We start from the raw sequence: 107573 nt of genomic DNA, 5'->3' as shown, positions 1-107573 counted from the left end.
GCAGACCTCTTCCTCCTTTGGCTAAAAACCTCCAGGTTTCACCCCAGGGCTCTGGGTGCCCCTTTCTTTCTCTCCCCCCCCACCCATCCCTAGCAGTTTTGTTTGGACCGAGCCTTGCAATTCCCTTGGGAAGATTTGGGAGATGCTTTGCCACTGGCTGTCCGATGGCTGGATAAAGAGGCTCAGAAAGGAGAGAGAGAGAGAGAGAGAAAGGCAGTGGGAGGGAGGGAGAAGGAGGGGGGGAGGGAGGGAGAGAGAGAGGGACACACACACACACAGAGAGAGCAGGTCTCTCTTTGCAAAGGCAACGATGGGAGTTCTGGACTTTTGGACCTGTCAGAGTCTCTTAAGGTAGCTGTGTGATCAGGGATCAGTAGTTCCTCGTCTGGTCCACCTAGGGAGGCTGATCCTCAATCTTGCAAGTTTAATCCAGTTTTCACTCAGTTACTTTCCAGGACTCAGAGAGGGACCACAACCCCCACTCCAAACACCGGTACACAGCAAGCCAGAAACCAGGGGGCGCAAACAATCGAAGCCCCACCCGCGGGATGCAGGCAGCACGCAAAGCCACACCTGCTCCTGTCCAACAGCATCCCGGCTGCCTTCACCCTCGCTCGCACCTCACCATTGATGTTGCCATTGCCTTGGAGGCGGGATCCCAGATGCGGAAAAATGTCCACCTCCCAACAATTTCATTTGGAGGTGCCAGGAATTGTTATAAAATCAAGATAGTATTTGGCCATGATGGATTTGGCTTGAATCCTTAATCCTGTTTCTCTGACAGTCCATAAGGCACATTTTAAAATCACGGCTTCTGCTCCAAAAGAACAGAGTTCAAAATATCCCCAGGAAGAAGAAGATTTCTGTGCTCCTTTGTCTTCTCCGGGGTTCATGTCTTGATGTGAATTTTGCGTGTCTGGGAAACTGAGACGTGCATTTTTGCAAAACATCCAGAAATCCTTCTCAGGCTTGCAGCCTGCCATTGGTATCAAGTATCTAATTGCCTGCCACTAAAATCCTTTGCTTATTTTTTTTTCCCCACAAAGGGTTGCTTTCTGATTGTAATTAATTGTGCTTCCTCTGGGCCGCATAATATTAAATATTCACATAATCTATTTGGGCAAGTTTCTTCCATTGTCACGGCTTGCAAAGGGGCGAGTGAAATCATTGTGACTTCTGAAAGGCAATTCTGAGCAGCTTCTTAGAAGTGTCCCCAAGCCTTGCATAATTTATAGATGGACCTTCTCTGTGACAATCCGCATCTCCAAGGGTGCCTCCGCCGCCACAATCGCCGAATCCATGCCCCCACCGGCTGCTGGTTGTTCTCCTTTCCTCTTTCCTTCCATCCTTCCCATCATCGGAGGTCTGGGTCTTCACACCAGGTGTCCAAAGCTGGACAATGTGAGCCTGACCATCTGGGCCTCCAGGATGAAATCTGGGTTGATTTATTCAGGTTGATTTAGAATAGAATAACAGAGTTGGAAGGGACCTTGGAGGTCTTCTAGTCCAACCCCTGCTTAGGCAGGAAACCCTACACCACTTCAGACAAATGGTTATCCAACATTTTAAAAACTTCCACTATTGGAGCATTCACAACTTCTGGAGGTAAGTTGTTCCACTGATTAATTGTTCTCACTCTCAGGAAAGTTCTCCTTAGTTCTAAGTTGCTTCTCTCCTTGATCAGTTTCCACCCATTGCTTCTTGTCCTGCCTTCAGGTGCTTTGGAGAATAGTTTGACTCCCTCTTCTTTGTGGCAACCCCTGAGATATTGGAAGACTGCTATCATGTCTCCCCTAGTCCTTCTTTTTGTTAAACTAGACATACCCAGTTCCTACAACCGTTCTTCATATGTTCTAGCCTCCAGTCCCCTAATCATCTTTGTTGCTCTTCTCTGCACTCTTTCTAGAGTCTCAGCATCTTTTTTACATTGCGGTGACCAAAACTGAATGCAATATTCCAAGCGTGGCCTTACCAAGGCATTATAAAGTGGTATCAATACTTCACGTGATCTTGATTCTATCCCTCTGTTTATGCAGCCCAGAACTGTGTTGGCTTTTTTGGCGGCGGCTGCACACTGTGTTCCGCTTGTTTCCTAGGCTGTCCACTCTTTTCTCAGGAGTGTTTTTCAATACCAAAGTTAGAAAGCATCAACCTTCTCCCCACCTGGCTCCTTCAAAATGGTTTTGCTGTACCGCAGATATTTCTTAACGTTTATTTTGCTCTCTTAAACTTTATTTCATCTTTCTCGTTGACGTAACGAACGTTTCCACACATTAAGAAAGTAGCAGAAACACATCAATTTTTGCATCTTTTGACAATTGTTCCTCACAACAGAATATGCACATTTTCCATTGTTTTTTTAACAGATTAGTGCATTTTAAAATTTCTCCCTTGGGTTTCCTGTCTTTGGTAAACACTCTCCCACAATAAACAATTGCATCTATTTGTTTTAGGGGGTCAGCATTTTATTTATGTATAACTTGTGCTTATTTTTCCTGTGAGACAAACCCACTGCGGTCTTTCATTCATTAATATTCCACTCCATATTCTTCCCGGCATGATACGGACTTCACATTCAACGGCAATTCTTACTCAGGTTCTCAAATTCCTATAAGGAAGAGCAGCCCCCCCCCCTCAAACTGTGAATGTACGTGCACCCCAAATTGTCAAGTTTCAAACAATTTTGCCAGCATGAATTGTGTGCTATAAATTGGCCTCATTTAAAGTCAGCTGCTCATTGGAATTCCCGAGTTGTCCACTTAAAACTTCTTTTCTGCCGCAGAGTTAAAGGAAGATTCTTATTCCATAGAGATTCTCTGCTTCTGGTCTAGACTGAAAGGAAAGGAGGGAGGATGACAATCAATCACTTGCCCTAATGGCATGTCGGAGTGACCTTGCAAGAGTTGCCAGGCAGATTCTTGTCTCTGTTGTTGTGCTGCTTTGTATCATGACATTCTGAAAATTGTCCTGGTGTTGCAACTACACTGGTGCTTGATGGATAGAAAAGTCCCCTGTTGCAAAACAGGAGGCTGTTGCTAAAACTCTCTCTCTCTCTCTCTCTCTCTCTGTGTCTTCTGACTCTTTTTGGAAGAGAGCAGGAAACTTGTGAGATTCAAGTGAGCCCTGTGAGGTAGTCCAGGCAAGAAGCACGCCTGTTGTGACCCAGGCCCAAGTAGGTAGTATTAAACACAATCAGTTCAAAAACAAACGACTTTATCAGAACAGCTGAGAATTAACTCATTCTCAGCTTGGTCCAAACTAAATCAAAGCAAATTCTTCCTAACACAGTTCTTCAGTCTTATCACCAACCTTGGTCTAATTAGGCAAACGGCCAAAGGATTTTCTTGGCAAAAGTTCAAAAGCAGAAGACGGGGACAAGAAATAAATGCAGCAAGATAAGGCTATCAATGTTGTTTTCCGGAAAGAGCCCAAACACCATTGCTGGTCTTTTAAGCCTCATGGGAGGGGCCAATCATCTCCTGGCCCTACTCCCGAGTGGTTGTCTTTGCTTGAGCTGCTCTTGCCTTCTGGCAGCTCTTCTCATGCGTGCATTAGGAACAGGCTCCTCCTGTTCCTCTGCCTCACTACTGTCAGCCTCTGGAGACTCTGGAGTCCGCACCTCACTCCTGGATGGCCCTGGCCTCACCTCAGCCTCCTTTTTTTTTTTTTCTTTTAAAAGCACATTTTTAAAAGCCTCTTCACCTGAAGAGGTTGTTTTAAAAAAATGCTTTTAAAGGGTTAAAACAAGGCACTGACGATCCCAGCTGAGGTGCCCGATTGTCAGAGGCTTTTTTTTTTACTTTTAAAAGCATTTTTAAAAGGTAAAAAAAGTTGAAGCCTGCTAGGCAAAAAATGGGGGGTATATGCAAAAAATGGGGAGATGGGGGGTCATTTGAGAGAGAGAGAGAGAGAGGGAGGGAGAAAGAAAGAAAGAAAGAAAGAAAGAAAGAAAGAAAGAAAGAAAGAAAGGAGGGAGGGAAAAGGAGAGGAAAGAAGGACTACAAACCTGGCACTAGACACAGCTTCAGAGGCTAATCCAGGGCTGGAAGGGACCTGGAGGTCATCTAGTCCAACCCTGCTCCAGGAGTAATCCCCCAGTCACATAGCCGCGCCCACCCAGTCACATGACAACCCCCACCAAGCCACGCCCACCAAGCCACACCCACAGAACCGGTAGGAAAGAAATTTAGATTTCACCACTGGCGCCAACCCTCCTCAGTTACATTTACAGCATCTTGCAAGTCTGGAAGTATTCCTGCTTCTGTCTCTTGCTTTTAGTCTCCCCAAAGTAGGAAGGCCCCTTCGGAGTCTCCTTTGGCGATCCCTCCTCTTCCTCCAGGCTCAGATTCGTTACACCTGCATATAAATACATGTCTATCTTGCACCCGTAACATCATCATCTGAATTTCCTTCTATATTCATCTACAAATACATTCGGTGAGCAAACCCATCCTCCTCTTACGCTCAGCTTACAACTGCACCGTTTGCCATTGCTTAGTTATCATGCCATTTACTGCATCCTATTACCTCTAAAATTCAATTCCAGTGTTTTATGTCACACACCCCATTCGCTTTCCTAGGCTTCCTCTAAGTCAGCTGAAGGACAATCTCCCATCCTTAAAACTTTCAAAATTAAGTGGGGGGGAGAACCAAAAAAACCTGTTCCGTTCGCCTCCTGCTGGGCACCAAGTGGCACTGCAATTCCCAAGTTTGCTCTCCCAATTCTGCCAAATCCTTCCAGGTGGGAATAGAATAGAATAGAATAGAATAGAATAGAATAGAATAGAATAGAATAGAATAGAATAGAATAGAATTTTTTTATTGGCCAAGTGTGATTGGACACATAAGGAATTTGTCTCTGGTGCATAAGCTCTCAGTGTACATAAAAGAAAAGATACGTTCACCAAGAATCATATGGTACAACACTTAACACGGTTTACGTCAATTGCCTGATCTTCGGACCTTTCGGCGTGAGCTGAAAACGCACCTATTTATCCAAGCGGGACTGGATTGAAATTTTATTGGGGTATTTATGTTTTAAGATTTTATATGGTTTTAAAATTTTGGCCACATTATAATATTTCTTTTTAACTTCTTTTTAATGTTTATATATTGAATTTTTACTTGGCTGTACACCGCCCTGAGTCCTCCGGGAGAAGGGCGGTATAAAAATCGAAATAAATAAATAAATAAATAAATAAATAAATAATGATAGTCATAGAATAGAATAGAATAGAATAGAATCTTTTATTGGCCAAGTGTGGTTGGACACACAAGGAATTTGTCTTGGTGCATAGGCTCTCAGTATACATAAAAGAAAAGATACCTTCATCAAGGTACAATACTTACAACACTTAATGATAGTCCTAAGAGTACAGCTTTAACACTTAACAAAACTGATCCCTCTGTGGTTTTTGCACTCCCTCTTGTTCTCTTTGCCTTTGAATAGGGAACAATAGCAGCACACCTGTGGAAGAAAGAATTGTGCCAAGGCCTTCCATAAGTAAACTACACCAGTTGACACCACCTCCAATGATCTCATTCACACCTGCAGCCGGATCAATTTTCAACACTTTCCACAACGTTCCTTCTTCCCTTTCCATTTGTTTCTCTCTTGGGGGCACAAGCTTACCGTGTTCCTTTCCACTCAGCTCCCCTCTTAAACACACCACGCACACACACCCTGCCCTTGCAAATTTCTCAGAGCCCCCCTCTGCCATAATCCCCTTTCCGTTCTCATCGCTTTTGTTTTCAATTCCACTTCCCTCGGCTGGAGGTTCCTTGTTTTAACTCTCTGCAGCCACTTTTGGAATGATTTTTTTAAAACTTCCCATCGAAATTGTTCCGCATTTTCTCTGCCTTTAAATTTTAACGCTTCTTTGCTCTCTTTGGTCCCGTTCTTTCGCAGCTGTTTTCCTCACATTTGCTCCTTCATGCAATATTCATCTCTTGCCCTCTTGTTGCAGTATTTCATCCCATCGCAGCCCTGCAAACATCGTTCTTCCCACTCCGACCACCACATATCATCCTTCTATCCTGCTCCATTCGTTCTCTTCAGAGATTAATTTTTCATGCAAATGCCTACGGAGATTCTCAGCCATCCAGGTCATGGTTGTCCCAAAGGTGCTTTTTTCAAGAAGCAACTGGACTTCCTTGGTTTTTCTTTGAAGGAGTTTCGCCTTCTCGTCTAAGAAGCTTCTTCTGTTCTGACTGGACTGAAGAATGGAAGAAGCTCCTTGGATAAGAAGCGAAACATCTTCAAAGAAAAACCAAGGAAGTCCAGTTGCCTCTTGAAAAAAAATCACCTTTGGGACAAAGTATGCAAAACCCGTAAGAGTCAAGGAGAAGGGCAATGGGATGGGTGCCACTAAAATTCAATTATTATGTGTAAATATGCAGCATGTAATAGAGTCACTGAAAAGGGGAGGGGGGGCAAAAAGGGAAGGGGATGAATTGAGTTGAAGTAATGTATTTTCCAGCTGAGGAAACTCACATTTTTGCACATGTTTAATTCAAGGTGGTGGAGGAATCATTAAAGTTTGCCACACTCAAATCTCCACTGACCTATGAAGCCAAGGATGAGCGGGTGGGGTGGGTTAGCTGCCATTTCTCAGTTTCCCTGCAAAAACTCTCAGAAATCAACTATCCCAAGGCTTCCTGTGGGCCGAGATTTACCCAAGGGTAGGACATGGTTCTGCAAATCCAACACTCTGGGTCTCCTGTTATGACTGTTAGGGTTTGGTTAAAAGCACACACACACACACACACACAGAGGGAGGACAGGAGTTTTTCAGTTGCACGCTCCTGCCTGCCAATCTTGACTTTTAAAAAAAACAAACTTTTTTTCTTAACACGGGGTTGAATGGTCACTAAGTGGACTGTTTTAAGTCGAGGACTACCTGTAAGGGGTCGTGTCCCAAACTGGATGATTGAACAGTCGGATTGTTACGCATAGCTAAAGAACACCGTTTTTTATTCTTCAAGTGGCAGAGAGTTTCCTGGGAGTATCAGGGGGGGGAAAAAAGGTAAATAAATAAATAAATGAAGATTGGCAGCCAGGACCATCCAACTGAAACCCGCGATCCTGTGTGTGTGTGCGCGATGCTTGTTAAGTCAGGAGGAGGGTCTTCAATGGCAGAGATGTTGCTGTGCTGCCTCCGACGGGCCTTCAATTGAGGTTGGGGCCAGAAGTAAATGGCCCTTGATGGAAATTGAATAGATTTAATAATTGCTATCCAGCTTATTCTGAAAAAATTAAATTCTTTTATTTTTCTTTTGACTTACAATCAGCTAGCATGATTTAGTTTAGCGGGCTCTTTAAGATGTAGGGCGTATATTCCTAACCGTTTTCTACCCTAATCGTGTGCCTCTCTTTTTAATTTTCTTTTATACAGAATTCAGTTTTGGTCGGCAGGAAGTGCAATACAACGCAAAGCACTGAATTCACATATCACAAGCATGGTTTTGTTTAGCTGAATCGCTGTGGTTAAATTGGCACACGACATGCAAAGCATCGTGGATGTTCATACTGCCACGTAAAGAATATTCCGGGCTCTCTCATCGTCTACCTCTAGTAGGAATTCAAGGTGACGCGCTCCTATGGCGTCCGGAGAATCCGATTTGTTTCCTAAAGGCAACGGACAGAGAAGTCCTGTTTTAAGCTCGGCTTGTTCAACAGATTCAACGCTTAGCGATATCGTAAACGTAATGGAATTGCGGTGGGCATCGGAGGTATTTCACAGGTGCTGATAGAAATTCAGCTCCGGTAAGACTGGCCTTCTTCCAAAAGCAGTCTCCAGATTTGATTGATGGGGGCTGCAAAATTTCAGAACCCCCTGATCATTTTGGCGGTTAGGGTGGAATTCTGGGAAGAAAGGCCCAACACATGGAGAGCCTGCCACGTTGGGAAGGCAACGGGAATTGCCGCGGCCTCTAGATGTACAGTAGCTGTCCAAGGTGCTGCAGCCAGAAGGTATCTGGGGTTTATTTGGAGGAAATATTGTTGCTGAGAAATACCCAGGTCTAAGCCAGGGATCTCCAAACTTGGCCACTTTTAAGATATGTGAACTTCAACTCCCAGAATTCCTCAGCCAGCAGGGTGTCTGAGGAATTCTGGAACTCCACAAGTCTTCAAGTGGCCAAATTTGGAGAGCCTCCCGGCCTAGGTCATGGCAAGCCGTTCCTGCTGATGACTGCCAAGTAAATGGCATTGTTGTAACCATTTAATCAACTCAAGGATGACCTACTTAAAAACACACACACACATATTTGCCACACTAGATGCAGTAGAGACAGATTCACACTCCACTTCATCAAGTTATTGGCTAGTTTTGTCTTAATGCATTATGTCAATCCAGCCAACTGTGGTTTATTCAATACACAGCCATGCTTAAGCACTGTGGTACTGCTAAACATATTTATATAAAATATTTATATTTATATATAATACCAGCTGTCTATCTTTTGCTCAAGAAAAAATTTGCTTTTCAAATCTCTTTCGAAGGAGGAACTTTTTACATTTCTTTTATCGATCAGGAGTAGAAGCGTAGCCAACATCTCTTTTGCAGCCCTCTGAGTTGTCCGTACTGGGTGGGTCTAAAATCTTAAGGCTTGTTGGCATTTTTTTTTTTCACAGCAGTTTTGGGACAATAAGGCAACTGGTTGGCTCCAGAGTCGAGTGTTGTGTACTTGCAAGATTATCATCACAATCCACTTACAAAGTTGCATCTATGTCAACTTTTATTTATACCGAACAGCTTTTAAAAATACAGAATAAAATAGCTTTTATCTACTATTATTCACAACATCTGGTCCAAATATTACATATTTTTTAAATATTTTAACGTTTAATAAAGCAATTGTTAGGGGAAAAAAAGAAAAACAGAACGAAACCCATAAAAATCTCAATAAAAGGGCTACACATCTCCAAGAAAAAACCCAACTTGGTATTTAATGTGAGATTGTGTAGCTAAGGTCATTCACGGAAAACTCATGAAAAGAGAGAGAGAGAGAAAGAGATTCCCACTGTCTAAAAAACAGTTAAGAGTTTGTTACAGCAAAAGTTGTTATGAACAGGGGGTGGGGGTTGGGGTGGGGGAAATGCACTCTAGTTTAAATCAGCAGCAAGATGGTTGGACTACTTCAACAGATGCGGGACGATACACGAGGTCATTCAATTTTCGGCTACCAAATAGGTATGGATGACTAATCACAGCCACAATGAAATCATAAGAACCAAACAGGAGTGCTTTGGATAGTGCTGGAGAGGAATTCTCAATACTTCAAAGCAGGCCGGCCTGGCAACGGCAGAGACCGATGGGCAGAAGCAAAATACTGGCTAGAAGGTGGCGGCCCCCCTCGCGGAGCGAATCACAGAGGGACTGAACTGCTAAAGGCAAATCCCTCAAGAGGTTGGCTAACCTCTGTCCAGACCGGTTTAAGGAGCTTCTCTAGAGGAGGGCTTTCCAACCTTGGCCACTTGAAGCCTGGAGGACTTCAACTCCCAGAATTCCCCAGGCAGCTTTGCTGGGAGTTGAAATCCTCCAGGCTTCAAGTGGCCAAGGTCGGAAAGCCCTCCTCTAGATAGGCAACAGGTACCATCAAAAGAAAAACAAAGCCCCCATTTTCTATTGAAAATTACTCCTAAGGGCACCTTCTGGGGGTTTTAAGGACTGGTTGTATTGTTCAAGAAGGCCACTGGGGGGGAAAAACCCAAACAAACAAAACAAGAAGCTCCTGTTGTGCTGGCTTATCTCGTGCAAACACACACTCCAAGATAAGCTGTGTCGCTTCGGAATGCAGGCGCACATCGAATGGCAAGCGATGGTTATCCGCTTTACAGCTAAATGTTGGGGGGGGTGTCCCCGATTACTTTGGGGTTTGGTTTAACCAAGCCTTGGAGTGGAAGTCCAAGGATTTCACTTCCAAAATGGATTGGGAGCCCGAGAAACCAATTTTATTGAATGACAGTTAAATGAAAGCTAACACTGATGGGAGTTCTATTGATTTTGATTTAATTCTTTTCTCCCCTGTGATTTTTGGAAGGGCTCTGGAGACTTTTGGGAGAAACACGACCCAGTATAGCTACTCCAGAAGTTTCTGAGTTTGGCGGAGCTTCCTGAGAATCATCATTAGGGTGTGGAAAGCTCTTTTAAGACCAAGAAAGGCTCCAGGGTTACCTCTGGAGAAACTCAACTCTCTGGGAGATCCTGATAGCGATTTAAAATTCTGCTGTCAACGGGTCCTCGTTTCTTCCTCCTAGGAATGAAAACTAACAGGGAAGGATTGGGCTGAAAGCAAAGGGGAGCTCAGAAACAACGGCAAAGGCCAAGGCCTCGAGAACCTGGGGTTACCCAACATTTAAGCTGTAACATGGAAAACAGCCTGACATTTATACCAGCATTTGTTAGAGAGATGATAGAAGCTTAAAGAAGGATCTGGGCCACCAGCAAGATGTTGGTCTGTTTTGGTCTATCTGCTTTAACCTTTGCATCTGCTTAACTTTTTTTTTTTTTTTGATTAATCAACAGAGTTGGCACAAGACACCTGGATACTTGAGGTGGAAAGTCCCCCCCAAATAACCCACGTTCATGAAGACGGGCTGTGTTCCTACCACCAGCCCCACTGACTCTCTCCGAATGAGGCCTGCTTATGAGGAGGATGCTGACTGCTCCTGCTTGGCCAAGGATTCTCTACCCTGAATGGGAGTTGGGCTCAAACAATGGCTCCCTGAGATGGTCACACACCTTTGTGCTTTGTGTCTGGACCAGCTCTGGGCTCCAAAGTATTCGTTGCAAGTCTTCTTAGGAGGGAATGACCAAGAAACCCTGCCTCTTCTTTGAAGGACACTGTATAAACATGGGTAAATAAAGTATACACAATTGCTAGCAATTTGTCAATGAAATAAATTCATCACATGACACTGTCATGACAATCATATATATATCACTCCCACCCAGGAAGTCAGATAGTTATTATCCTAGGTGGAAATGTCACTTGTTGGATATTGGTTTTATTTGTTTTTTTTGCTTTTTAAGCTTATGGAAACAAAAATACTGCAATGCTCATGTACAAAGTTGTCACATTGAAAGTCAGTATTAAACGGTGTAAAACCAACTGTAAATTTAAAAACCATTTTTTCCCCTGATACAGATTTTCTGATTAATACGTTTTTGTTATTCATGGATAAAATTAACAATTAAATATAAATTTAAGAGGCATCGTTTTATAAAACACATTCAAACATCTTTTTTTTTCAAAATACTTAATTTAACAAAAAAAGTCATGATATTTTTACTTTAAAAACAAAGTTTTTCAAATTATTTTGTTCTGAATATTTGTCTTTACATCTTCAACGTGACATAGCAGTGTTTCTTAGTATTTCTTTTAATTTAAATGAAATAAATTTCCCCTTCCCTTACATATTTCTCTGTACACAACATTCTCTCCTCCGATGGCTGAAAGCCAGATAACTATGCACAAAGACACAATTCAAAGTGTCTTGCTTTTTTACTTTTTTTTTCAGCTAAAATACATAGACGCATTTTACACCCCCTCCCCTGCACCCACATCCCACCCACCCCTCATTCCAAGGAATATCCATTGATTTCAGGCTCTCTCCTAAGTAAACCGATTTCAGCGTTCCTGTCCTGACGCTCTACTTAGGACACAGCACTTACAAGCCCACCAAGAAGCAGCTCAGATCCATGCAACACTTTCATCAACCAACAAAGGAAAAGATGCAAGGAAAAAAATCCCTCCTGCTCCCCCTTCCATGGACATGAACCACTTCCAGCCACGTACTCCACAATTCAGCTACCAACTCTCCCCCAAAGAGCTTAAATTAAAAATAAATAAATAATAATCAGACCAAGTCTGTTGAGGACTGACATTCGGTTTCTTTTTGTTCTTACAGCTGCAGAAACATTGAACCTCCTGGGAATTTGGATCTGGGGGGCTTCGATATTATTGCCACGGGAAGAAGCGCCACGACAGATGGACAGGATCCTTTCCTGGCTACTTTTGTAGGGTGAACAGAATGCCTCTGTACAGTAAAACCAGCTCTTCAGGAGGGCCTGGCTTCCCTCAACAAATTTCATGATTGAATCGTTTTAGCAAATCAGAATCAATGCTGCCCGTCCCAAGCATTTCCCTCAGCTCGCAGTCCTGCCGACGCAGCTACTACAACTGCATTAGCAGAGATTAAGATACCATTTCTAGGCATCAGCGCTGCATTCTGGGTGAGGAAGTCTCAGGAAAGCAAGACTTTGGGTTTTTTAATGGGAGGAACGAAGCTCCTTCCTTCCTTGCTTCTGTGTAACGTACAAATAGACACTCAGATCATCATCATTACATCTGATTGGAATCAGATAAAGTAAGGTTTGCAGTGTGCCACAGTTGTTATTCGGAAACTGCAGTGCTCAAAATACACGTCTTACCAGCGGTAGCTGCGTGTTTTATTTGCTACGCACTTTTACTCTTGGCTAAGCGTGTGGAAACAAATGTGCAAAGGTGAGAGATAGATAGCACTGTTTCACAACCAGGGTCATTTGAGGTTTGCTTTAGCAAAGCATCAAAGCAGAAGACAAAAAGAGAGAGAGAGAGACTAGGACCCAAATCAGAATATATTACAGTCTTCCAATATTCTGGCTGTGCAACGTTTTTGCTTCTGTAATGTATGTAAACCGAACAGGCTTTGGCATTTGACAAGATTACAACCACCACCAAACGCAGGGCAGCTGTTCTTTCCGCCTTCCTTTCTTTCTTTGGTTCACCTAAATATAAGGGGGGGGGGACTAAACACGGAGCTTGGTCCTTCTAAACCAGAGGTCTTCAAACTTGGCCGCTTTAAGACTTGTGGACTTCAACTCCCAGAATTCTCCAGCCAGCTATGAAGTCCACAAGTCTATCCAGCTCTGCTGGCTGGAGAATTCTGGGAGTTGAAGTCCACAAGTCTTAAAGCGGCCAAGTTTGGGGACCCCTGTTCTAAACTAATTCAAAACTTGGGGCTACACTCAGTTGCGTTAACTCCTTAGGTAAATATGCCCACGATGGCAGCCTTGTCGTGTGATCCCAAGGAAGCATTTCTCGGAAAGAGGTCCAGGTGAATGCAAGGAAGGCCTTAGTGTCATAGATCCCTGCAAGCCGCAGGAGGCCTTGTTTTCAAAGAAAAGAGCACAAATTCCGATTTTAAAAAATAATGAAGGGGGACCTTCTTGCAGGCTTGATTCTAAAGATGCAAAGTACCGAAAGCTCTGGAAGAAAGTCTCAAGAGGAAAGAAATGCCGTTTGGGCCTCCCCTCTACTAGCCATCCTTGAGCAGCCAACCAACAACCATCTGCAGGATTTGCCATCCACCACAACGACATCCGTGAGCAGCTTGGTCAGAGCGTACTGGCCTTAAAATCCCCTAATGCCTCTCTGACAAATCTTCCTGCAACTTTTTTTTTTCTTTTCTTTTTCTTTCTTAAAAAAAGGGAACAATTTGGGCGCTACCTTGGGGGATGGGTGGGGAGAAGAGCAAGGAAAGCTAACTCACCTGTATCTACAAACTAAGCTGTTACAGCGAGAACATTAAATAGGAATACATTCTTACAAGGGTTTCAACAGCTGCACAATATCAGAGCCAAGATCAGTTCGGGGAAGGGGGGGGGAAAAAACCCCACAACACGAAGAGACTGAATGGGGCCCACGGAGGGACCCCAATACCCGTTAAACTGTTTGGCAGACAGCGATGACACGTGTAGCGCCTCTCCTCCCCTTGCAAGGGACCCTGGGTTCCACTGGGGGGGAAAGAGGGCGGGAAAAGGCAAGGCCACCTGTCTCTCGCTCTGGGAGTTGGCCAAAGTGTGTCTGGAAATGGAGAGGCCCGGAGACAAAGGGACTGCTTTACAACTCAAGCGCTTAATAAATAGTTGTTATTATTATTATTGTACAAAACCAACTTGTACCGTAGGCTATGAATCTCTTAGTAAAGCTGCCAGGCATTTCAGTAGCAAGGCCAAAGAAGGGTCCTAGAGCACCCGAGAGTTGGGAATCCCCCCTCCTTCCACAGCAGACACCCCATCTCAAGGGGAAAAAGGCGCCACCACAGGGCTGCCTCTCTGCACCCACCGCAAAACCTTTTGAAGGGACTCAGACTTGACGTGCCGTGCAGCCTCACTGCTGTCTGGGTGAAGAAAAGCAACTTGATGGCCGCCCCCCCTCTGCCCCTTCTCCACCACAGGGGTGCCAGGAGCAGGCGGGTTCCTGGCTTTCTCTCTCTTCCTGCATTCAGGGCAAAGCCTCCATGATCCACTGCAGCCGGAATTGGGGAACATGGAAAGTGCTGCTGGGGTGAAGAACGGGAGGGCGTGGCAGGGAAAAACAATCCCAGCTTCCAAAGTTTTGAACAGGCGCCCCCAGTCTGAGACCGACCAGCCAGCCAGATTCCAGTCATCCGGAATCTTAATTTTTGTGCTGGAATACAGCTGGGAAAAGTCAAAAAAAGGGGGTGAAGTTTCCCTTTCCCACCGCCATCCCCTCCCCCTTTCTTCTGAGGCTTGCAATGTTCCAGGAGCATCGCCTGCAACCTTCTAACTGGTCATGAGAGCAAATTCTGGCCGGCTGCCCCCCATCCCACAAGCACCCTGGAAATACCCCCCCTGCCACTGGTCCTGATTTACCGTATTAGAGGCTCTGCTGCAACAGTTTATATACATAATACCAATGACTTATGCAGGGTTTGGGTTTAAGGTGATGCAGGCTTAAAAATAAATGGAATGTAGAAACTGCAAAGAGGATAAATTCGGCCTGCCTGAGTGCTGCTACATACAGGCCCTTGAACCATCTTATTGGGGTTGTTTCTAAAGCAGTTTTGCCCAACATAAAAGCATCTAATCCCCAAAGGAGTCCTTTTTCTTCTTCTTCTTCTTCTTCTTCCGAATGCCCACACAAAATACCGTGTAACTGTTTAGAGAGACGTTACAGGTTGCTATCACCGTCTACAATAGGGAAAGCTACTTTTTCCTTTTTTTGTTTCAAATCACCTGCCTCGGCTCTAAGTTCCAGGATTTAAAAATGCAAATATACAAAATAATAAAATTAAAAATAAAAATACAATACAATACAACACGGTAAAGTAGCCAGAAACTGCACAAGGGTCTGTGAGGATAGCCGGGAGACCGAGGTCCAGCCGGGGCTATACGGCGGCCTCCGAATCGTCCTCCGAAGTCCCGCAGTTACTGCCTTTCCGGAAGCCTTTCCAGCTGTAGCCCAGGAAGGTGGGGCTGATGGGCAGGAAGCTGAAGCATCTGTACTTCTTGACGAACTCCATGCCGAAAGGCAAGTCGTAGCTTTCCAGACCTTCTAGGGACTTCCCGCCCTTGCCTGATCCCTTCTTCCATTTCCGGATGCCTCTCTCTTCTGGGCTGCCTTGATTTTTTCAAAAGGGACGCAGAACAACAAGATGTGAGCAAGAAAGACGCCAGCTCAGGTGGGGCGGGGGTGGGGGCTTCCTCCGGGTGCGGCTGGAATTGGGATTTTGAGGTGGGGAGGGGGAGGAGAGAGATGAACTGCTGGTCCTGCTTCCCACAATCATGCGCCAGCAGGGAGGTTTGCAAGAGGACTCTCCGCCCGGCTTTTGAAAGCCACCCAGGGCCCAAAGCAGAAGCAGCCCTTCTCTCTGGGCAGCACACAGGAAACCCCCGAGCCGCCTGGTTGTTCCTTTCCCATAAAAAGGGCATACACCCCCCCAAGCAACAGGGTGGCAAAAGACCATCACTGCTTTTGTGTCAGTTGGATGAAAGCCAGAAGGCTCCGTGGGTTTTATTTCTAACGTGTGCAATCAATCCAAAGGGCAGCCCATCTCACCAAGGCGACTCACAGCAGTTAAAAACAAAAAAAAAGCGTTGACCGAATGAAGGGCACCCCCAGGCAGCCCGGATAAAACCCAGTTTTATCTGGGTTTATTATTTTTAACTTCCTCCCAGCTCTGACTGCAAACCTCACTCCCAATTCCTGGGAAGACGCAGCAGAGACCCTCCTCAGGAAATGTCAAGGCCCCTGGGATGATCCCATCGCAGCCAGACCGGAAGCAATTAAAATGATATCTAAGCTTCCTTAGGCATCGAAGGACAACAGCTGTCCCGTTGCGAATCTATGGCTCCATATAATGGAGATTTTATGATGGGTTTATCTTAACTGAATATATTATGTCCTATAACAGGGGCCCTCAACCTCTTGGCCATGGCCTGGTACGCACAAGTGGCAAGCAAGCATAGACACGCAGCTCCGTTTGTTCCCTTCTACAAGCGCCATTTCAAAAAACAGGAACTCCCCCAGCTGTACGACATTCCTCCATTTCTGGATGGAGAGCCCTGCTAAGGAGCGCTGATGATGGGGGGGGGGTGTTCTCCTTGAGCATGAGGGCCTCCCCAGGATGAAGGGGAAGCAGGGCAGAAAGAAAAGAGCAAACTGGACGACCTACCTGGAATGGTGTTATCTAAAATAAAGGCCACACAGCCGCCCACAAACATAGCGGTAGTCAGCAAGACGTTGAGGACTTGATCAATGCTGTCGATTCCTGAAAGGGGAGAAGATGGGAAAGGGCTTCTATCAGAATCTGAACAGATGCAACATAGAGAGAAAGGCAAGACGGGACATGGTGCCAAGACAGAGAATGAGCCGCTTCAGAAGAGAAACACAGGTACATCCAGTCCCCTCCTGCCCAGCCGAAGTTGCAGAGTGTGGTTGAGTTCCTCCTGAACTTCTCCCTATTGGAAGGTTCAGGGCTGGGATCCACAGCTTGCTCAGTAGCAGCCATTGTCCCCACTAGTCAACGGTGAAGCACCTGCCACTTAATTCCTCATCTGCAAGGGGAAACGGTGGTACCTCCATTCGTCTACTTTGGGGAAGGGTGAGATCTCAGGGGGAAAAGGAGATAAAGACTGGAATCTCACTTGAAGATCTTTGGAGGAAGGTCAGAAGAGGGGAGAGTTCTCTTCAACTGCTCAGAAGAAGAGAAGTGGACGCTCTTGGACAACGATGGACTTCAGCCCATCTTTGACGCTCAAAGTCCACTAACCAGCCGACCAGTAGAATCGGCCAACATGACCTAGAAGTGGGGCAGAACTTCCCTTTTGCTGAAAATATCCTGGAGGATTGAAAGAAGCACCCAGCATCCTACAATTTTTCGGCAAGTCAAGGACTAAAAGTGTGGAAGGGCCCATGGAGTTCTAGGACACCCATGAAGCTGGTATCCAGCCCTCCCTGGCATTCTTCTGCAGGGTTTATACAATTGTCTTTTGCCCTTTTATCAAGATGACGGAGCGATTTCCCCAGTCAACTCAAGGTCGGTCTCTCTGCCCTGTGTTTGGCCTGCTCTTCTCTTGTTCTCTTTGCTTCTCCTCATGTCTTGGTTTTGACTCTTTCTTGGTGTGTGACTCTCCCTCTCCCTCTTTTCGCATCTGTGTTTTTGTGTTTTTGTTTCAGTTTTTTGAGAGGGAGGAAGGGAGAGAGAGAGATGGAATGTTGCCCTTAAGCTCTGGCCTCCTATGTTCAGCCTCTTGAATGAACATGGGCAACCAGACTGGTCAGATAATTATTAATTTGATTAGCTGTGACTTTTAAGCAGATGGCTAATTAACTGTCTACTTAATTAGAGAGATGCCTCCGTGAGGAATTTGAAAAAAGAAGGCAATTTCTTATAGCCAAAACCAGTAGGCTGTATCAGATGTCTCAAGCGTCTGGAGGATGACAACTTGAGAAAGGCTGGACTAAACCAGTTTGCCCTGCAGGTCAAACAGGATGAAAAACAGAAAAGATTTCAATTTGGAAGACAGCCCAGATTTAAAACCTATTTTTGATTAAATGCGCTGCCCAGGGAAGGAATTAGGGCCGATAAACTGGAGTGAAGCTAAGCCAACTGGGGAGCCTTCCAGGTCTTTGGCGCTCCAAAATCATTAGCTACAGAGAACTCTCCGTTTGGAAAGCTGCTCTAAGTCGACCGAGCCAATCTTAATCTAGATTTAAAAAGTTAATTAACTGATCACCCTGGTGGTTCCCTGGTGAACAGCTGCAGTCGAGGGGAGTGTTATTCGACCTGGGAAGATCGCAGGGACTTCAATTCTCAGAATTCCACAGTCAGGATCTTCAAGCCTTCAAGATTGAGAAACACCCCTCGAGGGTGATAAGAGTGTAAGCTGAACTACTGGAAAGATCTTTTCCCACATGCCTTGTGTGAGTACATGATTCAGAATATTACTACAGGGACATCGCGTGGCCCAATTTTACAATCTTTTTAAGCCAAGGTCATTAAGGAAATCACAAAGCTGACTTTGCTTCTCAGAATCCAGCTGGAAAGGTTGGAAGCGGTGACCACATGACCTGGGACACCGCAACCACCATAGTAATAACAATCACATGATCGGGGGGACACTGCGAGGGTTGTAGGTGGGAGGACTGGTCCATAACTCATGGTCTTCAGGGTCTTCTAACTTTGAACAATTGCTAATTGACCGGTTGTAAGTCAATTTCTTATTTTAATTGAAATATCTTTCAATTAAAATAAGGAATTGACTCACAACCGGTCATTTAGCAATTGAGCAAACATGCGTAGCTAAGAAGATCTATTGATTTAGTTACGTGTACCTGTAAAAAGTGGGTTTTGCCGAAGGTAACTTGGGAGCACCAGCCCAAAGAAGATAGAAAATCCAAGAACAAAAAGGTTCCGGGAAGAATTCAGATCAATGAATTGCAGGTTTGAAAGTCCAACTGCAGTGATCATCCCTAAATAAGAAAGGGACAGGATTCCCAAATTATTCATATTCATATAACAGTCTGCAAGTTATTTTAAAGTATGGCGTGGAAAAATTGTCCGGCTACCTGGAAAATGGGAATCATAACACAACCTACTTTATACATCAATGAAACGACATAGGGGCTAAAAACCCGAAATCTTGATACAGCGTTATATTTTTTTAAAAAATCAAAAGTTCTTGGATTATGTAATCATTACATACTAGAACAGTGATGGCTAACCTCTTTGCCATCACGTGCCAGGAGAGGAATGCGGGGTGGTGGTGGTAATCACGTGCATGCATGCCCACACCCATAATGCTATGCGCCCTGCCCCCGTGCATGTGCGCAGGACCCCACCACTTCTGGCACGCGATAGCTCAGTAGGCCCATTTTTCTCACTCACCTGGCTCCAGAGCCTTTCTAGGAGTCTGAGGAGGGTCCCGTAGTTGGCAAACGGGCCATTTTTGGCCTCCGGAGGGGGAGGCCGTTTTCGACCTCCTGAGACTCCTAGAAAGGCTCTGGAACCAGGTGAGAGAGAAAAACCGGCCTTCCCATCACCCCCCCAAGGCCCTCTGGGGCAGGAAACAACCTGTTTCCCTACTTCTGGTGGGCCCAGAAGGCCCGAAAACGAGCTCGCGTGCCTACTGATATGGCTATGTGTGCCACCTGTGCCACGCGTGCCATAAGTTCGCCATCAGGGCACTAGAATATAAAAACACTCTGGAGATTATTTCATAGGATTCAGAGCCTTGTTTAAAGAAAATGCAGCTCCGGCATTCCGTGATTCCCACGTACTCTTACAGGCACTGAACTCTCTGCTAGCCTGGGTCGATTCTAAACCAGAGTTTCTCAACCGTGGCAACTTTACAACCTGTAGAAAGCTTCAGCTGCTTTCTGGTTAGGGAATGATGCACATCTAACCATTGCCAAGATCCCCTAATGAGAAAAGGAGTTTAAAGTGGTCCAGAATTCCTTCAAAAAGGGGATATTAAAAGCACAATTCACACCCAACGCAACAGAGTGATAATCGCTTACCAAAGAGAGTACAAAAGAGAGCTCCCAGCACTGGATCTGGAAGAGATGCAAACAGCGCACTGAATTTGCCAACTGTTCCAAGTAGCAGCATGAAAGCAGCGCCGTACTGAATAACCCGCCGGCTTCCAACCTATAAAACATTCATGTGGGAAGAATAAAAAAACAATATTCCGACACCAGCTGGCACCAGATCTGCACTCCGTGACAGAGCCTGAAAATCTTTCACAGGAAATGATTAAAAACAAAGGCAAGATAAGGCCCATTGTGGTGGCCATGGAGAGATGCTGGAGATGGGGAGCCTTCAAAGCAGATACGAGACTCTCTGGCTGTATGTAAACATTACATCATTCTGGAATGATGGGCCGTAGAATATTGTATGTAAAACATAGCAGGCCTCTGGTTACTACTGAGACCTAAAGTCATTTTTAAATACTATTCTTTTTTAAATATGGAACCTATGGATTTGCTACTTAACGTTACTAACAGATCAAATAAAAATTGTGCAATATTAGAAAAGCTACTGGAACACCTTAACCCTCAGGGAAAACATTTTGTTAAAGATACTGAGCGCTCCAATTAGTTTATACCAGCTTTGCTGCCTGAGGGGACTCTGGGAATTGAAGTCCACAAGTCTTAAAAGAGCCAAGTTTGCAGACCCCTGGTTTATATCAAAAGTAAAGCTTGTCTTAAACTTTTGGGGTCTTTATTTCAGAACAGGAAGTACCAATAATACATTTTCCACTATATATCTATGTTTGTGTAAAATATTTTGTTTTGCTTTAGAATATGAAAAAAATTATATAAACCACGGTTACAAATTAAACACCTTATGCAGTTGCAAAACAGATTTGTGCAGCAAAAGTAATATTGCCATTGGTTTGATCAAATTTTAGCATTATTTACTGTTATAAATGTATTAATGTAGCAAAGCAGATGCTACTAACAAATCTTTCTTTAGGGCTACAATCTGCTTCGTGCAAGAACCACAAAATATACAAGCTTTATCATATCTTCGGCTTGCCAAGAAGGCAACTCAAAAACAGGAATGTGTCAGAGAACTGAAGCAACAATGGCTTAATCAACTCCACTCCCTTCTGAGTTTCATTGATAGGACACCAATTAAAAAGCAGTCTGATTATTTTCTCTTGTGAATTCTCTTTTAGTGGCTGGATTAGGCTAAGGAAGAACAACAAGAATGGAATGCAGTTTTGTTACACAAATACAGTGGTTAAGCCACAATGTGATCTGCTTGTTTGGGGCTATCAACGATTAATATTTTTGACGCTATATGATGCTACATGCCTGCCCAGCAACCTAGTAACACAATATCAAATACAAATATTTCTTTGAATATCCTCTCACTTAATATAATTACCGTATTTTTCAGAGTATAAGACGCACCCACCTTTTTTGATGAGGAAAACAAGAAAAAGAAATCTGCCTCGGCCACCTAGCAATTTTGCAAAGTTGCTGGGAGTAGAGAGCAAATAGCCTGCTTTACTTTCATTTTCGTTTTCAGCGTAGCTTGATTAGCACAAGAAAAAAAATATCTGCTCCCAGCAATTTACCTCCTTCTAGCAAGCAGCAGAGGCCCGAGCAGGGAGGGACAATCAACTTGTGCTAATCAGGCTGTGCTGAAGCTGAAATGGGCTGTTTCTTCTTGCTGCTTGCTGCAAGGTGGTAGGTAAATTGCTGGGAGGCGGAAGCCAAAGGGTAGAAGTCAGTGGGTGGCCGGGGCCCACATTTGGTGCATAAGACACACCCAAATTTTTACCCCCTTTTAGAGGGGGAAAAGGTGCATTTTATACTCTGCAAAATACAGTAGGCCATCAGTCCCTGCCATGCTTCTCTCCACCCAAACATTTTTCTCCTTTAATACTCAAAAGAAATGCATCCAGTAGATGGCAACATTTGAGCCTCCACTACCAAAGCAAAGCCCCACCTAGGGGAGGGGGAAGGAGTAGTTATAGGCCAACCTACATCCTAGTAGACCTAATCCTGAGTCAGACAGATGTAGGATTGCATGAGCTACAATTTAAAGCACAAACTCCTGTCCTACCTGTACTCAACCTACTTCTCAATGGCTATTTTTTTTTAAAGTAAAATTTTAAATCTTCCTTTATGAAAGGTTGCAGGACTGCAGAGTAAAATGCAGTAAGCACGTAGATTTGACGTCTTCAAGCGTGGGATCTGTTGCACTCTGAATTATAACAGGCCCGTAAAGCCTATGTAGCAGGGGTGTGAAACTCAAGGCCCGGGGACCGAATCCGGCATGTGGGGTGCTTAGATCTGGCCTGCAGGGCCGCCCTGGAAACAGCGAAGGACCGGCCCACAGTGCTTCTGCCAGGGAAAACCGGCTCCCAAGCTCCGTTTTCGGCTGCCACAGCCTCCTGTAACCCTCTGCCAGTGAACACGGAGCTCGGGAGGGCGCCTCCGACAGGCGCCCCCGACATGGATGACGTTGAGCTGGCCATGCCTACCGAGGTCAAACACAATCCTGATGCGGCCCTCAATGCAATCGAGTTTGACACCCATCCTACCTTGCTAGGTTTCAAGACGCAAATCTGCCCACACGAGATCTGGTTTGGCTCCATGGCCCTTTGGAGCATCACTGGCTCCCTCTTTTTTTGGGGTTTGCTTTGTCTGAACAAGGGTTCTGAAACATTTACAGAATCAAATTCCATTGAACAAGGTGTTAATTAACTATTTTCCTTCATAATAACCACTGCATTTCATATTCCCTTGGGAGTGGGCAGTTTATCAGCTTTCCTCCATTCCAGTCTATGCTCAGAATTGATGAATCATTTTGTGTTTTTTTTTAACCAAATTTTCCGTAGCTGAACATTCCAGAGGAATCTAATCAACAACGAAGGCTCTTCAAATATGCAAGCCGCAGCTCTGCATTCCAAGGATGTGCTGAAGACAGAAATCACACTCATTCAACTGTGCGCCTGATCAAGCGCTTCTCAATCTGAAGAACCCCCAGGCGAGAAACACACATTGTGCACAGGGTGTTGCCTGACTTCAGCCGGCTGCAATCTATTCAGGGAAACATGATTAAGTAACTTGGGGCTCGGCATGATATGCGAACAGTTTATACTCTCAAGAATAGTGATAAGCCAATGAATTTGGCTTGCTTAGTTCATGTCAAATACCTTTGTAATTCCTAAAACTCCAATGTTAGGACTAGAAGAGGTCGATCCATTTCCGGTGCCAAACACTCCATCTAATACACAGGAAAGGCCTTCTATGAAAATGCCCCTGCGCCAAAAAGAAAAATATTGAGATAAAGCAGCAAACATAGAACATAAAACAATTGGGTTGGAAGGGACCCTGGACAGGTCTCTCTTCAGAACAAATTAAACCTAAATGAAAAAAAATTACAATATCTCTGTAAAGAATTGGATGCAGTTATTAAAGCAAAATGAGACCAACAGCTCAAACAGTAGTCATACATGAGTAACAAGGACTGAGCGTAATTTTTTTTAATTGAAACCAACGCGTTGCTGTTTTGGGCGTTTTAAATGTTTGTGTTTTTGTAAAAAGAGCTCTTAGGAGACAGGCAAAATATTATTTGCCTGGATCCAATAGTTTAGGTTGGAGACGTTGGGCAAAAGGCCAGGTGCCCAGTGGTGATGGTACAGAGCAGCAGCATTCGCAGGAATGGTGGGAAACTTCAAGAGTCATTGGGTCGTACCTGGTAGACTTGTAAAAAAAAAAACAGAAAATGTGGGGTTCAAGTACATATGATAAGATAAAGAATTTTAGACCAATATACAACTGGAGCCATCTAGCCCTCAACTAGATCATGTATGACGATGGTGATGAGTACTGGGCCCTTGAGGTATCCCACTGCATGCTTCTCTCCATGTAGAGGTCATTCCATTGAGGACTATATGCTGGGTGTGGTTGGTCAGCAAACTGTGAACCCATCTGGTGGATGGATTCTCCAAGGTCCCTTCCGAAAACTCAAGCATGGTTGCAGCAGAAGGCAAGGAAAGTACTGGACATTGGTGAGCAAGCTGGCGGAGGAGAATGGAAGAGACACATCAACCTCGGCTTATTCAGCTCAAAAGATCCAGCCTGGCTTTGTCTCTGCTGAAGTCCACCTAGTCAAGAGCTAGGTTTTGTTCTGGCTGACCCATAACTCCAGAAAGAACAGTTCAGCCAAACATCAGACATGAAAATGTCCATGTTGTACACCTCACCAATGGAAAACCTTCCATGTGCACCATTTCAGTTTATATGTTAGGAGCTTAAAAACATCTGCCTGATTGATTGGATCTGTCTTGTTGATCCTCTTGCCAATCCTAAAGCAGGCATCAACCATCCAATGGCAATAAAAGTAATCAATAGCCTAATTCAAAATATATGTGCACCACTGGAAGTCTGGGAACTAACTTTGCAGAGAGCCTGGCAAAGGAATTAACCTAAAAATATACAAAGAACGCAGGATCACAGAAAAGCTTTTAATTTGTGGCAGCTGAAAAAAGCGGTCTGTCCCATCCACTTCATGGCATGTTTTGGATTTCTTAAGACAAATTTCAGGCACGAACAATTGGGGCTCCCCTTGAAGAGCACCCGGAGGCTCCAGTTAGTCCAGAACGCGGCCGCGCGGGTGATAGAGGGAGCACCGCGCTGCTCCCATATAACACCTATCCTGCGCGGCCTACACTGGCTACCGGTAGTCTTCCGGGTGCAATTCAAGGTTTTGGTTACCACCTTTAAAGCGCTCCATGGCTTAGGACCGGGATACCTTCGAGACCGCCTTCTGCCGCCGATTGCCTCCCAACGACCTGTGCGCTCCCACAGAGTGGGCCTCCTCAGGGTGCCGTCGACCAAAAAATGTCGGTTGGCGGCCCCCAGGGGGAGGGCCTTCTCTGTGGCGGCACCAGCCCTGTGGAATGAGCTTCCTCCAGGATTACGACAACTACCCGATCTCCGGACCTTCAGACGTTAACTGACTCTATTATTTCAGCGTGCGGGACTAGCCTAAGAATAAAATGTTTTAGCTAAATTTTAATGGGAGTTTTACCGGTTTTTACTGTTTTAGTGATCAGGCCATGATAATATTTAGTTTTAACTGGGTTTTAATGTTTATTTATTATATTGTTTTTAATATGCCTGTGAACCGCCCTGAGTCCTCCGGGAGATGGTGCGGTATATAAGTTTGAGAAATAAATAAATAAATAAATAAATATACCTTCATGCAAGATAATTCAACTCTGATAGTTCATCAGGACTTGCAGAGGAAGACAGAACCAGCCTCTGGTGAAAGGTGCCTGAAATAATTCTAAAGCGAAGGTTTAAAAAAAGATCTACAGTGATTTCTGAATGTCCGTCACTGGCTGATGCTGCCAATTTCAATGGTCCATGCGCTTACTCTAGGTCAATTTATTTTTAATCAGGAAATGAGTTTGATCTTGGCACTGGAATAATATTGGAACCTTCAAAGGAAATAAACATTTAATTCTGCTTTGACTCCAGCCCAGTGTAAAGTAATAATAATAGTTAATAGAAATAGAAATAATAGGAATAATAGGAATAATAATAATAATAGGATAAGTTGATTCCAGACCCTGGAGGCTCACCTGTTGATTGCATGGATGGGTGGTGGAGGAGCACAAGATAATCTTGCACAGGCGTAATAATCACCAATGGATTCAATAATACTAGCAACCACAGCACTGAGCATCCCAATCACACCAGCAGCTGAAATGGTCGGTAATCCCCACTGAACTGTAAATGCAAAGACATTCAATATTATACTGATGTTGGGTCCATCCAGTGATGAGCTTCCAGGCTAACCGACTGTGGTCTAATTACCTGGCATCCAGGTATTTCTTTCCAGCATCCGTGGGTGGGTGGCTGGCATTTTCAGAGGCAAAGCAATCTATTCTGTAGCTAACAGGCAACTGAGCAATAGAGCTCCTGTGTTTGTAACAGAACTAATATTTCATTAGATCACGCCAATTAAATACTGAAGAGCTGGACTGCAATTGGTTCTTTATCCTGGAGAATTTGTAACTGGTCTGATTTGAAGAATTGCCAAAAGAACTGGTGTCTTCATAACACTCTACTTTAGATTTTATGTGGGGTTTATTAATTTATTTTGTTGTGATGAAAAGCTAGAAACCAAGTTTTGTTAATCCACAGACTCTCTTCTTGTCAAATTCTTGGGACTTTTATAAATCTCAATAGCTTCTCTATGTACTTGTGCGTGGTGCTTTGTCTTTAAATTTAAAATTGTGCCTGTGTTATAATAGGCCCTTGTGTTCAGCTATTGCTCATATTTCAAGATGTCTCAGTCAACATCTTTTATGTTTTTCTAGCTGAGCATCAATACTCTGTTTTATAGAGCCCTTAATTCACCAAAAACCACAGTAAGGAGGTTCCAAGGCAGAATAATCAAATGCAGCTCCTTTCAAACATCTTCAAGTCAGACCAATTAGAAAATAACCCGGAGAAATCAGAAAGCCAATCAGAAGCTGGCTTTTCAGAATTCCATGGGCATGGTCCACTGCTCAGTTGCCTGTCAGGTGTGGAGCAGATAGCATTGCTTCTGAAGGAAGGCATACTGGTGAATCATCAGGATTGCAGACAATTAAAACACAACCTATTCGTCTGGAAATTCATCATCATTACATACAGACGTCCTCCTTCTTTTAAAAGCAAAGCACTTTCAAGATGTAAAATACTTCTCTACATGACAGGACAGGTAATTTCTATAACCTAGACCAGGGGTCTCCAATTTTGGCAACTTTAAGACTTGCAGACTTCAACTTCCAGAATTCCTCAGCCAGCAAAGCTCTGGGAGTCGAAGTCCACAAGTCTTAAAGTTCCCAAGGTTGGAGTCCCCTGATCTAGAGGCAAGTAGGAACAATTATTCAGAATATTGGGAATCCAAAGTGTACTTTGCTACAGCAATGATTCCTTCTAGATCAGGGGTCGGCAACCTTAAACACTCAAAGAGCCATTTGGACCCGTTTCCCACAGAAAAGAAAACACCGCAAGCCACAAAACCCTTCCCGTGCCTGACTATTTCTCGAGCGGCCACAAAACTAGCATATGTAGTTGAATTAAAAGTTCTGTTTATTCTGAAACTTTCTTTCCTTCGATTTATCCATGGTTGGCCTACTGGGAGTTGAAAAGCTCAATAAATCGCGTGCCAGCGGGTGTCGTACACTGGCGGTTGTGACACATATTTTGAGTGAAGGGAGCCGCAGCAGAGGGGTGAAAGAGCCACAGACGGCTCCAGAGCTACAGGTTACTGACCCCTGTCCTAGATAGTTAATCTCCACAATAAATTGGTGCTTTCTGATTAGAAAGACTTTCTATGAACAAATGTGTGCTTGTTTATCGTGCATGGGCACAAATCAGTACACAGTAATATAAATATGTGTTAAAAGGCCGAACTCGCATCATGGAGACCTTGAGAACTTCATGCAGATAGGGAGCTCTGAATGACTGCCCAGTCGGAGAAAAGTGTGGATGAAAATGAAACGAATATATATTCAAAAATATTTAAGTGTGCTCTCCTTCCCTCGTGAATGAAACCGGATGTCAGAGCAGTTTCTTAGGAAAGTCTCAGAGTGTACAATTATACTAATACTTGAAAAATCCAAATTACATTTACTACTGTACCAGTGTCGGTCCATCGAAATTGGCATCTTCAGATTCACACAGGCAAAGAGACTAGAGTGACTGTGCCAAAAATGCCAAATATTCAGGGAGGTTCCTCCTCCTGGATGCTTGCTAGATTCACTTACAGGGATATGGGATCTTGAACCAGGGAGCTACCAGGAGAACCCCTTGCCTGGCGTCAGTGCGAGCGTAGAATCCATACTTAGTGTTATCAGGTGGAAAGACGTCCGTCACAGTAAAGATGAAACATAGCAGCCAAGAAACCAGGATAGCTAGAATGATCTGTAAGGGAGACAAGAAGGCACTTAAAACAAAGCAGAGCAAGCAACGGGAGCCCGTTTGGGCTAGTGGCAAAGACATCCGGCTAGAAAGGAGGAGACGGGAGTTCTAGTCCCGCCTTGTGCATGAAAGCCAGCTGGGTGACCATGGGCCAGGCCCTCTCGCTCAGCCCAACACACCTCACAGGGTGGTTGTTGTGGGGAAAATAGGAGGAGGAGGGAGGTGTGCTGAATATGTTCACTGCCTTGAGTTATTTGTAAAAGTAATAAAGGTGGGATACAAATAAATAAAACAAAATAAAAATGAGGACGTGCTTTGAGGGCAAAGATTTTTGTGTTTAACACAGCACCATTATTTTCAGATTAAAAGAAAAACTTTTCCCCATACAATTTCCCAGACTGGGAAAATTCCCAAGTAAGTAGGCACTATCCATAGGACACACGGTGCACCCTGATCAGAAAAGAAGTCGGTTGATCACTGACTGCAAATGAGAAGTGATGATTTAAAAAAAAAAAAAAGATGCTAGAGCCGTGAAGGCGAACCAATGGCAAGGGTGTCAGAGGTGGCATTCAGTGCCTTCTCTGTGGGCACGTGAGCCGTCGCCCCAGTTCAGCTCCAATGTGCAGGTGAGCGTGCCTCCCGTGGGCCAGGTGGTCTTTGGGTCTCTGCCACACATGCACTGAGATGGGGGGCGTGCAGGGGGGCTGTGCACGCATGTGTGTGGGGGCAGGGTGTGTGCGGGGGGCACATGTGCAAGTGGGGGGGGGGGAGGCGGAGCGCATGTGCAGGAGCTAGAGCTTAAGCAACAGATTCAGCACTGAGTCCTTATCAAAGATTTCAAAGAAAGAGGCAATAGTGGGACCAAACATCGAAGATCCACTGAATTTAACACGATCTGTCACTCTTGCCAATGAAAAACTCACGGGGTTTCCAGATTACAGATACCCCGTTAAGTTTTCAAGCATCTAATAAATATTGTAGCTGCAGAGAGTTCAAGAGAACAGTAACAAATTGTTATTGTGAGGTCTTAGAGTAAACTTAGGAGTTAGCTGTTAGCTTGAAGGCAAGCAGATGTCTCGGAATATGGAAGGATTTCTCCAGTGGCCTCCAGGATTGTTCCAGGTCCGTAACGAGGCTACTTCAGACCTGAGCAACCTCAAAGATGACGGCTCTGTTAAAGGGATCAAGAATCCTGAATGCCAGCTGCTGCCTTCGCTGAAGTAGCCCTGCACCCTGGGAAGGCTTTGCATCGAAAATTGGGAGATGCCTGCTATAACTTATTTTACACAGTGCTGAAAACTCACCTCTTCATCCCAGCTTTCCTGTGCTAAATGTTCAAAGATTGTGTGGTCTGTGTGTGTTTGTGCTTTTCCTTTCCCACTCACCTTTCTAATGAATACATTTTAATTGGCTTAATTTGCTATGCACTTAAAATGTGTTGTTTAAAAGTATTTTTTATTCTACATTATTTTTTAAAAAATTTTATTTACATTTATATCCCGCCCTTTTCCGAAGACTCAGGGCGGCTTACAGTGTATAAGGCAATAGTCTCATTCTATTTGTATATTTTTACAAAGTCAACTTATTGCCCCCCCAACAATCTGGGTCCTCATTTTACCTACCTTATAAAGGATGGAAGGCTGAGTCAACCTTGGGCCGGGCTTGAACCTGCAGTAATTGCAGGCTGCTGTGTTCTAATAACAGGCTTCTTACAGCCTGAGCTATCCACGGCCCTTATTGCTATTGTTATTGTAAACCGCATAGGAATGTTTTGGCATTGGAAGCCAAGTACCAAACTATTAAATAAAGTTGACTGTTTTTAAGGATTTCCTACGGGCAGCTATTTTACAAAGTGAAATCCTAATGTTTGTAAACAAACATGCTGTTTGAAAGTGAAAACCACTTATCTCTCTGCACTGTTTTTTTTCTCTCTAGCTAAAAAGCCCAAAACCTGGTACTTTTCATTTGATAGTTGCCCCTAACCTGGAAATCATCCTTGGCTCTTTTCTGTATCTTGTTTAATTTAGCTGTGTTTTTAAGTGAAGAAAACACGAATATTCTACGTGGTTTTAAATTACAGGTACGTAGTTTATTCAACAGATTGTGGTGACATTTATCTTTTTCTTCCATCCTATTTTCTAGTTTACCAATATTTATTTTTTTACTGTTAGCATGATGCTTATCATGTCAATCTTTTAGGGAAGACTCAACAGGTTGCATTTTTTTTCAAAGCTTACCTTAGACTTTGCTAGATAATGGTGATGAAATTACAACCTCTTCTACATTTGAAAACAATCAATCACACACATACACACACACCCCTTCTATACCGATAATAATCAACATAAAGATTACTTACAGGAAACATTTTAAAAAGCTGCAAGCGATAGGCAGTCCATCCTTTTTTGGACTTGTAAATGGGTAATGGCAATTTGACATTTCGGGCATACTGAGAAAACAACAGCACTAAGAAAATAGTCCTGCAAAGATGAAAAAGAATTACTATTACTCCAGCAGCATTTCCAGAGATTTAATAGATTTTTTTAAAAATTGGTGAAATAAATGTGAAATGAATTTCTCTCTCCCTCAATAGGACTGCAAAGGACGTAATTTTTTCCCCAGATTAATTAAAGGTTTGGGGCAAAGGATAGGAGGACTGGGTCCCTATTTCATCCGCTGTGTTTGTAATGTGTTTTAATCTGTTTTTGTTTACTTGCTTTGACTCTTAAAAGGTTCAATAAATCAGGTAAATTAAATATATTGGCGGTCCGCATGACCTCTGGAGTCAGCAGAGAGAAAAAGTATTTCATCTACTAGTCACCCTCATTTACTGTGATGCACTTGAATTATAACGGTTAATCAATTACTAAGTTTGATTCATCCACATGCTTTTGCACCCTCAACGTTTGCTTTTCCCAAACCCAGGTTGTTTTTGCGATTTCTTTCTTGAAAGGAACCTTCATAATGTGCATTTAGCTAAAGGAACCATTCAAGTAAAAAGAGTGACATCAGGGACACACAATGACCCTGATGGCAAATCAGGCGACTGCCTCAAACTTACTGGCCTCTAGCAAAGGTGGCTGCCTCCAGAAGTGGTTGAGGCTCCATCACTGGGGATTTCCAGAAGATATGCCATGGGGGTCTCCTGCTTGAGCTGGGGGGGGAGAGCTGTGTCCCTTTGAACTCTTATCATTCTGTATCTAAGCATTTTCCTCTGATGCAAAAGGGATTGAAGCCACACAGACCATCACCGGGTCAGCTTCTGTTATTACACATTCTCACGCATGACTGGTGGCTCAAACAACCTACATCCAATTATCAGGAGGAGCTGCGCAAAGTGCATATTGTTGAAGCAGCGCCAGGTGACATTTGGAATGGCCCCTTTGTATTCCATAAACAGGAGAGCACAAGTATTAGTAAAGGTGACCCTTAGGTAACAGTTATCCTAAGATAACTTTTAGGGTCCAGGTTCTCCTCTCTTGACTTTAAACGCTGCATTTTGGAGGCCGGTCCCCTGGGTGCCATTCTTTCCCTTTGCTGTCTTTTTCAGTTTGCATCATTATCTCCTCTGTTACTGTTGTGTAATTCCCCCCACCCCCGGAGCAATTTAAAAATAAAGCATTGGCGTCATACCAAGGACGACCTATTTACGAGATCTACTGTTTTTGGAGATTGATTGATAATGACGTTCTCTCACTCAGGGTAGCAAGTGACTGCCATCCCTGAAGCTGGCCTGACTTCAGGCCATCTTGAGACTTCAGCGCTGACACGCAGGAGCTGGGGGATAGGGAGGGGGGAAGAGAGAGAGTTGGGGCGTTGTAGCCAAAACAAAACGCTTTCTCGTGGGAACCAAGAACGTTCCCGCAGGTGCTCGGAAGGAGGGGTCTGGAGTCACTGAGCAACTGGACAGTATCCTGATTGGACCATGTGACTGATTGCTTTGAGAAAGTGGCAAACTTTCACTTTTAATTAAGTGAAAACCGTGGGAATACTCAGAGTCGGTTTTCACCAGCCCATGCTAATATGACATATCCAATAAACCTATTCTTTGAGGGAATTGCCTCCCTCAGGGTTTTGTTTGCTACGGGTATGTTACTTGGGAACCCTGACATTAAACCTTCTAAACTTTGTGCTCCAACCGGAGCCGCTGTCCGGGGTCCTGAGTCCCAGTCGCTTAACCGGTCTACCCGGGCAGCGGAAAGACTCAGGGAAGATTTGACAGTGACACCTGTACAATATTGACAGCCGGGTGACCAAGAATACTTACAGCATGGCTATGCCCCAGTGTTTGCCTGCTCTCTCGCCTGCAGCCTGGAACCCAGAGAGCCCAATGAGAGCTACTGTGGGTGTGATAGTCAGAGGTCCAATGTATCGCAAGAGTGCTCCGGGCAGGCCCAGGAACCCAATCACCACTTCTATCAAAGAAGACATGATAATAGCACCTTGGATCTGAACACAGAGAAAAGAGAGAAGCCTTCATTAGTTTCCTCCCCTTCTTTCCATTTTATTTTATTTTATTTAAAAAAAAACAGAGAAGGTTTTATATTTCTGCAGAGATTTTTGGAATGGGTCATGAATTGCAAGTCAAAAAAATAAATAAAAACCAAGTGACTCGGCAGAACTGGGAGATGGCACGTGTTATGCAATGGAGTGCTTAAGCAGCAAGCTTCCCAGACTAAAGAAGATCTGCAGTTGAGAGGTGCATGCTCTGTTACCATCAGAAGAGGAGTCAACCTCATCCACTTCTTACTGCTTAAGCACAAAGCTTAGGTTGTCACGCACAACGGGGTCATTAGACCAAGTCTGGCAGTTGTGTCAATAGCCACATCACACGGTCATTACAGGAAGACCTGGGTTCCAAGCTAACCTTTCAAGTTCTCAGATCGAACCGGCAAGGGTTGGTGATGCCACGAAGGTGATGCTCTGAGCTCCTAGGGGGCAGGGTGTATGATGCATTTGGTCACACGTGCTCTTTAGAAGCTGGCATAGAGCAGCGCAGTGGTCTCAGGAGACTGCCAGCCCCCCCCCTTGGCTGCAGGCCTCTTGACAGGATGGAGCTACGGTTTGAAGATGGGGAAGAGAGAGGGGATGTTTTAAATTGAGGAACAACTGGCAGCCCACAGCAATGGGATGGGTGAAAAGTTCCATGTCACAGGTGTGCACTGGATCTATATTGTATTATCGTTAATTGTTCTCGATTCTTAAGGACCAAGAACGCCTGAAATATTGGGAATTCAGGTGGGAAAGAGAAGTAGAGCAGCAAGACTGACAAATAAATAAATCTATAGAAAGCAAGGCAGTGTTTTCTGGAGCAAAAATACAGTTAAGGCAGTGCAGGTTACTCTCCTTATAATAAAGCCTTTGACTGCACAACTACATAAATGACCCAGCAGCCTCTTAACAGTTATTTCGTTATTATTACTGATGAGAAGCACTTGCATGCCATGAAACAGAGTAGTAATCACTCCTTAGCATGACAGCATATCCTTAGCAACCATGGTCTGAATCTCATGCAGTTGGGAACTTTGCAATCACAAAGAAAAGGTCAGGAAAGGTTAAACTCCGTACACGAAGACGGGATTTTAGGAAACCAGAGTCGGCCATCCGGGGAAGTGCCCAACAGATGGCCCAGCGCTGAATAGTTTTATGCAAGTTTACCTCTCGTATTCTGGGATACCAGATATGCTCTGTATTCAGCAGTTCCGATGTTCCGTTTGTCGCCATTACAGCTTGGAAGGTTAAAAAGAAACACCTCTCGTTACGGCAAAAGAAACAGCTTTAATGTACACACAAACTTTGCTTATTCTTCCATTTGGTCACCTACTGCCCCAGATCATATATACATATATACATTTTGTTTTCTGAGGTTTTCGCGGATGTTTGTATGTAGGTCTTTGGTTATTCGGGTTTTCTCCCGCGTAAAATTGGAAGTGTCTTGGCGACGTTTCGACGAAGTCTCATTCGTCATCTTCAGGCTGGTGTTTACAACCTTATGCTTCTAGAAGCTTGCTCCTAGAAGCACGAAGCTGTAAACACCAGCCTGAAGATGACGAATGAGACTTCGTCGAAATGTCACCAAGACACTTCCAATTTTACGCGGGAGAAAACCCAAATAACCAAAGACCTACATATATACATTATATATATAGAATAATCCATTCTGCTGGTCAGTTTAACTGCCTCCCTGCAACCACTGAAGAAAAAAAAAAAACCCACACCCAACTCTATGGATTTGAAATGATGTCTTTGTGAGATGGTGGTAATTGAAGCTGTAGCACATACTGATAAAATGTACCGGTACTCTTTATAATAGCGGAAGGAACATATTTATTGTCCTGCTTATTCTCAGGCAGAACAAAAAACAAAACCCATCTCTTCTCTGGTTTTTTAAAGCAATAATTGTACATGCAGATAAATACTTATTGTTCCCACCTTACAGACACAAAGAATAAACCCAAACTAACTGCTAGCAAACCACATTGTGCCCTGTATAATATTTTATGGAACTCTATTATAGAAGATTGTGAATTGTCCCTTTTTTTTTTTTTTTTTTTGGGTGAACTGCAGAATATCCCTTCCTGGTCTTGTTCGATCTGGTTTAATCTGAGCTCCCTGCTGAGTTTTGACTGAACGGTTAGTTGACCAAATGCTAATAAACAACAGGGAAATATATTCTGCAATATACTGGGACAAAGGAAGAGCAAATCAGGGGTGCTATGCAGCAGGTTCTGAAAGGTTCTGGAGAACCGGTAGTGGAAATTTTGAGTAGTTTGGAGAACTGGCAAATACCACCTCTGGCTGACCCCAGGAGTGAGGAAGGAATGGGGATTTTGCAGTATCCTTCCCTCAGGAGTGAGGAGGGAATGGGAATTTTGCAGTATCCTTCCCCCAGGAGTGGGGTGGGAATGGGGATTTTGCAGTATCCTTCCTTCAGGAGTGGGGTGAGAATGGAGATTTTGCAGTATCCTTCCCCCAGGAGTGGGGTGGGAATGGGGATTTTGCAGTAACCTTCTCCTGGAGTGGGGAGGGAATGGGATTTTGCAGTATCCTTCCCCTGCCATGCCCACCAAGCCACGCCCACAGAACCAGTAGTAAAAAAATTGGAATTCCACCACTGGAGCAAACGCAAAATGATGACCACCCCCCTGCTTATCCAAGCTTTCATAGAAAGACTCCAACCAATGAGTTTGAGAAATCCATCTGTTTAGCCAGAGGAGACCTCTGCGTTCCATGAGTTAGGAAGATCAAGGATGAAGTTGTGAGTTTACGCTTAGCCGGCTCTAAGGGCCTGATTCCTTCCCTTACCTAATTTTCCCTTCCACCAATTGAGTTTGTCTGTTTGGCTGCCTTCTTCTCAACGGATAGCTTCCTTCTAGTCCATTACTACAGGTTTACTCATGGTAAGCAAAAATGATTCAAGAAGGCAGGATTTACAGCATCCATACATTGTTGCCGCTACTACAGCCGGTTGTTATCCCAGAATGGGCAACCCCCAGTGGGCACCAAGAGGCAGAGATTCATTTGGATGATCCGGAGGATAATTTCACAGCACAGATGTGATCCGGGCATGTTATGTCACAAAAATGCCGCTTCTTAATTTGGCTGGCTAGACTGTAATAACAGCTCCTGTCTGACGCCTCCTGTTTATAGAGGATGGCTTCTAAGGCAGAACAAGAGGTCTCTTGATAAACAAAATGTTCTCTATTTTACCCAACTAGCCCCCACAAAGTTTCTTTGCTGAAGGCAAAGAGCAACGGCGTCATCCCGGTTTATTAAAAACCGTGGTCACATTATTTGACCTTCTGCCATGCTCTGCATTTCTACAGGGTGGGGAGAAAATCTGTTTCTGAATCCAGAAAGCTTTGCCGATGCCATTATAAGGACAGATACGTTTGAGGTACTTGGGCTATTCGTCATACTAAGCACTATTTATTAAAGAAGTTGCAACTGGTCACATTTATTATTTAACTGTCATGCACTAATAGTTGGGGTTGCAAATACACCAAATGCCAAAACTAAATGGGCCACATTACGGCTTAACACAACATGTGAACATGCTCTTTAATTTTTTATCTTAACTCTGAAAGCCTCTTTTCCCAGAAATTTGGAAAGTCGTGCTTGTTCACAGCTCGTTTGGAAAAGACTTTGGGGCACTGCCAAAATTCTACGGCCTATCTCTCAAATAAAATATGATTATGCCTATGCATGCTACTACCTATTGGCAGCCAAACAAGATAACTCAGCTGTGGAAATTAGTAACACATTTCCCTCTTATTTAATATTTCAAACCACTCTTGATATTCTAGATGCAAAATGAGATTTCTCTGGGACGTGTCCAGTTTGGGGGGGGGGGAAATCAAATTCCTGTTCCGCTGCTTTTACTGAATGTGTTTCATCTTTGGAAAATAAAAAAACCAGAATTTAATATAAGTTTAATGGCTAGTACATTTATTTAAAGCGACTTTTTTGTTCATAATGTGAAAACAAGGAGCCCGAGGAAAGCTATGTTAGTCTTTCTAACTACCATAAACCTAAATCTTTAACTTATACATGGCTGCTGCAAATTGAAGTGCCCAGCTGATACAACTGTCACTCAAAAGGTGGAGATGGGAACTGGAGGGTCAGTTATACTAAATTTAATCCTAATAAGGATGAAATAGCTGAGAGAGTGGAAATTTTAGAAATGTTGGGAGAGTGTGACCATGGCATACTCTGCCATGGGTATGTTGTGGTCCGCCAGCAGCCTGCGGAGCTGGCAACGGATTCGGACGGCGATGAGGCTGAGGAAGAACATGGGCCAGTCCTGGAGGCTGGAGAAGGCCTGGATGAGGGCTCTGCGTCAGAGGCTGAGGTGGGACCAGGGCCATCTGGGAGTGATGTGCGGACTCCGGAGCTTCCAGAGGCTGACGGTAGTGAAGCAGAGGAACAGGAGGAGCCTGTTCCTAATGCACACATGAGAAGAGCTCCCAGAAGGCAAGAGCAGCTCAAGCAAAGAGGACGACTCGGGAGTAGGGCCAAGAGATGATTGACCACTCCCATAAGGCTTAAAAGGCCAGCAATGGCGTTTGGGCTCTTTGCCGGAAAACGACGTTGATAGCTTTGTCTTGTTGCATTTGTGTAGTATCGGTGTCTTCTGAACTTTTGCCAAGAAAGGCCTTTGGCAGTTTGCCTAATTGGACCAAGGTTGGTGATAGGACTGAGGAATTTGTGTTGGGAGGAATTTGCTTTAGTTTAGTTGAACTACGCTGAGAATGAGTTAATTCTCAGCTGTTCTAATAAAGTTTGTTTGTTTTTACACCAACTGAGTTTCCTACTACCTACTTGGGCCTGTGTCACAACAGGGTAACTGAACGAAGTCAGACTAGTGTTTTAGACTTTAAGAGAGCCAAATAAGAGAGAGATTAGGAAGGATTCTATGGTTGGAAATCCTAGAGGGGAAAACAGTTCAGGATGCTTGGAAAATTCCAAAAAATGAAATATTAAAAGGCCCAATCAAACACAATTATCACAGAGGAAGAAAAACAGAAGATACCAGATGAGACCAGCATGGTTGCACAAAGAGATCTCCAACAAATTGAAGAAAAGAAAAGAAATAAGAAAGTTAGATGGACATGTAACTGAAACAGAATACCAGCCAAATAGCCTGACTTTACAAAGATGGGTCAGGAAAGCTAAGGCTCAGAATGAACTAAGAGTTGCAAAAAATGCCAAAAATAATCATTTTCTTTAATTACGTAAGGAATAAGAAAAAAAAAGTCAAGGAAATGAACGGTCCTCTAATTGGAGAAGGTGGCAAGAATGAGATGGGCAGAAGGGAAAGTGGAACTACTCAGTTCCTTCTTTGCATCTGTCTTCATGCAAAAGAAAAAAAGGTAGTCGAAGTTATGGAAAGGAACATTGTAAGAGACGGAACAGGGAGGTAAGAAATTGGTAAAAGGATCCTATGCACTCTGAACAAGTTCAAATTGTCAGGACCAAATGGTTTACATCCGCCAGAGGACTAAAGGAGCTGGCAGATGTGATCTCAGAACCACTGCACTCCTGGAGCATGAGGGAAATGTCAGAGGGCTAGAAAAGAACTTGGGCTAGAACAGGGGTCTCCAAACTTGGCAACTTTGAGCCTGGTGGACTTCAACTCCCAGAATTCCCAGAGTTGAAGTCCTCCAGGCTTAAAGTTGCCATGGTTGGGGACCCCTGGGCTAGAAGACCTCCCAAGGTACCTTCCAGCTCTAGGATTATATGATTCAAATGGGCAACAATCACACGAGTTTTCAGAAACCAATTACTTGGGAGAGTAAAAGGGAAAAGGTTAATGACGTCACCGCTGCACATTTTTTCCCCACAAGCTTCTTTGATTTTTCTGGGAACCAGAAAATTAATTTGATTCCAAAGATGCTGTACTTCAAAGCAAAGCGCCCTCTGGCAGGATGCTTTGAGTCACTGGGATTGATCAACCTGACATCTAATTAACAGATTACTTTTTCTTCATGCCTGCCAATTACTTTTGGAATACCTTATTGCTATGTTATAAGTGCTTGTCAGCCTCTGAAGTGCTTTTACTTATATGTTCCGCATTTAGGTTGGGCAAACAGTCCAGCTAAATTGCCTTTATATCATCAAAATCATCCCACCAAATTCCAATAATAAAAAAAACCTAAATTTGCAAAATTCTATGCAAACTAGATTGGAAGCAAAACATATGATCTATTTTCAATTCTGGGAACGGATTCTGCTTTCTGACTACATTTGCATATAATGGAGCCCCTGTTTAATGCAGCCTTTTCCATGCTGGATCATGGGCGCTAGTCCCGCATAGACAGGGCGAATACGGATTCAGGTGAGCTGCAGGGTGTTCCCTTCAGGGCCCTTCCTTCGGGCAGGTCTGTCAACAGTTAGACTGAAACTTGCCTGAGATAGTTAAACTAGACAAGCTAGTTCTAATTATAATTAAAAGCAATTTATAGATCACCCACTGGGTGAAGCAATAATGAAAACTAAGATCTTTTTTTCTTTTCTTCTCCTAGTTCAGAGGTCCCCAAACTTGGCAGCTTTAAGACTAGTGGACTTCAACTCCCAGAATTCTCCAGCCAGCTCTGGTTTAAGAGTCCACAAGTCTTAAAGCTGCCAAGTTTGGGGACCTCTGTCCTAGTTTATAAAGAGTGGAGTATATATATCCTATTTTATGGAACGCAATTTAGATTTCCTGAATCCTTGGCACTCAATTCAGCTAAATCCAGGAGGCTCTGAGGACTCAAAAACACATCCTGTTCCTGCTGTTTCTCCTTGGCTATTTATTGCCTCTGAACTTGAAGGTGTTGCAAAACCATCTATCAGCCTCAATGAGTAAATTGGCCCATAAAGTTCCCACCCACTCAACTTTCAGAAACTCCTCCTTAAAATGATTTCAATGAAATTCTTGTGGGAAGAATGTGGGAAGCTTGTGCTGTCTGTCCCTTGAGAAACCGGGAGAGCTTGCCCTGAAATTTGCCTCAAAAAGCCATTTTTATTCTGTCTTTCCTTCGGGGATCTTCTAGAGCGGCTACAGAATTGGTAAATCGTTCTGGAGGTTCTGTAAAGGCAAGTCCCTCTCATGACTATTACAAATCAGTCAGCCTTTTTTTAAAAAAAAGGAGTTTCCCTCCATTTTGGCTCTTGCCCTGAAGGACCGAAGGCCCAGAGGGAAAGGACGGTTGCTTACCTGTGTTATTACACTTCCATTTGTCCAGAGAGAGGATGGCTCTAGCGGGAGCCAAGAATGCAAAAGCACTAGCCTGAAACAAGGGTAACCTAAAAGAGGCAAAAACTCACATTTTACAACACATTTTACAACACAGAGGACGCAAGAAGTGTTATCGTTACTCGTTATCTTCCCAAACCTAATCTATCTAAATTTATTGTAGTGCCCATACATACGAACACCAAGCAACATAAGCAGTTAAAAGTTAAAATGTGACACTATTGTTGACCAAAGCACAAAAACCAATAAAGAGAACAAGGAACACATCAAGCAATGTGTGGATTAATTTGATGGTTTCTGAAAAGTCATAAAGACCTTTAAGGACAACAATCTTCATCAATGAAACAGAAATATTCTAGAAACCTCCCTCTTTATCTAAACCGGGGCTTTCCAAACTGGGCAGCCTTTAGACTTGTGGACTTCAACTCCCAGGATTTCCCAGCCAAGCATAGGGAGTTGAACAATTCTGGGAGTTGTAGTCCACAAGTCTTTAAGGCTGCCCAGTTTGGAGAGCCAGATTTAAACGATAAAGGTGAATGGGACAGAGAGTAACAGTATTTTACTATAAATCCCTCTAAGGCCAAAAGCTATTTCTTAGTTTTAAACTAGGGAATCCTAAATACCTTAGTCCTGGACAGTTTTGAGATTATCTTTTTTTTTGGCATTCTGACAGTCTTAAAATGACAAGACCCCCTCTTACAGGGATCCTCCCTTCCACAAGTATCCCCAGAAACTGCCCCAACAGTACACAGTGTAGAATCCTTTACTCCTCTTGTTCGCTTTCTTCGTGAGTCCATTTGTTCTAGTAGGGCAGGCTAGAGTCAAGGTTTATTAGCCAATAAATCATATAATCAGCAAAAATCAAAGGGCTCATAATAGTAAAAAAAAAAAAAGTTTTAAAAGGAGGAGTGCATCCCCGGAATGATCAAACTAAATAACCGTTGCATAATCACAGGATCATTACAAGCACATCTACAAAGAAAAAAAGCTCCACTTTTTACATGCAAATCCTCCTTCTTGCAAGATCACTCCCTACACGCAGATCCCCCTTCTTGCAAGTTCACTCCCTCAAGGATCGATTTCAGCCTGTTTCAAACGTGGCAACTTTAGGATGCGTGGATTCAACTCCGAGGCTTCCTCAGGCAGCATGCTGCCAATATTTTGAAAATATTTGCAAAGGATTTGCAAAACCAGACTGTTCTTCCTTAAAAGGACAATTCCCCAAATTGTTCCAGGATAATGTATTTGGTGGATAACCAAACAGAAACTGCTTAAGAAAACAATGCAAAAAAAAGAGAAGCCACCTGATTTCTGTTTCTACATACGGCAGGTGTCTTCTTGTGTACATTTCTGGTAATAAGGAGTAGAGAGGTGGATGCTTGCCAGAACTTGCTTGGCTCTTTTTAGGAGCAGCTTGATGAACTAGAGGGGCCATACCTGTCCTTAGGAGACTCCTAGTTATCAGTAACTATGCTTAACTAGTAATGGCTTAGGGCAGGGGTCTCCAACCTTGGCAACTTTAAGCCTGGAGGACTTCAACTCCCAGAATTCCCCAGCCAGCTTTGCTGGCTGGGGGATTCTGGGAGTTGAAGTCCGCCAGGCTTAAAGTTGCCAAGATTGGAGACCCGATTTAGGGGCTGAAAAGCAAAAAGCACACTTTTCTTTTCTGACATCCATTTTCATGAAGACTTTACATATAGCCCTGAGACTTCTATATACTGCTGCACCGTGTTTGACAGCCCTCTCTAAGCGGTTTGCAGAGTCAGCATATTGCCCCCAACAATCTGGGTCCTCATTGGGTCAATTCAAAACAATCTTTTATTTTTCTGGATTTTGAACCGTCCCATTGGTTGATCAAAAGGCCCAAGTCAGAAACTTTATGCAAAAATACTCCACTCATTTCTTTAAGATCCCCTTTTCCAGCCAGCCTGTTCTAATTCAGGAAACAGAAAGATATTTAACAAATCCTGGAGGTTTTCTTTGGCTGGTATCCTTCAGCAAAGCTTCACTGGTTTATTTAAACCGGCCTGCCTTTTTTATCCTACTGAGTTACCATTCCCCACCCGATATTCTCTTTTGTAGGTAAATATACTCAATATTTTTTGAAAGAAAGGTTCCGAAATGAAATCATACTTGGAGGGGCTCGACCTGAAGCAAAAGATGACTGTGCTCATCCTTTTGTTATTTTTTCCATGTTATTTTTTAATATCCTGCCTAGAATAAACGTAATGTAGATGTAGGTACTCAACATACTTTGGCCCTCGTGCGAAGGTGAAAAGTGTACATTGTTTCTTTCTACAGTAACAGAATACTATAACTGGATGGAAAATTCTATGCCCTTAATGCTAAAGGAAATCGAAAACCTATTTTGCTTTGATCGCTAATTTCTAATACCATATGCAATAGAGAAATGAGAAAAGTTAAATGTATGTTTTAAAAAGAAACAAAACCGTAAGTTTCCCACTAAAAAGAACATTTACACACGGTGGGTAGCTCTGCCGGTTCCCACTGTTGAACACAAATCTGCTCCAGCACTCATGCAGAGACATGTCGGTTAGGTAGGGAACAGGGTATCAACTCTCCTTATTCTTGGGGGGTGGGGGGGCTGCATATGGGCTGCAAAAGTGCTGGCAGAGGGAAGCCGGTCTTGGTTGGCACAGCACTTTTTTCATAGAGGATAACAAGAGTTGGAAGAGACCTTGGAGGTCTTCTAGTCCAATCAGGCAGAAAATCCTATACCAGTGATGGCTAACCTTTTTGCCATCGGATGCCAGGAGGGGTACGGGGGGGGGGGTCATGCACATGCATGCCTACACCCATAATTCTCTGTGCCCTGCCCCCATGCGTGCGTGCACACCCACCTCCCTGCTCCTGGCACACGATGGCCCAGTAGGCCCGTTTTTCTTTCTCACCTGGCTCCAGAGCCTTTCTAGGAGTCTGGGGTGGGTCTGGAAATTGACAAATGGAAGTTTAAAGGAAGCCTACACAAGCCTCCCCCTTATTTCAATCCCCATAACCACCCTAGGAATGGAGCCTAATCCAAAGCCATTCTTTGAGACTCACAGTTGAAAAATGCCATGAAGCTGGTTCTCCCCAGGCAAAGAAGTCTGCCTTGAATCAAGACATTATGCTGTCCATCAGCATTACTGCCTGGAGTTCACAGGAAAAGTTATAAGCAGTTAACTCATCACCAAAGAGTAACTCACCTGCACCCAAATGTTGTTTGCAACAAAGTTGTGATTCCAACACAGAAAAATATGGTCCCAATCAATTGGCTGGTGGCCCACTGATCAAATCCAACACACATGGCATCTGCTAGCAAGAAGGGCACTGCTATGGTGCCACTGAAACAGGTCAGGTAATGCTGCAAAGAAGAAAGGGTTATTTTTTTAATCGTGTGTGTGTATGTGTGGTGTATCTGTGTAAATTGCTTTCCCTATGTTTGCAATACCATTATGATTAAGCTAAGACAATTAATAATTCTGTAGGAATAGTTTTATCCATTAGGAAATGACTGTTATCCTAATAAAGAAGCTAACTTAACCAATTTCATCGTATATACATTGACAATAAAGGCTATACTTTAACTTTGATGATCTCAGTGAAGGATTAGGAAACAGCAGTCCAAAATAAAAACTGGTATTATGCCATCACGTTTCCTAATACTAATTTCTATTGGGGAGGGTCCAGCAGATATTAGGGAAGAGACCACAACTCGGTTATGGATTCAGACTCTTTGTGCTGAAGAATCTCATACCTATTCAAATGGTCTTAGACAGCAGAGTTTGAACAAACTCCTTGGTAGTCAAAAGTAACCAATTTAGATTGGATGGATCAAAAGTGTTACCTTCATATGAAGCAGTTTCCAATCTGCACGTGGATACTGCATGAAACATGAAAAGCTCTAATTTTATTCTCTTGAATTCTTATCACCAGAAGAACTTATTCTCACATTCAGCAATTTTCTTAGCGTGGCAAACCAAAATCTTTGATTAAAGGCAACTTCTAGTTTGTGCTGAACAGCCACCTCATTGCCACGGCCAAGCCAGGCCCACTAGCCGCTGGACAGCTGATCAGTGCACTAGGCGACTTGGCTCAGCTCTGCATTCAACTGGCTTACAAAATTACAGAAAATTTAATATCGGCCAACATGGGCTGGTATAAACCTCCTCCAGCATATCTCCCACTAACTTCCAGAGTATAAGATCTATAGGAAGCTGAACTGTACAAGCCCACTAAAAATGGAAGGATTTGCTAAGAGGACGATTGATTTAACATGCTCGGATATATTAGCCCTTCATTCTATTCAAGAACCGGGCAGGAGAAAATTCTGTGGATAATATGGAATGTGCCCAGGCTTAAAGCCCCCCTTCCATCCTGTTGCTCTTCAGGGCAATCAGACGCATCTCCTCCAGGTTAGAAGAGAATCATCCTGGCTGCGCAACTGTGTCCCCTAGCCAAGTTCCCAAGCACAACAAATGTAGGAGGCACATTTTACATTCCTAAATAATTTCGGAATTCAGGTCCTCTTGGAAATGGTTTTTTTTTTTTTAAATAACCTGGTGTGCCTTCGTAGAGTGATGCAGAAATTATTTGTTCAAGATGGCCAGAAACACCTTGTTCTGATAGGCCCCACACATTTCTGTTCAGAGCAACAGAGAAGGAAACCAGGAATAAATTATCCGTAGTTTCTTGCTGCCTGAATTACCCTAATAAACATGAGACCCGGGAATCATTCCCATTAGGTCCTTGCTATGTAATTCTAAAAATAATACTTCAAAATTAAATTCTGACTTCCTTAATTGCTCGCTAGCATTTCAATGAAAAAAAAACAACATATTGGAACAAATTGTACCTGTAACCCCAAGAATATGCAGAGATACCACGGTGGAACATCCTCAATTGTGTAGATCATGTCCGTTCTTTGTGCGTCTGAGCTTCCACTGCTGTCAAGGGTTTCTGCCAGAGAACTCTGTCAACCATTAAATTAGCCACCATTTAATACCACCGTCTATTAATAGGTTACTGGGATACGTCTGAGAAGATGAGTTCACGTAGCAAAAAACAACAAAAAACAACAACCCCAAACTCTTTACTTTTCTAGTAATCAGCTAAACTACACGAACGCCCTCCTCTCTTTAATGTGACCAACCTCTGCCTTTACATATAAGCAAAGCATTATTCTGTTCCTATGATATAATCACCACATATCCTGCGCCAAAAAAAAAATTGTGGTGCCCAACTGTTTACACAAAGAAATGTAGATGGTAGATTAGAGGTTAAGGGCTATTTTCTGGAAAAAAAGAAAGATTACACTTGCATAAGAGATCCAGACTCCCTGATTTATGAGAGCACTTTACTGTTTTCTAATGAGCTTTTCTTTATTGCAAGATATACAGCTTTGCTAGAAATATAATCCTAGGCGTTGAAGGGACCATTTAGTCCTAATTCAATTCTCACCTCCATGCAGGAATTTAATTTAAAGCATCTCAACAAATGTCTATCCAATCTCTGCTTTCTGTAACATATAGACACGTAATATGGAATATCACTGTTAAATACTACTGCTGATTGGCTTTTCAGATGAACAACTCTTAATTTTTTTTTTAAAAAAAAAAGCCCTTTCAAATGTTCAGTCAAAATCTAACTTCCCATAACTTAAATTATTGTTCCGTGGTCCTCCACTTTGGAATTCACTGACCCTCTATCTTTTTGTTATCCTGAGTTTTAGCCCAACCCCAATATTCTCTTCTCAGGATCAGACTTTATCACTTTCCTTAAGCTCTCTTCATAGGACTGGAGTTTCCAATCTCTTGAACATTCTCAGAGTCTGCTCCAATCTGCCTGAATCCTTCTTAAGGGGCTCCAAATTGGACACAAATACTTTGCATAATTTACAACCTATAATTTTGTTGATGTAAGAAAAATGCCATGCCCCTCATGTCAATCCCATCATGGCTGGAACAGATTCTGGAACTGAACACACTCAAAACTGTAGAAATGGTGGTGGACTTTAGGAGAAACCCTCCCATACTACCCCCTCTTGCAATACTAGACAACACAGTATCAACAGTAGAGACCTTCTAATTTCTAGGTTCTATCATATCTCAAGACCTAAAATGGACACCTAACATCAAAAACGTCACCAAAAAAGCACAACAAAGAATGTTCTTTCTGCGCCAACTCAGAAAGCTCAAACCGCCCAAGGAGCTACTGATCCAGTTCTACAGAAGAATTATTGAGTCTGTCATCTGCACCTCTATAACTGTCTGGTTTGGTTCTGCAACCCAACCAGACAGACACAGACTTCAGAGGATCATTAGAACTGAAGAAAAAACAATTGCTACCAACCTGCCTTCCATTGAGGACCTGTACACTGCACGAGTCAAAAAGAGGGCTGTGAAAATATTTACAGACCCCTCACATCCTGGACATAAACTGTTTCAACTCCTACCCTCAAAACGATGCTACAGAGCACTGCACACCAGAACAACTAGACACAAGAACAGTTTTTTCCCAAACGCCATCACTCTGCTAAACAAATAATTCCCTCGACACTATCAAACTATTTACTAAATCTGCACTACTATTAAATCTTCTCAACATTCCTATCACCCATCTCCCCTTAGTTATGACTGTATGAGTGTAACCTTGTTGCTTGTATCCTTAAGATTTATATTGACTGTTTCCCTATGACTATCATTAAGTGTTGTAACTTATGATTTTTGACGAATGAATCTTTTCTTTTATTTACACTGAGAGCCTATGCACACCAAGACAAATTCCTTGTGTGTCCAATCACCCTTGGCCAATAAAGAATTCAATTCAATTCAATTCAATTCAATTCTATTCTATGGAAGACAATGAGGTGTAAAGTTTGATAAACACTTACATGGCAAATCTGAGTTTTAGAATCTTATTTGAGGTTCTTAGTCAGAAAAGTGTTTTTAGGCCTCATAAACATTCAAAAGAATTATGGAAAAAAATCATGCAGCAATCAAATATAACAAAAACAAGGATGAAGATTAGATTTATGTGAGAGACATCTGCTTTACATTACAGGTAATGCTCACTCACCAACCGCAATTAGAAGTGGCAACTGAATCGCTACACACTGAATAAGTTAAGTTTAACATCACATGACCACACCGTCTTAAAGACATCCGTTCCAGCTACACTTGTTAAATGAACCAGCGCGGGAAAGTTAAAAATAGCATGGCTAATACTGACCTAAATGATCTGACTTGGTAGAGTACTCTTTCCTTCACTTCTATGAAAGACAGACCCAAGGTGTGGTTTTACTGCAATTAGTTACTGGGATTTTTCAAGTTCAAGGTTTACCAAGGCTTTAGATCAGAGGTCTTCAAACTTGGCAGCTTTAAGACTTGTGGGCTTCAACTCCCAGAATTCAAGTTGAAGTCCACAAGTCTTTTATTTTAAATTTTCAAAAAACCTTTATTAAAATTTAAAATATTAAAATACTAATACAAATACGTCTGTAACAAAATACATCCATGATAGTTGTACAATTCAATGTCGTTCCAACAGTACACAAATCTTAACTCTATTCATATATTCTCAGATATTCTTTTTTTTTTTTTACATTTATATCCTGCCCTTCTCCGAAGACTCAGGGCGGCTTACATTGTGTAAGGCAATAGTCTCATCCTATTTGTATATTTATATACAAAGTCAACTTATTGCCCCCAACAATTTGGGTCCTCATTTTACCTACCTTATAAAGGATGGAAAGCTGAGTCAACCTTGGGCCTGGTGGGACTCGAGCCTGCAGTAATTGCAGGCAGCTGTGTTTAATAACAGGCTATCTTACAGCCTGAGCCACACCGCAACCCCTTGATTGATTGATTCCTGCTTGATCAAATATATGTAAACACAATTTATGTCTTATTTTGATCTATGTATTTCCTATTTTTATTTTCTATCCATTGATACCAGTTTTCCCAGGTTGAGTAATATTCCAAGTCTTCCTTGTTATTTAATTCTATAGTAAGTTTGTCCATTTCTGCACACTCAAAAATTTTCCAGATTATTACACAATCTGTCGGTGTAGTGGACATTTTCCAGGGTTGTGCGAGTACAATTCTCCCTGCTGTAGTAATTGAATGATCAAATATTTAATCTTTTTAGGATATTTTCCCTTAATGATCCCCAGAAGAAACAGTTCAGGTTTCAATTCTATCTGGCAATATGAAATTTCATTGAACAATTTTTGTATTTTAATCCAGTATTTTTTTTATTTCTGGGCAAAGCCACCATACATGAAAAAAGGTACCTTGTGCTTTTTTACATTTCCAGCAGTTAGGGTTTAGACTGGGGTACTTTGCAAGTCTTGTTGGGGCCACCGATAGAACATGATTTTCTTTATATGTGGCGGATTTTCTTAATGTATAATTTTTCTTCCAAATTTTTTCCCCATTCTTCTAACTCAATATTATGCCCCACATTTTTAACCCAAGCTATCATTGGCCCCTTTACTATTTCCTCTTCCAAATCAAAATTTAATAAATAATTATATATTTTAGAAAGTAATTTCTTTTCCAGGCCTGTTGAAGTCCACAAGTCTTAAAGCTGCCAAGTTTGGGGACCCCGACTTTAGATTGAAAAGAAGAGTTTCCAAAAGCTACATGAGGTCAAATGAAATATATGAGGAACAATGTTGAAGGTAAATAAGCAGTGAATATGAAAAGTCGAGCAAGGAAGACACACAGTTCTTTGTCCAACAGTGGAGAGGAGCTTACTCTTTAATAATGAAGTTATTAATCTCTAATGCAAGCAACTAATTACCTATCTAATACAGTATGCTTTTGAAAAGGAAAAGAAGATGGGTAGAAAAAGAAGAGCAAAGAGTGTGAAGCTCACAGTGGAAAAAGTGTAAGCTTTGTGTTGCCTGTTGAGGTTTAAAGACCAAAATAAATGTTCATTGCAAATCTCAAAAGGCCATAGACTTTGTATAGGCTATAATGCCATTTTCATATAAATAGATCTATTTAGTTTAGCAGTTGCAGATTTTGCTGAAACTTAGGTTTATATAACAAAATTGCTGACTTAATCCACACTTGATTGCAGAGTATCTTATTCTCAAACATGACTTGCCCTCTTAAGCCCTGAAACCGCATGTCCGGTCTGATTTAAGCACATGCAGCTTCCTCTTTATATTTCTTCCTGTGTATATGCCGTGTTTGTTATCAAAGGGATTAACAGGAAATCAAACAAAGGAGTAATTTTTATTTCACAAGAAAGCATCTTCTGAAGCGATAGCTGTAGCTATTTCAAGCATCAGAGCCCAATCCCTTCCACAGCAGCAGGGCATGATATCCATGGATCCCCTTAGGGCAGGGGTTTCCAACCTTGGCAACTTTACGACTCTGGGAGCTGAAGTCCACAAGTTGTAAAGTTGCCAAGGTTGGAGACCCCTGCCCTAGGAAACAACGGGTTGTTTCAATGAACAATGAACAAGAAACAGCTGAACTCAAACTCTCAGATCTCTCACCTCCTCTGAAGAGCAAGTTTTCAAAAAAGTTAGGAGAATGTGCACAAAACAGAGCTTATAGGAAATCTATACTGCAAGGTGAAACTTTACCTGGGAGGAACTTGACCCCAGGAAATAGCTTTGTTTAGACCTGGACACAGATACTGCACTTTGAAAATCACGATTTAGGCCTTAATGGGTTGAACAAACATAGACAATTGCATTCAAACTAAAGCGAAGCAGATTCAGGTGAGTTATTTGGAGAGATTTCCTGATGGTCAGGCCTACCAAAGAGTGGAATAGGCTGCTTCACAAAATGGTATGTTCCTTTTGACTGAAAAACCCTCTGCGGAAATGCTTTAGAAGTTTCTGCATCAAGAGGAGAATTAGATTAGACGGCCTTTCTAGCTGTTTTTATTCTTCTGCGCTTTTGCTTTTTTCTTTCTTTCTTTGGTCCTTTGGCGCTTTGTTAGTTTTTTTCTTTGTAAAATTTTTAATTAAAAATGTGTTTATTTGAGAAGTTCTGTTTAGCACCCTCCCTGCTCTCAAAGCTAAGTTGATCAGGACTATGGCTGAAGACGGACTGGTCATGTGTGGAAAGTGAGAGCTCTTCTAGAAGATATTCTACCTGGCTGAGGATCAAAAACACAAAGCGAAATTTGAAAAATGAACGGAGGTAAAGAACTAGACATATTTTGCCCCAATTCAAAAATAAATCCAAAAATCTCGTTATTTTAACTATAACCCTGCCCCCCCCCCACCCACTTTCAAATTTCAGCATCAGGCTGTTTCCTAGATTATACAACTTGAAAATTTTCATTTGCAACTTTCCACATTAGGGGTGTGCAATCCACCTAAAACTGAATTATGTTAACACAAAACATCTAAGGCCAACCTCATAGGAAGCAATCTGATCTTGAAAGTAAATAATGATGGCTCTTGACATGTTACATGACAGCTTAGTCAGGATATTAAATAAGTCAAATTATATAAGTCAGGTAACTATATACCTGACAGTATACAGTTAACTGTGAAAAGGATTTAAAATCCTAATCATATTTACCTTTTAAAAATTGAGGTATTGGGTGGAGGGAGGAACGCAGGGGAAAGATTTTAGAAATATAATGCCTTTCCCAGAAGAGTTCCATGATACAAAATGTTCTAACTTCTGTTTGCTTCCTACACTTTCCTGAAATACTCTGAACTTTGCAACATTCTAAATGTGGCAATATTGGATTTATCGTTTTGGACAATTTAGGCTAGACTACACCAGGTGTTTAAATCAATGTTTCTCAACCTTGGCTGCGTGGAGATGCGTGGACTTCAACTCCTAGAATTCCCCAGCTTGCAAGGCAGCAAGCTGGCTGGGGAATTTTGGGAATTGAAGTCCACACATCTTCAAGCGGCCAAGGTTGAGAAACACTGGCTTAAAACATTCAGTAAAGTATGCTTAAGGGTTAAGTTTTGTTGACAGGTTCTACATCAAGAGTCATGGCCTTGAAGCCTTTTGCAGAAGACAAGAATCTTCCCCATAAATACCAGAACTGAAGAGGGTGGAGGACAAAAACCTTTGAAGCTTTTATAACTCCCCTCCCCCTCCCAAGATGGAGATTACAGAATGTGAAGAATCCAACCAAGGGCACTGCTGGCATCCAATCCGTCCCAGCAGCAACCACAACAATCTTGTGATTCATGCCTTACTGGGGTCCAAGGGCAGGAACAGCCTTCGGTTGCATTAGCTTCATCTACTTGATAAAAGACTACTTGTGGGTAGTCTTCGTATGATAAGGCGGCCCCATTACTGGATATTTTCCCAATGATATGAAACATGCTTTTTACAATAAACAAGGGTGAATGAGTCGGCTTTGTTTTTCATTATCATCAGCCAAAAGGTTCTGATTCACGTTCTTCTTGCCCTGGTTGAGAAACGGTGGGGAGTGCCTTTGTCTATTTTTATCTCCAAACCTAATTTTATTGCCTTCAACAATCAGCTTCTGGAGTCTTCAAGGCCTTCCTTAGTACGGCCATAGAGCCTTAGAATACTAATGTTGGCCCCCCTTTAATGATTCAACAGAAATCAGTTTGAACTGCTGAAGAACTCCACAGGGCATCGCTAGCAGCCAAATCTGAGCAAACATGCAAATTAACTTTAACAGTTCATTTGTATCAAGGTGTTAAGGTTCATCTACTTTTTAAGGTACCTTTTCTGCAATTCCATTTTCTGTGGTATAGATTGCCATAAGTTCTGTGTCTTCTGTATCTTGATCGCCACTTGAGGTTGCTCCTCCACTTATTACAGCCTAAAAAAAAATTATAATAATTAATAGTAGCACTCTAAAATAATTACAGAGTATATAATATAATTTTGTGTAACAGAATATTAATATTTTTTAAACCAAAACACAGAACGTAAAGTACAGAAAATGTTTGACTTCGCTGACTAATTGGCGATGAGAAGTGTCAGTCAAAAATAAAAATCTGATAATGCAAATTTCCCAAAATTACAGGCAAACTGACTAACTTTTCTGTTATTTGGAGTGAAGAATTAGATTTTGTCTGTTGCATCCAAAGTTAACTGAATAGGATTCTTAAAATCAAGATGTTTGTTATTGTAAAAAAATATTTTTAGAGAAACAATTGCTATACAACTACGATTATAATGTAGATTCTAAATTTGACAAATAAGGAAATAATTCCAATATAATGTATCATTTTTAATTATATATAAAGTACTAAATATGGAGTTATGTATCTATAGTAAACTTAAGATTCTTTTTATCATGAACCTCATGAACCAAAGTATGGGGTTTTTTTTAATTGCATTACCTTAGTTTTTATATTATGCAAGTGCTTTATTTTTAATTCTTAAACACGATGCATAAATTTACACATTTATATCCTTGCCATTTTTAGCTGCTCCATTCCCTCAAGGAGCCGAGTAGTGCATTTCTGTATCATTTTCACCTCTAGGATAATCTGTGGAGCAGCAACCAGGACTCAAGTGACCTTCAATGAATTGCAGTCCTTCAAAGAAGCTTTGTAACATCCTTAGGGATAGCTGAAAGCAATCTTTCTAATCTCATTTAATGCATTCAGAGAGATAAAGACCGTGGTCACTTGAGCAATCCAATTAGACAACCCTATTGCATCAGTTTTCTGAACAAAATAAGTCATTCATAAGCAGTTGTCAAATTCATTTTATAAGGCTGGAATGGCTGTTCCTTTTAAGTCCCTTTGCTCAAAAATACACTCAGCTCTAGCCTTCAACAGATTTGATTTACCCAGACAGCTTTTATAACACTGTCCTCCTTCAGAACACAGCGATCAAAAGCTTGCAAAGGAAGCACCTGTCAGAAAGGGATTGTGACATCAGTGAGAAGCACATCACAAGACACTCCTTATCTATGCTGAATTCAAAAGCCTGCCGTGCAAAAAATGTATTTTCATGACTCACTTCTTGGAAAATTAGTGCTTAACCCAATGGGACTTCTAAGGAAGACTATTAGAGATGAAACACACCGGCCTCGCAAGCAACACTACTAAAAAGTAAATTAACATCTCCAAACATGAACGTACTGGCAACGTGAAGAAAGCCGTGTGCTTGGCTTCATCCTCATACTTGGCCTCCGCTGGGTTTCCAGTTTCTACGGATTTCGAAGTGGTGTTTTTGCCAATCCCCATGGCTTTCCAAAACCCCCGGGAAATGGAATTGATGACTAAGGGATATGGGCAGACGCTGAGGGTTCAGGACAAAGGAAAGCACCAGAGAAGAGCCGTATCGGAGTCCTTTAGCCTTAGGTCCTGCACACCTTCTGTCCCTTTATGGTCCCTAGAAATGAAAAAGATGAAAAGGCATTTGCAAGCATTTCACAACCCTCACCAAGAATCAAGTTCCTACAACTGATTGCGTACATCATGAATGTCATTCAATTATTAAGATTTCCTTCCATAAGGTAGTTACTAACAATTTCCTCCCAAATTATTTTGCCGATACCAATTGATTGGCGATGGGCCCTCAAGTTGTTTTCAATAAATATGATAGATATCTATAAGGCAGGGGTGTCAAACTCACGTCATCACAGAGGCGTCATGTAATGTAACGGGACTTCCCACACACCCCCTTCGTTAAACCAGGCATGGGCTTGGCCAGTGTGTGACGCATCCGGCCCATGGGCCAGGAGTTTGTCAGCCCCATGATAGATGTTAAGGTGCCTATCATAAGATAGGTATCAATAAAAAACTAAAAATTAGAAGATATCTCGTAGTATCTTTTCGGACAAAAAAGCTTTCAGTGTGTTAACAGATTCCTCCTTGATTTTTAAACCCGAGGTCAAGGGACTTTTTCTGTAAAGGGACCCAGCTCAGCCTTCCACCTCTCAAACAAGCCAAGGCCACCCCTGCCCAAATTGCCCTGTGCCCACCCCTCAGCTTGACTGAGGCTTGGGCCTTGGTTCAAGTTAATGAATTCTTAGTTTTCAGATTAATAGGAGGAGTTCAGTATGGAGAAAGCAGGGAAAGTGAGTTCTGAGATCAGATCAGATCAGAAACCCATAAAGACGAGACGGAGCTCTACGTGTACAATTCTACTCTTCCTAAGGGTATATAAATATCTCCTGTCATAAAACAGCAGTTCAATCAAGAATTGATTTCTCATCCTTTGGTTGCAGAGACTTTGCCCTTTCTCCCAACTGAAGCGGCCAGTCATACCAAATCAGCCCCATGCTTTGTTTCCCCTCCGAAGGAGGATGGGGGGGGGGGGAGCAATGACTAATAAAAATCTATTGCTTGTTCTGAAATTCCATCCGAAAAGCAAATGAAATGAAAGCAGCTAACAAAAGCAGGAATACAGGTCAGAACAAATCACAAAGCCAAAAAGAGCAAGGGAAAAAATGTTCCATTCCAAAAACACAATAGGGGTGATTTATTATAAAAGACAATCAAGAGAATAAACCTGTTTATTGGAGAAATTGGAAAATTAGTCTGTGGCACTTTCAGGTAAATTTCCAACAGAAAAAAACAAAACAAAACAGTGAACAGCCCTGCAATTAGAAATAAATTCCTGGACAAGCTCACACAAATTCTTTAGCAAACTAAAAATGTACTTTCCCTTCCCCCCCCCCAAAAAAAAATACCTAGAAAAGGCACATTTAAAAGCAAGGAAGAGGCAGAAAGTAGTTATGAAATGCTCCTTCTGTAATACAGACCCACATAATGCTTGTTCTGCAAAGTCAAAGAAGCCCTTTATGGGACTTCAAAGAGGAATAAATGTGATTCAAGTATCTGCTTAGTCATAATGACAAAGCTCACCACATGCTATTTTAAAAAGACTTTCACTAGTGAAACAACTTGAGTAAATCACAATTGGTTAAGTTTACACACCAGGCCAAAAGTAAAGAAATCACACGGTGGCTCAGAGAAGGAGTGAGCCCCTTCCCCCCAATATCTTGGGACTGTGCCAACTTTTGGAATCTTGGTGCCCCCCACCTACCCACCCACTCATATACAGGACCTTTTTTTCCCAAAGCCACATGTTGAGTTCACACTTCACATGGCAAGGAGCATCTCTCTCAAGCCTCAAATTTCATGGGAAAATGACAGACTATTGGTCTGCTTACAGACTGCAAATTGTGAGGCCGTACAGTAAGGGACACCATTAAGTTCTCACGATATAAATCACTCCAACTGAATGGTCACCCCTAGGATAGTTCTAATAGAAATTCATGTGGACAAGGTTAACTTTTACTTCTTGTTTCTAAAATAGCAGAAAGCTTGTGCAACCATAGAAACATCTAGCCATCCACTGAGGCTTAGGAATTTTTTTATTTTATTGAACTGTTAGCAAAATAATAATAATAATCCTGAACATTATCTTCCCAATTTCTGCATGAGAAGAGATGGGAGGGAAAGGAGGACAGAAAACAGTTGGGATTAATGTGATAAAAGGGAGGTGGCTGCCAGCAAAGCAAAGCGAAGAGGTAAGAAAAACTGGCATCGGTATCAAAAGAGGTTTAGGTTGGCCAACAAACGAGTTTGAAAGGTCTTCACAGAATGTCCCGATTAGCAAAACAAAAGCCCTCTGAAGTATTCTGAACAAGCGAAGCAGATAATTCAGGCAGGATAAAAAACGACTGCCAGAACTTAATTCTGCACAACCAAAAAGTCTTTCATTTTCTCCCAAAACGATTACTTGAAAAGATGAAACTTGGAACGTTGGTCAAACCAAATTCTCATTTTCAGTCCCAGATCCTTCATTTTGAGAAGACCATGCGGAGAGGTTACAGCAAAATTTCCTATCAAGGTTAATTGTCAAAAGAGGGGATTTTCCATAAAACTGGGTTGTCTTTGATTTTTAAAAAAAGGGAGAGCTCTGTCTGTCAAGCCGGAAGAAGCAACAAGGAAGGTAACTTTTACACTAATCTGGGGTATATAGAATATTGACCTCAAAGGAAGAATTTCTCAGCCTTGTTTATAGCAAACTAATTAAGATGGAGTCTGTTTGAAATACTTTTTCTTGTATTCTCTGAGATCAACGTCCAGACTCCGTTCCCTCTGATTCCCCACAATCCTTCTAGCTGGCTTGGGGAAAGAGCGGGGTGAGGAGGGCAAGGCAAGTGACGGAAATCTTATACAATAGTTTTTCCTGGAACGGCAGGCACAATTGGTCTGAGGAACATGCTACCGTAGAAGCCACAATCCAAAAAGATAATGATGGGACCCGGACCAAAAAAAAAAGACCACCTTGATTTGTATGAAGATTCTTGGTCATCCAGGTCATGGTTGTCCCAAAGGTGCTTCTCTTCCCCCCACCCCCCAAGAGGCAACTGGACTTTCCTTGTTTTTTTCTTTAAAGGCGTTTCGCTTCTCATCCAAGAAGCTTCTTCAACTCTGACACGATAGTGGGGAATAGGAGGATTTATGCTCCTTGCAGACAGCTGGTCATTTGCATCCTTTTAGGGGGCCGTTGAGGCCACTTGGAGGTCCTCAGGGTCACCTAAAATAGTGCAAATGACCAAACTATTTGCACTACTCAGGTAGAAAACAGAAGGGGGGGGTTACGCTTGAAGCACGTCTTCAGAAGGTAGTTTAACCCACCCACCCAGTTTTTCCCAACTGTGTTCTAAATTCTGTGATTTGCCCCAATCTTCTCCAGGACGCACCACGGCCCCTTTAGTTCCAAGAGAATCATACAAATGAAAAAAAAAGGGGGCAGGGCAGGGCCTCCCATTAAAACTATTCTGATGTGATTTTCAATTTCAACCATCTACTTCTGATTTGTAATATCAGAAAAATGGGCCCCCGATTCAGCTATGACAGTCCAATCCTCAGATAATATGTTTACACTATTAATTCTAAGAATAATGAAATATTTACTGTGGATATTTCTTTCTTTCTGTTTTTTTTTAATTCCTTCGTTGCTTCACTTTTTTTAATAGGGTATTCTATATCTATGCCATTTTTAAAGGGACATTCCTATGTAGCTTGTCAGGAACTTAATTATGTGCTTGTTTGTGATAAATATTTTTACGTTCTGCCCTTAAGCCAGTTATAAAAAACATTAGCAAAACCAACTATTCAAATGCAATAAAACTGCCAAGTAATATACATGATTTGTTGTGACTTTTACTAAACAAAAGGGAAAGATTAAGCGACTTGCAGTTCGAAGGTCTTCTGAAACAGAAATACAGACTGACTATGACATCCGAAAGAATATTATGTGAAGATCCCTAACCAGGAATTTACCAAGAGGGTCTCCAAATCAACAGGCCCTCTTCCACTGTTCCAACTGACTATGCATTCAGAACAGGAGCAGAACCCTTAGGGGTGATAATCAGTCCAGATCACAGGGCAGAAACTTATTCCCAAATGTGACAAACGGAGAAGCAGTAGATCAAACAAGGACTCAGTAGTGGAAAAATATCACTTATGTAAGCTGCATTTCACTCCAATGCAAAGACATTGAAAACAGTCCCTTAAACCAAGCAATATTCCAGGAATCAGAATTCAGTAATGACTCACTATAACAATATTCAATCAACTATCAAAATAATCTATTTTTTTAAAAAAATTGCCCCTTTGTTATACTGTAAATCTTCCATGTCCTACGTTTAAATCTTCCTATCCTCCTTTATCCTCAACTGTTCTTGGCATTGCACTCTAAATTTCCCACATCAATCAGATAGTCTTCATTTTCTGTCTGTTTCAGTTCACCTAAGCACTTCCTCTGCCTGATGCACTGTTCCTCAAAGAGTTGGACCACAGTTCCTATTATCTGCCACAGCTGTGCCACCCGATTTATTTTTTACCTTTAGATCCTCCACCCTAGATCCTGCAGCTCAAGGCAATTTTCCTGGGGATCCTTCTTCCCTTTGATCCCCAGGACAGCAGCCCTGTGAGCTGGCTTAGGTTGAGAGAAAACGACTGTCCCAAAACCACCCCATGGATTTCTATGCCTGACGGTAGACCTGACCTTGAGTTTCCTCAGTCCTACTCAAAGATGTCGTGCTTTCTTAAGATTATGGAGGCTGCAAACTGGTATGGCAGACAAAGCTGATTCAGAACATCCAAAACCCATTAATGGTCCCACCCATTAATGGTGAACTTCAATGTTTAATACTGGTAGGAGAATCGCTATGGCACAGTGGTGAAGGCGTTGGACCTAGCACAGGTTCAAGTCCCCTACCAGCCACAGTGTCAGCATTCCAGAAAAAAACCCAACTATTAGCTGATGCTCTATCCAGGAAGCCGCAGTTTGACAGCTGACGGGAAGAGGTAGTTCATGCCATGATCGCTGATCATGATCCAAAGCCGGAAGCTTCCTTGCTGCCACACAGAAGCTTCCTGGGGATTTTGGCCCAGATGCTCTTTCTCAGCCCAAGCTACTTCCTGAAGTGTTGTAGGGAGAAACATGAGGAGGGAGTACTTACATTTGTCACTATCAGCTCTAGAAAGAAAAATAGCATTGAAATCTAATAAATAAATCCCGTAATATGGATAGCAAAGCTGAGGCTGAAAAATTTGTCAAAGCAAATTTTTAAAATTAGAGATTGATCTGATCTTCTGTAAAGCCGTGCCATTACAAGAATCTTACAAGGTATTTATAAAAAAAATAATATATGATACCGATTCATCTCAAAATGCTAAAGTATACTGACAATCAAAAGTCTTTTTCCAGTTATGAAAATTCAACCTATAAAATATTTTTAATATCAAAATTTAGCATTGTATATAAACTGCTGTTGGCATCTCACTAGTTGAATGCTTCCTCCATATTAGTTACATATTTCATTCAGTAAATAATCTTACCTTAAAGATACTAGCGTAGATTTATGCAAAAACAAAAAATCATCTGCTTCCTATCAGTTCCTACAAGCTGTTGAACCCTTTTATGGCAACAGAACAATGACGAAGGAATTTAAGTTTTAAATATTGTATAACTGTATCCAATCAGAAGTAAGTGATTTATGTTACACAATTACTTAAAAATACCAAAAAAACACCACATGATCACATGGTATTGTATAAACCTCTGACATAACTATAACACTTTTTCTAAGTATTAAAGTAGCTGTTTAAAAAAATTATATGAACAAGTTATGTCATGTGCCCTGAAAAATAAAGTTACTTATTAGAGAAAACTCGGGAAGAAATATGCCAACTCCGTAAACAGGTTAACACCCTTTTCTGCAGAATGAGAATCATTCCAGCAAATGCTCTGTTGCTAATTTCAGAGAAATCCAGTGTATCAAATGAACAGCTGGAAGAAATGTCTCAAGATCAGTAAGTCCCGTAAGGCAGCATCTATTCCACTGGAGTCCTAGCCATGTCAGAAGCAGCAGCTGTGTCCAAGTGAATACAAGCAGTTTCTTTTGCTATTGATTTCTATCTTCTTCAATTAAAACACAGGTACCTGCTGAACTGATCCTTGATATATTTTGTAGCTGGGTTAAATGATTTTTTTTCCTGACATGCCGTTAAAGAGAAGCCAGGCCAGAAGCAGCAAGCTTACAATTAGGTGCTTTTCCACACATTTCGGTGCCAGGGATGCTCTGCATGGACCACACAAATTATACTGGGCATTACCAAAGAAGGTACTGTGGTCAATAGCACGGGATGTAAAATGGGAATCCTGGAATTAAAAGCCTTTGGCAGGTGTCTGACTTAGTCCTGACAGTTTGGATTGGATACTTTCTTGAATAAGCCACAAATGGACGCGTTCCCAGAACCAGGAAATCAAAATTAACTGACTTGGTTATGGGAAGCCAGACTAAGTAATATACAATCGCTGCGTATTGCCAGGATCAAGAGGCCAAGTCTGTTGATCTGACTTCATTCAGAAGCAGCACAGAAATGGCACTTTAGAAGTAACATCACAGTGAAAACACAGGAGAAGTTTGGAGGAAAATCCAGGGTGGGAAGAAAATAACATGAATAGTAATATATATACAAAGACCAAGATGCATGGAGGTTTAAAAGAGTACTTGGGAAATTTTCTTTTATATTTCTCTACAATCTCACAATTCCCCTCCCTTTTGAACAAAAGTGTGGGTGAGAGTGTTTGGGCAAAAATAGACGCATGAGGACATTGAACTAAAGTTAGGTTTCGTAACCTACATTTCCTATACTTCAATTTCCTCATCCACCCCCAAATTCTTTTTTGATACAGAAGAAAATTATGTAAAGGAATTATGCTAACCAGACAATTTCTATTACTGTTTTTTTAAAATAAGGATGGTTAGGACATAGTATATGCATACACCACTTTCTGGAAATGTTACTTTCTTATGTATGCCAAATAGACTTTATTTTTAAAATGCTTTAATGCTATATTATCAGTGAGTTTACCATGTACTCTCAAAGTATGCAGTCAAGTGTCCAAAATCAATTTTTCTGGAAAAATGCAGTTTTTCCGTCTCTCCATATAAGTACCTCAAGACTTCTTTCATTCACTAAGGATCTCATATTGCCTCTCGAGAGTGCAATTACACAGGGCCTATGCCATAATTAATGCAAATTACAAGCTATGCAGATTTAATTGCTGATTTCAAAGCAATGGCATCGTGATTACGGATTTTTATTCTGCCACACACATGCAAAGCACTGCAGCTACAGAGCTTGTTGTTATATCCCACAAGACAAAAAGAATTTCTGCCCACCCAGCTTAACTGGGAGGCTTCATCTGCATCAAGGCTCAGAAAAGTTTCACATGTTGAGGGTTTGAAGACTGGCCTGGGAAAGAAACAACACGAACAACTAAACAAGGCAGTTCTATTCAAAATAAACAAGATTTTGCTTTTTATTGCCGTATTTTACTGTATTACATTTTACTGTATCGTTCTCTGCCTATATCTCTAAAAGGCTGTTCTATTAGTTCTTCTTCACCATCAAGTTTCTCTTCATGACAAATGAAGTTTGAATACAATCTCCTCAGCATTGTGTCATTCCTGCTTTCTTCCTTATAAATACTGATGGTAGTAATGCTCATGTTAAGTGTTGAAAGTGTTATCATTGCCTTAAAAAGACAAAGGGTGGTGGTGGTGGTGTTACGCTTTGAGCACTTCTGTTTGTGTCTTCAAAAAGGTAGTTTAGATGCCCCCCCCCCCGGTTTTTCCCAGCTATCCTGAAAAAAACCCTCTCCAGATTATCATAACCCAGGAACATTGACTGGGCCTTTCCCAACTCCACCCGTACTTGAGTCAGCAGAAAACGGCACTGGCATGAACTCTGCTGCCTTCCTGGCTCATCCCCCATCTTCTCTTTGTTCTGACTCAGGACCAAATAACATCCATCGGGCTGGTTCTGCAGGTGCAGCCCGAGGCAGGCAAAGCAGCTGGTTGCTCCCTCTGGCTCTGCCCCAAAGCCTTTGCGCTCACAGCACCGCTGCAGAAACGCTGCACAACTCTAGACGTCACCTCTTAACCATCTGCCGACAAGGTAGTTTATGGATTAAGGGTCAAGAGCTGGATAGAGAGCGCTTTTTTTTTGGGGGGGGGAGGGTGTAATTTCTCTTAGGGACTTCTGAAAATGTTAGACAGCAGCAAATAATCCAGTGGATTATGTGCATCATGTTTAACAGCTTTTTACACTGCACCACACCTCTTATCCAGCATTTCCTGCCCTTGCAAAAGCCACTGTTTATTTAAGCACATTCCTTTTTTAAAAAAAATAAAAAGGTTGCATAACAATGGACGTTCTATCCTTTGAGATATAGCGCTCTGAGATTCATTCTCTGTGCAGTAGTTTTAGAAACACTTTACCTCCTGACCCCTGTAACCATTTCCCTTCCCTTCCCTTCCCTTCCCTATTCTATTCTATTCATTCCACTATTCTAGTCTAGTCTAGTCTATTCTATCCATTATTCTATTCTATTTTATTCATTCCGCTATTCAATTCTATTCATTCCATTATTCTATTCTATTCTATTCCATTCCATTCCATTATTCTACTCTACTCTTCTATTCTATACTATTGCATTCCATTCGTATTATTCTATTCTATTCTATTCTATTCTATTCTATTCTATTCTATTCTATTCTATTCTATTCATTCAATTCCAATATAGCTTACTCACAGGTCATTATAACTTCACTGAGCTTCTGCTTTATTCGGTAACGGCATGTTTAAAACCCGAGAACACTTTTTCTTCCCTCAAGTCTTAAATCACATTCCTACATAGCCCTCATCCAGTATGCAACAATAGCAATCCTACATCAGAAGTGGACATTCTTACTGTCAGAGCCTTGTTTGCTAAGACGGCCCTGGCGATCAGATCAGCGTGCAAGCTTCCTTCATGCAAACCACTTCGTTTTCCCATCCATGCTTTATAGTAATAATAAACTGGAGGAGTGTTTCCAATTCCTAGTTATTGAAGCAAGTGCCTGTTTTATGACTGGGGATGTCTATCACATCAGCCATTATTTGAAAGTGCACACAGCAAGCTTTCAAACTTCCACAAGGGCCCCCTCACAGAAAATGATCGGAGGATCCTGTCGCAATCCCCTTGCCCCAAAATTTATACTAATTTAAATGTTTCCTGCAGTTGTTAAAGCAGGGGTGAAATGCTCCCAGTTCAGACCGGATCGCCTGATCCGGTAGCGATGGTAGCGGGTGGTTCAGAGAACCAGTAGCAAAAATCCCTGCTCCCCCCAGATGCCCAGCTGAACCGCAGGATCATCAGAGGTGTTTTTTTTAATTTTTAAAAGCATTTTTTCTTTGGCTGAAAAAATGCTTTTAAAAGTAAAAAAAAAAAAAGCCTCCGGCTGAAGAGGCTGTAAAAAAAATGCTTTTAAAAGGCTCTAACGATCCCAGCTGAGTTGCCTGATCATCAGAGGCTTTTTTTTCTTTTAAAGGCAAAAAAAAAAATGCTTTTAAAAGTAAAAAAAAAAAAGTTGGCCACACCCACCCAGTCACATTAAGCCCCCACCAAGCCACACCCACAGAACTGGTAGTAACAAATTTTACATTTCACCCCTGCGTTAAAGCATCTGGTAGTTAATATGTGCAATAATAAATTCCAGAAAAATAATGTGCCTAAGATGCATAATGAAAGGCAAAAGATGTAATAATTATGTAATTTTCATAATAAAAATTGTGGAATTTTCAGCTATATCATTAAGAGTGCCATACACCAGATATAAAAATAGGCAAGGCCAACTGTTTTTCTTTTGTCTCTTTCAACCTGCACTCAAGGATAGAAAAATGCGAAATGATTACAGATGGCCCTTGATTTACAAGAGTTCATTTAGTGACAGCTGAAAGTTACAACTGCACTGAAGAAAGTGACTGTTTTTCACATTCACCCCATGGTCATGTGTTCAAAATTCTGACTCAACTGGCTCATACTTATGACGGGTGCCAGTGTCCTGCAGTCATGGGATCCCCTTATGCAACCTTCTGATGAGCAAAATCACCGGGGAAGCCAGATTCACTTAACAACCGTTACTAACTTAACAAGTGATTGATTTAATGACTGGGGCAAGAAAGATCTTAAAATGGGACAAAGCTCACATAACAATTGTCTCACTTAGCAACAGAAATTTTAGGCTTAATTGTGATTGTAAGTCAAGGACTACCTGTCTTCGTAAAAAAAAAAATTCCACTTCACTAACATTTGTACCACTTCGTTTTTTTAAACTGTTTTTCCTTCTTTGTCTCTTTTTTTTCTTGCTCACTAGCACTGCATTCCAGATCTAATGTTGTATGACTCTTTCTTTCTTTTTTATCTATAGTGAAGCTGTTATTTTATAAAATCTTGTTCTGGAGAAAGCTTCGCTGCTTATAGATGCGTATGCAAGTTAAGATTTGTGCATCACACAATGTCGTATTCTGTTTAATTATAGTTTATGAAATCAACCACAACTATCCCAGTTCGTAACAAAAGTGAAAACTATACATGTGTGTGCATGCACACACTAATACAATGGTTTGGTGTGTGGCTAGCTTTCGAGAGAGGGAAAAAATAAATGTCCCTAGTTCAGACGATATACTAAGCAAACCATAAATAGCATCATGTGTATTTTTTATCTGCATCTGATAATGGCTGGATCCAACAAAAGTGATCTTAGTGGCAAGAATTACCTGCCAGATCAGAACTTGGAAGAACTCTGCATGCTTCAATGCTGCCCTATCGTCAAGCTGCATTCCTACCCTTTGGTATTTGCTCAATGGCCGAATAGCCAATGAGGTCTCACCTCTCCTTATTTGAAAACAGAGGCTATTGTTCCCACAAAGGAAACACTTATTTGGACACCTGGACTGCTGAAAATAGATCTGCATGCTTTACTTGTTTACCATTTTGCACCTTAAGTAAATAATAGGTAGTAAGACCTTGCTCTTACATTCCTTTTTCCTGCAAAATCTCCTTCATGGAACTTCACCACCGTTTAAAACTTTGTTTTCCTGTGCATGTTTCTTTTCATATAAAAGACTCATTTATTCATTCACTCATTATTCATTCACATTCATTTTCTCCTGCATGCTTCCCTGCTTCTCCTAAGGCACGCAGAAGAGCTTCCTTCTTCTCCACTGGTTTAGCAGAAGAAATACAAAACTCTTAACTAACCTGGGAGCATGGAAATGAGGGGGTAGGGGGGTTAATCTTGTAGAGGGTACCTCTGCAGCAGAGGTACCAGAAAGCAGTAACACTTCGCCAGCATCTGCCCATCAGACAGGCAGTTGGAGAAAGCTTGTGGGCGCTCGGGGGACCCAGAACGAATATGGGTTGGCCATTCCGTAAATGAAAGCTATTCTGCATGCTAAGTAGGCTACAGTTTGTCTCCGGGACTGTTGGATACACAAAGGCTTCCTCCCTTTCTTTACACCTGATCAACGTCTCTATAGCATGAAGCAAAGCACCCTGGATCCATGCAAAATAGGTAATCGGTAACTGTGGAAAATTCCTCTTATCAGCAAAACTGGAGGTTCATTTCAGGAGACGTGCTATAATAAAAGATGTGCAGCTGGATACAAAGTGCCCCAACTTACTCCAGCTTAGGGATACCACTTATTAATAAAGTATTTTGCATAATCTCCCCATTCTGACATTATAGAAATAACTGAAAGGAAATCTTGGCTATATTTTTTAAAAAACTTCAAAATCTCCTTCCTCTGCAAATTCTGGTCAGATAGCAAAATGTAAAATTACTAGGGATGGAACAGGAAAAAATAACCTATTAAATCTTACTGACATTTTTTGAATAACTACATAACAGCATACTATGAGCCCAAGATTCCTGCACTGGTGGGGTTATAAATATCTATAAACCTATCTATAACCGTAATGTAACAAACTTTATTTTTACATTTGTAAGACAAATCTCAGAAACCTCTGGAACTTCTACCAATGTATTACGGTATTCATATAAAAGGCATCTCCAGAATTCAAAAAGATGTGTTACCTGCTGCCATTTATATAATGTTTAGTTTTAAATATACCATTGTGCAAATATCATTACTAAGCAGAATAGGACATGCCCGGATGTATTCATTTTATGCCAGTTATAAATACTCTCTAATAAACTCTAATAAAGACTCTCAGGTGTTTGTGGATGTAGATGATTTCAAAATAACGGATGAGGAAGGTCTCACTGTAGTTGTTTTGTTTTGTTTTGGAATTATTATTGCAAAACGATGCCATAATTACAGATAACCATATTTGGAATTACAAAATGAAGGGAAGTTGGAGAGAAAAGATGGGAAGCATTCCATACTCAGGCAAAAGTAAAGCAAAAGTTATTTCCTGTTTACATATCCTTGAGCATTAAATGGTATTTACACAGGTGCTTACAAAGGACTGTTACAAAACTATCCAAACGTAAACTGGTCCACATCAAGTGAGCTGAGGATAAACTTCAAATCCTGCAGAACAAGTAGTCCAGGACACTGTGTGGACTTCTTGAAGCCTCCTTTATCTAATCAGCTGAGACATGTCAGGCCAAATTCACCCAGGAGCAAATCCTGAATTCCAGTTGCTTTCCCAATACAGGTAGTCCCAGGGGTGAAATGCTACCGGTGCCACTCCTACAGGACCAGTAGCAAAAAAATTTGCATTTCACCACTGGGTAGTCCTTGACTTACAATAATTTGTTTAGTGACCATTCAAAGTTACAACAGCACTGAAAAAAAGTGACTTATGACCGTTTTTCACACATTTTTCCCACCCATTTTTCAAAATTTGGATTTTGGGCGACTGACTCATATTTATGACGGTTGCAGTGTCCTGGGGTCATGTGATCCCCTTTTGTAACCTTTTGACAAGCAAAAGTCAACAGGAGAGCCAGATTCACTTAACAACCATGTTACTAACTTAACAATTGCAACAATTCACTTAACAACTGCGGCAAAAAAGGTCGCAAAATGGGGCAAAACTCACTTAAAGAAATGCATCAATTAGCAACATAAATTTTGGGCTCAAATTGTGGTCATAAGTCGAGGACTGCCTGTAATCAGTCTGGCATTTTTAACTGTCAGTAATCAGTCAGCTATAGAAGAGACTGGAATGAGGGGGACTGACTTCAAACCATCCAGTGACTTTCCATGGTAAGGACGTATGACAGCCTTACTCTTAATTGCGAGCCATTCTTATTGTTCCTTTCTAGGAATAAAGCATAGCTGAGAACTCCATCCAAATAGGAAGGCAAAATTTTCCAGCTTAGCAAATGGAATATAGTCTCTTCCAGCCAGGGGATGCTTTATATCAGGGGTCCCCAACCTTGGCAACTTTAAGACTGGAGGAAAGCTGGCTGGGGAATTCTGGGAGTTGAAGTCCACCAGGCTTAAAGTTGCCAAGGTTGGGGACCCTTGCTTTACACCAGCGGTTCTCAACCTGTGGGTCGCGACCCTGTTGGGGGTCGAATGACGATTTGCCAGGGGTTGCCTAAGACCACCGGAAATATGGGAAGTATACTTGCGAGTCGAAGAATCACGCTCCAATGGTTGACTCCACAAGCCAGCTGCAGGCTCTTCAAATCGCTAGCCGAATTCGGCTTCAGGCGCGATGAATTAAAAAAGAGAGAAATCTTTGCTCTGATGTCTCCCTCTCAAGCCAGTTGCAATCACTCCCAATCGCTAGCCTAATCTGGCTTCAGGCGTGATAAACTTAATAGGGGAGGAGTCTCCGCTTTAATGCCTCCGTCCTCAAGGTAATCGCAAGCAGTTCAGATCGCTAGCCGATACGGCTTCAGGCGGGATAAATTCAAAACGAAAATAATTTTACAGTTGGGGTCACCACATCGTGGGGAATTGTATTAAAGGGGTCGCAGCACTATAAAGGTTGGGGAGCCCTGCTTTACACTGTTACTAAGCCAAACCAAATAAATAAACTGCATGACGGTTTTATGCAATCAGTGAAGTTTTGGCTCTGTCCAAAAGTACAACTGGTCCTTTCAGTCTCAACAAGAAACCGCCACTGTCATTAGCAGCTGCTCTGTTCGGTGGCCAAGGGTCTCCAGTCGGCTACTGATCTCACACAGATTCGGATGGTTCAAGCAAAGGACCGAGGCTGTCCCAAAGCTTCTCCCAGATCACTTAGAACAGGGGTGTCAAATCAAGGCCCACGGGCCGAATCCAGCCCACAGAGCCGCCCTGGTAACAGTGAAGAACCAGCCTGCAGTGCTTCTGGCAGTGAAAACTGGGTCCCAAACTCCATTTTTGGCCTTGATGGCCTCCTGCAACCCTCTGCCAGTAAAAACGGAGCTCAGGACCCTGTTTTCGCTGGCAGAGGCACCAACAGGAGTGATATTGAGTTGGCCACGCCCACCCTGGCTACGTCCACAAGGTCAAACACAACCCTGATGCGGCCTTCAATGAAATCGAATTTGACACCTCCTGAGTTAGAACAATACAGCACGGCAATATTCACTGCTGACTAGGCTTTGGCCCAATTTAGCAAGGCTTCACATGTGAACTGTGTGGAGAAATGGCACAGCAATCTGTTGACTTGCCATCGCCATGTGTGGAGAAGCAAATTTTAAGGAAAGGTGAGGAAGGGAAGCCAATTCTGCAGGTTTTGTATAGACGGGTAAGATTTAATATAACAACATGTTATATTTAATATAACATGTAAGATACTCACTTGGAGATAAGAACCCCTGTTTGATTTGCTGGAGGTTATGTTGCAATTATATTTATGAGGGACTTACTAGCAACTCATCTCTTGGCAGCTTCTCCCAACTGCTACGTACATTATACACTGGCAAAACTGGATTATTTAGGTCTGTTTCTTTCACACTTTATTTTTTGTTTGAACATTTAAGCAAGAGTGGGCAACATATAGTCACTCAAACAGACCCTTTGTCATGGGACTTTGCTTCTGCTGTTTACATACCTCCTGTTTTGTACAGTATCTATCACTTCAGAGTATGCTTTGAGAATGTTCAGAATTCTGCAAAAAAGGGAGGAAAAACCTGCTTGATACTGGATTTCATTATTGGATTTTACGCAACATGTGAATTAAGCCTCAGCACCAATCAGAAAACCGATAGTCAAGGTGATTGAAAAATGAGAGCATGGTCTCTCAACTATTTGGGGAATAGGAAGTCTCATTAATTTAAGGACTGAGATGCAAAGAATAAAAGATGACTATTTCCCCAGTAAATGCTGCTTAGACTTCCTGTGAGCTGGCTCAGATCACATAATGGGTTTGAATTTACTATGAGCCCAATTCCTTGGAGCTGAGGAAATGCTATCTTGTTCATCTCATATCATGATGAGAATCTGCAGAAAACAAGTACAACCAAAGATAACCAGGAAGTAAATATTTTTAACTGATATAGAGGTATTGTCTACATTCATTCACAAAAAATGCAATCTAAGATAAAAACCTAGGCTACCTTGCTAAGTGAAAAGATTGAGTAGCAGTAATGCAAAGTCAAAAAATAGCTTGTCTAATCTCAAGGTAAAATATCCACTTCTATGCATGGGCCTCTACCAATATTAGGGATACACTTCAAGAATTCTGCTATTGTGAACAGTGCTCTGCAAAAGTATTTGAGAACAGAGCCAAATTCCAAAAAGCTTACAGTTTATAATAAATATTTTTCTTGGCAATGCAAGAAAAACTCCAAGAAATTTTTTTAAAAAGTGCTGCTGTAGCTATTTCTGGCAGATTTCATAAACCCATAACAAAAAGGCTTTTAAACTATAACTAATTATAATATTAACAGCAATTTAAGCAATAGTAAATAGAAAATATTTAAAGACCCCTCGCATCCTGGATATAAACTGTTTCAACTCCTACCCTCAAAACGACACTATAGAGCACTGCACTCCAGAACAACTAGACACAAGAACGGTTTTTCCCCAAATGCCATCACTGCTAAACAAATAATTCCCTCAACACTCTCAAACTATTTACTAAGTCTGCACTACTATTAATCTTCTCATCGTTTCCATCACCCATCTCCTCCACTTATGACTGTAACTTTGTTCCTTGTATCCTTACGATATATATTGATATTGTTTCCTGATTGCTTATTTGTACCCTATGACTATCATTAAGTGTTGTACCTTATAATTCTTGACAAATGTATCTTGTCCGTTTATATACACTGAGAGTGTATGCGCCAAAGACAAATTCCTTGTGTGTCCAATCACACTTGCCCAATAAAGAATTCTATTCTATTCTATTCTACTCTAGTAACCAACAAAGTTATCCTTCCAAGGCCACGTGCTATTTATATTTCTCTTTATCCTGGGTCATTGGCAAGGTTGTTCTTTGGTGGGAAAATCAAGAGTGAGTTATCGGGAAGACGCAGCCTTGCAGGGCTGAGGAGAATTTCTTAAACTGTCATGGGCACTGACCCGTTAAAGAACCATTATGCAAGCTCACCATCCTTGAATAAAACTTCACTGTCAAAACATAAAGGATGCAAATTACGTCAGCTTTGCTTATTTTGCAAGAGGGATGGCAAAATTAGAGATTCTTAAGTGAAAAAAGCTGAACAGTGAGAAAGCATAGGTAATTCTTCTTTGAGCAAATCCACAGCATGAAACAAAACGAGGTAGCTGCACCAAGCATATAATTCCAAGGAACACGGAATACAGCAGACTTGGAACACCATCAACCAGAAGGGAAAAAGGTCCAAACTTTTGAACAACTTGTTCATTTTAACATGGGTTGCAAATGCAAACTCTATTCTAAATTCCACTCAAGTTTTCAAATCAGATGACAGAATGTTTTGGATAAGCCAAAGGCATCGATTTCCAAAAACTTTTGGCGCCTAATTATGGCTGGAGTTCCCTTATACCAAAACCAGCAGCAGCTTGCCTATTTGTACAAGGAGCAAGAACACCCGTTCATGTAACAATAATTATTTTACTTGAAGGGTTTACTTTGTTGAAGCCCTAGGTGTGGCTGTATTGTATAGCCCAATTCAAGCATAACAATGGAAGCGGCAAACAATATTGCTTTTAATGTAGTAATAAATATCTGTAATAATAAATGTCTCAAAATTTGTGCTTGTACTTTTGAACGTGCTAAACTAGCAATGATGGAGAAAAGCAACAGTGCAAATTAGACCCCAATTCTAATAATTTTATTTTCAGTAAATTTCATTAGTGACTATGTTGAAAAGAGCTGGAAAATGTAAGTTTTTGATTCTAAAATTAAGCTTCAATCAAGATAAAAGTATCTTTGTTTTAGTGAAAGAAATGCTTAACCTAATTCGATAACTAAAGGAGCATATTAAAAAGGAACAAAACTCATATACGGTGTTAAATCATAAAGCAGTTTATTTTGGCTTGGCATATGAGAATCCAGACAATGTGTATATTCAGACACAGATTAAATTTATGCCTACTTTGGTTTTGAGCGTTTCTGGAATAAATCACAGTAACTAAATTCAGACATCACATTAAGATATAAATGAGTTTTCAATTGTGGATTTACATAACGTATAAAACTAAAACTCAACAATTACACCATGAGTTAATATATATGAATTAAACCTTTATATACAACAACATATACATAATTCTTCTACAAATCACAAAAAGATGTGGTGTTGCTTGTCCAATTCTGTCTGGTTACGATCAAATCTATTTCATTTGAGAAATCGTGGTTTATTTCAAACAAGAAACCATAACTGAATCATGATTGTTACTGACCTATAAAAGATTATCTGATCAAACAGGACATAAAGCTGTATCTGAAAGCTGATTTATGTTTTATCTTGCCCCTCTAATCTTAGAGTCTCTGAGATTGGGCTGTCTAATTTTGATGACAAATTGTTGCAATTCATTTTTTTTTGCTACACTTTTAGCAGGATTATGTAAATATATTACTTTGGCCAGGCCATATTTTAGCAGACCAAACATCACTTACACTGAAGTGAACATGTTTATTTCAATTGAATTATCTGTTTGTATCCAGGTTCTCTGTATTATTTTACCATACAGTATTATATTCAAAACAACCCTGCTTCCTTCCCTCAAGTTCTACTGCCTGTAACATTTTTCACCAACGATGGAAAAAGAATTTGTTTTCTTTGAAACGTTCCGAATACAGCCCAGAAAAGCCAATGGAATTCCGACTGTCTATTTCTGCATGAAGGTAAACGGTGGTGAAGCCATTCCAACTATGCAGCCTGGAAAGGCAGTTAGCTAAATTCCTAGTTGCAAAAGGGCAATGGAAGCCTTGACTGGGCTGAACTGTGCCTAGCTCTTCCCACATCAGCCTAGGCTGGCTAAGTGCTGCCATCTGCTGTGACTACACACATGCATATACACACACAATACGTGCACATACCTCCCACCCACCCACACATATCACTATATTCTATTAAAATTCTCCAGTTCGTCAGTATGTAATCTTTAACTGGGTGATATGGTGCATCTTAGGGCAACAATTTTTGAACCAAGGCGCCTCAATTGGGGTAGATTACAGAATGCTCACAAAGGTCTGGAACCCATGACTCCCATGGAAGAGAAATTTTGCAAATTTTATAAAACATCTGAGGGAATCCCAGAGCCATACAAGACATATAGCCAAAGACAAAGAGTCCTGGTGCCCCAGTGGTTAGAATCCAGTATTGCAAGCTAACTCTGCCCACTGCCAAGAGTTCGATCCTGACCGGCTCAAGGTTCATCCTTCCATCCTTCTGAGGACAGTAGATTGTTGCGGGCAACAGGCTGACTCTGCAAACTGCTTGGAGAGGGCTGTAAAGCAGTATATAAATCTAAGTGCTATTGCTATTACTATTTGGTGCAGTCCTTACTATATATGGCTGTATACATTTTTAAAACTTTGGTCCCCTTGTTCTACTGAAGTCCTCATCACCCAGATTTTAAGGCAGGGTGTCTCACCCTTGGCCATTTTTGTGGATTTTAACTCCCAGGATTCCCCAGCCAGCACTTATTCAAGTTGCCACGGTTGGGAAGCGCTGCTCACCTTGCCCAACTCAAAAGAATATTCTGAAGATCTCGATACAAAAGTCATGGGTAGTTGTGAGTCTGGATATGAACCTTTCTCGAAGCTTTCACCAATCCAGAGTCATCAAGGTGATTTGAAAAAACAAACAAACAAATCATCAGAAATAAATGGTCATTCTTGGCAAAACTGCTTCCAAACAACAGCAGACAATTATCCAAGAAATCACTTAAACGAAACCACTGGGGGAGGACTTCATCAATTTGGGGTGAAGCATGCTAGTGATCCCCAGATCCCAGTCAGAGCAGCAAGACAAAATCTTGATCTGATGCCTGGAGGCTTTTGAAGTACTGGATGAGGTAGAAGAGTTTAGGATGAGTCTCAACAAGAGAGACAGAACAGTTTTTTTAGAAGACTCGTCTGGATCGGACTCTCTGCCAGTTGCAATTAGCTCATCTGATATGTCCTAACCGAGAGGATAAACTCTGGATTCCACCCCACCCTGAAATGCTAAAGAAGCCAAAGGCCTCAAGGCAGAACTTCTGTTTATTTACTGCATGTATAACCGTCATGTTGGTTTATTTCAAACAAGAAACCATAACTGAATCATGATTGTTACTGACCTATAAAAGATTATCTGATCAAACAGGACATAAAGCTGTATCTGAAAGCTGATTTATGTTTTATCTTGCCCCTCTAATCTTAGAGTCTCTGAGATTGGGCTGTCTAATTTTGATGACAAATTGTTGCAATTCATTTTTTTTTGCTACACTTTTAGCAGGATTATGTAAATATATTACTTTGGCCAGGCCATATTTTAGCAGACCAAACATCACTTACACTGAAGTGAACATGTTTATTTCAATTACAAACAACACAGTCGTTTAAATAAAATATCCACAGTTGAAAGTAGAATATATAAGGATAAAATTAAGTAAGCACCATAAAAATAATCAAACCAGATGTCGTACCACTCGCCACAGGCCAAGAGAGTGGTGGGCAACCTAATTTCTAAACTCATCTATAGAATTATAGAATAAGAGCTAACTCTTCAATTATCTATCCTTGGAGACTATAACAGCCCTTTTCTATTAGCATTCTGAAAGGCAATTGAGGCAGCATCTTCCTTATCTTTCAGAACGCAAGAGGCGACATAACCAAGGCTGGGGATGGGGATTGATTTTGGGGGCTCATATTGTCTATGTGTGTTTTGCACATTTTTTTTTTTTTTTTTTTTTTATTATAAAAAGTTTTTATTGGTCAAAAAAAATTTATGCAAATACATATCAGGTATGGTAAATTTTCATTTTTCTTATACATGATAAGAATTTTACTCAAAATTTTAAACACATACAACAGCCATATGGCAAGCAGGTGATACGAAGTAGCTAAGTTTCAATCTTACACAATAAGGAAGGGTCAAGAATAATCAGAATATCATACGAAAGAGAATAAGGAAAACCAACACAATACCAAATATCTTTGTCACTTCCTAGTTTTGGATCTCAGAACTCTGGGTTCAGCCTGACCCAACTCCAGGGCCGCAACAGCGGCAGCCACCTCCGCCCCATGGTCTATAACCTCCCCTTCTTCAATTCCTGGGTCATCTAAATCCAGGAGGGCTTTGTGTTCCTCCACGTAGGCCGCAGCCTCCGCAATTGTACTAATTTTTTCCGTAATGCCCTCCCGGAAAATCATCAATCCCTCTGGCATCAGCCATCTGAAGCCCACTCCCTTCTGGTACAATTTGCTTGATAAAAAATAATATTTCTTTCTCATTTCACGTACCTGTCTGGGAATCTGCCTCAGAATGGCTATCTCCCTGCCCCTATAAGTCAGTGCCCCACTCCTATGTTTTCTAAGAATTTCATCTCTCGTCTCTCTTTTCACAAATTTGACATGAACCTCTCTAGGAACTGCATGCGTGCGTGCATATTGTGAATTAACTCTATAAACTCGATCCACATCCCAATTCATAAAATCAACACCTCTCCCAAGAAATTCTCCCAACAGTTTAGTCACAACATCTCTCAAGTCTTCTTGGTCCACTTCTTCCAAATTTTGAAACCTAAGAAAATAAGACATTTTATCCATCTGTAGTCCAAGCACAGCATTGCTTGTCGTCTCCCCTCTTTTCTGCACTGCCCCCCTCTCACCCTCAGACCTTCCTCTTTCTGCTTATTTTCTGCTGAGACTTGTTGAGTATCCTTTAAATCCTTTTGGATAGTCACAATTTCTGCTCTTATTTCATCCAGTTTCTTGTCCATATTAGATAACTTTTCCAGAATTCTCTCCATTTCTCCAGCAGTTGGTCTCTGACCTTTTGCCATTTAAAAAAAAAAAAATTTTTAAAATCCTCAGGCAAGCACAGTATCCTTATAATTTCCTCCGGATCCACCAGGGGGCACTCACAGGAGCAACGAGTCCAGAGTACAGTTAGTCAACCAGGAAGCCGAAGGGAAGTGATGTCATCAAGATTCTCATAGTGAAGGCGGAAGCTGGACGCCACCATTGTTCCCCAGAGGAGGGGCCTCAAACCCTCCCTCCTAAATTTCTCCATCACCTCTTTCTCCAGAGCTCCACAAAACCGGTAATCTTGTTATTTTAAGTTCTCCTCTCTCCAAAGTGATTAGTACTCCTTCCAGTCGCAGGGAGAAAAACCCCCGCACTCCGAGTACTCCACTCACATTGCCGATATCCCCTTCCCTTCTTCATTCCTCAATTCTTCTCCGTTCCCTGTTCACCACCAGGCTGCTGCAATTATAAATCCAAAGCCCCGGTGTCACCGAGCACAGCGGCCCAGGCGACGACCAAAATAATGGCCGCGGCCTGTGGCCTCCGAACCCCGCCGAGCCTAGGACGCGCCAGCATCGGTCCCCCCAGTCCTGTATATCGGCTGGGAGACCCCTGGCGAGCCGTCCGTGCAGCAGGTGTCCTTTTCGGAACACCTGGCCCCTAAGGGCCTCGGCGGCGGCCGGATTCGGACACTGGAGGCAGGAGAAGCCTTCCAGACGTCCGTTGCCACCGGATACCGGAAGTCGTCCGTGTGTTTTGCACATTTAATGGTTCCATGAGATGTAACTTGTCAAGGGTTGTTCTACCAGGCGGCATACAACTATCAAAAATAAATAAATCCAGGAATCTGGTCTCTAAGTCAGCACTCATATCTCTTGTCGGAAAATGGAATTGGTGATACAGTAGCAACGCAACCATTGCTTACCAAATACTTTGTCTCAAACTTACCAAAAAGCATCCAAATGACTATGCAGACTACATGTTTTTCCTATGCAAGAAAAGCATTCTACAGATAGATTTGGGTTGGGCAATCTAGAGAAAAGAAGAATTAGGGGAGACATGATAGCTGTATTCCAGTATTTGAGGGGTTGCCACAAAGAAGAGGGGAGTCAAATTATTCTCCAAAGCACCTGAAGGCAGGACAAGAAGCAATGGATGGAAACTCATCAAGGGGAGAAGCAACCTGGAATTAAGGAGAAATTTCTTGACAGTGAGGACAATTAACCAGTGGAACTGCTTGCCTCCAGAAATTGTGGGTGCTTCATCACTGGAGGGTTTTAAGAAGAGACCTATCTGAAATGGTACAGCTAGTTACTAGCGCTTTTAGATAAGAATATTAATACGGACAGTCCTCAACTTACAACTACAAATGACTCCAAACGTGAGCTGGTGAGGACTGAACTCCTGGCAGTGAGCTGAATTAAGCCTGCAATACTGCATTCTAGCTACTGTGCCACCAAAGTGCCTTAATATAACGTAACATTAATCCTAATTAATAAGTGCCATGTCTGGTACCCTAAATTAACATAACATAATCCTAGCTAAAAATGTACATTTACAGGGGTCCTCGCCTTACACAAGTTCTTTAAGTGAACATTCAAAGTTACAACAGAACTGAAAAAGTAACTTACGACTGCTTTTCCCACTTACAATCACTGCAGCAGCCTCACAGCCCCGTGATCAAAATTCAGTTGCTTGGCAGCTGACTCATGTTTATGACGGCTGCAGCAGTGATTCTCTTAACAACTTTGGCAAGAAAGGCTGTAACTGTCTCGCATAGCAGCAGAAATTTTGCTGAGGACTGCCTGCATGAATTCTTATTTAAAAGTGCATACCAATTGGTATACAGGTACACAGCTGTAAACTAATGATTTTTAAAATAAATGTCATAGTATTTAGATCAGGGGTCTCCAACCTTGGCAACTTTAAGACTTCTGGACTTCAACTCCCAGAGTTCCTCAGCCAGTAAAGCTCTGGGAGTTGAAGTCCAGAAGTCTTAAAGTTGCCAAGGTTGGAGACCCGATTTAGATGATTTTTAAATTTCAGAAATTATATTTACAAAGAGAGGAAGTTAGAATTTATGGAATTATATGGTTAGAAGGTAAAAGCCTCCATGATCACACACTAGCCTTGGCTATGCCTGGCCCCAGGAAATCCCAGGTCACAAAAGGAGCCTTTGGATAAAACTGGATAAAACCAGGAAGTGGCAGACACGAGTAACTCAATCAAAACCATCAGAAGTTCCCCCGAGGGATGGAAACGCCATACAAGACCCATCATCCAAGGTCAACATCTTGGCCAAAGGTGACAATCCATCCAGGTGAACATTCCTTTCAGGATAGGAGGCATCGCACCTGTTAGGGAGCAAAAGATCCCTTCCTCTGTGCGATTGCCACCTCCAGCCGCAATGTTCAGCCAACTGATGTATCTCAAACCTGTCACACTGTCACAATCTTTGATTGGTGTACTTCACTCCTGGCAGTGAGCTGAATTAAGCCTGCAATACTGCATTCTAGCTACTGTGCCACCAAAGTGCCTTAATATAACGTAACATTAATCCTAATTAATAAGTGCCATGTCTGGTACCCTAAATTAACATAACATAATCCTAGCTAAAAATGTACATTTACAGGGGTCCTCGCCTTACACAAGTTCTTTAAGTGAACATTCAAAGTTACAACAGAACTGAAAAAGTAACTTACGACTGCTTTTCCCACTTACAATCACTGCAGCAGCCTCACAGCCCCGTGATCAAAATTCAGTTGCTTGGCAGCTGACTCATGTTTATGACGGCTGCAGCAGTGATTCTCTTAACAACTTTGGCAAGAAAGGCTGTAACTGTCTCGCATAGCAGCAGAAATTTTGCTGAGGACTGCCTGCATGAATTCTTATTTAAAAGTGCATACCAATTGGTATACAGGTACACAGCTGTAAACTAATGATTTTTAAAATAAATGTCATAGTATTTAGATCAGGGGTCTCCAACCTTGGCAACTTTAAGACTTCTGGACTTCAACTCCCAGAGTTCCTCAGCCAGTAAAGCTCTGGGAGTTGAAGTCCAGAAGTCTTAAAGTTGCCAAGGTTGGAGACCCGATTTAGATGATTTTTAAATTTCAGAAATTATATTTACAAAGAGAGGAAGTTAGAATTTATGGAATTATATGGTTAGAAGGTAAAAGCCTCCATGATCACACACTAGCCTTGGCTATGCCTGGCCCCAGGAAATCCCAGGTCACAAAAGGAGCCTTTGGATAAAACTGGATAAAACCAGGAAGTGGCAGACACGAGTAACTCAATCAAAACCATCAGAAGTTCCCCCGAGGGATGGAAACGCCATACAAGACCCATCATCCAAGGTCAACATCTTGGCCAAAGGTGACAATCCATCCAGGTGAACATTCCTTTCAGGATAGGAGGCATCGCACCTGTTAGGGAGCAAAAGATCCCTTCCTCTGTGCGATTGCCACCTCCAGCCGCAATGTTCAGCCAACTGATGTATCTCAAACCTGTCACACTGTCACAATCTTTGATTGGTGTACTTCACTTTATGCTCTCAGATAAGCTTTGCTCTGCTCCAAGCAACTCACCTCTGTGTTCTTTGGATGACCCCACAGTGATTCGAATGCAGGTCTTAATTCACTTTCTTCTAACGCACGCACACACCTTTCGGTATATATAGTTAAATTTAGGCTATGGTTAAGTAATGTGAGGTAATGAAACTAAACTGCGCTAGACTTTCATGAGCTTCTACTGAATGAATACTGCACTGTACTTCACCAGCATTATTTCCATCCACTGTACTGTATAGAGCACGGGTGTCAAAGTCGCGGCCACGCGGGCCGGATGCGTCACGTGCTACCCACGGCCACGCATGGTTTAGCAAAGGGCAAAAGAGTCACAATACATCACGAGACACCACGAGTCTGACACCCCTGAAATAGAGTGTCCAATATTTCATCCCAGACAGCACTGAGGTAGCCTTGGCTGATTTCAAACATCTCTAGGATCCTGCTTAGTACTTTGATGGGAAATAAGCTGGAAATCCCAGGGCCATCCCCTCACACGGGAAGCTGAAAAAACACTCGGGAAGACTACAGCAAACTGGCTGCTTATTGTAGATGGGAAAACGTGCCCATGGCTATCACCAGGAGCTCAATTCTACTTGAGAGAGGCTGGGAATTTTACTACTGTACTTTTAAATTCCCAATTTACCCAAAATGGCTAACAGAAAATAGCCGCATACAGAATGCAAAAAATTAAAATTCATAGAAGTTCGGTTGGCTAAAATAACTTTAGATAAGTAAAACATGAGTTCAAATTATTTTTGACACTTATTATCTATGAGATTATTAATCTTAATAAGTTAATTTAAAATATCATTTTAAGAACTATTGTGCAACGTAGTGATTTCTCTTCTGCATTTCTTTTCCCTCCAGAGAAAATCAATCTGTATTATAATCAGAAGTCATTGCTTACATTATGGTATAATCAGAAAAAAGTTTTAAGATACTACTGATTTACACTGAGCTACCTTTTATTCTGGAACACTTAAATGAGATATATCTGCTTTTTAAAGGTAAAATATTACCGTGTTTCTCCAAAAAGAAGGCTGGGTCTTATTTTCTTTTGAACCCCCCCAAAAAACCGCTAGGCCTTCTTTTTGGAGGGTTCTAATTATTGACTCGCCTCGCGGCAGTGGCACCGACAGCCCCACCCAGCAGGAGCCCCCTGCTAGATCACTTCTTCTGTGCCCGCTTGCCATCACTCGCACGCATCGCCCAGAAAGCCCTCTGCAGCCAACAACAGAGCTCCGGAGCAATCCAGAGCTCTGTTATTGGCTGCAGATAACAGATGCCCGCAGGCATCTGAAGGCAAATTGGAGACAAGCGGCTGCAGAAGGCGAGGCAGGTGTCGGGGGGGGGGGGGGGAAGCCTGGTAAGTAGGGCAGCTCCACCCCCTCATCCCCACCCTAGCTTATTTTTTACCTGTGTGCCTCACCCCACCCCCTGCACCCCAAGGTGGGCAGGGTCTTAATTAGGGCTAATTTTGTAGGTGGGGCTTCATTTGATCGCATGTGCTCAAAAACGTTATAGGGCTTCTTTTCAAGGTAGGTCGCCTTTTTTGGAGAAACACGGTACTTATTTTTTATTAAACTTTTTATAAGATTGTTGTGATCAATCAGGCCTCATTAAAACATTTGCAATTGTTTTAAAAACAGTTCTAACAATATTTATCCAACTGAAATAGTAATAGAAAAATTGTTAAAATACAGGTAGTCCTCAACTTACGACAATTGAGCCCAAAATTTTTGTTAAGTGAGACATTTGTTAAGTGAGTTTTGTCCCATTTTACGACCTTTTTTGCCACTGTTGTTAAGTGAATCAATGCAGTTGATAAGTTAGTAATGTACTTGTTAAGTGACTCTGGCTTCCCCATTGACTTAGCTTGTCAGGAGGCCACAAAAAGGGGTCACATGACCTTAGGACACAGCAATGGTCATAAACATGAACCAGCTGCCAAACAATTGAATTGTGATCACATGATCAAAATCCATGATCACATGAGCAGCTTTGTATTTATTAACTTATTTATTCAATTTTTATGTCGCCCATCTCCCCTACAAAGCGAGTCTGGATAGCTTACAGATTTATCATTGATTCTTTGATTATTTCTCACCAATCCAAGCCCTTTTCAGGTAACACATTTTCTTTTTCAGGTAAACTCAATCAGCACACCTTTAAATGATTTGTGCGGTTCCTGGAATATTTTTTCATGATATTATTATAATTCTGCCTGCATAATTGTCTGTAATAATTATGCAAAATGAATTTTCAGTGAATTCACACCATTATTTGACAGATTTGAAAAACATTAATTCACAAAAATATTATTGCATCTCCATGGTCTCACCAACAGCAAGGACAATACATTTCTTCCACCCATCAGTTCTCCTATCTTTGAGCTCTAGATACAGACCAAAGCAACAACAAGAATCAGAACTATGTCCTATTCCTGCAGCTCCATCCAATTACACCGGTGGTATTTAATCATGTACATTTCCAATTATGACAGTTGAATTACTGTTTCATGAAGGATATGTGGAAATCAGCAACTTAGGTTCAATAAAAATGAAAGGGAAGCAGATTAGTTAACTAAAGAGAGGGAGAGCAGCATTTCCTGTTAATTTCCTCTTATTTCAGGCACAAAAAAACATTCAATGAGGCCAACCTTAGGGATTTAGTTAATGTATTACAAAAATTCTGAAATATTGTAGGGCATTATCTAACGTTTTGTTTAACACACATGTAACTTGCATAAGTTGCAGATGAAAACGTGTACAGCAAGGTGTCACCTCTGATCTATATCCTACTGAAACACTCATGACTATAACTGGGCAAAATAATGCAACGTAAAGCAAAACCTTTTCAACTAAGGTACCTCAAATGGGCTAATTTACAAAACACCTGGATCCTGCGATTCCCTTGAAATCCGACAAATTGTATAAAACATTTATGGCCTAAAATTAACCTAATCCATACAAATTGTCACAAAAGATTTCCTGTGATCAATTGCTGGTGTTTGACTATAGTATACAGTTCAATGTGAGATACTTTCAGGGCAGATACATCTCCCTGAATTTTTAAGAACTCTTCCACACTATCAGAAGCTCTGCAATTTTTGAAAACACTGAGGAATTACCTTCAAAACAATGACCCAAAAGAGGACATGGGTTGTCTAAGTTTTTTCCCGATTCTCGGGAAATATCCTTATTTGTAAATGGTTAACCAACCCATAAACTTACTCCAAGATAATTAATATTTCTATTGTTAAAACACGTCAATTGTTTTTTCCAGGCTGTCAACAGTATTACAGACTGCAAGCACAATCTTTTTAGAACCACTACAAAATTCTGTAAGATGACTCTGCTTCTATCTTGTAAGTTTCCAGAGCTGTTCTGCTGATTCAGCTCTGTGTCACCATTCTCAAAACTGAATTCTGTAGTCATGCCTCATATACTGAGATGTATGTTCACACCAGGTTGCATTATCTTTTTAACATAATATATCACCCATCATTCTGGGCACTGTTCTATTATTTCTTATTGATTCTGATGAGAATAAAGTTATTAGACTATTGCTTAAACTATTGGTTCATCCTCTCATTTTCAAGATTGAAAGGATGTAAGCAAATGGTTAGAACAAACCGTTCGCATAAAAAATCGTAACACAGAAATTAAATTATGAAATTTCAAAATTCCTTCATTCCTGCATCAGGACAGAATACCAAAGTGATCACACTGTTATCAGATGGGATATTTGATTAAATAGTAAGAATAATTAGGATCAAACCATAAAACCAGAGTGATGGGGAAATGAACACGGAGAAAGTCAGAGATGGAGTCAGGGTGTTGTTATTCTTGTTAAGGTAAAGGTCACAAATATGCAAGTCACACAGTTAATAGATTTACTAAAAACTGATATCATCAATCATAAAGTAATTATATTATACAGTCAACTCCAAAAGAATTCTGCAGGCAATATAACATTCAAAAATATTTAGGGAAATCAAACCATTCGGACCCAACAGTAGCTCCTGAAGTATTAATATTTCCAGAATTGGGCAACAAATGAAAAATACCATACTTTGTGTAATCAAAATGGCTTATGGTTTCAAAAACATCTATTCTGCACCGGCAGTGGCAATCTTCCCCTGGGATTTTCTTATACTTCCCAGATAACTGTAGATAACACATTAAAGTGTGCTAATATCATTCTGTAGCTCTTCTGTATTTCTATGTTACTTAAATATCTAGCTACATTTTTACTGATCAATGATGAAAATAATTTCTAGATATTAATATAATGCTTCCATTTTACATTAGACTAAATATTACCAACTCAGCTTGGCTAAGGTGGGCTTGTCCTGGTTAGTATTTAGCTGGGATGGTATAGGAAGTTCAGCAGTAGAATCAAATAGAGAATTCCACAGAACACCCCTGAAAACAACAATGGCAAATCATTTCTGTAAGGAGAAAAACTGAATCCGGAGGCCGGCTGGCAGAGGATGGGTTCAAAGGCAACTTTGCTTTAAAAAATGTCCCTTACCAAGAACCTTTCATATAGATTAATTAAAACCCAATACTCTGCTAACAACTCACCTGATAAATTACATTGTCCATAGAAACAAAACCATCAGGAGCGGAGCTAGCTCAAGAGCTTATCAGAAATGAAGAAGAGTGGGGGAATATAAAAAGCACACCCCGTGGTATGGTAAAATATCAGATCTAATCAATTTATGACGAAAGCCACCTAGACGGAACTCAGCTGCGTTATTCAGCTTTCAAAAAATGTACAATATTATATTTTCCCCCCCTGCCTGGACAACCCTATAAAGTGGGTTGGGCTAAGAAAGAGTGACTGGCCCAAAGGTCACCCAGATGACTTGCAAGCCTAAGGAGGGCCTAGAACTCATCCCCCCCACCCCCCCACCCCGCTTTTAAGCCAGAACCTTCGCCATTCCAGCTGGATGGATGGATGGATAGATGGAGTGTGTGAGAGAGACAGCTAGAGACAGCAGACAGATCTTTATTATTACATATATCTTTATATATTTTAGATATATTGTGTGAATATATATATATATATATATATATATATATATATATAGATATATAGATAGATGGAGTGTGTGAGAGAGACAGCTAGAGACAGCAGACAGATCTTTATTATTACATATATCTTTATATATTTTAGATATATTGTGTGAATATATATATATAGATAGAAAGATAGATAGATATAGATATATAGATATATAGATAGAAAGATAGATAGATAGATAGATAGATAGAAAGATACAGATATATAGATATATAGATAGAAAGATAGATAGATAGATAGATATAGATAGATGGATGGATAGATGGATAGAGACAGACAAACAGATAGACAGATATAAAACTACATAGATAATATAAAAGAGAACAGATAAGGCAGAATGAAGCTACTGCATCTGCAAGCAGGATAGAGATTTTCCATCCCAAAAGCGAGCAGCCCCCCTCCTTCCCCTATGGGCAACGCACCGCCTCCCCTCCCCTCCCCAGGAGGCTCCAACCACGTGCCGGGAACCGGTGAAGCTCACCCAGCCTCGCCGCAGGTGAGTTCCTCTCCTCCTCCTCCTCCTCCTCCTCCTCCCATTTTGTGGCAAAGGAAGATGGAAGCAGAGACCCAGGGCAGAGGACAGCCCCTCCCTCCCTCCCTCCCTCCCTCCACCCCCACCAAAAAAGGGGCATTTCCTCTCCAGCATGGACAGCCCCCCACGACCCCAAGGCCACCCAGGAAGCTCTTCCTCCCGATGGGGCGGGTTGGGGAGCACATGCACGCGGCCCTTAGGCGGGGGCAGCGGGGTGTCGCTCGGCGCGTGCGCGGACGAGGCCCGGCGGGGGGAAGAACAGGGGCAGTCAAAGGAGAAGCGCGGGGAGGCAGCAAGATGGCACCGCATCGCGGGAGAGGCAGACACCCCGTATTAAAAAGAGAACAGATAAGGCAGACTGAAGCTACTGCATCTGCAAGCAGGATAGAGATTTTCCATCCCAAAAGCGAGCAGCCCCTCCTTCCCCTATGGGCAACGCACCCCTCCCTCCCAGGAGGCTCCAACCACGTGCCGGGAACCGGTGAACAACAATGGCAAATCATTTCTGTAAGGAGAAAAACTGAATCCGGAGGCCGGCTGGCAGAGGATGGGTTCAAAGGCAACTTTGCTTTAAAAAATGTCCCTTACCAAGAACCTTTCATATAGATTAATTAAAACCCAATACTCTGCTAACAACTCACCTGATAAATTACATTGTCCATAGAAACAAAACCATCAGGAGCGGAGCTAGCTCAAGAGCTTATCAGAAATGAAGAAGAGTGGGGGAATATAAAAAGCACACCCCGTGGTATGGTAAAATATCAGATCTAATCAATTTATGACGAAAGCCACCTAGATGGAACTCAGCTGCGTTATTCAGCTTTCAAAAAATGTACAATATTATATTTTTCCCCCCTGCCTGGACAACCCTATAAAGTGGGTTGGGCTAAGAAAGAGTGACTGGCCCAAAGGTCACCCAGATGACTTGCAAGCCTAAGGAGGGCCTAGAACTCATCCCCCCCACCCCCACCCCGCTTTTAAGCCAGAACCTTCGCCATTCCAGATGGATGGATGGATGGATAGATAGATGGAGTGTGTGAGAGAGACAGCTAGAGACAGCAGACAGATCTTTATTATTACATATATCTTTATATATTTTAGATATATTGTGTGAATATATATATATATATATATATATATATATATATATATATATATATATATATATTTGTTTTCTGAGGTTTTCACGGGTGTTTGTATATAGGTCTTTGGTTGTTCGGTTTTCTCGCGTAATTGGAAGTGTCTTGGCGACGTTCGGTGAAGTCTCATTCGTCATCTTCAGGCTTCAGCTTCGTGCTTCTTGCTCCCAGAAGCACGAAGCTGAAGCCTGAAGATGACGAATGAGAATTCGTCGGAACATCGCCAAGACACTTCCAATTTTACGTGGGAGAAAACCCAAATAACCAAAGACCTACATATATGTGTATGTGTGTGTGTGTGTGTGTGCGTGTGTGCGCGTGTGTATTAGATATAGATAGAAATAAATAGTGATAGAAATAGATAGATAGAAATAGATAGATAGAAATAGATAGATAGATAGATAGATAGATAGATAGATAGATAGATAGATAGATAGAAAGGTATAGATATATAGATAGAAAGATAGATAGAAAGACAGATAGAAAGATATAGATAGATAGATAGATAGATAGACAGAAATATATATATATAGATAGAAATATAGATGGATAGATGGATGGAGACAGACAAACAGATAGACAGATATAAAACTACATAGATAATATAAAAGAGAACAGATAAGGCAGAATGAAGCTACTGCATCTGCAAGCAGGATAGAGATTTTCCATCCCAAAAGCGAGCAGCCCCCCTCCTTCCCCTATGGGCAACGCACCGCCTCCCCTCCCCTCCCCAGGAGGCTCCAACCACGTGCCGGGGAACCGGTGAAGCTCACCCAGCCTCGCCGCAGGTGAGTTCGCCCCCAACGCCGCCTCCTCCTCCTCCTCCTCCTCCCCCCCCCCCGGCCTCCCATTTTGTGGCAAAGGAAGATGGAAGCAGAGACCCAGGGCAGAGGACAGCCCCTCCCTCCCTCCCTCCTCTCCACCCCCACCAAAAAAAGGGGCATTTCCTCTCCAGCATGGACAGCCCCCCACGACCCCAAGGCCACCCAGGAAGCTCTTCCTCCCGATGGGGGCGGGTTGAGGCACGTGCCCGCAGGACTAAGGCGGGGGCAGCGGGGGTGTCGCTCGGCGCGTGCGCGGACGAGGCCCGGCGGGGGGAAGAACAGGGGCAGTCAAAGGAGAAGCGCGGGGAGGCAGCAAGATGGCACCGCATCGCGGGAGAGGCAGACACCCCCGTATTAAAAAGAGGGGCGTGACTGCGGAGGAAGGAGACCCCCGAGAGCCTCCAGCAGCCGGAGCACCGACCCCGAGGAGGGGAGAGGATGGGGGCTGAAAGACAGGCAGCCCAGCGGGAGGGGAGGGGATGACACCTCCTGAGGCGAATAGGGGAGCCGGCGGGGAGGATGGGAGAGGAGTCCGCGCCTCAGGGAGGGTGGGGGTGTCCCCATCCCTTCACCTGCCATCGCGGCGAGCAGCGGCTGGAAATGGCGACGGGGCTGCTGAGGCGAAGGAGCCCGACTGGCGGCGGCGGCGGCGGAGCTGGAGCGCGCGCGAGCCACGACCCGCAGCGGCGTGAGGGGGGGGAGGGGGCGTGGCTCGGCCGCGGCACGGGAGAGGGGGGCGTGGCCCGGGCGCGGGCCCCGCCCTCGGAAGGCGCCGCGCGTGCGCCCCGCTCGGCCCCGCCCACCTGGCGTCACGTGAGACCTGCCGCTGCCCGGAGAAGCCGGCTGTGCCGTGGCTGATGGGTTTCCCTTCACCCGGCTGTGGACGATGGGGGGGGGGAGAGCGTCCCCGCCCGTTGCTTTGCCGAGGCGAGCGCTTGCAAAAAGGGAAGAGCAAGGAGCTGGGCCGGAGCCCGAAGAGGAGGAGGGGGGGGGGCGTCGCGATGACGTCACGCATTGACGTCATCGCACGCATTGACGTCAGCAACCTGCAGGATGCGCATGGCTGGATCGCGCGCGCGCGTGCGTGTGTGTGCGCGGGCGCGCGCCGTTTGCAGCTGCTCTCCTCCATATATCTTTATGTATTCATAACACTAGACGGATTGCAATCAAATACCTACAATTCAGTGGTGGGTTTCAATTTTTTTACTACCGGTTCTGTGGGCGTGGCTTGGTGGGCGTGGCAGGAGAAGGATACTGTAAAATCTCCATTCCCACCCCACTCCAGGGCAAGGATACTGCAAAATCCCCATTTCAGTTGGGACTCAGGAGGCAGAGAATAGATGGGGGGCGGGGCCAATCAGAATTTTTACTACCGGTTCTCCGAACTACTCAAGATTTCCGCTACCGGTTCTCCAGAACCGATCAGAACCTGCTGAAACCCACCTCTGATACAATTCCCCGTGGAAGACTTAGAGTAGAATAGAATTCAATACAATATAGAATAGAATTCAGAATGAATAGAGTAGAATACAATACAATACAATACAATACAATACAATACAATACAATTCTTTATTGGCCAAGTGTGATTGAAGACACAAGGAATTTGTCTTGGTGCATACACTCTCAGTGTACATAAAAGATACCTTCATCAGGAATCATAAGATACAACCCTTAATGATAGTCATAGGGTAGAAATAAGCAGTCCGGTCACTGTTGTGTCATCTGCGAACCTCAGTAGTTTATCAGATGGATCGTTAGAGATGCCGTCATTGGTCTATGGAGAGAAGAACTGCCGACCGTCATCCAACCACTGGTCTACACAGCCAGGACACTGGCTCTTCTCCCCTGGCCTGGGTCCCAACCTCCAGCACGTGGAGACCCGGCTTTCAAGACCTTGTACAGGCAGTCCTTGGCTTACGACCACAAGTGAGCCCAAAATTTCTATTGCAAAGCCCGACGGTTGTCAAGTGAATGGCATCTACAGAGGCGGTGCAATCGTTGATATGCAACCCTAAAAAAACGCATACCTAGAAATGCAAATGTGAGTTTTAATTAAGCATAGAGAGTGAGAGCGAGAGAGATAAAATGGGATAATACAAGAGATAAAATACTAATTTAAGGTACAACCATGATAAAATCGCCATAGCAGACATTATGCAATAAGTATGCAATATTGCAACCACGGAGTTGCAATAGAATGTTATAATTTATCTATATCTAAGCTAAATCTAAGTCCTGTAAGTCACATAAGGCAGGGGTCTCCAGCCTTGGCAACTTTAAGCCTGGCGGACTTCAACTCCCAGAATTCCCCGGCCAGCTTTGCACCCCTGCTATAAAGGATACCTGAATAAGTTTTCCCGCATTAAACACACTGACCGAATACAGGCATTTCAACTTGTTTTAGTGGAATATCTGAAGGCAATTTACCTAATCTTTAAATTTGAAGGGAAAATCGTTTTCTTCCACCCCATGACCACTCTCAGTTCCACTTCTCTATTCTTTTATTGGAAGAGTTATTTTGAAGCTGTGCACCACGCGATATGCAAATCACGCCTTCCGCTTGCTGTGCGATTATTAGTAGGTTCAATGTGTGGGTAGCGTCATCCTGGTGTGAACGAGCAATCATGTCGCTCAAGTGGGCCCCTGGGCAGACAAAACAAGAGCAGTTGTCATCGGGATGAAACCCGAGGCGATTGCTTGATGAAAAGGATGAGAGTAAAAAGATACTCATTATCATTTCTGTAATATTTAGAATAGAATAAAATATTTAAAATGGAATGGAATGGAATGGAATAGAATAGAATAATAAATAACTTTTATTTACTTTTTCACCTGCTGTTGGCCATCTTCTTTTTCTCTTTCCTTTCACCTTTCCCAGGATTAAGATTAGGATTAGGGTCTTGTCCAGGGGTCACTAGATAAATCCCCAAGGAAGTAGGAAGCCTGGGAAACCACCGGAATGGAAGCAGCTGGTCCTGATGTGACCCAGGTCTCCGTGTAAGAACTCACAGCTTCAAGAGAGCAGTAGACAGACGTAGCACAGCACTGGAATTGTGTGACGTTGGCACAATTCAGTTGACAGTAATTTTGCAAGAGGGAACTTCTCTGCATGCCTTCAGTAACCTCCCTTCTGACCTCAGGCTCTGAGGCCAGTTCTGCTAGTTGGGCTTTATGGTACATTTCCTTTGCACTCTAGGCAGCTGGGAAGAGGTGAAAAAATAAAGTTGTTGAGCACACCAGCTGATGCTTTTAATATGGCTCTGCACTACATCCTACAACAAAGACCTAAGCAAGGATCCTCTCTGTAGACTTTAGTTCAGCATTCAACACCATCATTCCAGACACTCTTCTAACTAAGCTAAATCAGCTACAGGTATCTGAATAGACTTGTAAGTGGATCACAAGCTTCCTAACAGACAGGAAGCAGCAGGTGAAGCTAAGCAGGATCACATCAGATACCTGTACGATTAGCAAGGCTGTGTGCACTCCCCACTTCTCTCTCCATACCAAATAACTGCATCTCTAACGATCCATCTGTTAAACTACTGAAGTTCGCAGATGACACAACAGTGATCGGTCTCATTCAAGACAATGATGAATCCGCATACAGACAGGAGATTGAACAATTAGCCTCGTGGTGCGACCGGAACAATCTGGAACTGAACACACTCAAAACTGTAAAAATGGTGGTAGACTTTAGGAGAAACCTTTCCATACTTCCACATCTCACAAAACTAGACAACATACTATCAACAGTAGAGACCTTCGAATTTCTAGGTTCTACCATATCGCAAGATCTAAAATGGACAGCTAACATCAAAAACATCATCAAAAAAGCACAACAAAGAATGTTCTTTCTGTGCCAACTCAGAAAGCTCAAACTGCCCAAAGAGCTGCTGATCCAGTTCTACAGAGGAATTATTGAGTCTGTCATCTGCACCTCCATAACTGTCTGGTTTGGTTCTGCAACCCAACAAGAAAAACACAGACTTCAGAGGATCATTGAAACTGCAGAAAAAACAATGGCTACCAACCTGCCTTCCATTGAGGACCTGTATACTGCACGAGTCAAAAAGAGGGCTGTGAAAATATTTACAGAGCCCTCACATCCTGGACATAAACTGTTTCAACTCCTACCCTCAAAACGACGCTATAGAGCACTGCACACCAGAACAACTAGACACAAGAACAGTTTTTTCCTGAACACCATCACTCTGCTAAACAAATAATTCCCTCAACACTGTCAAACTATTTACTATATCTGCATTACTATTAATCTTCTCATTGTTCCCACCACCCATCTACTCCCACTTATGACTGCATGACTGAACTTTGCTTGTATCCTTAAGATTTATATTGATATTGTTTCCTGATTGCTTATTTGTACCCTATGACTATCATTAAGTGTTGTACCTTATGATTCTTGATGAATGTCTCTTTTCTTTTATGTATACTGAGAGCGTATGCACCAAAGACAAATTCCTTGTGTGTCCAATCACACTTGGCCAATAAAGAGTCCTATCCTATCCTATCCTATCCTATCCTATCCTATCCTATCCTATCCTATCCTATCCTAATTTCCTTTGCCCTCTGGGAATCTGGAAAGAGGTGAAAAAATAAAGTTGTTGAGCACACCAGGTGACAGTTCTTATTATAAGGACTTGGGGTCCCTCTTTCAAAGCCAAACATGGCCTCCGGTCACCCACATCCTGGTTTGGCTGCCTGGACAACAGAGCGAGAGATTGTCCGTGCCTGTCGGATCATGGTGTAGCCTTGGACCTCGTACATCTCAATGTTGTCTTGTTTTCCCCTCTTGGACCTCTTTTTGTCCTTCACATTTCCTGTTCCTGATTCATATCTTCTTACCATAAATTGTAAAGCCCTGACCACTGTAGATGGAACTACAGTGTGTTTTGTTTCGAAATGCATTCTGGAGTGTTGACATTTGTAAGTGAGCCAATTTTGAGGCAATTTTGATTTTTTAATTCAGGGGAAGGACTGTTGTTTTACAAAGATTGACCACTAGGTTTAGTTATTGGGATTTGCAGATGGGGATCAGGAAGGGAAATGAGCTGCAGCCAGTTAGCATAGATCAGGGTTGTCCAAACTTTGCAACTTTAAGACTTGTGGACTTCAACTCCCTGGCATAAATGGACCACTGACCTTTCATAGTAGAAAGGCCACTGACTCTAAGGCAGGGTCTCCAACCTTGGTCCCTCTTTAAGACTTGTAGACTTCAACTCCCAGAGTCCCTCAGCCAGCAAACCTGGCTGAGGAACTCTGGGAGTTGAAGTCCACAAGTCTTAAAGGGACCAAGGTTGGAGACCCCTGCTCTAAGGTCTTTTAGAGCAGTGGTCACCAACAGGTGATCCATGGACCACTAGTGGTCCAGGAGAAAATTTTGGTGGTCCGCAGAAAAATGATTTGCATTTTTTATATTGCACTAAATACTATTTAGTTGAAGTCCACAAGCCTTAAAATTGCCAAGTTTGGACACCCCTGGACCAGTTTTTATTGAATAGAGTGTAGGAGTTTGTGTGCATACTAATCTATAAAACCTGGTTTATTAATACTAACCAGAAGGTCTAAATTCAAGCCACACACAAATTCAAACCACAAGATGACATTGTACCTTGGGAAGCAGAATGTTGTATCTCAATTTTACTGCTGCTTAAGAGTCTCGTAAAAATTGTTTCCATACATTGGAAACACTGATATCTACATACCATCTCGCACCATAAAGATTGGCCTTCGGATTGCCATTGCTTTTAAACAAGGACCACCTATGCATTCCAAACAATTTGTTCAGATGTTAAAGCATGCCTGAAAAGAACAGGTATTTTGTGTTGTAATACCACAACATGATTTCTTTTTTTAAAAAAATTGAATAATCAAAAAAAGTCCCAGTGAAGGAACCACAGAAGGAGAAGGAGAAGGAGAATAGCTTGACCCCAAAAGTAGGAGAGAAGGTGAGAAAGGGGGAAAAGAGGGGAGGAGTGGGGGAGAGGAAGGGGAAGTAGGAAAGAGGAAGGAGAGGAGGAGGAAGAAAGTAGGAGAGGTGAGGAGGGAGGGAGGGGAAAGAGGAGAAGAAGGTTTGTTGTGAAAGGAGGGGAAAGAAAGGGTAGAAGAGCAACCCCAAATAAAATTAAAATCAGGGGTGAAATGCTCCCAGTTCGGACCAGATCGCCCGATCCAGTAGCGATGGTGATGGGTGGTTCAGAGAACCAGTAGCAAAAATCCCTGCCCCCCAATGCCCAGCTGAGCAGCGCGATCATCAGAGTTGTTTTTTTAAAAACTTTTAAAAGCATTTTTTCTTCAGCCGAAAAAATGCTTTTAAAAGTAAAAAAAAGCCTCCGATGATCGCGCGGCTCAGCTGGGATCATCAAAGCCTTTTAAAAGTATTTTTCTACAACCTCTTTAGCCGAAGAGGTTGTAAAAAATGCTTTTAAAAGGCTCTGATGATCAGGCAACTCCGCTTGGATTTAAAAGCTTTTTTCCCCCTACAATCTCTTTGGCCCAAGAGGTTGTAGAAAAAATGCTTTTAAAAGTAAAAAAAAAAAAAGTTGGCCACGCCCAACCAGTCACATTACCCACCCAAGCCACGCCCACAGGACCAGTAGTAACAAATTTTGTATTTCACCATTGATTAAAATCAGTGGTGGGATTCAAGGGATTCAACAACCAGTTCTCTGCCCTAATGGTTTCTTCCAATCACCAGTTTGCCAAACAGCTCAGAAAGTTAACAACCGGTTCTCCCGAAGTGGTGCGAACTGGCTGAATCCCACCACTGATTAAAATGTCTTATTTTCATGATTCCTTCAGAAAAAATAGGTATATGTATGACCAATTATGGACAAGAGAACATACATTTACAACTTGTGTATAAGAAATAAAACTAAAAAAGTTTTTTTAAAAAAAAAGAGAGAGAATAGCTTGACACCCCCCATCATTTCTCAGCGAGAGCCCCTCACGACACAAGTAAAACAATGGTGGGCTCCCATTGCAGGGGGACAGGAGCCCACCTTGACTTCTTCGACCCCTGTCCTGTGGTCAGCCCTGGCAGGCTCACACCTGCTGCCCTTTCTGGTGCCCACGTCCTGCACCTCCTCCTTCAGCCTGGCAGTTCCCAGGACCATGGTGCTGTGTGCCAGCATTTCTGGCTTAGAACACCCGCGGCAACGGAGTGGACCAAATGGGATTATTTTGCACCACCAAACTCTCCTATTTCTCATCCAGCATCCTGACCTTTTGAGGATAATTTTTGTTGGCCCTGCGACAGAGTCCACGGCTTCTGCATCATTGTGTGACGTTGGCCACAAGGCTTCGGGCTGGCTCTTTCTTCTTCTTTTCTTTTTTTTTAAGCATCGTTTTGGGAGCAGGTTGTCCTTACATCAATGGGGCCATGACCTCCAGAGCCAGCCAGCCCATTGAGCAAACAGACCAGTCAAAGGTTCACAGGAACTCACTGGATTACAGCATCGGGGGCTTGCTATTTCCTTCCCCGCCCCCCACTTTTCCTGCAGGAGATTTGAGGGACATTCGAGATCTGTTTGTTTTTTTAATTATTTTTTTATTTTATTTTATTTTATTTGAATTTATATCCCGCCCTTCTCCGAAGACTCAGGGCGGCTTACACTGTGTTAAGCAGTAGTCTTCATCCATTTTGTATATTATATACAAAGTCAACTTTTATTGCCCCCAACAATCTGGGTCCTCATTTTACACTACCTTATAAAGGATGGAAGGCTGAGTCAACCTTGGGCCTGGTGGGACTTGAACTTGCAGTAATTGCAAGCAGCTGTGTTAATAACAGACTGCTTAGTCTGTTGAGCCACCAGAGGCCCCTGCAAAGGAACCTGGAGTTTTCTGCCAAGCTGGTTTTTTAAGAGGCCACAAGAAAAGGGTAGGGGTTTGGGGGGTGGTTTTTTTGGGGGGGGGAGCGGTGTATGCGTGGTTGAACTGCAAGAGTTCAACTTTGGGAGGCCAGAAGAGAATTGAGGGCTGCCCGCAGATCTGCCAAGTTTGCTTAAGGACACCGCCCGATATGACCACTCTCTCTCGGGAGACCCAGAAGTACAATCTTCTGGATATGAAAGAAGGCAAGAGAAGAACCCCACCTTCCCTCCCTTATCATTGTTCATGAGAACATCGCCACAGACAAACCAGATGGGTGCCCTGCACCAGGGGTCTCCAACCTTGGTCCCTTTAAGACTTGTGGACTTCAACTCCCAGAGTTCCTCAGCCAGCTTTGCCGGCTGAGTTGAAGTCCACAACTCTTAAAGGGACCAAGGTTGGAGACCCCTGCCCTGCACCACCCTTTGACGTATCTCCCTTCCTCAACTGCCTTAGCAAAGCTGAACTTCCAAGGTTTTGAAGGTGGCTCCGACAGATCCCAGGAACAAGATCGACCCCTCTGTCTGGAAGAGTCCAGGGCCAGGAATCAAAATCAGAACAGAGCTGGAAGGGACCCTATACCAGGGATCTGCTCAAGCAGGAGACCCTATACCAGCGATCTGCAAACTTGGCTCTTTTAAGACTTGTGGACTTCAACTCCCAGAGTCCCTCAGCCAGCAACACTGGCTGAGGAACTCTGGGAGTTGAAGTCCACAAGTCTTAAAAGAGCCAAGTTTGCAGATCCCTGCCCTATAGCATTTGAGGCAAGAGGCTGCCCAGTCTCTTCTTAAAAACCTCCCGTGATGGAACATCCCACGATTTCTGAAGGCAACTTCTGTTCCGCTGGTTTATTGTCCTCACTCTTAGGAAATTTCTTCTTAGCTCCAGGTTGCTTCTCTCCTGGATTAGTTTCCATCCATTGTTTCTTGTCCTGCCTTCGGGCGCTTTTAGAAATAAGTTGACCCCCCCACTTCTTTGCAGCAGACCCTCAAATATTGGAACACTGCTATCGTGTCACCCCTCGCCCTTCTTTTCACTAGACTGGAGTTGTCTACAACCCTTGTTTTAGCCTACAAAAGAAATACTTAGCAACGCGTTCGGTTTTCTGGTCCCCACCCCATCCCAAGACTCCAACCTTACACCTTCCAGAAGCATCGTCCAGCCACCCACCCACCCTTCCCCTCCCAGTCTGCTGAAATGAAAATGCTGTATATCTTGGGCTTTAGAAGCAAAGTGTGGAGGGAAGGCTGACTCATCCCGGCGTGTCAGCTGAGCTGTGCCTCCAGGAAGCGGGTTTTGCTCAAAGACCAAGGCCATTAATACATGAGTATCTCGGACAGGCATGGAGATCAGCGACGGGGGTGGCTTGGAAGTGAGGGAAACAAGTCATCGGGGTGGGGGTGGGGAGGCAACAGAGCCCCTCTCTTGCGTCATGCTTCCTGACTGGGGATGCATTTATTAGCTCAATTAGGTGGATAGAAACCCAATGACATCACCCCTCCCTATGTTGATAATGGCTAGGTACAGCTATCCCAAAGTCAAACTGACCTGTCCTGCTCAATGCAATAAATCATGAATAATTGAATCAGCAGTTACTGGCTGGATGTAACCCAACGGTGAGCCAAAACAAACAACCACACCGAATGGATTTTACCGTCACATGGATTAGTGTGACTAATTGGGGCTCATTGGATAAGCACAATTTGCTGACTTCACACGGAAGGCAAAGCTGTGTTACAACATCTGTCCTTTTTTTATTATAAAGTTAATTATAAAGTTATAAAGTTTATTATAAAGTTTATTATAAAGTTTTCTACTATTACATTTAATTAGGGCTTAAGAAACATCGTGTTGTCTGGGTTATTTTGTTTGCTTAACAATACAAATTATATTCATCTTTACCCCCTTTTTTTCCCCAGCCATTGATTAAAATAAATTCCATGCGTGATAGTATTCTGCATACAGAAAAAAAAATAACATCTGCTTTTACAGAGGTAGAGAAACAAAGTTTTACCGGAGAGAAGGGTTCCCGGAAGCCTCAGAAGTCACCCTAGAGATGTCCAAATCTGGGTCCCAAATTGTAATGTTTAACCTGACTGAAGGAAGATCTTGTAGAAGTCATGATTAGAGAGTTTTGTGGTAGGGGACCCCACATGGCCACTGTAAAAGTGAGGTGGGGGGAAATGTGTTTTCTGACTTGCAAGATTCTGTTAATGAATACAGCTCGACTGTCTGGAACCCATACCACATTTCTGACATCAATACAATTGAACGTGTCCAGAAATATTTTACAAGAAGAGTTCTCCACTCCTCCGAATACAACAAAATACCTTATGCCACCAGACTTGAAATCCTAGGTTTAGAAAATTTAGAACTCCGCTGCCTCCGACAGGACCTGAGTTTAACTCATAGAATCATCTATTACAACGTCCTTCCTGTCGAAGACTACTTCAGCTTCAATTGCAACAATACACGAGCATACAATAGATTTAAGCTTAATGTGAACCGTTCCAATCTTGATTGCAGAAAATATGACTTCAGTAACAGAGTTGTTAATACTTGGAATGCACTACCAGACTCTGTGGTCTCTTCCCAAAATCCCTGAAGCTTCAACCAAAAACTGTCTACTGTTGACCTCACCCCATTCCTAAGAGGTCTGTAAGGGGCGTGCATAAGAGCACAAGCATGCCTACCGTTCCTGTCCTATTGTTTCCTTTCGTTATATCCAATTAATATAGTTATTATATACTCATGCTTATATATATATATTGTTTAGTTATTTCATGCTTATGCTTATATATATAAATAAATTTAAAAAATGTAACCTTAGAACAGGGGTCTGCAAACTTGGCTCTTTTAAGACTTGTGGACTTCAACTCTTGTGGAGTTGAAGTCCACAAGTCTTAAAAGAGCCAAATTTGCAGACCCCTGCCTTAGAACAACGGTGGGGAATTATGGCCTCTTTATGAGCGGCGGACTTCAACTCCCAGAATCTTTGGGCCACCCATACTGGCTCAGGAATTCTGGGAGTTGAAATCCACTGGTCATAAAGAGGCCATAGTTCTCCACCGCTGCCTTAGAATAAAAATAAGAGCCATTGCTTCTGCTGTGATCCCGCCAGCATCACAGTAACTTTTTTAATTGACAGAAATATAAACTGGGTTTAAAATCTGGCTCAGTATGAAGCAGAACACTAGGATTCTAGCACAGTGTGTGAACTCTGCCACTTACATAGTATAGTAGTTTGTCAAGTTAAGTTGGACCACTATTGTTGCTTGTCTGTTCAGACGCAGCATATAAGTTCGCTCTGGAACGAACTTCTCCCTGGCTTACATTAACCCAGATTTTGGGTTGTTTTTTTTTTTATCTTGAACGTCCAAAGCCTTGCTACAAAAATCCAAATTAAGATATCAGACAGGCAAGGGCTCTTTATCCCGGCTTTACCCTAAAACAGAGACCACGTCAGGCTGAGAAAGTACATAAGCCAAGACTGAACATCACAAGTACTTTATTAAGTAGGCAACTGGCATCTGCGGATTAAGCTTTTCCAACACATATTTAAGCTTTCCCTTGCATTCCACAGGCTGTAAATCCTGTGGGAGAATCCAGAGAGAAAAAGAAACGCCAATAATTCCCTGGGCGGCAAAAGCAAGTCCAGGATCTCTGCACAGCACAAGACAATTGGTCCAGGCAGCCTGTCAAAAAACAAAAACAAAACCCAAACCCCTTCAAGAAATCATGGTTACTTCAACATTAACAAACGCAAAAATAAGCGTGGCTTCACCTTGGGTGCTGCTGACCTGGACACTTGAGCCGACTTCAATCAGGTGTTGTTATCATTTCTGAGGTCTCCGGGTTGCATGCTTGTGTGTGCATGTGTTTGGGTGTGGGCACACATCCATTTGCACTTTCCAAGCTATCCAGCTTTTCCTGGAGACACCTAGCCATGACTCATGGACAGTAATGTCTTCATCTCTCTCTGGATAGGCAATTATAGACCCATTAGAAACTCTATAGACTTCAACTCCCAGAATTCCTGAGCCGGCCAAGTCCACAGGTCATAAAAGGGTGGGCAGCTATGGTCCCTTTAGAACAGGGGTCTCCAACCTTGGCAACTTTAAGCCTGGAGGACTTCAACTCCCAGAATTCCAGCTTTGCTGGCTGGGGTATTCTGGGAGTTGAAGTCCACCAGGCTTAAAGTTGCCAAGGTTGGAGACCCCTGCCTTAGGTAACTTACAGGACTTAGATGGTTAGCTTCCTTAGATACTGAATTATAACATTTATCCTATTGCAACTCTGTGGCGCCATATTATTTGCTGGCTGGGGAATTCTGGGAATTTCCCCCCCCACCCTCCCCGCCCCCCGAGTGCTGGGTCACAGCCCAATTCTGTCCAAGGATGCTACCTCCCCTTTGGCTTACTCTCCCAGGAGCCAATCCTAACAGCCCTGGAACGGTATCCAGGGATCCTAGGGATACCTGATCCATAGACGTGAGTTGAAAATCTCAAGACATAACGAGGACAGGATCCGATCACAAAAATCTCTTCTTTACCGAGATCCTGAAGAGATCAAGCTGGGACTGGAGAAAAATTCCCACATTGCTTGCTTCAAGAGGACTAGCAACACACTTTCCCCAGCATAACAAAAAAATCTGTCAGTGTGACAGAGGTGGGGACAGAGGGTGTCCTCACCTACTGCTGAGGATGAAACCTGAAGTCCCTCCTGGCTCAGATTTGTTGGTGGCTGCCCGTGGGGAAATTGGGGGAAAAAATTCAGGAGGGGGGGGAATGCAACATGTTTCGAATGCTAAAATTATTCTGCCTCATCTCTAGCCGTAACCCTTCTTAATTTCCCCCGAAAGTAGCTCAGAGCAGCATTCAAGGTTGCGCTTGCATTGGATCACAATTCAGCAACGAGAGGTCAGCGCTCTCGCTCCCGGCCCCTGGCCTAGACAAATTTAATTAGGGCTCCACCTTTCACCCCTGGATCCAGATAATCAGCTTTGCAGAGGTTCTGCTCTAGAGGAAGAAGTGAAATAATAACAGTAATAATAATAAAAAAGTAGAAGCGCCTATTAAACCCCTGAGTTTGTTTTCCTCCTGCGGCTGGGTGGGAGGAGCATGGCTGTCAATAACTTCCCACCTCAAGGCAAAAGCTGGTCTCACGAGACCTCCTCCATGCGACGCTGCTAATTTGCCTTCAGAGGGGCCAGAGAGGAAAAACCAAGCATCGAAAGTCCTACCAAAGAAATCCTGAATGGGTATTAACAGCTGCTAGGTTGATTGTCCAAAGAGAGCATTCGCTCGATTGAGCTTATTTTTTTTTTTTTTTTGCATCTTCTCTCTGGAGCCAGGCTGAGATCTGGGCGGCCCAAAATTCCCGTGTTCTTCATAGCAGAGGTCTCCAAGCTTGGTCCCTTTAAGACTTGTGGACTTCAACTCCCAGAGTTCCTCAGCCAGCTTTGCTGGCTGAGGGACTCTGGCAGTTGAAGTCCATAAGTCTTAAAGGGACCAAGCTTGGAGACCTCTGCTTCAGAGCCTTCTAATCATCGAAATCCGGAATGTCGTCGTAAGAATAGCCCCGGTAGCCTTTGGAAGCGAAGTAGGCGATTCGCAGGTGGTAGAAGCCAGGAAGGAAAACCAGGATTCCGATGATCAAGACAGGAATTGCGCGATCGGTTCCCTGGAGGACAGACAGAAGAGGAGGAGGAGGAGGAAGGTCACCAGGCAGCTCAAGGCCTCGAAGGCAGCAGTGAAGATGATCTCCAGGGGCTGCGGGAAGACACCAAAATACTCCACCATCCTTGCCTTGGAAATGGAGCCTGCCTCGATCTTTAAAATGGCCCCAGGGTGAACCATTAGCAGGAGACCCAGCCACAAAAATGTCCCTGGCGATTTTGGGCCAGTCCCTCCTTCGTAGCCGCATGACCTGGGTGAAGAGGCTGGATCGAGAGCAGGGAGCCCCAGGTTCAAGGACCTTCCCCTCCCCCCTCATGCATGGAAAACCCGGGGAGGGGGCTGGGGAGAGGGAGTCTAGCTAGTTTCCATTCATCTAAATCAGGGGTCTGCAAACTTGGCTCTTTTAAGACTTGTGGACTTCAACTCAGACCTCTGGGAGTTGAAGTCCACAAGTCTTAAAAGAGCCAAGTTTGCAAACCCCTAATCTAAATGAATGTAGAAGATGGAAGGAGAGGCTGAATGCTGGTCTAAGCTATGATTAAGCATGGATGAGGCAGAAGAATCACCCAACCAGCATCCCATCATCATGTAACAGCACCAGGTTAGACCAGGGAGTCTCCAAACTTGGTAACCTGTGGACTTCAACTCCCAGAAGTCCCATGCTGGGTGGGGGAATTCTGGGAGTTGAAGCCCACAAGTCTTAAAAGTTTGGAGACCCCCCTGGGTTAAGAGAACTTGCACACAACTGAGAAAGGGAAGCAATCATTTTCTTGCACATCTGTGAGCACACCTGTCTTCTGCATAGCTCGGGAAGTTCAAGGCATCTTTGTGTAAAAAACAATGACACCAACACAAGCAGAAGCCAAGAAAAGGTTTCCCTCCCAGCCCTTTTAATTTGGAGCAGCCTCCTCATATGAAGAACATATGAAAAAACACATGAACGGTTGCAGGAACTGGACCTGGCTAGTCTAGTGAAGAGAAGGACCAGGGGAGACAGGATAGCAGTCTTCCAATACTTGAGGGGCTGCCAAAGAGAGGAGGGGGGGGGTCAAACTATTTCCCAAAGCACAGGAAGGCCAGACACGGAATAATGGATGGAAACTAACCAAGGAGAGATTCAACCTAGAAATAAGGAGAAATTTTCTGATAGCGAGAGCCATCAACCCGTGGAACAGAAGTTGCCTTCAGAAGTTGTGGGAACTCCTGCTTAGCAACCGAAATTGTGGTCCTAAGGACTACCTGTATTTGTCTCCCACTTGCTCTAGGCTTCTCGAGAGAGACTCCAAGGGAGGAATCAATCAGCCAATCAATCAATCAGGGAGCTCCAAATTTCCAAGCCACCACAGCCCTCCCGAATTCTGGGGTCCCAACTGAGCCCTCTGATCCTAGAGAGGGTTTCTACGCGGCCCCTTCTCCAAGGCCCCCCCCCCTCTCTCTGGCTCTCTTCTTGGACTATGCAGAGCTCCTGCACAGGCCTGCCCACAGGAGACCCCAGGATGGAATCACCGCTCGTGACTTACCCCTTGGCTAATGTATCCTGCCAGGAGGAGCGCACCGATGATGATGAGGAGGGTCCCGATCAGGAACAGCACGGTGGCCAGCGCAATCGCCTTGTAGGGAACCTTCGGGGGGCTCTTCTTGAACTAGGAGGAAAAACGGGGTCAGCGCAGAGCAGGCTTCCCGGCCCAGAGTTCTATATCCTGAAGTTCTCAGCCACGCTTTGCGCTGGCTGGGGAATTCTGGGAACTGTAGTTCATGCACTTGAAAGTTGCCCAGGTTGGGGCCACGACATTCTTCTTAAGAGCCGTTTTTTTCCAGCAAAACATATAAACGGCTAAATCGTTTTGAGTCTTTTTCCTTGGAAGTGGGACAGAAAATAGCTTTTTAAAGAAGACCTTCAGCATTTGCCCTGACCAGATCCCCTCCCCATGTTTACGAATCTAAATTCCCCACCAATTCACCAATGTACACTGAGAGCCTATGCACCAAAGACAAATTCCTTGTGTGTCCAATCACACTTGGCCAATAAAAAAATCTACTCTACTCTACTCTATTCTATTCTCTACTCTATCTATTCTGTGACTATTATTAAGTGTTGTACCTTATGATTCTTGATGAAGGTATCGTTTCTTTTTATGTACACCAAGAGTCTATGCACCAAAGACAAATTCCTTGTGTGTCCAATCACACTTGGCCAATAAAAAATTCTATTCTATTCTATTCTATTCTATTCTATTCTATTCTATTCTATTCTATTCTATTCTATTCAAAGGAACAGCACAAGCCAATTGAGTGACGTTTCTCCCAACAAAAAAAGAAAACCCATTTAAAGCAGAGAACTAAAGGTGAGAGATATCCATGCTGGGAAGTCATTTTTCCTCTGAACGGAGCCTGCGGCAAACGAGCCGAACTGGGGTGTGAATGGATATAAAACAAAGGGGTGAAGAACAGGTTAGGTGGTAAAACAGGGTGCATCAGCAGTTCCTGGAGCCGTGTCAACAAATCTGGAGCGTCTGGAGGAATTTATGACAAGTTTTTTATAGACATTCAGATGGGTAAATCTAAATTTACGATCATGCTGGCTTGAAGTTCACCCGTGTCTTTCAGTTATTGCTCACGCTCGGGAAAGAGAAAACAGAGGGGGAGATGAGGGACATCAAATAAAGCAGGGGTCTCCAACCTTGGTCCCTTTAAGACTTGTGGACTTCAACTCCCAGCAAAGCTGGCTGAGGAACTCTGGGAGTTGAAGTCCACAAGTCTTAAAGGGACCAAGGTTGGAGACCTCTGAAATAAAGCACTTCCATATACTCCGGTTTTTCTTTTCTACCATATTAATTTCTTTTTGGGGGTGGGCTGGGGAGGGAGGTATACCAACAGGGATCTTTTTAGTGATGGTCCTGTTATTATTTTCTTAAAAGATTTTTCTCAGCACTCCTGCCTTCAAAAGAGAAGTGCCGTGACAAGGCTGCCCCCTGGTGGACATCTCTGCAAACAGATGAAAAATTCGAGAAAACACCGCCAGCAGCTGGAATTCAGCAGTACCCTAACCCTAACCCAGAGGTTCCCAATCTTTTTCGCCCGCGGCTCCCCCGGAAATCCGACCTGCAACTGCGCATGCGCACCAGACGCCCCAGAAATGGCGCATCAGCGCCAGACCCAGCGGGCGCAGATATTCCGCGGCGCCCCCATGACGATAGCGCGGCTCCCTGGGGAGCCGCGGCTCACACTTTGGGAATCACTGCCCTAACCCATCATCTTTGCCATTCCATTCCATTCCATTCCATTCCATTCCATAAACAAATAATTCCCTCAACACCATCAAACCAGTGGTGGGATTCAGCCAGTTCGCACCACTTCGGGAGAACCGGTTGTCAACTTTCTGAGCAGTTTGGCAAACTGGTTGTTGGAAGAAATCATTAGGGCAGAGAACCGGTTGTTAAATTACTTGAATCCCATCACTGCAACAAACTATTTACTAAGTCTGCACTACTATTAATCTTCTCATCGTTCCCATCACCCATCTCCTTCCACTTACAACTGTAACTTTGTTTGTATTCTTACAATTTATATTGATAATGTTTCTTGATTGCTTATTTGTACCCTATGACTATCATTAAGTGTTGTACCTTATAATTCTTGATGAACGTATCTTTTCTTTTTATGTACACCGAGAGTCTATGCACCAAAGACAAATTCCTTGTGTGTCCAATCACACTTGGCCAATAAAGAATTCTATTCTATTCTATTCTATTCTATTCTATTCTATTCTATTCTATTCTATTCTATTCTATTCTATTCTATTCTATTCTATTCTATTCTATTCGACTCGATTCTATTCTGGCTTAGCTGACTGACTCTGGGACAGTCTCTTTCCACTAGGCCAACCCACTGGTAGGGTTGTTGTTGTTGTTGTGGAGAAAACAGAAACATAGGCCTTGTGGACTCTGCTTTTGAGTTCCCCAACATAACCGGTGGGATTAAAAAGATAATGATAAAATAAAATGCAGTCCTCCCTTCCTTTTACCTGCAGATCAATGTACCCTTCATCCGTGCAAGCGAGCTTAGAATATTTCACTTTGCTGCTGGGGATGGAAGCAGCCAAATTCGTCCTGGACGGCATCTTCCTCAGCAGAACCAACAACTCCTCTCAGCTACAACCTGGATCAGAGCCATAGAAAAGCAGATAGGAACCTCTGGGTACTTGAAATTGAGCCATGCAAGAAAGCAAAAGGCACTCAGTCCCGTGGAAGTTGCAAGGGGAAGACACGTTGAAAGCCCAGAAAAAAAACTTTCGTTCCTAGGTTGGGTGGGGAGAGCTAATTATTCTCCACCTACGATGGGAATGGAGGCTGCACCGCTTGGGTCATGAATTACAGCAGTTGTAAACGAGGGAGGGAGGAAGGAAAATAGCAACGGCCTTATATAAGTTGGACACAGCTTTGCAGCCCTCTCTCTCTAAGCGGTCAGCCTCTTGTCCCCCCAACAATCTGGCTCCTCATTTTACCCACCCCGGAAGGAGGGAAGGCTGAGTCAACCCTGAGCAGGTCAGGACTGAATTCCTGGCAGTGGGCAGGGTCCAGTAGCCGTCGCTACCGGTTTGCTCATGGACGTGTGCACGCTTGATGCTTCTGCGCATGCCACCACCGCCACAGGTTTGCCCAATCAGGGGCGAACCGGTAGCAACCCACCACTGGCAGTCAGGGGGCAATTCTGCATTCTAACCACTGCGCCACCAGGAAGGTGAAGGAGAAAGGGAAGAAGAGGAAGGAAGAAAGGAAAGAAAGAAAATAGTCCTTAGACTTACATACCACTTGACGATGCTTTCCAGCCCTCTCTAAGTGGTTTACAGAGAAAGAAAGAAAGAAAGAAAGAAAGAAAGAAAGAAAGAAAGAAAGAAAGAAAGAAAGAAAGAAGGAAGGAAGGAAGGAAGGAAGGAAGGAAGGAAGGAAGGAAGACAGACTGACTGTGGGCTCTCTGAGCTTGTTTCTTTTCTTGCATAAGTCTCATGACCCAATTAGGTAACGTTATCAGGGGGGAGGAGAGAGGGAAGGAGGGGCAATAGCCCTGAGATTTATATACTGCTGCACGGTGCTTTTACAGCCCCTGAGAGGTTCACAGAGCCAGCCTCTTGCCCCCCACACACACCCCGGGTCCTCCTTTGACCGACCTGGGAGGGAAGCCCCCATTACCCTCAACCCTCAGTCCCCACCCCCCACTTTCAAGAGGCCTGGACTTCAACTCCCAGAATGCCCCACCCAGGGCGCCAGACGGCCGGAGAGCCCTGGGAGTGGGAGTCCGGCCGCCCCTCTTTTCCCAGGGGACCAAAGCGGGCCGTGCAAAGCAGCCCATGTTGGTTTAGTTGCATTCAGTGAGGATTCGGGCTTAAAGGGGCGCCAGTCTCCAGGCCCCCCCCCCCCCACCCTCGGGGACGCTCCTTCTCTTGCATCCCCAGCCGCCCAGGCTCTCCGGCTGGAACCGGGGCCGCTTCCCTCGCCTGCCCGCCCGCCTGCCTACCTTGGGGGCCGAGCCATGGCGGCCTTGGCTGCCCAGGAAGTCGACGGTGCCGCTCCCCGCAGCCGCTTCCAGGTCGCCGAGCCGCTGCGCCGCCCACGGGCGGGTCTGCGGAGGGAAGGAGCCGCTCCCGTCCCTTCCCTTCCCGGGCTTGAGCCGCCGGAGCGCCACCGAGCTGCTGCAAAAGCAACCGACCGGCCGCCCAGGCTGGCTAACCGTGCAAGGCGCGTGCAAAAGCCCCGCGCCCCTGCACGTGCCCCGGTTTGTGGCCTCCTGAACTCCCCCCCCCCAACTCTATTTTGAATGGCACCTTCACCTATTGGCTCGTGGTGGGGTCCCCTTGGGCACGGAGCAGCATAAAAGCGCCCAGGGAGATCAATGCACTAGGAACGGAGAGGCTTTCAAGGCAGGAGGTCTTCGAACTTGGCCGCTTTAAGACTTGTGGACTTCAACTCCCAGAATTCTCCAGCCAGCTATGAAATCAAGTCTATCCAGCTATGCTGGCTGGAGGATTCTGGGAGTTGAAGTCCACAAGTCTTAAAGCGGCCAGGTTTGAAGACCCCTGCCATAGACAATCAGAGAAGCTACATTATGGCAAGCAGGAGCTCTATCTAAAGCAGGGGTCTCCAACCTTTAAGACTTGTGGACTTCAACTCCCAGCTTTGCTGGCTGAGGGACTCTGGGAGTTGAAGTCCACAAGTCTTAAAAGGGGCCAAGGTTGGAGACCCCTGATCTAAAGCAGGCGGTCTCCAACCTTGACAACTTTTTGAGACTTGTGGACTTCAACTCCCAGAATTCTCCAGCCAGCTATGAAGTCCACAAGTCTATCCAGCTTTGCTTGCTGGAGAACTCTGGGAACTGAAGTCCTCAAGCCTTAAAGGGACCAAGGTTGGAGACCCCTGGACCAGTCTTTATTGAATAGAGTGTAGGAGTTTGTGTGCATACTAATCTATAAAACCTGGTTTATTAATACTAACCAGAAGGTCTAAATTCAAGCCACACACAAATTCGGTGCAGTGATTGACTTAACTGACATAAAATGGGCCAACTCACTTAACGGAAATGTTGGGCTCAATTGTGGTCGTAAGTCATAAAATGATCCCAGAATGGAAGGTTGCTCATTTGCAAAGCCGGTGGTTTGGTTTTAAGAGAACCACAGATTAGGTTCTTTGCCAGAGGAAGGTCTAAATGGCCTGGGAGACAGGCAGTCTCCTAGTCCAATTAGTAAGTTTTGGGGAAATAATTCACAACATTGGTTTTAATTTTCCAAACCAAGGAAAAGTAGTTCACCAGATATGCAACTCTATTGCATCTTTGGCAACGTAACTTCTTAGATTGTAGGTTTGGCTTGGCTTTCCCACTTTAGTTGCCTAAAATCTAACTATCCTTCCAGTACTCCCTCAAGTCTTCGGGGTCCGTGTGGTTTTTTTCTCACCCATTTTTTCCCAGGGCGAACTGAAAGTGTGTGTCAGAATCGTATTTCACCTCGACAAACCACTCTTTAAAATTTTGGCTAGAAAATCCTCGACAGCAGCCAGATGGTTGCATTCTACTTACCATGACAATATTTGACCAGTCCAGCAAAATGTGGATGGATCCCCACAAAGGGAATTAATTCTCGGGAAGATTTGTTTACATTGGCCACTCAGAGAGGTTCTCTACCCCTATGAAGCATAAGAGCAGCATTTTTATGGCCCAACCTCCGAGGAGACCCTCCCAAATAATTGGGCTCCCACAGCACCCTTCCCTTAAATGGGCCCTATTTCCATTTCATATTTGTTCTTGTGATGATTGGAACCTTCCTATTTAAGCCAGAAGAGCCTGCGTGTCCAAATATACATACCCAATTTTCTGTCACTGAAGGGGAAAGAGATGCTTTTTGGATGTTGAGCAATTGGCAATTCTAGTGCCCTATTTAGGGCAAAATCCTTGAAAATATCCTGCCTCTCATCAACTGCTTTGCTAAATAATTTCATCTCCCAGGGGAAAAAAAAACATTTTGCTGGTTCCATATTGACATATTCTTTAATCCTTATCCTTGTTAAAATTTGCTAAATTCTACAAAGTGTAAAAATGCCTCTCAACCATTCTCCAATCAGCACCATAATCCCAGCTCAACTGGCCAACTTGTTTTTTTTACCCTAAGAAAGCAGCAAAGCCAACTTCTCCCATCTCCCAGTCAGCAAAAACAGTACCAGAAAAGGTTAAATTCTTCTTCCAGTTTTAATTTATGCTCTATCCTTCTATACACTCCAATGATTCCCCCAACGCACTTCAGTTGTGCACAGAAAAACAATGGACTATATATTTCCTAAAATTGTCTCGTGCTGTCCCCCCCACCCAAAAGGGAAGGACAAATAACTCCCAGAAATCTTGTCAAGAAAACTGCATGGGCTCACTGAGAGTCAATGTTTAAAGACATGTTTCCCAAATATCATGTGTAGCTGAATGCATCTAATTACTCTGTGGTCATCTTGACTAATGCTTCTTCAAAACCTGCAGTCTCAAGGTTTTATATTCTGAAACTTGGTAGTTTTATTAAACATTCAGGCAAAAATTTATCTTAAGCAATCACCTAAAATTGAAATGTGGTGGGGGTGATAAACCGTCACAAGGCAAAATAAAAAAAAGTATTCTTTATTGAAAGTATTCATTTCTGAAGATTCCCATTTCAAGGTAAGCCATTAGAACATTTTTTTCCGACAAACATTTCTTTTTGCAATCATTAGCAAAACTCTTTCAACTAATAGGGTAAAAAATACTGCAAAAGTCTGATTCTCATGCAGGGTCATTATGGATAGGTAGCATCTTAAAGGGTCACCAGGCTTTCCACACACAGAAGTTATTCGTCTTTAAATACCGCATTTATTTTCATACGAAAAGGATTAAAAGCTGAACAATAAAAAAAAGCTGCTACAACTATTTTAGGTACTCACATAATAAAAAGACGTATTTACATGGAAATATCTACAATAAGGTCTAAGTGCATCTGGTGCACCAAGACTGAATGACTGAAAGGGATGCTGGGCCACCAGCCTCACAAAACCACATCTCTCCACCCACCAACTGAATTTCTTACGATTCTTCTTGGTCTTCAATCTTGGGGGCCAAATAATATTTCAAATGTCCCATATCCGCTATCTTGTATTCCACAACTGCAGGAGACAAAACAGCCAAGGAAAAGAGTTAATGGCCAGCCCGAAGCCATCAATCAA

The 107573-nt window shown here is 42.8% G+C and overlaps 2 protein-coding genes and 1 long non-coding RNA gene across 8 annotated transcripts; all 3 read right to left on the bottom strand.

The window, feature by feature from the left end:
- Positions 1-11005: 11005 nt before the first annotated feature.
- SLC23A2 (solute carrier family 23 member 2) lies at positions 11006-85966 on the bottom strand. Of its 2 annotated transcripts, none has more exons than XM_058194117.1 (16): positions 85846-85966; positions 52539-52791; positions 51164-51262; positions 44328-44444; positions 42679-42836; positions 39434-39522; positions 33394-33464; positions 32003-32184; positions 30095-30215; positions 27582-27738; positions 25404-25551; positions 22968-23073; positions 19813-19942; positions 18628-18765; positions 16466-16561; positions 11006-15411 (listed from the first exon to the last, which is right to left on the bottom strand). In XM_058194117.1, exons 2-16 carry the CDS (start codon positions 52641-52643, stop codon positions 15179-15181), a joined length of 1950 nt encoding a protein of 649 aa, XP_058050100.1. In that variant the 5' UTR covers positions 52644-52791; positions 85846-85966; the 3' UTR covers positions 11006-15178. The 2 variants fall into 2 exon arrangements, with proteins under 2 accessions (XP_058050100.1, XP_058050099.1); XM_058194116.1 differs by lacking the exon at positions 85846-85966 and adding an exon at positions 58266-58402.
- An 883-nt stretch (positions 85967-86849) lies between these two features.
- On the bottom strand, positions 86850-91613 carry LOC131203679 (uncharacterized). 2 transcript variants are annotated; one of them, XR_009156451.1, is made up of 3 exons: positions 88101-91613; positions 87704-87972; positions 86850-87303 (listed from the first exon to the last, which is right to left on the bottom strand). It is a non-coding gene; the product is annotated as an uncharacterized LOC131203679 (long non-coding RNA). The 2 variants fall into 2 exon arrangements; XR_009156450.1 differs by having other exon boundaries at positions 87704-87919; positions 88101-91605.
- A 5047-nt stretch (positions 91614-96660) lies between these two features.
- On the bottom strand, positions 96661-104583 carry TMEM230 (transmembrane protein 230). Of its 4 annotated transcripts, none has more exons than XM_058194129.1 (4): positions 104362-104557; positions 102872-103005; positions 100368-100490; positions 96661-98851 (listed from the first exon to the last, which is right to left on the bottom strand). In XM_058194129.1, exons 2-4 carry the CDS (start codon positions 102965-102967, stop codon positions 98711-98713), a joined length of 360 nt encoding a protein of 119 aa, XP_058050112.1. In that variant the 5' UTR covers positions 102968-103005; positions 104362-104557; the 3' UTR covers positions 96661-98710. The 4 variants fall into 4 exon arrangements, with proteins under 4 accessions (XP_058050112.1, XP_058050113.1, XP_058050114.1 ...); XM_058194130.1 differs by lacking the exon at positions 104362-104557 and adding an exon at positions 103656-103786; XM_058194131.1 differs by lacking the exon at positions 104362-104557 and adding an exon at positions 103356-103582.
- Positions 104584-107573: the final 2990 nt, after the last annotated feature.

This window comes from Ahaetulla prasina, chromosome 9 (genome assembly GCF_028640845.1).
Source record: "Ahaetulla prasina isolate Xishuangbanna chromosome 9, ASM2864084v1, whole genome shotgun sequence".
NCBI classification, from domain to species: Eukaryota; Metazoa; Chordata; class Lepidosauria; order Squamata; family Colubridae; genus Ahaetulla; species Ahaetulla prasina.
Note: the sequence above shows the minus strand (reverse complement) of the source record. Positions and strands in the feature narration are given on the sequence as shown.

Excerpts from the sequence above, each read along its gene's own strand:
- SLC23A2 (XM_058194117.1), bottom strand. The coding sequence starts at position 52,643 with ATGGGGATTGGCAAAAACACCACTTCGAAATCCGTAGAAACTGGAAAC. Across the intron at positions 44,445-51,163 it reads AAAATGGAATTGCAGAAAAG|AGTTCTCTGGCAGAAACCCT; the intron begins GTACCTTAAAAA and ends AATGGTTGACAG. Across the intron at positions 23,074-25,403 it reads CCCATCCATGCAATCAACAG|GGGCATTTTCATAGAAGGCC; the intron begins GTGAGCCTCCAG and ends TTTTTGGCGCAG.
- TMEM230 (XM_058194129.1), bottom strand. The coding sequence starts at position 102,967 with ATGCCGTCCAGGACGAATTTGGCTGCTTCCATCCCCAGCAGCAAAGTG. Across the intron at positions 100,491-102,871 it reads AAGGGTACATTGATCTGCAG|TTCAAGAAGAGCCCCCCGAA; the intron begins GTAAAAGGAAGG and ends TTTTCCTCCTAG. Across the intron at positions 98,852-100,367 it reads CAGGATACATTAGCCAAGGG|GGAACCGATCGCGCAATTCC; the intron begins GTAAGTCACGAG and ends TCTGTCCTCCAG.